Source organism: Balaenoptera acutorostrata, chromosome X (assembly GCF_949987535.1).
Source record: "Balaenoptera acutorostrata chromosome X, mBalAcu1.1, whole genome shotgun sequence".
Taxonomy (NCBI): Eukaryota; Metazoa; Chordata; class Mammalia; order Artiodactyla; family Balaenopteridae; genus Balaenoptera; species Balaenoptera acutorostrata.
The window spans coordinates 40,345,936-40,490,114 of NC_080085.1; the positions used below are offsets into that span (position 1 = coordinate 40,345,936).

Genomic DNA, 144,179 nt, shown 5'->3' on the forward strand with positions numbered 1-144,179 from the left:
TTTTCAGTGACTGACAAGTTGTTAATAGCTAGAGTAGAACAGATTGAATCAGATGAGTTTTTCCTTATCACACCAGAAATTAGAACTGCAATTCAGCAAGGGACTCTACAATCACATAATATCTTTGAGGGCAGAGACATCTCACCCACCTTGCACATAGTTGACAAATAAAAGAAAGTCATGTTTAATTGATATAGCTTATAATTGTTATGGTTGGCTTTAATTGGCTTAACTAATTTAGTTATCTACAGTCACAGAGTAAGATAACAGGGTAAGATATTTTCTGGATAGACAGTAAGCTCTCACAGGGTAGAATTTCAGAGCACTGGCTCTGGAGCCCCATCCTTTGGGTTTGGATTCTGGAACTATCTTCCTTAGCTGTATGGTCATGGCTGAGTTACTTAAGTCCTAAAATATTTCTATTTCAAATAATATTAGGGCCTTTTGAGAGTTCTCTGGTGGTCTAGTGGTTAGGGCTCGGCGCTTTCATTGCCATGGCCTGGGTTCAATCCCTGGTTGGGGAACTGAGATCCTGCAAGCCAAGCATCATGGCCAAAATTTTAAAAAGTAATAAATAAATAAAATTTTAAAAATCAGGGCCTTTATAAATATCTGGATTTACTTCCAATCACCAATTCTATAAAATGTGTTGAGGGCATATTTGATGTTGGGTTGCTGTGAGGGTTGTAACATTGGGCAGTCCCTGGCCTATAAGGAAGAACAAGGCAAGACTTTCATAGCTGTGAAGGTTGTAGACCACACACCCCAGATGTTCTGAGAGTGTGTGGTTATCTCACAACTCTTCATGTGACATTTCAAGGAATCCCTTGTAAGTATCCAGGGTTCAGACATGTGATGCCAGGAAAAAAATACTCCATTTTGAATGAAGACATCAAAGTAAAGAAGCTAGTGTCATACACAGAGAACACAGCATGCATGAAGACAAGCCCTGGAGAACAATGGAAGGAAAGACAGGTGGGAGTCAGATTGTAGACAGTCTGAATGACAGGCTGGAGAAACATTCCTCTGCATGCTTATCCTGGGCACTATTAAATCTGAAAGTGTCTTCTTTCTTCTCTTCTCCCTGCAGTGCAGGGGTAATGTCGGCAGCCCTCTCCTATCCCAGGAAAACCCCATTCCATTTCCCACCCCAGTAGATATCCCTCCATCCATCCACCCATACCCTTCTAGCTTTGGGCAGTGAAGACTTGCCTCCCAGTCCATGGGCCAATGAGGATCAAGCTTGGCACTAGTGGCTGGGATTTGTTTCTGCTACCAGTCTGTCTTCCAGCAGGTCCAGAGGGAACTTATGGGTGTTCATGTCACCCCCAATTGCATCCTCCATCTCCATTCCCAAAGTCAGCAGACTTCCCCTGCCTCCACAATGTAGTTACGTGGCTTACGTGATCTGGCTTCTGCTGGTATGCTTTCTGAGCCTCCGCTGGTACTGGAACCAACTCCAAATCCCACTCACTTGCTCATACTACCAGGACCCTTTCCTCCAAGAACAACATCCAGTCCCTTTATCCCTACCTTCACATCCATTGGATATTTCCATTTCTGAGATCCTGTCACTGGCTGTTCCAGTTATCTATTGCTGCTTAGCAAACTACTCCAAACTTGGTGGCTTAAAACAACAATTTAGTATTATATCTCATACTGGGTCAGGAATCCAAACATGGCACAGAGGAGAAGCCCGTCACAGCTCCACAAAGTCTGGAGCCTCAGCTTGGATGACGGACAGCTGGAGGATGAAATGGCTGGAGGCTGGCTGGGTCTCTGTCTCTGTCTCTGTCTCTCTCTCTCTCTCCTCCCACATGGACTCTCCATGTGGCTAGCTTGAGCTGCCTCACAAAATGGAAAACTCAGGGTAGTCAGATTGCTTAAATGATGGTTCAAGGGCTTCAAGAAGAAAGAAGCAAAACCTGCCCGTCCTCTTAAAGGCTGGGTCTGGAATTGGCAGAGCATCACTTCTGCCATATTCTATTAGTCAAAGCAATCACAGTCCATCCCAGATTCAGCAGAGGGGATATATACCTCACCTCTCAATGAGAGAAGTGGCAAAGAATTTGTGGCCATTTTTAACCCACCACATTGGACTTGATAGGAGGAATCTCCTCAGTAGAAAGTTTCTTATTGCTGTGTGTGCCTCCCTTCACCCTTCCTCTCATGTAGAACAGACCTTCAAATGCCTTTGATATCCAGCCACCTGGATCAGACTTGACTTTGCCATTTCCTCTGTTATGGGTTTAATTGTGTCCCCCCAAAAAGATATGTTGAAGTCCTAACCCCTAGTGCCTCAGAATGTGATCTTATTTGGAAATTAGGTCCTTGCCAGTGTAGTCATATTAAAAAGAAGTCACTAGGTTGAGCCCTAATCCAATATGACCAGTGTCCTTATAAAAAGGGGAAATTTGGACACAGAATTTGGACACGCACAGAAGAAAGACAATGTGAAGAGACACATGGAGAAGACAGCCATTTACGAGCCAAAGAATGCCAGAGATGACCAGAAGCTAGGAGAAAAACCTGGAACAGATTATTTCCTAGAGCCTTCAGAAGGAGCACTGCCCTGCCAATACCTTTACTTTGGACTTCTGAACTCCATAATTTATTGTGAGACGATAAATTTCTGTTATTCTAAGCCACCTAGTTTGTGGTGCTTTCTAATGGCAGCCCCAGAAAATGAATACACCCTCTAACATGAAAACTTCAGACTATAACACTTCTAAGGGTATCTGTATAGTCAAAAGAGTTTCCTTTACAATGGCCAAGCCCATCCCAAGAATCTTCCCCCTACCCCTTCCTGCTGTAGCACCCAACATTCCTTCCAACTGAACCTGGAAGGCATAAAAGAGACATGCAGTACCTTCAGCATTCATTATCCTATTTAGTTCCCACAACTAATCTATAAACCAGTATCTTAATCTGTCAGGCTGTTATAACAAAATACCACTGACTGCGTAGCTTATAAACAACAGAGATTTACTTCTCACAATACTGGAGGCTGGGAAGTCCAAGATCAAGGTGCCAGCATGGTCACATTCCAATGAGAGCTCTCTTCCCAGTTCATAGCTGGCTCCTTTTCGCTGTGTCCTCACATGATGGATCTCTAGGGATCTCTCTGGGGTCTCTTTTATAAGGCACTACTCTCATTCATGGGCTCTACCCTTACAATCTAATCACCTCCCAAATGCCCCACCTCCTAAACCAGGCATTAGGATTTCAACATATGAATTTTGAAGAGACATATTCAGGCCACAGCAGTCAGGTATTAATACTCCCATTTTACAGAAAAGGAAATTGAGCCCCAGTGGTTATGGAACCTATTCAAGATCATGCAGTTATGAGCTGCTAGGAAGATGACATTGGCTTCCATTGTGGAGCTCTCCCTGCCATAGCTTAGCAGCCTCCCTCTGCACCTGGACTCTTTTTAAGTGGGAAGGTATTTTGAGTGTAGAATTTAATATTTATCTTAGTGCATTTCTTTTTCCAAAGGCAGCCCTTTTGTCTAAGCTGTTGTAAACAATCATTCCTTTTGCTGGATCTATTGCCATGAGCCAAACTAAAGGTTTATAATAAAATTAAATGACGATTATTACCTTAAAAGTTATGAGGGCCCATTAAGGACATTTTAAATGTTCCAAGGAAACCAAAGTAAGAAACTCTTAGCAGACATTTCTTGAACAACTACAGGTTAGTAAGTGCTACAGTGGTACAGGGCTGAGTAAGACATGGTGATCACCTGTCTTCAGGTAGTCAAAGAAACTAATAATAAACAGTAAGATATGTAATCCCATATCTCATAAGATATGTGATCTCATTTTTACACAGTGAGGCTAGATGGAAGGTTCACTTGAAATAACAGGTGGCTTCCTAAATTCATCAGCAGTTTTGCTCTGACATAAATACAACCTTCTTATTTCTAAATTGTTTTCATTTCTGGAAGAGAGAGTCTATTTTTCAGGCTTGCCCACAACTCTTTCCTAGGTGCAAAATGTCCATCCTGAATCACTGTTAACTACCCTCTCCTTCAAAGCCTCTGATCACCCTATCTCCTTTGGCAGAGTGTTTTGATGGTTCAATACACATGAATGGGAACAACATTTTAAAGCTCACTCCCAGGTCAACCCTTAGGCATAGAACTTCATCACCATGGTGTGATTTCAGAATCACCAAGAGACATACATCTAACTCCTTAAAAGTGCCATCTTCCATTGATTTTGTTAGAGAACAAAAGTTGAGCTAATGCTTGATTCTTTTGCCTTAAACCAAAATTGCAAGCTTCTGTGTATATGTATGTATGTTTACATATATGTGTGTGTATGTGTGTGAATACACATACATGTCTATATTTCTTAGCTCTATTCTCTGAGCGTACCTAGGAACACTGACACATCAGTAACAATGAATATATCTAGTGCCATATCTTGTTTTCTAAATACTATTCTCTATTAAAAGGAACCAGGGCACCTTAGAGAAATGGATGATTCCAGGGCTGAGGCATAGAAAGCATAAGATGATCCTGAAATATCTTGTTATGTCAGAAAATAAGGAAATGCTCAAAGAATAGTGGGGACCTATCAAAAGGACACAGAACCCAGCTTGGAGGGGCTCTTACTGGTGAAATATTGGATAATTTGAGGTTTAAAATAAATAACAATTCAGCAATGGATTACAGCCCAATGAATGTAATAAAAACCCATGAGTCTATACTGATATAAATAAATGGGGGGAAAGGAAAAGGTTTTCCTTAAAGTAGAATGCCAACTAAGAAATGTAGACGGCATGATGGAGTTAGAAAATCATCAGTAGATGCCAAATCTCATGAGTAGAAGTTGGATGAAGAACATATTGACTTAGTCTCGAAGAATCTCTCCACATACTTATTAATTACCATGGGAAAACTAATAACCTTTCAGTGGAGAAGTCTCGCAGATGCCCCTTTAACAAAGGGATCAAATTTAACATCGCCAATATTGTGACAAACCAATGTTCGGTCCTTCCTGATACAATGCACTGGGGAAGCACAACTTCACTTCTGTGGTGCTCCTATCAGAGGATCTAATCATGAAGAAACACCAGACATTCAAATTGAGGGACATTCACAAAATAACTATTCTGTACTCTGCAAAATTGTTAAGGTCAAAAAAGACAAGGAGGACTTCCCTGGTGGTGCAGTGGTTGAGAATCTGCCTGCCAATGCAGGGGACACGGGTTTGATCCCTGGTCTGGGAAGATCCCACATGCCGCGGAGCAACTAGGCCCGTGAGCCACAAATACTGAGCCTGCGCGACTGGAGCCTGTGCTCCACAACAAGAGAGGCCGCGATAGTGAGAGGCCCACGCACCGCGATGAAGAGTGGCCCCCACTTGCCGCAACTAGAGAAAGCCCTCGCACAGAAACGAAGACCCAACACAGCCATAAATAATTAATAAATAAATAAATAAGGCAAGGAAATGCTCATGGACTGCTCCAGTTTAAGGGAAATTAGGGTTACATGACAACCAAATGCAATGCATGATCCTGAGTCAAATTACGGATTAGCAAAAACAAAACAGCTATAAAGGACATTGGGACAATTGTGAGATTTGAATATGGAGTGTGGATTAGATAATAGCATTGTATCAGTCTTAAATTTCCTGATTTTCATTGCTGTACTATGGTTATGTAAGAGAATGTTTGTGTTCTTAGGAAATGCACACTGAAGTACTTGGTAAAGGGGCTTGATGTCACCAACTTACTCTCAGATGTTTCAGGAAACAAATGAACTACAAATATATACATATATATTTGAAAGAGAGAGAGTGATAAAGCAAACAAGGCAAAATGTAAATAATTGGTGAATCTGAGTAGTGTATGCTATTGCAACTTTTCTGAAAATTTGAAATTATCAAAATAAATATTACAAATAATCATATATAAAAGAAAATCATTATTTTTTTTAAAAAAGGCAAGCTTCTTAGTAAAGATACTATGGTAGTCTTTATTAGTCATATATTCTTTAATGGGGTGAGGTTATTAGTTCCACAGCAACAGATGAAGAGTACTGATGAGCTGAACAGAGGAGAAAAGGCTTGAGGGCACTGGTTGTCTAGGAGAAAGAAGGAAGGCCACAGAGAAAAAATGGAGAGAACACAAATAAGATTCTGGGGGTGGCCAAGCTTTCCTTTGCCATCACTCTGCTATTCCAGTCTTAGTCACTCACCTCCTCCATTCTTGACACCCAAAGCAGATGGCATCTCTCAGAGAAAGAACATGGATCAATTCCATGCATGTTGTTTTGAGATAGATGACTCTTATTCCTGTCCCGTGGTTATGTGTCTTTTTCCCCCCATCCTTCTTGTTGATTCCAATAACTATGCTTGTGTGTAGATATCCTCCTATTTAACCTTGTTAACTACAAGAAGGCAAGGGCATAACTGCTTAAAATATTTACCCTAATAGAGAGTAATAATATAAAGATGGGGCCACTATGAAGTTTTCTATGATCTGGTCATTTTTTAATTATCATTTATTCTACTTTGATTTTGTTAATGTACATAAATATTTCCTGAGCAAGCAGCAGTTTCATATTTGATTATCTTGTCTGAAATGGGGATTACAGTGAGGTAGTCCCAAAGGACTTAGAAATAAAATTGCCTTTTCAAAATCAAATTCTTTCAAAGAGAGAAGAGACCAGACTCAGCCCCAGGATTCTGGAGGTTAATCCCTGGAGTTGGTGTGCTGCAAGCAAGAAATTTCTTGAAAGTTTTATACTTTATAGTAAACATTTATACAAATTTTAAATTTCACTCCACATGCAATCTATGTTTATATTAATACCAGAATGTTTACTTTTGCCTTAAATCTTCAAGTGAAATTGTCCTCCAGGAAGATGGCTGATAATTGTTCTTTGGTTGCTATGAACCTTGGTTTTGTGTGTCTTGGGTTGAGAAAAATTCATGAGTAACAGAGATATTCATAGTCACCTTAAAGAGGGCTTTGAGAATTACAAGAATTATTAACTAGATTGTCTTTATTGACTGAACAATACTAATAGCTTACCCTCATTGAACACTTTCTGTGTGCCAAGCACTCTTTTAAGGGTTTCATTCTTATGAACTCATTTAATCCTCATGACAGTTCTATGTGGTAGGTTCTGTCATTAACCCATTCTATAGATGAGGAAATTGAGGCACAGAAGTTACTACCATAACGGTGGAACTGGGCTACTAGCTCTAGAGCCTGCACTCTTAGTTACAACACCACTGTGCCTCCATTCAATGTCTTGGATCACAGGTGCAGCTTGATGACTGAACCTCATCATTAGAGCTCAGAAAGCTGACTTAAGAGCCCACCAAGAGTGGATCTATCTCTCCAGGGCAACTTCTCATCAACACAGTGTATCCAAAAGGGGGATTTATCAGTGTGCTTTTGGAAATCAGAATCACAGGGATGGAAATTATTAAGCCCCCTGACCAGCATATTTTCTTCCTGTAGGAAGCTCTCCATGTGAGGCCAAAGGAAAATAGAGTAAGTCCCCTACATATGAATGAGTTCCATTCTGAGAACAGGTTTGTAAGTCCAACAAAGTTAGCCTAGGTACCCAACTAACACAATCGGCTATATAGTACTGTACTGTAATAGGTTTATAATACTTTTCACACAAATAATACATAAAAAACAAATGAACAAAAAAAAGAAAACATTTTTAATCTTACAGTACAGCACCTTGAAAAGTACAGTAGTACCAGCTACATCACTGCTGCATTTATGCTTGCTTCTGGGCATCCTGGGTTTGAAATAAAGATACTGTACTACTGGACCCTGTACAGTACTGTACAGTAAAGCACACAAAAACACAACCACTTGTAGAGGATGCACGCACGTGACAATGTACACCAGACGTGAACTAATGTGATTGGACATGCGAATACACATTCGCATCTTTGAAAGTTCACAACTTGAAGGTTTGTGTGTAGGGGACTTACTATACAGACTCCAAACAAAGCGAGTTGATGAGTCCAGGGTTGCATGGTGTTGAACGAAGATTGTCTGATATTCATGCATCCCTCAGACTAAAGAAATCTGCTTCACCAAAGAAATTGCTCAAGTTCCTTCATCAGGTCATCTCTCTTATGGAGAGGGATACTAGAAATGCTGACACAAGTTTTTCCTGAAAAAACCAGGACTGACTTTGAGAACACTACTTGATGCAGTTCACCCAGAGTTGGCATCTACAATGAGTACCTGTGCACATTCATCTACACTCCATCTGCATCTTTGATTATTGCCTTGTACTGAGATGCTAAGTAAAATGCTATAGTATTCAAAATTCAGATGCATTTCAATTTATGAAGACTCCCATTATCCCTGAACAAGTTATGCCTTTTCTTGTCCTCAAGCCCTAGTTTACGTTATTCCTTCTCTCTAGATTGCTATTTCCATCATCTTCTTCTTATCAAAATTCTCTGTATTCTTTTTTTTTGTAATTCAATTAAGTTTAATTAAATTCAATGAATAATATACTTGTAGAGATTAGGAAAATGGAATGCCATATTATTTAAATATATTTAAATCCAAGTAATTTCAAAGGTTCACTGTTTTTGCATGTCCTATTGCTTTTTTTAAATTTTTTTATATTTTTTATTTTTTATTTTTTTTCTAATTTTTTTTAACATCTTTATTGGAGTATAATTGCTTTACAATGGTGTGTTAGTTTCTGCTTTATAACAAAGTGTATCAGTTATACATATACATATGTCCCCATATCTCTTCCCTCTTGCGTCTCCCTCCCTCCCACCCCCCCATCCCACCCCTCTAGGTGGTCACAAAGCACCGAGCTGATCTCCCTGTGCTATGCGGCTGCTTCCCACTAGCTATCTATTTTACGTTTGGTAGTGTATATATGTCCATGTCACTCTCTCACTTTGTCCCAGCTTAACCTTCCCCCTCCCCGTATCCTCAAGTCCATTCTCTAGTAGGTCTGTGTCTTTATTCCCGTATTGCCCCTAGGTTCTTCATGACCATTTTCGTTTTCTTTTTATTAGATTCCATACATACGTGTTAACGTACGATATTTGTTTTTCCCTTTCTGACTTACTTCACTCTGTATGACAGACTCTAGGTCCATCCACCTCACTACAAATAACTCAATTTCGTTTCTTTTTATGGCTGAGTAATATTCCATTGTATATATGTGCCACATCTTCTTTATCCATTCATCTGTTGGTGGACACTTAGGTTGCTTCCATGTCCTGGCTATTGTAAATAGAGCTGCAATGAACATTTTGGTACATGAATCTTTTTGAATTATGGTTTTCTCAGGGTATATGCCCAGTAGTGGGATTGCTGGGTCATATGGTAGTTCTATTTTTAGTATTTTAAAGAACCTCCGTACTGTTCTCCATAGTGGCTGTATCCATTTACATTCCCACCAACAGTGCAAGAGGGTTGCCTTTTCTCCACACCCTCTCCCGCATTTATTGCTTGTAGATTTTTTGACGACGGCCATTCTGACCAGTGTGAGATGATATCTCATTGTAGTTTTGATTTGCATTTCCCTAATGATGTTGAGCATTCTTTCATGTGTTTCTTGGCAATCTGTATATCTTCTTTGGAGAAATGTCTATTTAGGTCTTCTGCCTATTTTTGGATTGGGTTTTTTGTTTTTTTTCGATTTTGAGCTGCATGAGCTGCTTGTAAATTTTGGAGATTAAGCCTTTGTCAGTTGCTTCATTTGCAAATATTTTCTCCCATTCTGAGGGTTGTCTTTTCATCTTGTTTCTGGTTTCCTTTGCTGTGCAAAAGCTTTTAAGTTTCATTAGGTCCCATTTGTTTATTTTTGTTTTTATTTGCATTTCTCCAGGAGCTGGGTCAAAAAGGATCTTGCTGTGATTTATGTCATAGAGTGTTCTGCCTATGTTTTCCTCTAAGAGTTTGATAGTGTCTGGCCTTGCATTTACGTCTTTAAACCATTTTGAGTGTATTTTTGTGTATGGTGATAGGGAGTGTTCTAATTGCATTTTTTACATGTAGCTGTCCAGTTTTCCCAGCACCATTTATTGAAGAGGCTGTGGTTTCTCCACTGTATATTCTTGCCTCCTTTATCAAAGATAAGGTGACCATATGTGTGTGGGTTTATCTCTGGGCTTTCTATCCTGTTCCATGGATCTATATTTCTGTTTTTGTGCCAGTACCATACTGTCTTGATTACTGTAACTTTGTAGTATAGTCTGATGTCAGGGAACCTGATTCCTCTAGCTCCATTTTTCTTTCTCAAGATTGCTTTGGCTGTTCAGGGTCTATTGTGTTTCCATACAAATTGTGACATTTTTTTGTTCTCGTTCTGTGAAAAATGCCAGTGGTAGTTTGATAGGGATTGCACTGAATCTGTAGATTGCTTTGGGTAGTAGAGTCATTTTCACAATGTTGATTCTTCCAATCCAAGAACATGGTATATCTCTCCATCTATTTGTATCATCTTTAATTTCTTTCATCACTGTCTTATAGTTTTCTGCATACAGGTCTTTTATCTCCTTAGGTAGGTTTATTCCGAGATATTTTATTCTTTTTGTTGCAATGGTAAATGGGAGTGTTTTCTTAATTTCACCTTCAGACTTTTTATCATTAGTATATAGGAATGCAAGAGGTTTCTGTGCATTAATTTTGTATCCTGCTACTTTACCAAATTCATTGATTAGCTCTAGTAGTTTTCTGGTAGCATCTTTAGGATTCCCTATGTATATTATCATGTCATCTGCCAACAGTGACAGCTTTACTTCTTCTTTTCCGATTTGGATTCCTTTTATTTCTTTTTCTTCTCTGCTGTGGCTAAAACTTCCAAAACTATGTTGAATAATAGTGGTGAGAGTGGGCAACCTTGTCTTGTTCCTGATCTTAGTGGAAATGGTTTCAGTGTTTCACCATTGAGGACAATGTTGGCTGTGGGTTTGTCACATATGGCCTTTATTATGTTGAGGTAAGTTCCCTCTATGCCTACTTTCTGGGGGGGTTTTATCATAAATGGGTGTTGAATTTTCTCGAAAGCTTTCTCTGCATCTATTGAGATGATCATATGGTTTTTCTCCTTCAATATGTTAATATGGTGTATCACATTGATTGATTTGTGTATATTGAAGAATCCTTGCATTCCTGGGATAAACCCCACTTGATCATGGTGTATGATTCTTTTAATGTGCTGTTGGATTCTGTTTGCTAGTATTTTGTTGAGGATTTTTGCATCTATGTTCATCAGTAATATTGGTCGCTAGTTTTCTTTTTTTGTGACATCTTTGTCTGGTTTTGGTATCAGGGTGATGGTGGCCTCGTAGAATGAGTTTGGGAGTGTTCTCCCTCTGCTATACTTTGGAAGACTTTGAGAAGGACAGCTCTTAGCTCTTCTCCAAATGTTTGATAGAATTCGCCAGTGAAGCCATCTGGTCCTGGGCTTTTGTTTGTTGGAAGATTTTTAATCACAGTTTCAATTTCAGTGCTTGTGATTGGTCTGTTCATATTTTCTATTTCTTCCTGCTTCAGTCTCAGAAGGTTGTGCATTCCTAAGAATTTGGCCATTTCTTCCAGGTAGTCCATTTTATTGGCATATAGCTGCTTGTAGTAATCTCTCCTGATCCTTTGTATTTCTGCTGTGTCAGTTGTTACTTCTCCTCTTTCATTTCTAATTATGTTGATTTGAGTCTTCTCCCTTTTTTTCTTGATGAGTCTGGCTAATGGTTTATCAATTTTTTTTATCTTCTCAAAGAATCTCTCTATTCTTTTATGTTCAGTTCTTAAGTCTCATGCACATGATATCCCACTCCTACCTGCCCCCCCATACACACAGAAGAAAATTATAGTGATTATTTTATTCTGCCTTATACTGTATTTTCTTATTTGTATCCTTATCCCAGTTTTTAACACCATCCCAGGACTCCCAAGCTGGTTTGTCTTGGCCGTGAATGTAGAATCTGTACAGAAACAAATTTATGGTGTATGTTTGACATGATTCAACTCTTGTTATATGATTGTATCATAAACTTACATTTCTGGCCTAGGTCTCAAAAACCAATTGATAACAATAACCAGAATCCAGTACATACTTATTAAGTGCCTACTACTTGGTGGAACGTGGGGCTCTATATTGGAGGGACAGTGTTAATAAGATAGTCAGGTTCCCTGACCTCACGGAACTTATAATCTAGCAGGAAACACACATAAGGAAACAAGCAGTTACACCAACTGAGGGGGTAGCATGTATATTAGAAGAATTCACACTACAGGGTCCTAACCTACTGTATGTTTGTGGAGACGTCGTGAGGAGGATATCCACAGAAAGTAGGTGTTAGATAGGCAAAGAAACCAAGAGAAAGCATTCCAGGGAGAGGGCTCAGCATGTGAGAAAGTGGGGAGGTGCAGTAGGGAATGACACATTGAAGGAGGTGGATGAAGTTGCTTAGGGAAAGAGAGTGAGGAGGCAGCAATGGCTGAAAGATGCAGCTGAGAGATACGCAGAAGTTTACCTTCAGATGATGTGTTTGCAGCCACTTTATAGCATTTGGACTTTGCCCTAAAAGCATGGGTTAGGCATTGATAGTTTGTGTTCTATTTTTAGAAAAATCACTTTGGCGGCCACATGGTGAAGAGCCTGAAGAGGAACAAGGAATAGCAAGGGAGTACGTGTGATCTTGGACAGCATCCATATTCTCTCTGTGTCTCAGTTTCTTCACCTGTGAAATGTGCAAAATAATAGTCTCTACCTCATCGAGCTGTGATGAGGGTTAAGTGAGTTAATATATGTAAAATGTCCTAGGCATTACCTGGCCTCTTATTAAGCATTAGCTATAATTATTAAAGCATTTATTCATGTACCGTCAGAAAAGAACAGGTATATATACATATGAGTGTGGATAATATTTTATGTTGGGTAGTTCAGTTTTTCTTTTATTTGTATTGTTAAAGACTTAGTCATTACCCTTTTACTACAAACCAAGATGATTTTAGGATATGAATCATGTGTTTTAATTTTGCAAGCATACTTTCAACAATATTTCCAAATATTCCACATAGGTTCAACTTCCATGAAAAGTAGAAATGAGGTCAGTGTGAGGGACAATCATTTCAGACTGACAGACTCTTAGTTTCTGTGATGTGTCTGGACTGTGCTAAGCATTGTGGGTATAGCGAGGTGGTAGGGTCTCTCCATTCCTTTGAACATCACAAATTTAGAGCCTATCAGACCAAGAGACTGATCCACTTGTCTTGAACTGGTTGGGCAGCACAGAAAGTCAGATAAACTCCCAGAGCTTCAATGCCACAGAAGCAAATCAGCAGTACCAAAGGGGGTGCTGGGTAGGGCTCAAAAAAGGATACTCATCCCTAGCTAAGAATATGGCAACTAGAACCAAGATTCAACATTTTCTTTCTCAAAGAGGAGAAACAACCTCGAGAGTTTGTTTTGTCTTCACAACTCTCTATATCCAATCCTCTGAAGTCTTGTTCATTTATCATTTAGTTGCAAATATCAAAGACTAAGTTGGGATTCTTTATTCTAACTTTGTCAATAGTTTTCACAGTGCACTAATCTGGAAGAAAGCCTCTGCTTAGCATGAATTGTTTCCGACTTACCCTCTCCACTAACTCCAACATTATCTTCGCCCAAAGACTTCATAAGACAAGGCAGACCTAGGTCTGTAAAAAATATATTTGGTTTCTATAAAATAAGTATTTTCACATGGAACATATCCCTAACAGTTCGCCATTTTGTTTTGTCTACAACAGTAGTTGACTGATTTTTTTAAAAAAACTTTTTATTGTAAAATAAAACATAGATACAAAAAATCTCACCACACAATGGAGTTGTGCCCTTGTAATCATCACCCAGGTCAAGAAAGAAAACTTTGTCAACCATCCTAGAAGCTTCTCAATTCCCTGTTCCAATCCCAACCCCTCCTTCCCCCGAAAATAACCACTATCCTGACTTGCTTTTTTTTATTGTCTTGTCACCCACGGGTGCATTTCTATGTACTTTAGTTTATTCTTTCCCATTAAAAAACTGAAGTCACTTAATTGACAGTTTCCTTCTCCATCTTCTTCATATTATTTATCTGTTGAGGAACTGGGAGAATTTGATCTGTAAAATTTCCCAGTTTGGATTTTTTTGATTGTATGTATAATTGTAGTGCAGTTAAGCATATTCCTCTGACCTCAGTATTCCCTGAAAATTGGCAGCTGGATCCAGAAGCTTGACCAGAATCATGTTCAATCTCTTTGGCAAAACTGTATATATATAGGTGGTGTTCTGTTCTTTCATTGGTAGGGTTACATAATATCTGATGGTCTCTATTTTTACATTATCAACTCTCAATGTTCATATGCCTGGATTCACCAATTCACTGGGAAGCTGTAAAATGGTGATTTTCTAATTCTATTTTTTATTTTTATTAATTAAAATACTTTTATAAAGAGATGTTACCTCTCATTTATAATTGTTACTCAGTGAGAGGGTTCAGGTAGGAAAAGCAGGATAAGTGCTTGGTTGTTTTCCCTTTATTATCCCCCAATGATGACCAATGTGTTTTTTAAAATATTAAGAACTCATGGATTTAAAGATGTTTGATGGATTTCAGTTGCAATTATTATCCTTTGGAAGCTCAAATTGTCTGGTCTTTCGCCAATAGGAGCATCTTCCAAGTTGGCTCCCAAGGCTTTTTTTAATATCTCTGATTTGTTCAACCTGGATTCTCTTTTTCTCTCATGATCCTGGTTTGGGGTTATCTACCAAACTCTTTTATATCTCACATTGGTTTATGTGAAGGTCTTTATTGGTAATTTAAGCACCTTTCTTCTTTTGCTTAAAGCAATGGTTCTCAAAGTATGATGTCCAGACCAGCATCATCAGCATCACCTGGGAACTTGTTATAAATGCAGATTTTCAGATCCCACCCCCAGCTACTGAATCAGATAGATACTCTGGGGGAGAGGCTCAGGAGTATATGTTTTTAAAAATCCCTCCTGGTTATTCTGATGAACCCTAAACTTTGAGAACCATGGCTTAATGAACAAACATTTTAGAGTCCTTGAGTGTATTACTACAGCTCTAGCCATTGCAAAGATCTGTTAATGCTGGAATAAAGATTGGTTTTCCTTCTATATATTTTGTCCAATGCCTGTTGCAGCTGACAATTGCTTTAGGAATGGCATCTCTGGTTCTTTTAATGAGGCCACGGCTTTTGTTTTATTTGACCTGAGGGCTGGGAGACCTGCTCTTTTCTGCTAGGGTGAATATGATAATATCTTACTTTATAGTTTCTAGGAAGAGTCAGTAAGGTTCAATGAGCATTTATTGTGTATATGCTGAGAGCCAGACTTGATGCTAAAAGAAAGGGATTCAACATAGACTAAGACACAGACCCTTCCCTTGATGAATCAGAGGAAATGTGTTTGGGAGCCTAGTATAAGGATGCTCAAGAAAGCAGTGTCACTGTAGCTCAAGATTGCCCTTGGCCTTCCTGGAGTCTCTTGATAGTTCCATATCCATCTTGGCCAAGAGCTCATGCACCCCTGATGCTGTCCTAGCCCAGCCATGAACAGTGAACAACCTTATGACCCAATCTGTAACTTATGAACAGAGAGAAGCAAGACAAAACGTTTAGATCAGATTCTAATGAATGGACCTAAATTCCAGTGAACCCACCTTTCAGCCTGGGGTGGAGGAAAGTGGATCCATCCCTAACATTGGTAGAATTTTGGACAAAAGGATCAATGAGGCCCTAAGACTGTGGCCAGTTTCTCTCTGCTCATATCCAATGCAGTTATGCACTGTGAGGGACCATGCACACAGCTATGTGAACACAAGACATTCCAGATTCCATGTCCTACCTCCACCCATAGCACTATTCTCAGGGGGAAGCACCCCATGGTATATCCACCCTCAGGAAGACAGGCCCAGGGAAGAGGACTACACAGGTTCTGGAAACCAGTTTGGAGTCATCTGGGAAGGGAATCTCAGGGTCCCAGCTACCCAGAGCATGGTCCAGAAGAAGGATCACAGCCTCTGTATGGGCACATCTCCTTGGATTCATGGAATCCTCATCACACAGGGTGAAGCCATGCTAGAGAAAGGCCAAAGCAGGTCCTTCTAAGGAGCAGGGTACAGATTATCTATGTCTAAGGGTGGTGCTGGAGGAAGGTGGTGTAGGTGAAGTGTGACCCTAAGTCCTTGGTTCAATGAGAGAGCTTGCACTCTCAGAGCCTTTTGGGTCAGTTGCTGGTTCTGATCCTGGCCATTTTGCCCAGTAAAGAACATCACTGAAGATATCAGCAAAGACACTAGCTCTGGTTCACAGTTGGATTTCAGAAAAAAAAGAGAGAAGACTCAAATATAAAATAAGAAATGAAAGAGGCAACATTACAACTGATACAGAAATACAAAGAATCATAAAAGACTACTATGAACAATTATATGTCAACTAATTGGATAACCTAGAAGAAATAGATAAATTCCTGGGAACATACAACTTACCAAGACTGAATCATGAAGAAATAAACCAATAACAAATAAGGAGATTGAATCAGTAATCAAAATCCTCCCAACAAAGTAAAGCCCACACGAGATGGCTTTATTCGTGAATTCTACCAAACATTTAAAGAAGAATTAATATGAGTCCTTCTCAAACTCTTCCAAAAAATTGAAGAGGAAGGAACACTCCCAAACTCATTTTACTAGGCCAGCATTACTCTGATATCAAAGCCAGACAAGGACACTACAAGAAAACAACAACAACAACAACTACTACAGGCCAATATCCTTGATGAGTATAGACACAAAAGTACTTAACAAAAATATTACCAAACTGAATTCAACAGTACATTAAAGGGATCACACACTCTGATCAAGTGAAATTTATTCCTGGGATGCAGGGGAAATTCAACACATGAAAATCATTCAATATGATACATAATGTTAAAAGAATAAAGGATAAAAATCATATTATCATCTCAATAGATGCAGAAAAATCATTTGATAAAACTCAACATCATTTCATAATAAAAACTCTCAAAATATTAGGTACAGAAGGAATGATGTACATCAACATAACAAAAGGCATGTATGACAAGCCCACAGTTAACATCATACTCAATGTTGAAAAGCTTCCTCTAAGATCAGGAACAAGACAAGGATGCCCAGTCTTGCCACTGTTATTCAACATAGTATTGGAAGTCCTACCCAGAGTAATTAAGCAAGAAAAAGAAATAAAAGGCATCCAAATCCAAAAGGAAGAAGTAAAATTGTCTCTGCAGATGACATAATCTTATATATAGACAACCCTAAAAACTCAGAAAACTGTTATACCTAATCAACAAATTCAGTGAAGCTGCAGGATACAAAATCAACATAGAGAAATCAGTTCTGCTTCTACACACTAACAATGAACTATCAGAAAGAGAAATTAAGAAAACAATCCCATTTAAAATAGCATAAAAATACCTAAGAATTCATTTAACCAAGGAGGTGAAAAACCTGTACACTGAAAACTACAAGACTCTAATTAAATAAATTGAAGAAAACACAAATAAGTGAACTATATGCCATTTTCAAGGATTGGAAAAATTAATATTGTTAAAATGCCCATACGATCCCAAATCATCTACAGATTCAATGCAATCTCTAGCAAAACTCCAAGGGCATTTTTCACAGAAGTTGAAAGACAATCCTAAAATTTGTATGAAATCAAAAAAAACCTCAACCAGCCACAGCAATCTTGAGAAAGAAGAACAAAGCTGGGGACATCACACTTTCTGAATTCAAACTATATTGCAAAACTACAGTAATCAAAACAATGTGGTACTGGCATAAAACATACACATAGATCAATGGAACACAATAGGGAGCTCAGAAATAAGCCTGCACATATGCAGTCAACTAATTTTTGATAAGGGCACCAAGAACACACAATGGGGAAAGGGTAGTCTCTTCAGTAAATGGTGCTGGGAAAACTGAATAGCCACATGCAAAAGAATAACTCTGGACTCCTATTTTACAGCCCTCGTAAAAATAACTCAAGTGGATTAAATACTTAAATGTAACAGCTGAAACCATAAAATTCCTAGAGAAAACACATTCTGTGTTTTTCCTGCACAGAAAAACAATTAATAGAGTGAAAAGGTAACCTACGTAATGGGAGAAAATATTTGCAAACCATATACCTGATAAGGGGTTGATATCCAAAGTACATAAGGAACTCATACACCTCAATAGAAAAAAAAAAAGAACCTAAATAATGCAATGTTTAAATGAGTAAAGGACCTGAATAGACAGTTTTCCAAAGAAGACTTAACTGTCAACAGGTACATGAACAGGTGCTCAACATCACTAATCATCAGGGAAATGCAAATCAAAACCAAAGTGAAATATCACCTCACACCTGTTAGGATGACTTTTATCAAAAGGACAAGAGATAAGTGATGGCAAAGACGTGGAGAAAAGACCTAGTGTACTGTTGGTAGACACATAAATTGGCACAACCATTACAAAAAACAATATGGAGGTTCCTCAAAATATTAAAAATAGAACTACCATATGATCCATAATCCCACTTCTGGCATATATCTGAAGGAAACAAAATCAGTATCTCAAAGCAATATGTGCACTCCCACATTCATTGTAGCTTTATTCACAATAGCCAAGATATGGAAACATCCTAAGTGTTCATTTATGAATGAATGAATAAAGAAGATTTTACACACACACACACACACACACACACACACACTATTATTCAGCCATGAGAAAGAAGGAAATTCTGCCACATTTGCAACAGCACTGATGAACCTAGAGGACATTATGCTAAGTAAAATAAGCCCAATGGAGATAGAAAAATACTGTATGATCTCATTTATATGTGGAATCTAAAAGTAAAAGTCAAATTTATAGAAGCATAGAGTAGAATTGTGGTTACCAGGGGCTGGGATGTGGAGGAAATCAGGAGATGCTAGGCAAAGAGTACAAGTTTTCAGTTATAAGATGAATCAGTTCAGAGGCCTAATGTATAGCATGATAACCATAGTTAACAATACTGTATTGAATATTTGAAATTTGATAAGAGAGTAGATCTTAAGCATTCTCAAACACACAAAAAATGGTAACTATTATAGGTGATGTGTACGTAAATTAACTTGACTGTGGTAATCATTTCACAATGTATACATATACCAAATCATCACATTGTATTCTTTAAATATGCACAATTTTTTTTGGATTTTGTTTTATGTTATTTTTTTATATAGCAGGTTCTTATTAGTTATTTTATACATATTAGTGTAAATATACACAATTTTATTTCTTAATTATACCTCAATAAAGCTAGGGGAAAAAGAATCATTGTAGTATATGGTAGAAAATACTACAGTAGAGTTATACATATGCTTACTTTCAGGGGTGGAGCATGTAACCCATCCTGGGGGAGAGAAGTTGGCTAGGGCCTATATGCACAAATGTCTCTCTATGCCATGATAAATTTCCAGGCCAGGAACTGATATGTTTCTATGTGAAGTTTTAGAAGTTTTACTATGGAGGACAGGAGAGTTGGATTGCAAAAGGCAAGAGTAGATGATTTCTTGCCTTCCAAAAACATATTTATTGAGCACTTACTACACACCAGACACTTTTTTAGGGACTGAGAATACAACATCAAACCAAACAGACAAAATCTCTGTCCTTATGAAGCTTATATTCTACTGGAGGGAAAAGAGGTAATAGCATGTAACTAGGGGAAGCACAAGGGATTTTTAGGCTGTGGAATTAATCTGTATTGTAGTGGTAGATGTATGATGCTGTGCAATCGTCAAAACTTACAGAAATTAAAAAAAAAACTTACAGAAATTTAAAGCACAAAGAGTGAAACTTAATATACACAAAAATTTTTTAAAAATCAACCAGGAGGTTGGGGGATCCCAGGATAGAATGCACACTATGACCAAAAAAGAAAATCTAACTGTATTATGTAAGACATAACCTCACTGAAGAGACTGAGCAAAAGGTGCTGACCTAAGTAACTTTGACAAATGGTGCTTTCACTATACACACTAAGACTAAAGACAAAAGGGACTGCATAGGAACACTGAATGCTAGTTGTTAAAGTTGTTTCTCATGGTGGTATGGCCTAACAATTCCAACATTGCTGTACATGTATACTGGCATGAACAAATAAATAAATGGATGGTGGGAGCCAGGCTGCTCACCACTGGTGAGGGAACTTACAGATAAGCAAGGAGAGAAGGCTAGAATGATCCATGTGATACTGGATTAGAGTCAAACACATCAGTATAAATTTACATTTAGCTTAACACAGATACAGATGGATTCATACAGAAATAATTATAGATGTGAGCACATACGTGAGTTTCTTAGGTTTGCCCTCTGAGAAGGCCTAGAAGCAAAGACACCCAGCAACAAGCACACCCAAAACCCAGATCTTGTTTTCTAATAACATTCTCTAAGAAAAGGAACTGGGACTTCTTGGAGAAATGCTGATACTAGGGTTGGGGCAGGAAATATACAAGATGAGCCTGGAGCATCTTGTAGCACCAAAAAGTAAGGAAGTGTTCAAATAACAAAATAATGTCAAAGTGACACAGGAGCCACCTGAAATAGTTCCCAATGGCCAAAGCTGAAACAATTTGAGCAACAAATATATAATACAGTATTGGATTATAACACAGAGTATAAAACAAATATCTATGAGTCCATACTGATATAAGTAAATGGTTGAATAATAAATGGAGAAGACGCAAACCTCCTGCACACAAGAACTTCCCAGTAATTTAAGTAGATACTTCCTCATCAAGTAGGTAGAATTTAAGTCCCCACCTTTTTACTGTGGGCTGTGCCTAGTGACTTATTTCCAAAGAGTAGAGTATGTAAAGGGGGGTAAAAGTAACTTTACAGTGGAGAAATCTGATAGACACTGTCTCAGATGATTAAAGTCAACATCAACAGTGATAAATCTAGTTGATAGTATGAACTTTGATATAATGTGATGAGAAGGGCACTTCACCCTATGTCCTTCCTCCCAAAACCCTATAACACCCAATCTAACCATGAGAAAAACACCAGGCAAACCCAAATTGAGGGACATTCTACAAAACATCTGATGGTACTCCTCAAAACTGTCAAGGTCATCAAAAACAAAGAAAGTCTGAGAAACTCTCACAGAGAGTAGAGGAAGCTAAGGATGAATGTCATATGGTATCCTGGATGAGATCCTTGAACAGAAAAGGGACATTAGGGAAAAACTAAGGAAATCTGGATAAAGTATGGCATTTAGCTAATAATATCAATGTGGTCCCTTCATTTTAACAAATGTACCCTAGCAATGTAAGAAGCTAACAACAGGGGAAATTGGGAAAGAGGCATATAGGAACTCTGTGTATTATTTTTGCAAATTTTCTGTAAATCTAAAAGTATTCAAAAATAAAGTATTTATTTACATAAAAATAACCAAATGATTACAGAGGTTTATTATAAGTGCTATGGAAAAAACAAAACAAGGTAAGGGAGATTGGGTGTGGGGGATCTGGGGGCTATTTTACACAGGGTGCTGAGGAAGGCCTTTCTGAAGAGCTGACATTTGAGCAGCAAGCTATGTGGGCATCTGGGGGAAGAGTGTGCCAGGAAGTGGAAACAGTGAGAGCAAAGGATCAAGGTGGAAGCTGTCAGGAAGGAGCCTCCTGAAAATGATTCAGATGCAACAGAAAGAAGGTCTGAACCATGGCAGTGGTGGGAGGGAAGGAGGGAACACGCTTGAGGAATCTTATTTTATGAACCAGGAAGAAGAAAAGAAGAATGGTCTAGAAGGAGAAAGGCCCTCTCACTGTGCACAGTTACCACACTATCATGTGGCAATGCTCAGGGTGCTATGGCTTTACCACTGCTCAGTACTTACTTCATCTGGTCCTCGCTGCAACCCTGGTGTCCTCATTCCCACTTCCAAAAATCAGGACCCTGAAGCCCAGACTGAGAGTTTCCCAGCTCATAGCTTGCAAGGATAAACTGAAAAGTTGAAACTAGGCCTTCTGACCATATATCCCATGATTTTCCATTTTGCTTCTGTCCCAAAGTACTTTCTGTGACAGTACCAAGGCATCTTGAAGGAGGCAAATGTTGTGTGGTCCACTGAATCCTAGGAAGTTTGATGGGGCAAACAGTCACCCCCCCAAAACCCCGGGGACAGGTCCTAGTCAGTTTACACCTGACTCAGAGAAAAACTTTTACAAAGGTCTTATAAGTCCTGATATTAATAACGTCTCTTTACAACCTACATATAGAAGGTCAGGAGGACAGGTTTTCTGCCACTGTCTTTTTTATTTATTTTATTTTATTATTATTTTTCGGAGGCCATGCCATGGGGCATGTGGGATCTTAGTTCCCCAAACAGGGATTGAGCCCGTGCCCCCTGCAATGGAAGTGCGGAGTCCTAACCACTGAACCACTGGGAAAGTCCCCTTTCTGCTAGTATCTTGCCAACCTTTGATATCCCAAACGGATCTTGGGGCCTCATGCCTCATATTGCGTGTGTGTGTATCTCTTAAATTTCTAGATTGCAGAACATATGTTCCTCTTTCTTCTTTTCTCATCTACACACATGTTCTTAGGGTTGCCAAGGGCTGTAACTGTCCCAAGCAAATTTTCCCAGGCCTAACAGCAGCTGGCTCCCCCCAAATGCTTAGCTGAAAGTAAAACCAACCACAGGAAACGATCATGCTAAAGTAACACCCTTCTCGGTTCTCAGGCCTCCAGGAGATAATGGTGGAGTTTGGGAACAGGGCAGAACCCAAAGTTATCTACCTGAATTCACTCCAAATCTATTTAATTATCAGACCATGTTATAATGAATATTATTAGGCTTCTGAATCATCAGGCTCCTGGAACCATAATGTATCAAGATTTTTCTATGCTCTCTGCCTCTAATTGCAAAACATTTCTAACTTATTTTACCCCAAACCTCTTAGTAGTGGCTCCAAACCCATCTAGGGAAGGCATCGCATCCTGCTATCTCTGTACTTCTTCCCCTGCTTGGTTCCACCCCAACTCAGTGCCACCCCTCTCCCGGCCCCAAAAGCAGAATTTCTTCTCATCCCTGAAGCTCACCCATGACCATCTTCTTCTGAATGGTTATATGGAGTGTTCCTTAGCATTCTGGAACCTTTCCGTGTATTGAGCCTTTGCAAAAGAGGACAGAATCTTATAGCATCGAGAAATTTGAGTGTGTGGAAAGATTTTTTTCTCAAGTCCATTTTGGTCTCAAAGAGGAAAAGGATGTTTGTTAAAATGCTTTTCTGTCCATAAGGATTTAATTTTTCTAACAATCTAATTTAACTTGACCCTTCTTCATTTATTAATAGATTTTAGAGCAGCATCCTCCCTCCCTCTTTTACCCACTCTCTTTTATCCTTTCTAAAAGATATATGTTAATTATAATCTTCAGGCTTAGTTGCTCAGAAATGGATTAGGGGACTTCTTCAACTGTTAAATTATTCTCCATTCCTGAAGGGAAATAATTGGAACATCTATGTCTGCAGCCATCTTGGAGAAAGACACGATATTGAAGGTGTTAAATTAAATTACACTGTGGTTCTAAGTTAAACTGTCTGAGAACTGACTTCCTTGACAGCTCTGATTCAGGCCTCCCAAAATGTCGCACACTATGACTCATACTTCCTTCTGGAAATGACAAAACTTCCTCACCACCCTGATCTAAGCTGCCTGCTTTTGGTCCTCCGTGCTCTCAGGAAGGGATTGAGTTGTATGCTACATTTTTTCCATGGTGGGCAAGGAAACCCATCTTTTGTTTTTCCAAAGGGAGAAACACACACACACACACACACACACACACACACACACACACAAAGAATGACACACTGAAAATTCTTAAAATTAATACCAGGCAGAGAATCAATACCATCACCCCCACCCTCCGCACCCCTGGAAAATAAATAAATGATTTAAGAATTGTAAAAACAAGAAGGAGCTGACTTTTTAACCATTTATGTCCCAAAGCCTTTTAAAAAATGTTCCATTTTCTAAGGGAAGAAAGGTATAGTAACTTTGCAAAGCTAATGTTTTTATTATTCAAGGTAGTCTTAAAGAGCTTAGATGTTGTAGGTAGCTAAAATTCAATGCTGAGCAGTGCTCATATATTTCCCAGGGAGACTGCATTCCTTGTATGTTGAGATGTTGCAGGGAAGAGCAAATTTGGGGCACAGAAGAGAGGAGAGGAGAGGGAGGATGAGGAGAGGAAGGGGTACAATTGCCAACAATATTTTGTTCTTCTGAAATCTTCTGAAGTATAAATGTGTGCCCATCTGTGTATTACAATATATAACCCAGCACTCATTAAAAAAATACTGTTTACTAGAGTGAAAAAGCACCTAGAATATTAACTCAGTATAAACATTTGCCATATGGTGAATAAGGATTTATTTTGAGGGTAAGGAATTTGAGATCAGAAGCTTAAACATATTTTTCTATTTTCCAGCTAAATTAAGTTGAAATTTTGATGAATGCTTTATATATATATGTACATATATATAATGTGTATGAAATAAAGAAGCGTATGCATATCTATTTATACAGCCTTACATTTGTTCTCCGAGTTTTCGTACATGATGATTGAGAAGGAGAAAATTGCCTTACATACTTCATCTCTTTCTATCCTTACAAGGCAATGGGTATCAGTCCTGAGTTCTATTCCCAGCTCCACTACTGGGTTATTGTGGGCTAGTAATTTAATTGAAAATAGGTCAGACGACTCCCAGAGACCCTTCCAATTTTGAAATTCTATGGTCCCAAGATTTTAGCCATGGGATTTCTCTTCCTCTTTTCAAAGGAAACACCAAGAGGTATTGCCTCTTCTTGTTGACAGCTCTTGACTGTCACTTGGGGACCCCAATGGTTCTGCCAAATTCCATCTCCTAGTAGATAGGGCTTAGGAACAGGGCACTCACCCACCCCACTCTTTCTTGAGCCCCTCTCCACTGGCAGATCAGCTGGCCTTTGGCCTGATTCTGAGAGGGGTAAGGAGGTCTGCCAGGACATAAGGCGGATTCTTATATCCTTCCTTGATCACTATTGATTTGCATTTCTTTCAAACAATTTTATGAGTAGGTAGGAGCCCCCATTCATGTCACACACATTTAGGAGTGCTTGTTATATGCTTAAATTACTGTGCCACACCCTGGATATGACATAGTTGGGCAAGCCCTTAACTCTCATTAGCCTACAAGCAATTATGCAATTGTGCTTTAGATCAGGGAGGCAAAGGAACCAAAAATAGTGCCCAATCAACTAACAATGGCCTCTGAAGTTTCACCAGTAATGATTCATTCTTTGAGTCTTTTAAGTTCCTTGAACTTTGAGAGTACTTTATTATAATTTTTAAAAATGTACTTGGAATGAGGGAGGAGCCCACTTTATGGCCCTAAAGGAATGAGGTGAAGAGGAGGAAGAGCTGGGGAGGGGTGAAGAAACATCAAAGAGAAACCAGGGTAATTAACAAGGGTGGGGAGAATGGGTCCCAAAAGGTCAATGCTCATAGAAAACAAAAAATTTTAATTAATACATTAAACTAAGATCTGTTCTGATGGTAGTCTATTATCAGTTAGTCAGCCTGCTGGCAAACATTGAACTCCTGTTGTGTTCCAGGCCCTATTCTAGGTGTTGGAGATATATCAATGAACATGATAACACTGCTGAATGAAAGGAGCTTAAAGTCTATAGATAAGGAGAGAGGCAGGAAGGGAAAGAGGGAGGAAGTTAATTTCAAAGCTTAATAATGTCCAACCACTAAAGGGATAAAAGAAAAAGTACAGGGTGTGACTGGGGATGGTGGGAATGGCTACTCTAGTTGGGGTGGTCAGAGGAGAATTTTCTAGGAGGTAATATTTGAGCTAAGGCCTGAATAATGAGATACAGGTAGACGTGTAAATATTTGGGGGAAGAATTCCAAGTTAAAAGAACAGCAAATACAAAGACTCTCCACAACCTGCTTGAGGGTCAGAAAGAAGGCTGGGCTGGTGTGACTGGAGTACAATGGAGAAGGGGAGAGAATTGTAGGAGATGACGCTGGGAGTTGGGCAGGGACCAGCTCATGAAGGGCAAGCTGATGTCCTAATAATAATAACAATAATAATAGCAGCAGCTGGCATTTATTGCATCCTTGCACCATGCCAAACACTTTCTGTGGATTAGCTTCTTTATTTGTCACATCTAGTCCATGAGGTGGGTGCTATTTCCACTGTTCACATGGCCAATGGTACATGCTAGAGCTGGGGTGTGGAGCCCCCCAGGGTCTGACCCCAAGACTGGTTCTTTTTTTTTTTAATTTTTTATTGGAGTATAGTTGTTTTACAGTGTTGTGTTAGTTTCAGGTGTACAGCAAAGTGAATCAGTTATACATATACATATATCCACTCTTTTTTAGATTCTTTTCCCATATAGGCCATTACAGAGTATTGGGTAGAGTTCCCTGTGCTATACAGTAGTTCCTTATTAGTTATCTGTTTTATATATAGTAGTGTGTATATGTCAATACCAGTCTCCCAATTGATCCCCAAAACTGGTTCTAGTTGTTAAATATTTTACTCTATTGATATACCAAAGAAATCGGTGGACTCAAATACCTCATTGTGTACATATAAGATGAAGCATGCCCACTATCATCATCCAACTTAAAGTCTAGAAGGTACTACAGAAGGGACCTTCTTTAAAAGTCTGTGCAAGAGTGGAGAGCAGTGCCTGAGAGTACAACCTGTGTGTGGTTGCTTTGTCTACTTCTTAGACAAATGTTGTAGAATGTTGGGTAGAATGTTGTTTCCCTTCCTTTATCTACCCTCAATGCCCACCCTGCCCAAGGCTACTCAATATGGTGCCAAATTCACTCCAACATCTCTTTAGGACACACGTCCCAGAGAAGAGGCACTGGAGAAAGGTGAGGAACATGCTGGCAGAGCATTGAGAGCTCAATGTTCCAGACTTACTCCTGCCTTGATCACACTGGAGGGTTGTTAGAGATAACCATTTTGCTCTTTGGGCTTCTGTTTTCTCATCTGTAAAATGAGATTGGCCCTAGCTGGGAAAGATAATAGGCAAAGGTAAATAGGAGCCCCCAGGGGGGTGCCCTAAACTTGATACTTTAAAAGAAATCATAATGTTTACTTGCTGAACTGCCACCCCTAGAGCCCATTGAAATTTGCAGTATGGTTAGTGTAATAGGCAGAATAATGGCCCCCAAAGATGTTCACATCCCAATCCCAGGAACCAATGAATATGTTACCTTACATGGCAAAAGGGGCTTTAAAGGTAGATGTAATTAAATTAAAGATTTTGAGACGGGGAGATTATCTTGCATTATCCAGGTGGGTCCAATGTAATCACAAGCTTCCTTATAAGAGGGAGGCAGGAGAGTTAGTGTCAGTGATTTGATGCAAGGAGGACTCAACCCACCATTTCTGGCTTTGAAGATGGAGGAAGGGGCCATGAGCCAAGGAATTCAGGCTGCCTCTAGAATCGCTGGAAAAAGCAAGGGAGTTGATTCTGCCCTCAGAGACTCCAAAAGGAGTCACCCTGCTGATACCTTGACTTTAGTCTAGTTAGACTGATTCTGGACATCTGACCTCCAGAACCATAAGATAATAAATTAGTATTGTTTTGAGACACTAAATTTGTGGTAATTTCTCTCTTTTTGACAACTGTGTAGCTTTATTCATTAGGGTCTTAGTATAAAATTACAAAAGTATAGAATTAATCTCTCAAGATCAATGTAGTTAGGCATTTTAGCAGGGAGCGTTGCAGATGGAGATTCTGTCAATAGGAACCCCATAGGAAACAAATCCAGGCCGAACAAATCATGACCTAATACTGTTTCTCAGAGATTCTTCCTGATTCTGTCCAAAGACTTTTCCTAAGGTTCCTCTAGGCCAAACTGGACATGGTACCTTTATCCTGGTCTGTTACATAGAACTGCTAAAAGTCATGTGATCTGCCATATCTTAATTGGTCATTTCTTATGGCAGCAATAGGAAACTAATACAGTTGGCCTAACCTTTGGCAATGCATGCTAGTGTTAATTCTCCATCATAAAGTCTCATAATAAAAACTCTAAAGAGAATTTCCAGTTTGTGCCTCATGACCTGGTTTCTTAAATTTGTGAGCAGTGTTCTGCATTGATTCATTCAGACATTGGAGAGAATCTTTCTCCCCCACACACCCCTCTTATCTTGATTTCTTCTGCAACATCAGGTTGGTATTTGTCACTTCTTATCTCATAGGACACTCTTCTACAATGGAAAAAAATAACAAAATAAAAAATCAAATCCACCTATATGCAAAAGTATTTGAGTTCTGTTTTAGAGAAATGTGCTGTATACGAGCACCATATTTGTTCTGTGAGGCGCGTGGCACAAAATGACCACTTTTTCTTTACTCCATGAATAGCATTTTCTGAAAGTACAAAATATTCTTTGGATTCAGAGCCATGTGCCATATACACTGACAGATCTCACAACCCTCTTTCATTGACTAAATATAATAAATACAATGGGAGCTGTAAGAACTTTAAAGGTGGAGTCGTAGGCTCCTAGGTATGGTAGGGATCTTAAAGATCACTTAACTCCCCCTGTGAAAGCAAACGTCTCAGAAATGGGATATGGTGGGGATCAGTCCTTTGCTAAATTAAATTGGATCCTCGCTGGATCCTTGTAAGTTCTCACATGTCCCTAAAATTAACATAGAAATTGTGTCCTTCCCTGGTGTTACTCTGGAGCAGTGAGAAATAGTCCTCTTGGTCTATCCTTGTAAAAGGAGCTGGGATGCCCAACTTCTGAGGCTGGGCATGTGTTCCATTTCCCGTTAGCTTGAGCTAAGCCAAAATTTTTTGAAGCTCTGAAGCTATTGTTGCTACAGAAGCCAACAAATCAGATGAGATATTGATATTCTTAGAGGAGATGATTAAATAATTTGAGAGTAATTATCTACATCGAATGAAGAGTCTAGGAGAACTACACACTGCAGATTTCTTTCTACACTAACACTGAGTAACAGACACTGTGGTTTAAGGTACCATAAAAAAGTTCTTCTTCAGCTTTTTTTGAGTTTAGAAGGGTAACAATAACGGGGATTTTTTTTAAAGATACGAAATTTTTTGTTCTCAAGTTAAATAATTGACTAAATTGCCTTCAGAAGTAAAAAAATCTTTAAAAAGTCTGGCCCTGAAAGACTGATATAATTTCCCTTCTCTCATAATATAACCTCAGATTACAAAATCCCATTTAAACTTCTCTTTTCTTTGAAACAAATGAGAAGCAGGAAAGTGAAAGTAAAACACCAGTATAAATATGGAGCTTTTCTAGGAGGGAAAAAAAATATGCATGTATACAATTTCTCAGTAGTACAAATATTTCGATTGATTTTTTTGGAAAGTTCAACACAAAGAAAATCCACTTAACCCTTAATCAAAATGCTCTCTGTATTTGCTTTACTCTTCTTGGCTCTCTACAATTAGAATGTAGCAAGCATACGTTTTTTTTAGTGAATTCCTGCCTTGTAAATCAATGACACTGGTGATGTTTCTTACTTTTTGTATCAAGTTGCTTAATTAAGGTATCATACCTTTTAAGGGTTTGTAGTGTTTTAAGAAAACAATGGATACTTAGATGCTAAATAAAAATGTCTGCCCAATTCAGAGTTTTTTTGCCAAATCCAGGATCCTTTTATAAAAGGCCTTTTCAGTGGTCAAGGCACATTAAACTTGGAATTGAAAGGTCACTAAAAGACACTGAGATTTTCAATTAAGTGTAATTCCCTTCTGGAGAAAGGTAACACTTCTGATTTCTGCATGAATATTCTTAGGGAATGATGGAGAGGTATATGAGGGGCAAGGTCCTTTAAGATCAGAAATAAGAACACCAGGGTCATAGGTACATTTATATATAGCCTGCATGTTGTGTTAGATGTTTTAAATTACTTGCCACTACTCAAAACCCAGGATTTTAATCTGTATTTCCTGCTTCTCTTGAAGATTTGGTCCCCTGGGGCCATATTTCCTCATGATGGTAGCTAGTAGGAGCTGCCAATGGCTACCCCCTTTAGGCAAGGCACAAACTTGCCATCTCACCAGCCTCCCTGGGCCAGCTTTACCAATTTGTACTTCCTGCCTGACTCATGGGCTTGTGGGTTTGTGAACCTGGCTTGGTGTGTAAAGAAATCTGGCTGCTGCTTCTCTGGAAATTCGGGAGCACTCATGTCCTCTGATAGCTCTATTGACTAGGAACCCTCTGTCTTCCACGTCTTGGGTGAGAAGTGTCTTGTCCTGAAAGCCTCCTGGAAAAATTCTAGGAGGCTCTTAGTGAGACTGAAGGAGTTGAGAAGCCTCCTTGGTACATACAGGATGCTTAATAAAACTATGAGTAGGTCTTAGTCTCCTCTTAGTCTTTTATCGTCTCTTCATTTTCAAGCCAAAATTGGCCATTAGACAAATTATGAAGTAGGTGAAGTTAACTTTTGTATCCTCATTCTGTCCTTTTCTCTTCTGAGAGGAACTCAGCCCTAATCAATCAGATGTTCTATGGACTAACATAACATCACTCTCAGACCTCCAATGGCTTCCCATCACTTTAGAATAAAATCCAAAGTACATACCATGGCCAACAAGGCCCTACATGATCTGGTCCCTGTCTACCTTTCCATCTTTATCTGCTACCACTCTCCCCCTCCCTCACTGTGCTCTAGCCACAGTGAGATTTTTACTATTTCCCAAAGAGGCCAAGCAGGATTCCATCTAAGGGCCTTTCCACTAGCTATTCCCTAAGCCTGGAAAGTGCTTCCCATAGGCAGGGATATGGCTAGCTTCCTCACTGCGTTTAGGCCTCTACTCAAATTTCACTTTCCCAGAGTTGGCATTGCCTAACAACTGACATATAGCCAATTCTCTTTTTGTTTTGGTTTTTTGTTTTGTTTTCTTTGTTTCTTGTTTTGTTTTGGTTTTGTTTATTTGTTTGTTTGTTTTGGTTGCACAGCTTGCAGGATCCTAGTTCCCTGACCCCAGCGGTCCAGTTGTTAGGACTCCGGGCTTTCACTGCCAAGAACCTGGGTTCAATCCCTGGTCGGGAAACTAAGATCCCACAAACTGCATGGCACAGCCAAAATAAAATAAAATAAAGCTAATATTTAAAAAAATAATAAAACAAAATAAGTAGCCCATTCTCCCATCACAGTCCATCATTCCCTATCCCTTCATCCTGCTTTATTTTCATATCCCTAATCACTAATCTAACACTCTAGAGGAAATCCTCACTTTGCATGGTAGTGGGGGGACCATAAAAATGGTCGTACACTTCTGCAAAGCATTCTTAATAATAAATGGGGAAAATTATGATTGCTCCATGAATGACCATTAAAATTTTTGGTCAAAACATTAAAAACACTCTTATCATTGGTTATAAACATATAGAAATGTGAAAAACTTGTAAAATAAAGATTTATTTACTACACCATAATTTAAAACATTGTGAATATTGAGAATTTAAATGTTTTATTTCTTTATAGAAAATGTATCAATTGGATGGACATTTCTCAAAAGAAGATATACAGAAGGCCAAAAGGTACGTGAAAAGATGTTCAACGTCACTAATCATTACCAAAATCCAAATCAAAACACAATGAGATACTGCTGCAAATCCATTAAGATGGCTATTATTTTACAAAAACATGGAAAATAACAAGTGTTGTTGAGGTTGGGGAGAAATTGGAACCCTTGTGGATTGCTGCAGAGATGTAAAATGGTGCAGCCACTATGGGAGATAGTACAGCAGTTCCTCAAAAAATTAAACATAGAATTATCCTGTGATTTAACAATCCCAGTTTCACATCTAGATATATACATGAAAGAATTAAAAACCAAGGACTTGAATAGATATTTGCACACCAATATTCATAGCAGCATTATTCATAATAGCCCAAAGGTAGAAAAAAGCTAAATTGGATAAACAAAATGTGGTACATACATACAATGGAATATTTTTCAGCCTTAAAAAGATCTTTAAAAAAAGAAAGTAAATTCTGACACATGCTACAGTATGGATGAACCTTGACGACATTATGCTAAGTGAAATAGGCCAGTCACAAAAAGACAAATACTATATGACTCCACTTATATGAGGTATCCAGGGTAGTGAAATTCATTGACACAAAAGGTAGAATAGAGGCTACCAGGGGCTGGGGGAAGAAGGGAATGGGGAGAGACCTTCAAGATGGTGGAGGAGTAAGATGTGGAGATCACCATCCTCCCCACAAATACATCAAAAATACATCTACACGTGGAACAGCTCTTACAGAACACATGCTGAACACTGGCAGAAGACCTCAGACTCCCCCAAAGGCAAGAAACTCCCCACGTACCTGGGTAGGGCAAAAGAAAAAAGAAAAAACAGAGACAAAAGAATGGGGACAGGACCTGCACCTCTGGGAGGGAGCTGTGAAGGAGGAAAAGATTCCACACACTAGGAAGCCCCTTCAGTGGCGGAGATGGGGGCTGGCGGGGGGGAAGCTTCGTAGCCATGGAGGAGAGCACAGCAACAGGGGTGTGGAGGGCAAAGTGGAGAGATTCCTGCATAGAGGATCGGTGCTGTCCAGCACTCACCAGCCTGAGAGGCTTGTCTGCTCACCTGCCGGGACGGGTGGGGGCTGGGAGATGAGGCTCTGGCTTTGGAGGTTGGATCCCAGGGAGAGAACTGGGGTTGCCTGCGTGAACACAGCCTGAAGGGTGCTAGTGCACCACAGGTAGCTGGGAGGGAGTCCAGGAAAAAGTCTGGACCTGCTGAAGAGGCAAGAGACAATTGTTTCAGGCTGCACGAGGAGAGGGGATTCAGAGCACTGCCTAAGCGAGCTCCAGGGATGGGCATGAGCCGCGGCTATCAGCACAGACCCCAGAGATGGCCATGAAACACTAAGGCTGCTGCTTGCATACACCAAGAAGCCTGTGTGTAAGCACAGGTCACTATCCACACCTCCCCTCCCAGGAGCCTGTGCAGCCTGCCACTGCCAGGGTCCTGGGATCCAGGGACAACTTCCCCAGGAGAACACACGGCGCACCTCAGGCTGGTGCAACATCATGCCGGCCTCTGCTGCTGCAGGCTCGACCCGCATCCATACCCCTCCCTCCCCCCGGCCTGAGTGAACCAGAGCCCCCTAATCAGCCGCTCCTTTAACCCGGTCCTGTCTGGACGGGAGCAGACGCCCTCAGGCGACCTACATGCAGAGGCGGGGCCAAACCCAAAGCTGAACCCCAGGAGCTCTGCAAACAAAGAATACAAAGGGAAATCTCTCCCGGCAGCCTCAGGAGCAGCAGATTAAATCTCCACAATCAACTTGATGTACCCTGCATCTCTGGAATACCTGAATAGACAACGAATCATCCCAAAATTGAGGAAGTGGACTTTCGGAGAAACGGTAGACTTGGGGTTTGCTTTCTGCATCTAATTTGTTTCGGTTTTATGTTTATCTTAGTTTAGTATTTGGAGTTTATTATCATTGGTAGATTTGTTTATTGATTTTGTTGCTCTCTTCTTTTTTTTAATATACATAATTATATTTTTTTTCCTTTTTCTCTTTTTGTGAGAGTGTATGTGTATGTTTCTTTGTGTGATTTTTGTCTGTATACCTTTGCATTTACCATTTGTCCTAGGGTTCTGTCTGTCCGTCTTTTTTTTTTTTGGTTCTTTTTATGTTGTTGTTATTGGGTTTTTTTAGCATAGTTTTTAGCACTTGTTATCATTGGTGGATAACAAGTAATAGATATTTGCACACCAATATTCAATTTTGGTTTGGTTGCTCTCTTCTTTCTGTCTTTCTTTTTTTTATTACTTTTAAATTTTTTAATTTTAATAATTATTTTTTATTTTAATAACTTATTTTCTTTTCTTTCTTTCTTTCTTTCTTTCTTTCTTGCTCTCTCTCTCTTTCTTTCTTTCTTTCTTTTTTTCTCCCTTTTCTTCTGAGCTGTGTGGCTGACAGTGTCTTGGTGCTCCGTCAGGTGTCAGGCTTGTGCTGCTGAGGTGGGAGAGCTGAGTTCTGGACATTGGTGCACCAGAGACCTCCCGGCTTCATGTAATATCAAACGGCGAAAGCTCTCCCAGATATCTCCATCTCAACGCTAAGACCCAGCTCCACTCAACAGCCAGCAAGCTACAGTGCTGGACACCCTATGCCAAACAAGTAGCAAGACAGGAACACAACCCCACCCATTAGCAGAGAGGCTGCCTAAAATCATAATAAGGTCAGAGACACCCCAAAACACACCACCAGAAGTGGACCTGCCCACCAGAAAGACAAGATCCAGCATCATCCGCCAGAACACAGGCACTAGTCCCCTCCACCAGGAAACCTACACAACCCACTGAACCAAACTTACCCACTGGGGGCAGACACCAAAAACAATGGGAACTACAAACTGGCAGCCTGTGAAAAGCAGACCCCAAACACAGTAAGTTAAGCAAAATGAGAAGACAGAGAAACACAGCAGATGAAGGAGCAAGGTAAAAACCCACCAGACCAAAAAAAATGAAGAGGAAGGAGGCAGTCTACCTGAAAAAGAATTCAGAGCACTGTTACTAAAGATGATCCAAAATCTTGGAAATACAATGGAAAAAATACAAGAAAGGTTTAAAAAGGACCTAGAAGGACTAAAAAGCAAACAAACAATGATGAACAACACAATAACTCAAATTTAAAATACTCTAAAAGGAATCAATAGCAGAATAACTGAGGCAGAAGAATGGATAAGTGACCTGGAAGGTAAAATAGTGGAAATAACTACTGCAGAGCAGAAAAAAGAAAAAAGAATGAAAAGAATTGAGGACAGTCTGAGAGACCCCTGGGAAAACATTAAATGCACCAAAATTCGAATTATAGGGGTCCCAGAAGAAGAAGAGAAAAAGAAAGGAAATGAGAAAATATTTCAAGAGATTATAGTTGAAAACTTCGCTAACATGGGAAAGGAAATAATTAATCAAGTCCAGGAAGTGCAGAGAGTCCCATACAGGATAAATCCAAGGAGAAACACACCAAGACACATATTAATCAAACTATCAAAAATTAAATACAAAGAAAAAATATTAAAAGCAGCAAGGGAAAAACAACAAATAACATACAAGGAAATCTCCATAAGGTTAACAGCTGATCTTTCAGCAGAAACTCTGCAAGCCAGAAGGGAGTGGCAGGACATATTTAAAATGCAGAAAGGGAAAAACCAAAACCAAGATTACTCTACCCAGCAAGGATCTCATTCAGATTTGACAGAGAAATTAAAACCTTTACAGACAAGCAAAAGCTAAGAGAATTCAGCACCACCAAATCAGTTTACAACAAATGGTAAAGGAACTTCTCTAGTCAGGAAACACAAGAGAAGGAAAAGACCTACAATAACAAACCCAAAACAATTAAGAAAATGGTAATACGAACATACATATCGATAATTACCTTAAATGTAAATGGATTAAATGCTCCAAACAAAAGACTTAGACTGCCTGAATGGACACAAAAACAAGACCCATATATATGTCATCTACAAGAGACCCACTTCAGACCTAGGGACACATACAGACTAAAAGTGAGGGGATGGAAAAAGTTATTCCATGCAAATGGAAATTTAAAAAAAGCTGGAGTAGCAATTCTCATATCAGACAAAATAGACTTTAAAATAAAGACTATTACAAGAGACAAAGAAGGACACTACATAATGATCAAGGGATCAATCCAAGAAGAAGATATAACAATTGTAAATATTTATGCACCCAACATAGGAGCACCACAATACTTAAGGCAAATGCTAACAGCCATAAAAGGGGAAATCAACAGTAACACAATCATAGTAGGGGACTTTAACACCCCACTTTCACCAATGGACACATCATCCAAAATGAAAATAAATAAGGAAACACAAGCTTTGAATGATACATTAAACAAGATGGACTTAATTGATATTTATAGGACATTCCATCCAAAAACAACAGAATACACTTTATTCTCAAGTGCTCATGGAACATTCTCCAGGATAGATCATATCTTGGGTCACAAATCAAGCCTTGGTAAATTTAAGAAAACTGAAATCGTTTCAAGTATCTTTTCCGACCACAACGCTATGAGACTAGATATCAATTACAGGAAAAATTCTGTAAAAAATACAAACACATGGAGGCTATACAATACACTACTTAATAAACAACAGATCACTGAAGAAATCAAAGAGGAAATCAAAAAATACCTAGACACAAATGACAATGAAAACACAACCACCCAAAACCTATGGGTTGCAGCAAAAGCAGTTTTAAGAGGGAAGTTTATAGCAATACAATCCTCCCTCAAGAAATAAGAAATATCTCAAATAAACAACCTAAGCTTACACCTACAGCAATTAGAGAAATAACAAAAAAACCCCAAAGTTAGCAGAAGGAAAGAAATCATAAAGATCAGATCAGAAATAAATGAAAAAGATATGAAGGAAACGATAGCAAACATCACTAAAACTAAAAGCTGGTTCTTTGAGAAGATAAACAAAACTGCTAAACCATTAGCCAGACTCATCAAGAAAAGAGGGAGAAGACTCAAATCAATAGAATTAGAAATGAAAAAAGAGAAGTAACAACTAACACTGCAAAAATACAAAGGATCATGAGAGATTACTACAAGCAACTATATGCCAATAAAATGGACAACCTGGAAGAAATGGACAAATTCTCAGAAAAGTACAACCTTCCGAGACTGAACCAAGAAGAAATAGAAAATATAAACAGCCCAATCACAAGCACTGAAATTAAGACTGTGATTTAAAATCTTCCAACAAACAAAATCCCAGGGCCAGATGGCTTCACAGGCGAATTCTATCAAACATTTAGAGAAGAGCTAACACCTATCCTTCTCAAACTCTTCCAAAATATAGCAGAGGGAGGAACACTCCCCAACTCATTCTACAAGGCCACCATCACCCTGATACCAAAAACAGACAAAGATGTCACAAAGAAAGAAAACTACAGGCCAATATCACTGATGAACATAGATGCAAAAATCCTCAACAAAATACTAGCAAACAGAGTCCAACAGCACATTAAAAGGATTATACACCATGATCAAGTGGGATTTATCCCAGGAATGCAAGGATTCTTCAATATACGCAAATAATCCATGTGATACACCATATTAACAAATTGAAGGAGAAAAACCACATGATCATCTCAATAGATGCAGAAAAGGCTTTTGACAAAATTCAACACCCATTTATGATAAAAACCCTCCAGAAAGTAGGCATAGAGGGAACTTACCTCAACATAATAAAGGCCATATATGACAAACCCACAGCCAACATCGTCCTCAATGGTGATAAATGAAACCATTTCCACTAAGATCAGGAACAAGACAAGGTTGTCCATTCTCACCACTATTATTCAACATAGTTTTGGAAGTTTTAGCCACACTAATCAGGGAAGAAAAAGAAATAAAAGGAATCCAAATCAGAAAAGAAGTAAACCTGTCACAGTTTGCAGATGACATGATACTATACATAGAGAATCCTAGAGACAAAAGATCTGTATGCAGAAAACTATAAGACATTGATGAAAGAAATTAAAGATGATACAAACAGATGGAGAGATATATCATGTTCTTGGATTGGAAGAATCAATATTGTGAAAATGACTATAGTATCCAAAGTAATCTACAGATTCAATGCAATCCCTATCAAGTCACCAATGGCATTTTTCACAGAACTAGAACAAAAAATTTCACAATTTGTATGGAAACACAAAAGACCCCGAATAGCCAAAGTAATCTTGAGAACAAAAAATGGAGCTGAAGGAATCAGGCTCCCAGTCTTCAGACTATACTACAAAGCTACAGTGATCAAGAGAGTATGGTATTGGCACAAAAACAGAAATATAGATCAATGGAACAGGATAGAAAGCCCAGAGATAAACCCACACACATATGGTCACCTTATTTTAGATAAAGCAGGCAAGAATATACAATGGAGAGCAGAGAGCCTATTCAATAAGCAGTGCAGACGTAGAGAATGGACTTGAGGACATGGGGAGGGGGAAGGGTAAGCTGGGACAAAGTGTGAGTGTGGCATGGACTTATATATATTACCAAATGTAAAATTGATAGCTAGTGGAAAGCAGCCACATAGCACCGGGAGATCAGCTCAGTGCTTTGTGACCACCTAGAGGGGTGGGATAAGGAGGGTGGGAGGGAGATGCAAGAGGGAGGAAATATGGGGATATATGTATATGTATAGCTGATTCACTTTGTTATGAAGCAGAGACTAGCACACTATTGTAAAGCAATTATACTCCAATAAAGATGTTTAAAAAAAAAAAAAGGTGAACAGAGAGTTAGTGTTTAATGGGTACAGATTTTCAGTATGGGATGATGAAAAAGTTCTGGACGTGGATAGTGGTGATGGTTGTACAACAATGTGAATATATTTAATGACACAACTGTACATTTAAAAGTGGTTAAAATGGCAAATTTTATGTTGTGTATATTTTGCCAATTAAAAAAACTTATGAAGAGTAATTTGAGCAGTGCTTGCCTCTTTCTTCTCATTGTAAAACTCATGACATGGAGAGAACATTATTTTTATTCCTTGCTGAACAGCTATATTCCTTTCTAAGTTTGGACCAGCTTCCAACATTTTGTCCTTTGTGTTCTCAATGTCACGAAAAATCTCTAAGAGTTCCTTTAATGTTAACTTTTTTTGCTGGTGTGCCTTCCTCTGGGACTTCTTCCTCCTTTTCATCATGAGTCATGCTCACTTTTTTCATTTAAGCCCATAAAGTTGCCTTTCTAAGGTCCTCTGGCTGCAAAGCTAGAGCCTCTCAAACAGCAGCACTGTGTCCACAATCCCAGAGTCAGCTATTTATTCTATAACTTTGTTTACTTTCTATTACAAACCTGTAAAGTTACTTACACAGTGCAGTAAAATTTCCTGACCTGCTGTGTGCATACTACTTGCTATATGCTTGAATATTTTCAATTGCATGACATATTTTTTTCAAAACTTAGCTAAAGAAATTGCATGAAATTGTATCCCTCTCTCTCTCTCCAGTTGTGTCATCAATAACCTGTTATAAAGTCCATCTACTAGGCTTTAAATGTTGAAATAACTCCATGGTCCATTGGACGAAGTTGTGTTTGGTGGTAAAAAGCAAATTTTCACATTTCCACTCAAGAGAATCAGGGTGACCTAGAGCATTATACAACAGTAGTAGTGGTTTTCTTTTGTTATCACATAAACTTTTTTTTATTCAAATGTGTATATATATATTTTACATATACATGTATCTATAAAAGTTAAATTATTTTCCCTGCAACGTCTCTCTGTCACTGGAAGACAAGGAGGCAATACAACTGCATGCTTTGCTATCCTTGTGTGAACTGAGCAACAGATGAGCAGTGACTAGTCACTGATTCACTTTGTAAAGGGATGTGAATGGTCACTGATCATACCATAGCATGCACCTCTCATTTACATAGTGATTTGTGGACTGGAGAGCTAGCGGTGAAATTTGTATTCTATGCAATTACTCATAATTAATATATGGTGATGACTGAAATTTGAACTGTGTTATTGGGTGACTACTGTTAACTAAATCATGGCGTTTGAAATTCATGTAAATCGGAACAATACAAAGTGAGGGCTATCTGTATTATACATCTACTATTTGCTTGTTACGTTTCCCCCACCAGAATGTAAGTTAAGTGGGATGGAGACTTAGCCTATTTTATTTACAGTTATATTACCAGTGCCATAGAACAAAGCCAGAGTAGGGGCTCAAAAAATACTTGTAGAAAAGAAGGGAAGGAAAGACAGAGAATGGAAGAAAGGGAGGAAGGAAGGGGAGAGAGTGGTAAGATCATCAAGTTAGATCAACTGTCAAGATCCTCAGAGAAGCAAAAGAACTTTCTCAAAGGCACCCAGCTCTCCAAGGTTCTGCCTTGGGGCCTGACATGTACCCCCTAACCTGCGTTGTTCTTCTTGCTCTCTCTCTCTCCTTCTCTTCAAACTTTATTTCAAGTTATGCATTCACATGAAGATGTGACTAACAACACTTTGGGGCCTTAATCAGTTGACCTTTGAGGAGGGATTAGAACCTTACCTCAGAAGGCCACAATCCTGTGGGGGGAGGTGATATTAGGGTCTTCCCAGACTCCCTAGTATCAGACCACAGAACCTACTAATTCTTAGTCTATGTCAAACTATTTGCATTTTCTTTCCTAATGTCCTTGTGTGGTGCTACAATCAGAGACCACAGGATGCTGGGGTTTTCCTCTGAGTATCTCACTCCCCTGAGGTTAGGTTTCTAATCTACTCATGGCACTCCCTTGTCCCAGAGCAGATGGGGCAGCCTGGCCAACTCAGAGGGGGAAAACACTGACTTCAGATGAAAAACTTCTGTTTCTGTGACTAAGGACTTAGTCAGCTACCTGGTTTAGGACGTACTATTTGTCAGAAAGTAGATCTGGAGGAAATATCACTCATTCTAACTAGAGTAATCGTTTTCAGTGCATTTTTTACTCATGAAATTTGAAAAGAATGGGGTGCCAGTTTAACCTTGTGGTTGAGGTTATGAATGAGAACGGAAGTTTAAATTACCCAGGGAGGCCGTCCCCTTAGTCAGAGTTTCAGAGCATTCCAGACTCTTGTGTCAATTAAAGTACATTGAACTTCAATAGAATAACAAAAAGGCAAGCAGTGGTCTGTTTGGAGATTCCACCTCTTCCCCTACTGTTCTGCTCACTTGCGCTCTCTCTCCCCCTCCCTCCTTCCTTCACTCTCTCTTTCCCTCTTTTTCTTCCTTTCTTTGTTTCTCTCTCTCTCTTTCTTTCCTTCCTTCTTTCCTTGAAAAAAGCAATTGTTCTTTATAAGAATAAAATTACTTAAGTAATTAAATGGAAATGACCTTAGCTGATATCTTCTAAGTTTCTAAATCCAAGCTCTATATCAACAATTATACGTTTTCTTTAATTTTCAGATCTTTTGCTTTTTCCCTTTCCTTTTCCATCTTCCTCCTGTACCCTCAGATCACCATACTTTGGACCTCCCACTAACGGTTTGAACCCGGGAAAGAAAGAGGTTGACTCCCTCAAGGGAGAGTTGCAAGGGGTCAATGATGCCTGCCCCTCTTCTTGTTAGATGTTCTTGCAGAAAGTTTGGTGAAAAGAATTAGTTGGCTAGAATTAGCCTTCAGTTTGGTAAATTTCCAACATCTGTGCTTTTCCTGGTTGTCATTAGCATAAATATTTTCCCCCATATTAGCATAAATATTTGAGAGTCAACAACTGAAAGAATTTGAAAAACTTACTGACTGAAGATTTTTGTCACAGACACTCCATTTCAACTGGCATCTTTCACTCTTTGAAAGGTCTCTCATCTTAAACAGTACTTTCTTCTTTTGTTCTATTGAATTTCAATTATGTGCAAGCCCTGTAGGGAGATACAAAGATGGATAGGACACAGTTCCTACCCTTACAGCTGAAAACCATGCAAGAAGATAAGATTCAGGCTGGCCAAAAGCTGAATAAGAGCACCGGGCTAAAATAATAGTAAAAGAAAACATTGAACAAGAGATGGTACATGCAGGCTTTGTTTAATTTTCAGGTTACCATTATAGACAGAATATACCAAAGAAGGTCTGAGGAAAATGGAACACCTTGGGGTTTGTGGGCAGGAGGGGATTGTGAGGATAGAGAAAGGAGTTCAGATCAGAGATGCATCTGGAAGGAGTTGGAAGGCAGAGTTGCAGGGGAAGGTTTTTTAGGTGGAGAATATGTGGGCAAACAGGGCTACCAAGTGAGGTTGTTCAATCTGTTAACACAAGGGGTTGCCATTCACATCATACTCTCTGAGAAGAATACAACCTGTGTGGCCACTGGTAGCAATCTTGGGGCAAGAGTCTAAGACATTTCCAGGACAAAATCTCTTGCGGAGATAAGGAGTAGACTTGCTATCGTGATGTAAATCCTCAGAGGGCAAGGACTGGGTCTTATTTGTCTTTGGATCCTCAGAGCTTTGCACAGGGTCTGGCACATCTTAGGTATTTAATACATGTCTCCCAGATGAATGAACTATAGAACTCAATCTTATCCAAGCCCCACCAGTTGGTTGGTCCAAATGAGGGTGAGGTCACCGAATGGGGATAACTCATATTTCTTTGATATCTCTGGATAATGTTGGGCTTCAGGCCCAGAACTATCTCTCTCCCAAGTCATTTCAGTTACTCCCAGGACCTTAAGGGGTGTTTTGCATGTGCTCATGCACTGTCTTCTCTTATTCTTCCAGTCTGGTCTTTATCTGATGTTTTGAAAGGGGCAATACCCCAGCCATGCCCACTCTGCAGAGCCACCACCCCTTCTGTGAGTATGGTATACCTCCCAGGGATTTATCTCCTGTGCACCCAAAGCTGCTATAGTGGAAGCCATGATGGCATCATGGTCCCTTTGACTCCTGGGACTGAAGCCTTACTAATTCTATGGAGAAATGGAGAGAATGGTCTTTTGATTTCCAGGGCCAACTACATAGACACGAAGATATGTTGAATGTCTCATATCTGACACAGCCCTCCTTAAAACAATGTCTTCAGCTTCTGCCTGTCCCAACAATGAGCAGAAGATGGACACCATGCAGTTCTTTCTACACACTGTCCCCATTTTTCTGCTCTTGAAAAAGAATATACATTGGAAAATATTGGGGGTATGTGAGAACATGAAGTATTTTAGTTTGGCTGCAGCAAAGTTTGTTCAGGCAAATGGGACACAAGTTGGCCCTGAGGGACACTGAATTAAATAGTGAGAATGAATGAGTATAAACCCTAAACACTATTTAGTGGAAAACCATTTAAAAGTTATTTGAAGAGAAGCCATAGTTTTCTGATTAAGTATGGAGAAAAATATCATTATGACTCGTTAGAGATATAACAGAAGTCTAGGCAGAATAGGACAGTGCAGTTACACAGACCCAGGTTTGAGTCTCAGTGACATTGGTTAAGTCACTTAACCTCAGGGACTCCTAGTTTCCTCATCTATAAAATAGATATACTACCCACATCTCAGGATCTTTTGTAAGAATCATATTCATAAAATGCTTAGCACAAAACCTGGAACATAGAATACCTAATAAAATGACCAGAAAAAGTAGCATATTATAAGGTATTCTCACTTCTGGGGTAATCAGGAATCCCCCAAGACAGCGATATAATAAGTAAGCAAAACTGCAAAGGAGACGGAGTTTTATTTGGGGCTCCTTACCTTCTCCTTTACCAACCAATGACCCAGATAATAACCAGGGAACCAGTTTGGTTAATTAATTCACATCCTGGTGGTAGCACCTGTTTTTCTTCCATAAATTCCAAGAAGAGGGTGGCTAGGGAGTGAGTGGTGGTAGAAGTTCAGAGATCAGTAGCAGTTTGGAACAAGGGTGGTGGCCTTTTGAGTGTGAACTCCTTGCCCCTAACCTTTTGCACCACATCCTTAAGATGACTCATCATTACCTAGAGCTTATTTTGGATACAAATGGCTCATGGCTTTTACTCCATTTGAGCATTCTGTGCACTTCCTTCAAAGTTCATTGTGGATGGCCCTGGAAAACAAAAGACCAGTTTCTCCATTTCTCGCACTGGACATCTATAGGTGTGGCCTATAGCTGCCCATTCACCATCGTTTTTAAGCACTCTCTTCCCAGCAGACAGAAAGCCCTGGATTCCAGAAACAGGCTCCACTTACCAAAAATTTCTAAGCTCTCTGAAGATCAACTTCTACCTTCTCAAGGACCTTCCAATTATTCTGGAATAAGTGACAACACTATCTCCTCTCAGGATTATGTTTGCAGGTCTAGAGGTTCCTGAAGAGAGTTTATGATTGCATTTCTTTATTTCCGCTGACACAACTTCCAATAACATGAAGGAGAAAACTTTTAAACGGTGTGATTGCAAATCCTAGCTATTTTGTAATCTCTGGTGTATTTGAGAATTACTCATACTAGATGGCACTTGAGGAGCAAGAAGTTTCTTGATGTTGTCTACTTCCCTGAAAGACACAAAAAACAACAAATCTTGTCTCGGTCTGAAAACTGAGTGATCATGCCATGGGATGTCTGATTTTGGAATAGAGGAATAGGACCATGCCATGTTTGGGGGACTGGATTAGGATCCAGGAAACCTGGGTTCTTCATTCTCTCTGCCCATATCTTGTAGCCTTGGAGAAGAAGTTTCCAGGAGCCTCCTTATGATTTGTGACACTGCTTACCCTGGACCAGGAGAGTTAAGGAAGGAAAGAATTTGGTAAGAGCTTTGGACTAACTGGCACTAACAAAGTTGTCCACCAATAATGCTCAAACAAGTAGTCCTCATGAATACAAATGTAGTAGCCAATATTTCTGACATTTCAAGAGCTTGAGAAATGCCAGTGATTCCTACTGTCTGAGGAGAGCCTCCTCTGAGGAAGCCCTCCTGAAGTGGCAAGTGTTTTCTTTTCCACTGCTTGAAGGTCAAACCAAATCACTTCTTCCTCAAGTAGGTCTCACTTTCATAGGCTCATAAAATGGCCAAGTTAGAATGTGTCTTGGTTGATGAAGTCATTTGAGGGTGTGAGGCTGACTCAGGCTGACCCAAGTTCCTCTGTTTATTCAGTACCAGGAATATTTAAATCAGAACTGACCTTAAAATAGCAACTCTTTGAAAAAGGGCTCAGCACTGACTCCTAAGAATCTCTTATAGCTACCCCTCTTACTTTTCTCTTCCAATGGTCACTGCTTAGAAAGTCTATGACAATATATGCCTCGTGTCTGATACTTTCATTTTCACTAAAGAACATTATTACACCACATAAAATTCTAGAATTCATGAGGGACGATTAGAATACCTTAAATCCCTTTGCTCACTGAGAGGATATTGTGGCAGAATTTTATCTCTTACACTGGGATACTAAGAAATTGGCCTGCATGAATATCTTTGTTTGATAGAAATTTGAAGTACAATATTCTTCATTAAGGTTTTTGAGAAAGCAAGAGTAACATATTAATTTCCTTCTCATTTTATATACTATGACAAAACCAATTTTGATCATTCTAACCACAACTATTGACTCTCAAGCATCTCTCTTGGGATCTAATTGGCTGCTATAATTCTCCACCTGAATGGCTCATAAAAACTCCAAACTCAGTGAGACTAAAAGATAATTTAAGCTTATTCTGCCTTCTGTCTCCATCTTAGTTAATGACATGACATTTGCCAATTCTTTCCAATTGGAAAACCTAGAGGCATTTATCCTCAAGTCTCCCTCTCATTCATTCTTGGTGTGCAACTCGTCACTGTACACTGTAGGTTCTCTTGCAGAAACGTCTCTCAGATTAGTCCACATATCCTTTCTTGGATGGCTTCAGCAGCCTCCTGAAGAACCTTCTTGCTTCTTTCCTCTCCTAGAGAGTCCAGGACCCACATGTGATCATGCCACTCCTTGCTCCAAAATTTCAGGTTGCTGGAAGATTAAAATCCAGATTCCTTGACTTGGCACTCACAGTTCTCCTTAGCCTGGCCCCAACCACTTCTGCAGCCTAATTCCCTGCCAAGTCACACCTCCATCCACTAGACTCCAGCCATAGTCAGTTTTTCACCACTCTACAAAGAGGACTGATCTTTTTGCCACACTTACCTTGGCTCATTTCCTCTCTCTCAAATGCCTCCTCCATCCCATCTCCACCTAGCTAAATGCTACTTATTCTTCAATACCCATTTCAAATGTATCCTTCCAGGAGAGGCCTTCCTTGATCTGTTCCTCAACCCCACCCCAAGTTAATGACTCCACCCTCCACATTGCCTCAGCATTTTATTCACACCTATATGACAAGAGAACTCTCATCCATCATATATGAGCACCTTGCAAGAGGTTCCCTGTCTTATAATTCATTTTATCCCTGGCACTCAGTAGCATTTGATAAGTGGATTAATGGATACATGGATGGGTTGGGTGGTAAAGTTTAAATTGAGGATAGTGGGTAGACATTGGAGAGAAGGCAGTGTAAGAAAATGGAGAAAAGGGAAAAGAAATTGGAAATCATGTCTCCTTATTTACTCACTTCTAAATTTTATTCATTTCACCCATTTTCCTTCAAATGCAGTTATAATGAATATTTACCTTCCTAATAGTCCCATGCCCTTGTATTTAAGGAGTTGGGAAATTAAATTTACCTTCCAAATCTGCTTACTGAGTTCATGAAAAACATTTTCCTACAGTTTATTAGCAGAAATTTTATTGCCCTTTAAATATTTTACAGCAAACAAAAGTACTATGAGGAACTTCCTCTTGTAGCCAAGATGGAGAACAGGGAGAAAATTTATCCTCCCATCTTAAACAACTAAGAAATTGGACAAAATATATGAAACAATGGTTTTTAAGACATTGGACAGCAGGCAAATAAGGACAGTGATCCCTGAGAGGAAACAAAGGAAGTAAGCTCCATAATCACTCCTACTTACTACCTGGAGAAGGTATCCAGGTCACAGTACAGGGAGGAGGAACTTGGAGGCGCAGCAGAAGAACCCTTGAGTTGAAGATATGGAGCTGAGAGTCCAGGGATATCAAGGCAACTGGAGTTCACAGTGTAGAGATAAGAGAAGTACATAGAGAAAAAACTCAGAAGAGCTGCAGAGGGCCCCCCTTAAGTATTCAGCAGAGTACTGATCAGTATGTGTGTGAGGAAACTACACAAGGCTGGGGAGAGAACCACCCCAAAGATTTAGAAGGAAGAGTGTCCAGTTGTCACACAGAGCCAGGAATAGTGAATAGTGCCTGTTCCTACCAGTCTGGAGATGAGTGTGGGGATGGGCAGGGCTATAAGGAGTGGGAAGGAGAGATTACAAAAGGTCATGAGGAAAGTTTCGGAGGTGATGGATATGTTCATTATCTTGATTGTGAAGATGGTTTCATAGCTATACACATATGTAAAAATTTATCAAATTGTATACCTTAAATATGTGTAGCATATTTTATGTGAATTATACCTCAATGAAGCTATTAAAAATACAGCAATTATATGGTAGAAGTATGGAGTTTCTATAGATAATTGTTTTGCTTTGAATCAATGATTTATGATAAACAGTTCACATGGATGGCCATTCATTCGTTGATTTTAAAGTTTTTAATTCAAATGCAAATAACCCACTACATTTAAAAAATTAAACATCCAACTGCTAACAACAAAGAAAAACCAAAAAAATTACATAGCAAAGTAAAATATCAGCAGTGAGACAAGAATAAGCTAGAAGGAAAATGAAAGGTGGGCTGTTTCTGTCCCAGAGAGAACCTTAGGGTGGAAGAAGCTACCCATCTCTCAGCTTCTGGGAATGGGTGAGGTATAAAAATCTGACTCAAGCTGGGTCATCTCTGAAAAAAAAAAATCTCAATGTTTTTCACAGATATTCTCTTTTGTGTGAATGGATAGCTCAGTTTTATAGACAAGCAGATTGAGAAGCCTGGCTAATTCCCCAAATCACAAGTAGGGATGGAAAAAGGGAGAAATTAAAATTGCATCAATATCCAATTTAATTTGGTGGGCAAAGTATTTGAACTCATCTGAAACTGCCTCATCTTGGAATGAGCAGGGGTCACCAGAGTGGAGGGGGGTCTACAAACACATCTAAAGGACAAAGACTGCCTCAGAATTAGCGGTGAATATATTGACACACTTTTTTGGTGAGGGCAGATGGAGTATGAGGCAGCAGTGGAATCAAGTAGAATATAATTGGAATTACAGCAATTTTCCTAATGGCTTCACTGTAATCTATAGTCACTTCAGGCTGGGGTAGGGGGACAGAGGTATGTATGTGGTTTGGCAATGTTATGCTAGCTATTTTTTCTTCCATTGTTTTTGTATGGTGTTTTCCCACACAGGGCTCATAGCCCTTTACAATATTGAGACTCCATTCCTTTGTGTTTTTTGAAAAGCCAGTTGTGGAAAGTTTTGATTTTGAGTCTTCCAGTGGCTCTATCCAGTACCCACTAAGTATTTGGCCTTCCTTGGGCTGCTCCTAGAAGCCTGACCACAGGCATAGATACCAGATGAAGGATGGTATTTGCCTATGAGAAACAGTGTGGCTAGAAACAAAGGATAGTTTTCAGGAATTCTCTAAGAGATCTCAGTATTTTTTTATTTGCTTTCTTTTCTTGAATGATAATCAGAACAAAAATCAGACTGATTATCAGAAATAATTTTATATTGGGGCAGATCAAGAAGAAAAGGTTGATCAAAATTGGGATGGTCAATTTGAATCAACATTTATTGAAGTCTGATATGTGCAAAGTTGTGTTTGGCATTATTGAAGATATACGGGTGGGAAAGACCCAGGCCTTGCTTTCAAGAAGTCAGTAGCCTAACATACAGTAAAGGTAGGAAATCATCCACACACACAGCTAATAGGAAGGTTAAAAGACAAAAGTAGTAAAAGCATCTACATCCACAATATGCAATTAAGGGATACACGCAAAAATAATTAGATGTAAAATATGATATCAAAAAGAGTAAATATAAGGGAAGAGAATGTGAATTCAGGGTTGTTAAAATGCATTTGAAATTAAGAGATCAGCAACTTAAAATAATCACATATATAGAGAGATTGCTATATAAAAACTTCATGGTAGCCACAAACCAAAAACCTATAGTAGATGCACACACAAAAACGAAAAGGAATCCAAACAGAACACTAAAGACAGTCATCAAATCACAAGAGAATAGAACAAAAGAAGAAGAAAGAAGCAAAAAACCCTACAAAACCACCCTCAAACAATTAACAGGATGGCAATAAGAACATACATACCAACAATTACCTTAAATGTAAATGGACTAAATGCTCCAATCAAAAGACACAGAGCGGCTGAAGGATATAAAAACAAGACTTGTATGTATGCTGCTTACAAGATACTTATTTCAGATCTAAAGACACACACAGACTTTAAGTGAGGGGATGGAAACAGGCATTCCATGCAAATGGAAATCAAAAGAAAGCCTGGGTAGCAATACATATATCAGACAAAAAAGACTTTAAAATAAAGACTGTTATAAGAGATGAGGAAGGGCATTACATAATGATCAAGGGATCAATCCAAGAAAATATATAACAAGTGTAAATATCTATGCACCCAACATAGGAGCACCTAAATACATAAAGCAAATATTAATGGATGTAAAAGGAAAAATTGACAATAACACAATAATAATAGGGGACTTTAACACCCCCCACTTACATCAATGGACAGATCCTCCATACAAAATATCAGTAAGGAAACACTGGTCTTAAATGACACATTAGATCAGATAGACTTAATAGATATATATACAGAACATTCCATCTGAAAGCAGCACAATACACCTTCTTTTCAAGTGCACATGGAACATCTTCCAGGATAGATCACATGCTAGGCCACAAAACAAGTCTCAGTAAACTTAAGAAGACTGAAATAACACCAAGCATCCTTTTCAACTACAATGTTATGAGATTAGAAATCAACTACAAGAAAAAAAGTGCAAAAAACACAAACATGTAGAGTCTAAACAATATGCTACTAAACAAGCAATGGATCACTGAAGAAATCAAAGGGGAAATTAAAAAACACCTGGAGAAAAATGAAGATAAATACACAGCGATCCAAAATCTATGGGACGCAGAAAAAGCAGTCCTAAGAGGGAAGTTTACCTCAGGAAACAAGAAAAATCTCAGATAAACAAACTAACCTAACACATAAAGGAAATAGAAAAAGAAGAACAAACAAAACCCAGAGTTAGTAGAAGGAAAGAAATAGTAAATATCAGAGTAGAAGTAAATAAAATAGAGACTAAAAAACAGCAGAAAAAAATCAATGAAATTAAGAGATGGTTCTTTGAAAAGACAAACAAAATTGATAAACCTTTAGCAAGATGCATCAGGAAAAAAAAGAAAGTGGGCCCAAATCAATAAAATCAGAAATGAAAAGGGAGAAGTTACAACCAATACAACAGAAATACAAAGGATCATAAGACACTACTATGAACAGCTATATGCCAATAAAATGAATGACCTAGAAGAAATGAACAAATTCCTAGAAATGTACAATCTCCCAAGATTGAACCAGGAAGAAATAGAAAATATGAACGAGGGGAGCTTCAAGATGGCAGAAGAGTAAGACATGGAGATCACCTTCCTCCCCACAAATACATCAGAAATACATCTACATGTGGAACAACTCCTACAGAACACCTACTGAATGCTGGCAGAAGACCTCAGACCTCCCAAAAGGCAAGAAACTCCCCACGTACCTGGGTAGGGCAAAAGAAAAAGGAAACAACAGAGTCAAAAGAATAAGGACAGGACCTGCATGCGTGGGAGGGAGCTGTGAAGGAGGAAAGGTTTCCACACACTAGGAAGGCCCTTCGCAGGCGGACACTGTGGGTGGCGGGGGTATGCTTCGGAGCCATGGAGGAGAGCACAGGAACAGGGGTACTGAGGGCAAAGTGGAGAGACTCCCACACAGAGGATAGGTGCCGACCAACACTCACCAGCCCAAGAGGCTTGTCTGCTCACCTGCCGGGACAGGTGGGGGCTGGGAGCTGAGGCTCGGATTTCGGAGGTCAGATCCGAGGGAGAGGACTGAGGTTGGCTGCATGAACACAGCCTGAAGGGGGCTAGTGCGCCACAGCTAGCCGGGAGGGAGTCCGGGAAAAAGCCTGGAGCTGCCGAAGAGGCAAGAGACATTTTCTCGCCTCTTTGATTCCCGGTGTGTGAGGAGAGGGGATTAAGAGTGCTGCCTAAATGAGCTCCAGAGAAGGGCACGAGCCGTGGTTATCAACGCAGACCCTAGAGACGGGCATGAGATGCTAAGTCTGCTGCTGCAGCCACAAAGAAGCCTGTGTGCAAGCACAGGTCACTATCCACACCTCCCCTCCCACGAGCCTGTGCAGCCCGCCACTGCCGGGGTCCCGTGATCCAGGGACAACATCCCCGGGAGAACACATGGCACACCTCAGGCTGGTGCAATGTCATACTGGCCTCTGCTGTCACAGGCTCGCCCCGCATTCACATCCCTCAATCCCCCTGCCTGAGTGAGCCAGGGCCCCCGAATCAGCTGCTCCTTTAACCCCGTCCTGTCTGAGCGAAGAACAGACACCATCAGGTGACCTACAGGCAGAGGTGGGGTCAAATCCATAGCTGAACCCCGGGAGCTGTGCGAACAAAGAAGAGAAAGGTAAATCTCTCCCAGCAGCCTGAGGAGCAGCTGATTAAATATGCACAGTCAATATGATGTACCCTGCATATGTGGAATACCTGAATAGACAACGAGTCACCCCAAATTGAGGAGGTGGACTTTGGGAGCAATGATATATATATATTTTTTCCCTTCTTTTCTTTGTGTGAGTGGGTATGTGTATGCTTCTGTGTGTGATTTTGTCTGTATAGCTTTGCTTTTAGCATTTGTCCTAGGGTTCTGTCTTTCCGTTTTTTCTTTTCTTTCCCTTTTTTTAAGTACAAGTTTTAACAATTGTTATCATTGGTGGATTTGTTTTTTTGGTTTGGATGCTCTCTTCTTTCTTTCTTTTAATTACTTTTTAATTATTTTAATAATTATGTTTTATTTTTTATTTTAATAACTTTATTTTATTTCATTTTATATTATTTTACCTTTTTCTTTCTTTCCTTCTTTTTTTCTCCCTTTTATTCTAAGCTGTGTGGATGACCGGCTCTTGGTGCTCCAGCCAGGCATCAGGGCTGTGCCTCTGAGGTAGGAGAGCCAAGTTCAGGACGCGGTCCAACAGAGACCTCCCAGCTCCATGTAATATCAAAAGGTGAAAATCTCCCAGAGATCTCCATCTCAAAACCAAGACCCAGCTCCACTCAACGACCAGCAAGCTACAGTGCTGGACACTCTATGCCAAATAACTCGCAAGACAGGAACACCACCCCACCCATTAGCAGAGAGGCTGCCTAAAATCATAATAAGGTCACAGACACCCCAGAACACACCACCAGACATGGACCTGCCCACCAGAAAGACAAGATCCAGCCTCATCCACCAGAACACAGGCACTAGTCCTCTCCACCAGGAAGCCTACACAAACCACTAAACCAACTTCAGCCACTGGGGGCAGACACCAAAAACAATGGGAACTATGAACCTGCAGCCTGTGAAAAGGAGACCCCAAACACAGTAACTTAACGAAAATGAGAACACAGAGAAACACACAGCAGATGAAGGAGCAAGTTAAAAACCCACCAGACCTAACAAATGAAGAGGATATAGGCAGTCTACCTGAAAAAGAATTCAGAATAATGATAGTAAAGGTGATCCAAAATTTTTGAAATAGAATGGAGAAAATATAAGAAACTTTTAACAAGGACCTAGAAGAACTAAGGAGCAACCAAACAAAGATGAACAACATGATAAATGAAATTAAAAATTCTCTAGAAGGGATAAATAGCAGAATAACTGAGGCAGAAGAACGGAGAAGTAACCTGGAAGATAAAATAGTGGAAATAACTCCTGCAGCGCAGAATAAAGAAAAAAGAATGAAAAGAATTGAGGACAGTCTCAGAAACCTCTGGGACAACATTAAACGCACCAACATTCGAATTATAGGCGTCCCAGAAGAAGAAGAGAAAATGAAAGGGACTGAGAAAATATTTGAAGAGATTATAGTTGAAAACTTCCCTAATATGGGAAAGGAAGTAGTCAATCAAGTCCAGGAAGCACAGAGAGTCACATACAGGATAAATCCAAGGAGAAACACACCAAGGCACATATTAATCAAACTATCAAAAATTAAATACAAAGAAAAAATATTAAAAGCAGCAAGGGAAAAATAACATAAAAGGGAATCCCCATAAGGTTAACAGCTGATCTTTCAGCAGAAATTCTGCAAGCCAGAAGAGAGTGGCAGGACATATTTAAAGTGATGAAGGAGGAAAACCTACAACCAAGATTACTCTACCCAACAAGGATCTCATTCAGATTCGACAGAGAAATTAAAACCTTTACAGACAAGCAAAAGCTAAGAGAAGTCAGCACCACCAAACCAGCTTTACAACAAATGCTAAAGGAACTTCTCTAGTCAGGAAACACAAGAGAAGGAAAAGACCTACAATAACAAACCCAAAATAATTAAGAAAATGGTAATAGGAACATACATATCGATAATTACCTTAAATGTAAATGGATTAAATGCTCCAACCAAAAGACATAGACTGGCTGAATGAATACAAAAACAAGACTTATATATATATGCTGTGTACAAGAGACTCACTTCAGACCTAGGGACACATACAGACTAAAAGTGAGGGGATGGAAAAAGATATTCCATGCAATTGGAAATCAAAAGAAAGCTGGAGTAGCAATTCTCATATCAGACAAAATAGACTTTAAAACAAAGAACTATTACAAGAGACAAAGAACGACACTGCATAATGATCAAAGGATCAATCCAAGAAGATATAAGGATTGTAAATACTTATGCACCAACATAGGAGCACCTCAATACATAAGGCAAACACTAACAGCCATAAAAGGGGAAATCGACAGTAACACAATCATAGTAGGGGACTTTAACACCCCACTTTCACCAATGGACAGATCATCCAAAATGAAAATAAATAAGGAAACACAAGCTTTAAATGTTACATTAAACAAGATAGACTTAATTGATATTTATAGGACATTCCATCCAAAAACAACAGAATACATTTTCTTCTCTAGTGCTCATGGAACATTCTTCAGGATAGATCATGTCTTGGGTCACAAATCAAGCCTTGGTAAATTTAAGAAAATTGAAATTGTATCAAGTATCTTTTCTGACCATAACGCTATGAGACTAGATATCAATTACAGGAAAAAATGTGTAAAAAATACAAACACATGGAGGCTAAACATTACACTACTTAATAACCAAGAGATCACTGAAGAAATCAAAGAGGAAATCAGATAATACCTAGAAACAAATGACAATGAAAACACGATGACCCAAAACCTACGGGATTCAGCAAAAGCAGTTCTAAGAGGGAAGTTTATATCAATACAATCCTACCATAAGAAACAAGAAACATCTCAAAAAAACAACCTAACCTTACACCTAAAGCAATTAGAGAAAGAAGAACAAAAGAACCCCAAAGTTAGCAGAAGGAAAGAAATCATAAAGATCAGATCACAAATAACTGAAAAAGAAATGAAGGAAATGATAGCAAAGATCAGTAAAACTAAAAGCTGGTTCTTTGAGAAGATTAACAAAATTGATAAACCATTAGCCAGACTCATCAAGAAAAAAAGGGAGAAGACTCAAATCAATAGAATTAGAAATGAAAAAGAAGTAACAACTGACACTGCAGAAATACAAAGGATCAGGAGAGATTACTACAAGCAACTATATGCCGATAAAATGGACAACCTGGAAGAAATGGACAAATTCTTAAAAATGCACAACCCTCTGAGACTGAACTAGCAAGAAACAGAAAATATGAACAGACCAATCACAAGAACTGAAATTGAGACTGTGATTAAAAATCTTCCAACAAACAAAACCCAGGACCAGATGGTTTCACAGGCGAATTCTATCAAACATTTAGAGAAGAGCTAACACCTATCTTTCTCAAACTCTTCCAAAATATAGCAGAGGGAGGAACACTCGCAAACTCATTCTATGGGGCCACCATCACCCTGATACCAAAACCAGACATAGATGTCACAAGGAAATAAAACTACAGGCCAATATCACTGATGAACATAGATGCAAAAATCCTCAACAAAATACTAGCAAACACAGTCCAACAGCACATTAAAAGGATTATAAACCATGATCAAGTGGGGTTTATCCCAGGAATGCAAGGATTCTTCAGTATACGAAAATCAATCAGTGTGATCCACCATATAAACAAATTGAAGGACAAAAACCCTATGATCATCTCAATCAATGCAGAGAAAGCTTTCGACAAAATTCAACACGCATTTATGATAAAAACCCTCCAGAAAGTAGGCATAGAGGTAACTTACCCAAACATAATAATGGCCATATATGACAAACCCACAGCCAACATTGGCCTCAGTGTTGAAAAACTGAAACCATTTCCACTAAGATCAGGAAAAAGACAAGTTTGTCCACTCTCACCACTATTATTCAACATAGTTTTGGAAGTTTTAGCCACAGCAGTCAGAGAAGAAAGAGAAATAAAAGGAATCCAAATTGGAAAAGAAGAAGTAAAGCTGTCATTGTTTGCAGATGACATGATACTATACAGAGAGAACCCTAAAGATGCTACAAGAAAACTACTAGAGCTAATCAATGAATTTGGTAAAGGAGCAGGATACAAAATTAATGCACAGAAATCTCTTGCATTCCTATACACTAATGATGAAAAATCTGAAAGTGAAATTAAGAAAACACTCCCATTTACCATTGCAACAAAAAGAATAAAATACCTAGGAATAGCCCTACCTAAGGAGACAAAAGACCTGTATGCAGAAAATTATAAGACACTTATGAAAGAAATTAAAGATGATACAAATTGATGAAGAGATATAACATGTTCTTGGATTGGAAGAATCAACATTTTGAAAATGACTCTACTACCCAAAGCAATCTACAGATTCAATGCAATCCCTATTAAACTACCAAAGGCATTTTTCACAGAACTAGAACAAAGAATTTCACAATTTGTATGGAAACACAAAAGACCCCGAATAGCCAAAGCAATCTTGAGAAAGAAAAACGGAGCTGGAGGAATCAGGCTCCCTGAATTCAGACTATGCTACAAAGCTACAGTAATCAAGACAGTATGGTACTGGCACAAAAACAGAAATATAGATCAATGGAACAGGATAGAAAGCCCAGAGATAAACTCACGCACATATGGTTACCTTATCTTTGATAAAGGATGCAAGAATATACAATGGAGAAAAGACAGACTCTTCAATAAGTGGTGCTGGGAAAACTGGACAGCTACATGTAAAAGAATGAAATTAAAACACTCCCTAACACCCTACACAAAAATAAACTCAAAATGGATTAAAGACCTAAATGTAAGGCCAGACACCATCAAACTCTTACAGAAAAACATAGGCAGAACACTCTATGATATAAATCACAGCAAGATCCTTTTTGACCCACCTCCTAGAGAAATGGAAATAAAAACAAAAATAAACAAATGGGACCTAATGAAACTTAAAAGCTTTTGCACAGCAAAGGAAACCATAAACAAGATGAAATGACAACCCTCAGAATGGGAGAAAATATTTGCAAATGAAGCAACTGACAAAGGATTAATCTCCAAAATTTACAAGCAGCTCATGCAGCTCAATAACAAAAAAACAAACAACCCAATCCAAAAATGGGCAGAAGACCTAAATAGACATTTCTCCAAAGAAGATATACAGGTTGCCAACAGACACATGAAAGAATGCTCAACATCATTAATCATTAGAGAAATGCAAATCAAAACTACAATGAGGTATCATCTCACACCGGTCAGAATGGCCATCATCAAAAAATCTACAAACAATAAATGCTGGAGAGGGTGTGGAGAAAAGGGAACACTCTTGCACTGTTGGTGGGAATGTAAATTGATACAGCCACTATGGAGAACAGTATGGAGGTTCCTTAAAAAACTAAAAATAGAACTACCATCAGACCCAGCAATCCCACTACTGGGCATATACTCTGAGAAAACCATAATTCAAAAAGAGTCATGTATCACAATGTTTATTTCAGCTGTATTTGCAATAGCCAGGACATGGTAGCAACCTAAGTGTCCATCGACAGATGAATGGATAAAGAAGATGTGACACATATATACAATGGAATATTACTCAGCCATAAAAAGAAACGAAATTGTGTTATTTGTAGTGAGGTGGATGGAGCTAGAGTCTGTCCTACAGAGTGAAGTAAGTCAGAAAGAGAAAAACAAATACCATATGCTAACACATATATATGGAATGTAAAAAAAAAAAAAAAAAGGGTTCTGAAGTACCTAGGGGCAAGATGGGAGTAAAGACACAGACCTACTAGAGAATCGATTTGAGGACATGGGGAAGCGGAAGGGTAAGCTGGGACAAAGAGAGAGCGGCATGGACATATATACACTACCAAATGTAAAATAGATAGCTAGTAGGAAGCAGCCACATACCACAGGGAGATCAGCTCGGTGTTTTGTGACCACCTAGAGGGGTGGGATAGGGACGGTGGGAGGGAGGGAGACGCAAGAGGGAAGAGATATGGGGATATATTTATATGTTTCACCGATTCACTTTGTTATAAAGCAGAAACAAACACACCCTTGTAAAGCAATTATACTCCAATAAAGATGTTAAAAAGAAAAAATAAAAATAAAAAATGAACAGAACGATTACCAGTAATGAATTTGAATCATTAATAATTTTTTTAAAACTCTCAACAAACAAAAGTCCAGGGCCAGATGGCTTCACAGGTGAATTTTACCAAACATTTATAGAAGAGTTAATACCTATCCTTCTCAACCTATTCCAAAAAATTGCAGAGGAAGGAATGTTTCTGAACTCATTCTACAAGGCCAGAATCACCTTGATACCAAAATCAGATGGAGATATTACAAAAAAAGAAAATTACAGGCCAATATCATTGATGAACATAGATACAAAAATCCTCAACATAATATTATCAAACTGAATCCAACAATATATGAAAAGAATCATACACCATGATCAAGTAAGATTTACGCCAGGGATGCAAGGATTTTTCAATATCCACAAAGCAGAAAAAGGTTTGACAAAATTCAACATCCATTCGTGATAAAAACTCTCCAGAAAGTGGGCATAGAGGGAACCTACCTCAACATAATAAAGGCCATATATGACAAACCCACAGTTAACATCATGCTCAATGGTCAAAAGCTGACAGCATTTCCTCTAAGATCAGGAACAAGATGAGAATGCCCACTCTCTCCACTTTTATTCCACATAGTACTGGACGTCCTAGCCTCAGAAATCAGTCAATTAAAGGAAATAAAAAGAATCCAAATTGGTAAGGAAGGAGTAAATCTGTTACTGTTTGCAGATAACGATACTATATGTAGAAAATGCTAAAGACACTACCAGAATACTACTAGAGCTCATCAATAGATTTGGTAAAGTTTCAGGATACAAAATTAATACACAGGAATCCGTTGCATTTCTATATACCAACAATAAACTATCAGAAAGAAAATAAGAAAACAATCACATCAAAAAGAATAAAATACTTAGGGATAAACCTACCTAAGTAGGTAAAAGACCTGTACTAGGAAAACTATTAGACACTGATGAAAGAAATTGAAGACAACACAAACTGATGGAAATATACATCATTTTCATGGTTGGAAGAATTAATATTGTGAAAATGACCATACTACCCAAGGCAATCTAAAATTCAGTGTAATCACTTTCAAAATACTGAGGGCATTTTTCACAGAAATAGAACAAATAATTTAAAAATTTGTATGGAAACACAAAAGACCCCGGATAGCCAAAACAATCTTGAGAAAGAACAGAGCTGGAAGTATCACACTCCCTGATTTCAGACTATACTACAAAGCTACAGTAATCAAAACAGTATAATACCTGCACAAAAACAGACATATAGATCAATGGAATAGAATAGAGAGCCCAGAAATAAACCCACGCTCTTAAGTCAATTAAACTACAACAAAAGAGGCAAGAATATACAATGGAGAAAAGACAGTCTCTTCAATAAGTGGTGCTGGGAAAACTGAACAGCTACATGTAAAAGAATGAAATTAGAACATTCTCTAATGCTATATACAAAAATAAACTCAAAGTGGCTTAAAGAACTAAAGGTAAGACCAGAAACCATAAAATTCCTAGAAGAAAACATAGGCAGAACACTCTTTGACATAAATTGTAGCAATATTTTTTTGGATCTATCCCCTAAAGCAAAGGAAATAAAAGCAAAAATAAACAAACGGGACCTAATTAATCTAGAAAGCTTTTGCACAGCAAAGGAAACCATCCACAAAATGAAAAAACAACTTACTGAATGGGAGAAAATATTTGCAAATGATATGACCAATAAGGGGTTAATATCTAAAATATATACGCAGCTCATACAACTCAACATCAAAAAAACAAACAACCTGATTAAAAAATGGGGCAGAAAACCTGAATAGCCATTTTTCCAAAGAAGACATACAGATGGCTAATAGGAACATGAAAAAAATACTCAGCATCGTTAATTATCAGAAAAATGCAAGTTAAAACAACAATGAGATATCACCTCACAACTGTTAGAATAGCTATCATCAAAAGGAACACAAATAACAAATGTTGGCGAGGATGTGGAGAAAAGGGAACCCTAGTACAGTGTTCGTGGGAATGTAAATTGGTGCAGCAACTGTGGAAAACAGTATGGAGTTTTCTCAAAAAACTAAAAATAGAACTACCATATGATCCAGCAATTCCACTCCTGGGTATATATCTAAAGAAAACAAAAACACTAATTCGAAAAGATTCATGCACCCCAATGTCCAAAGCAGTACTATTTACAATTGCCAAGGCATGGAAGCAACCCAAGTGTCCATCAGCAGATTAATGGTTAGAGAAGATGTGGTATACACACACACACACACACACACAAACACACACGCACACACACACACATATATATATATATACACATATACAGTGGAATACTACTCAGCCATAAAAAAGGAATAAAATGTTGCCATTTGCTACAACATGGATAGACTTGGAGGTTATTATGCTAAGTGAAATAAGTCAGACAGACAAAGACAAATACTGTATGATATCACTTATATGTGGAATCTAAAAAGTAAAACAAACTAGTGAATATAACAAAAAAGAAAAACAGACTCACAGATATAAAGAACAAACTAATGGTTACCCATGGGGAGAGGGAAGGGGGGAAGGGCAAGATAGGGGTAAGGGGTTAAGAGGTACAAACTACTATGTATAAAATAAAAAAGCTGCAAGGATACAACACAGGGGATATAGCCAATAGTTTATAATAACTATAAATGGAGTATAACTTTTAAAATTTTTGAATCACTATGTTGTACACCTGAAAAATAATATTGTACATCACCTATACCTCAATTTTAAAAAGTCAGAAGCCTGGTAAAGAGGAAATGATCAGTAGAAAAATGGCTGGAACAGAAAACGCTGTAAAAGTTGAGACCTAAGACTGGGCTGGCAGATTTAAGCTGGGGAAGAATTTGGGGTTCTCCCCATGTCTTGCAAGCACCAGGCAAATTAAATTGATCTCTAGGGCTGGCATCACAGACAGCCAAAGTCACAAAATGGCTTTCAAGAACAGAGGGCAAGCTGGGTTGCTTGAATCCTGCTGGAACTATGTTGTGGTAGATTATTAAAAATCACACCTTCTTATGTCCATGCTCCTTTGCAATGTAACTTTGCTGTTTTTCCCATCAAGAGGTGACATTTTTTTCCCTTCCTCTTGTGACTTGTTTTGATCAATAGAATGGTCAAATTTACATCACATGAGTGGGGCTTATTCAATGTAATAAGTACTTCTTAAATCCAGGTCTTCCTGAATCCAGAAAAAAAAAACCCACATTTGTTTAGCCCTTCAATATCTTTAAGGTGTTACTTCCTCTGCTATCCTCCACTGCCAAGCATATGCTGTCTCTGTTGCTTCTATGTGGGGCCTTGTGATTAGTTCTCATAGCTGGAAGTGCATGGAAGTAAAGGGTCACTTTTGGGTTGAGGCATTAAAAATTAAGAGGTGTTGGGCCTTCTCTGTGTTCTTTCCACCTAGCCTCTGTCTGTAAGCAGACGTCGCAGGGTAACGGTGAAGCCATGTGAAGATAGTTGGGCCCCCCAATGAAAGAAGTTGTATCTCTGGTTTTTGCCTGGAGTGGAGTCCCCTGTCAGCTGGTATTTTATGGTGATGTGAGCAAGAAATAAAAATGTATTGCGTCAATTCACTGAGATACTGGGATTGTTTGTAAAAGCAGCTTATATAACCAGTTGTGTGCTGGTAAATGTTTAGCAACTGGATCTCTAAATGAAACAAAATAAAACAAAACAAAAAAAAACATTGATTTGTAGAGTTTGCTATGGTATAAATTTTCATGGTGTAAATACTCCCACCATGGCCAATTTCAAGCTACCAAAGTGATGTCACTGAACACAGAGCTGGGAAAGGATGCTAACCATTGGCTCTTGTGAGCCTGTATGAACTAACTCCAGCACACCACTGTGTGTAACTTACCCTGACTAATTTACTCTGCCATCTCCGACTCAGGCTGGATTTGGTGAGAATCCAGCCAGTCTCGTCACATGGAGCTACAGACTGGATAACGCTTGGAGCATCCCACCATCCTGCCAACACTTGCTGACTACATGGGCCTGTGACTTAAGTGTTTAGTTACTGAGATTTGAGGATTGTTTGTTAAAGGAAATTCAATACCTCCTTAGCATCTGGCACAGTGCCTTGCACATGGCAGGCATCAATAAATGTCTACTGAATCAAATTCTCAAAGCTACGGCTTTACAAAATTTGTGTAGCGTTCAAGCCTCATATCCATTTTTTTGGTATTATTCTTAAGAATGCAGACTAGGAATGTTCAGAGTCCAAATAGTCCAATTAGCCCATATATATATATATATTATATCAGATATAACTATATATAGTATATAGCTGATATATATACTAGAAATATATATATGAGATATAACTATATATAGTTGTTATATAATATATTATATATAATATATATTATAATAATTATATATAGTTATATATAATTTTATTTTCTTCACATTATGTGCTAGCATGTTCAAAATTAGAGATATATAGCTATATCATTTTGATACACTCATGCTTATGATTACTACTCTTTAAAGTTATTTTGACAATAGCAGATACATATCTTGGCTTACCAGCTGGATCTCAGTACTCTTATCTGTAAAATGAGGGCAACGGTCTCTATCTGTGAGCTGCTGGCACCCCTGGAGCTTGAAAAGGTAGTATTTTTTAAAAAGGAACTTATATAATATGCTCTAAAGTTAATTTTCTAATTTTTTAGTTTCTCCCAGCTACGAGGTTGTTTTGAAAATGGGACCTTAAAATAAACAGAGAAACCAACAAAACTGGTTCCTTGTAACATTGGAAAGTAGCCCAAAGACTTTAAACATATCTTAAGCATGCATAATGCAGAACAGAGGGCAAGTTGATTGTCAAATTCCTGTAGAGGGATTTTTTTTTAAGCTATAACTCTTCCAGCAAATGGCATTAGTATTTGGATTTTAAAACACTCCATATATGCCCCTTCATTCAAGTGTTTTTCTTAATGTGATGTACAACTTTAGAAATGCATACTATCAACTTAGTTATGTATGTTACAGGTTAAAAATTTTCTTCAGTTCTATGTTTGGTCTTGGGACTGATTAAAATGTGAATACTAATGAACCATGGGCTGTATGTAGATTCAGTCATTGAAAGGGGATAAAAGAACATTTCTACAAGAGATCAAACATAAGCTCAAATGGTAACTTTGACCAGAGGCCATGTAAGCCACATAACAAACATCCAAAAAAAAAAAAAACCCCTCTTACATTCCAAAGCAGCAGAAAATGTAGTTTGTACAGTTTGTTCAAAAATGTCAACTTGAAATTTGAGTCTGTGTTGTCTTTTAAAAGTCTGAAAAAAATGAATTTGAGGGTATTTTCTTACATTTCTGATCCAGAGTCCTAAAACATATAATACTAGTTAGTAAGGAAAGAATTATATTAACTTAATAACAGCCATCCTGTAGGAAAGAACAAAATGGGAATGAACTTTGCTTACTCCTTAATATGAGGGCTCAGACTTAGACCAAACTCCTTGCAACTGAGCTGAGTTCAAATGAGAAAAATCTATTTTGCCAAAAGGACTAAATACCTCAAGAACTCGTAAAACTGCTGATTATTTAACTTTGACCCAACTGCCAAACATGCAGGACATTTAAACTTGCTAAAAGCATTTTCAGGGTAAGGAGTAAAATTTGGGGCATCTGAGCTAAGCCTTCCTTGGCTTATGGGTGAAAATCCTCTTTGGTGGCTGCTATCATAATGGCTACAGCTCACCAAGGTCTGCTGGGGTAAAAATTTCTGGGTTTATTATCTCTGTACCCAAGAAGTCTTTGTTTAAACAGCAATTTGGAGTGGCAACTAAAAAGAATGGAGAATATTCAGCTTACTCCTTTTGGTCATGTATTATATTCTTTTATGAATGAAAATGAATTATTTAGCTATTTATACCTTGGTGACACACTATCACTCTGTTTCCAATTATTGGCCTTTTGAACTCACTTATGTTTGCCATTTAGAGGCTAAAAAAGTGTTCTCTGCCAATAGACTTGCACCAAGCACTATGGCCCTTGTAGCATCTACCACAAAGCTGCATGAAGGTCTTGAGCACCTTATTTTACCTAGAACAGTCTTTGAAGCTTCTATAACTAAACCAATCCACACTAAACAGAGTCCTACTGTGCTCCATTACAAAGAAACAAAACGTATTACTGGGAGAAAGGCCATATGCAAAGTGAGAGGGCAAACTCTTTAAAATTGCAAGTTTCTGTATCATTTATGTAGATCAGTAATTGCTTAGAACTAAAAAGGTATGATGTCAACGATAATATTACTGGTTGCAAGAGTAATAAATGGCTTTTATTAAAAAAAAGACTCATTTGGACATCAACATTACTCTATCTCATAAACACTAAAGTCAAACATTTGGGAGGTTGTTTTAAAATTTAATGCTAGATGATCTTTTGACCAAACATAGGATCAGAGTCACTCCAGCAAAAGGAGTATTCTATTGAAGGCTGTGGACAGACTGTAGGGAAACAGTCTTTCCAGGACACTGGGAAGATGGATACAGAGAATGTCCAGGGACACCTTCACACTCACTCTGTATATTCCTTTAAATGAGTGTGGTGTCTTGCTGATGCTGAGTTTCCTCAAGAATCTCTTGCCCATCTACCCTCCAGCTTGCCTCTAATATTCTAGGGTATCTCTAAATATTTCTGTCTAAGGGCATACATTTGTGTAAATTCTTCTTCAATGGTACTGTGGTGTAGTTTTTTTAAAATGAGTTTCCCAGGTCAAAAAAGAAAACAAACAAAACACCTCAACTTTGCATGGTCAGTGTCACCTGCAGCTTCCAAGGGATGCTGGGGCGGAGCTGGAAGGATAGCTTCACAAGATATGCTGAACCTGCCTTTGTTCTGTTTGGCCAACTTGCTTCCAAGATGATTCTATGTTCTTCCCTAAATAAACAAGGAGTTTAACCTAATCATATTCTCTGTGTGTGTGTGTGCGCGCACACCCATGCACACTCAAACACATATGGTTTCTTCCAACAGTTGCACTGAAATCTGCAACTGTCATTCAGAACCTTATGTATGTATCATGAATGAGATCTAACATTTGAACATATGGCTAGATTGAGGAGATAAAGGGATGATGGGAGCAATGGGAGGAAATAAATGTATCAGAAAAGCACAAGAATATTATATTGAATTCAAGTTAAAAGGAGGGCACTGCTTTGGATAATAATGACCAACTGAACACATACATTATTACAACTGCCATAGAACCATGAGAACAAAGAGAAGAGAGAGAAGACAACAGCAGTAAAATGAAGGAAGGTGGATGACAGATGGATAAATGGTAACTGACTTAAGAGGCTCAATTCAGCTGAATTCTAAGCCAGCAGTGGGAAAGCCAAGAAACGACCCATTTTGCACTTCAGAATTTCCTAAGAGCTCAGGGATTGGTGGCATATGTAGAAATGGCAGCTAAGGTAAGGCTAAGAAAAGGAGGTTTCATTGAAAATCTGTGTAAGAAGTTAGATCCCAAAGTGTCCCTCCACTCCAAACAGCCAAGACAGATCTTACCTCATCCTAGCAAAAGACTGAAGTTTTGTGGATGAGAAGGACAGCAAGTTTCTGGACTAGGGGACACCAAGTACAGCAGATGGAAGAGATACTATAATGAACATAAGGAGAATAAAGGAAATTTTACACACTAAATGTTGATGCCAGCCTTCTTTTCCCAATCAGATTCCCAAATACTGGAAAGAGGTGATAGGGTCCTCTCTTGGGAATCTGACCAGTTCAAGGGGGAAAATATATTATCACTGGGGATTTCCTAATGAAATAGATCAGGCAGATCATCCTATAGTGCTTCCCACAGTTGAAAAATCTACTCATGTAAGCAAAGCTTTATAATGTGTTCAAAGAGTCAAGGGTCAGCAGATATGAGAAATATGAAACAAAGTAGACAAAATAACCAAACAGAAAAAAGCAGGAAACAAACTTAGCAGAGAGAAGAAAACTTTTTTTTTAAAAAAGATTATTTATAGTCTCAGAGAGGTAAGATATTATATCCACAAAACAAGAACAAGACGGTATGAGAAAAGAACATTCAGAATACACAAAGAGTTGAAGAGCTATTGGAAATAAAATTAAAATTCAGTAAAATATTAGGAAGATAAAGTTGAGAAAATCTCTCAGAAAATAGAGCAAAATATATGTGATTAAAAATAAGAGAAAAAAAGATAAGGACCAATTCAGAAGATCTAAATTTGAATAAGCTGAGTTAGTTTTGTAGAAGGAAACTGAGGTAACTTAAATCATTTGCTGAGGTATTCTAATGAGTTCTTAAGTTTCAAAAATTGTTCCTTTTAAAAAGTTTTACTTGTTTTTCTTATTTATAGCTCAGTTTTGTAAAAGTTGCCGGGGAATGTACATAGTTTAAGAGACAAATAGTTCTATAAGGCTTATAAAGAAGAGTAAGAGCTGTCTCTCTTTTGCATTCCTATCTTCCACAAACACAGGGCAAAGAAAAACAGATGAGAAGACATCATCAACAAAATAATTCCAGAACATTTCTCAAAATTGAAAGACTTGAATTTCCAGTTTAAAAGAGCTCATCACAACAGAGAAAAATAGATCCACATCAAGGCAGAGTTTTAATCACTTGAGACAAAGACAACATCTCTCCAGAGAGAAAGAGAAGGAAAAAAACGTTCTTTCATATAAAGGATCATGAATCATTATGGCATTTTATTTTTCCACAGCAACGCTGGAAGCTAGAAAACAATGGAACAATGCCATCAAAACTTGAAGGAAAAAATAATTTCCCAACTAGAATTCTACATTCAGTGAAACTAGGAGTTAAGTATGAGGACAAAGTAAAACACCTATAGTCTCAAAAATTTTATCTCCCATGCCCTCTTTCTTGGGAAACTACTGGAGGATGTGCTCACCAAAAAGGACAATAAAATACAAAGAGGAAGATACAAGAAAAAGCAATCAGAGAACCAAGTCAAGAAGAAGGCAAAAAAGCACACCTAAGATGGTGGTGAAGGGAGATTCTAGGATGACAGTATTCAGCAAGCCTAGGGAGCAAGCTGTCCATATTTAAGCAGATCTTGGGAGAGATTTCTCTGAAAAAACAATAAACTGAGAGAATATCTAATGTATTCAAGCTTATTGAGAGGAAGGATAGAGAAGAGTCTGGGGATGAAGTACTTGTAGATACCCATAAAACTAAACAAACAAAAGAGACAAGAAAATTATTCATTCCAGGGAAAACAAAAAGTTACACAGTAAGGAAAAAGTAGTCATCGTATACTTCATGGCTTGGCTGTGACTAGCTTTTATTACAAAGTCATAATAATTAAACACTGAATATTGTTCCAGTTGAGATTTCTATATGGCTACATTGGGAGAAGAGGTCATGGAAAGTGTACTTGTGTGAGATGGTGAGAGGGCAACTTTTAGCACTGACAAATCAAGAAATAGCAGTGTAAGGATTTTATTTAGAAATATAGAGGTAAATACCAAAAAGAAAAAAGAGGGCTTCCCTGGTGGCGCAGTGGTTGAGAATCTGCCTGCCAATGCAGGGGACACGGGTTCGAGCCCTGGTCTGGGAGGATCCCACATGCCGCGGAGCGGCTGGGCCCGTGAGCCACAATTACTGAGCCTGCGCGCCTGGAGCCTGTGCTCCGCAACAAGAGAGGCCGCGATAATGAGAGGCCCGCGCACCGCGATGAAGAGTGGCCCCCACTTGCCGCAACTAGAGAAAGCCCTCGCACAGAAACGAAGACTCAACACAGCCATAAATAAATAAATAAATAAATAAAAGAACGTGAATTTCTTTAAAAAAAAAAAAAGAGAAGGAAAGCAGTTGAATGTGGTTGTCTCTGGGGAGTGGGAAATGTTGGGGGAGGGGAGAGTGGAAGGGGAGAGACCAGGGACCTTCTCCGTAAGTCTTATAGACCTATTTGCCTCTTAAACTTTGTATATTCCCCCACAACTTTTAGAAAATTAGACTATAAATAAGAAAAAAACAACTAAAACTTTAAGAAAAGGAACGATTTGTAAAACAATTCATAAGAATACCCCAGCAAATGATTTAAGATACTTCAATTTCCTTCCACAGAATTAACACAGGTTATTGATTTGTATGTGTCCAAATGAGGTGACAAAAATGCCACAGTTTAAGAAGAGTATATGGGAATTGCAGTACCCTAGAATAAATAAAACAAGATTATGGTTTTTTGTTATTTGTCTACTAGATCAACTTTCTAAATGAGAGGTTAATTTAAGATTAATAAGACCCAATGGAAATAAACTATTAAAAACTACCTATCTTTGGGCTTCCCTGGTGGTGCAGCAGTTGAGAATCCGCCTGCCAGTGCAGGGGACACGGGTTCGAGCCCTGGTCTGGGAAGATCCCACATGCCGCGGAGTAACTGGGCCCGTGAGCCACAACGACTGAGCCTGCGCGTCTGGAGCCTGTGCTCCGCAACAAGAGAGGCCGCGATAGTGAGAGGCCCGTGCACCATGATGAAGAGTGGCCCCCGCTCGCCACAACTAGAGAAAGCCCTCGCACAGAAACGAAGACCCAACACAGCCAAAAATAAATTAATTAATTAAAAAAAAAAAAACTACCTATCTTTAATTTCAAATTTTGTGTGAGGTTAAAAAAAATGAAATACAGTAAACTGGCTTTCTAGAATACAAAATATGAAAAAATAACTATGAAAAAAACTGTTTCTCTCAGCAAATGACAACAAGCTAATTTCAAGCAGAGAAGAGATTATTAAAACATTGAATCTAATCCTTGTAGAACACTATACAATTAAGGTTAAGGATCATATACATTACTAAGGAATTTCATAATCCTTATGTCTTCTAAATTAAAAATGGAAATAATTTAAATTTAGTGATAAATACATTTTGCTAAATTTTCATTACTTCAAAAATCCATATCCCATGTGGAGTGAATATACTATTCAATTAGCCAAAATAACCCTTTCCTAAACATCGTGGATTAATTACAATTTACAGCCTCTGTTAACAGATTATGGTTATCAATTAATAACCTCGTTCTAACAGCACATTCCTACTAACTTGGCAATAACTAGTCACAAACACAATGAATTATTTCAAGAGTTAAGCATATTTTATGTAAGATCTCTAATTCCAGTTACTATATATGTTCTGGGTTACCTAAGTACATTTGCATTAAAATCTGAAATTATTTGTAAACTATTATTTACCAGATTTGCTTGTGGAAGGCAAGGAAGCTAAATGCCATCAAGTAAAACAGAAGATTCACAGGAGCCAAAAATATACTGCATCTGCCATAAAGTTTTGTGTCCTTGCTAGCTAATTCAATTTCAATTTCTACAATTTGTGTATAACAAAGAGTTTGTGTGTCCTTGGGAATGTTTTGGAAGACAGAATCAAACAAATTTAAATTAAGATTGTCATCTTCACACGTGGAGCTTCGATAAAACTGTGTCCTTGGCCTTTAAAACTCCTACCAAAAGAGCTAATGTTTTCATTATCTAGAACACCCTTATTAGAGGAGGGAAAAAAAGAGGCAGAGTTCTGAAATAGAAAAACTTACAGCAATAGAGTACAATTTAAATCTAGATGTCCAAGAATTTTTTTTTTAAAAAAGGAAATTTCAATAGTACAGTCAGTTCATCAACCAACACTTTTTGAGTTATTCAGAGAGTGTCTACCACATTACCATGTGCTTGAGTATAGAATCAAAGACAAAGCCATAGTTCATGTATATCAAAATAAGTTCAGCCTCACTAATAACCAAATAAATCCAAATTAAACCAAGATACCAATTCTACCTGTCAAATTGGTAAAGATGTAAAAAGCGATATTATCGCGATAACGTAGCAAGGAAATTGGAACCTATGGGCTTGTAAGACTGTCCCAGAGAGCAATTTGTATTAAAAGATCAGAAATATTTATATCCTTTGAACTCAGTCATACTTCTAAGACTCTTTCAAAAAAGCAAGGTAAACAAATCATTTTTATGTATGTCTCTTTGTATAATTTATAGTACTAAAAATTATTATGTAATGTCTAATAATCAATTGGTTAAGTAAATTATAGGGTAACCATATTACATAGCCAAAAATCATGTTTTAGAAGAATACTGAATGTTATGGGGAAAGGTTTTTTTTTTTTTAAATTGGGGTATAGTTGTTTTACAATGTTGTGTTTGGGGAAAGGTTTGTGATGGATTGTAAGCAAATCCAGACACAAACCGGTATGTAAAATATGAAAATATATATTCATGGCCAAAGAGAGTGGGAAGATATGCACCAAACTATACTTAGAGTTTGGATTTTTATTTTGTTTTTTCTGCCTCTCCTACATTGAGTGTTACTACTTTTATAACCAGGGAGAAAAAAAAGGTTGCTTTTACTGGAATTATGATCTGCTAAATTTTTAATGTATTTCAATGAAACCAAATTTAAACTAAATGAAAATAGCCTTACAAAATAAATGCCAAGCAAGGGGTAATGAAGTATTTGCATGCACTGTCCTGTTTATGTAAATGTGATAAGTAATCCATCAGGCGCTTTCAAATCAAATCCATCAAATCCATCAGGCGCTTTCAAATCAGAATTTCTTTATAGAGGTGATGGGTCTAAACAAACCAGCCGTCTACCGCCGACCAGCACCCGAACTGCCACGGAGAGGGTGCTCGGTGTCAGAGCTGCAATTTGCAACCCTGGGATATAGGTATTGTCCTTGTGGGATTCTGACTGAATTTTAATGGACCTTGACCTTATCATGGATTTCATCCATGTAAAGCTGCCCTAATAAATGCAGCCTTCAACTCTGGATGCTTTCTCTAATGTAGCATCATTACTCCCTTTCTTAGCATAAAAAAAGAACTCTCAAATATTAGGAGGGTAATAAGTTGATATATCTGAGATACACATATAAAAGGCATTTGTAAATTATATCTGGGGAGTTTATTTTTCATTTGATTTATATAAATGCAATAAACCACAGGATTAAAAAAATTCAAATATGACAGGAGGGTATAATCTGAAAAGGAAGTCATCTTCCTCCCTCCTCAACCCACTTCCCAGAAATAACCACTTTAACATTTTCTTGAGTATGCTTTCAGAAAATTTTCATGCACACATACAAATAGTGAATGAGATCATATTATACACATAACCCTACACCATGCTTTTCTCACTTAGTAATACATCTTTGGTGCTTTCTCACATTAGTGTGTTTAGATTGATCTATCTCATTATTTTGAACAGCTGCATGGATGTATTATTATTCACTTAAGGAATCCCACTTAGTAACTTTAAATATGCACATTGAAACAGTAGTTCAACACTGGACCCTTAAACTGAAACCTCGTGAAGTAAGTCAAAGGAATAGGGAATTAGCTAGGTTATGAGATTACCTCAGTAGGAGGTCAATCTGTTCCCATGGCTGATGAGAAATCAGATATTTTGTGGAATCTCAAGGAGCTCAGAAGTCACTTTTTCCTATTTTCTTCACTCAGGTTCTTGGATTTTTAAATATTACGTAAGCTTCATATTGAAGTATAATATACATACAAGAAAAATCTAGGCCCCTTCCACTTTTGAATATAGATGCAAAATTCCTAAAGACAATACTGGTTAAATTAATTTAAAAAGAAACAACAGCAGCAACAACAACAACAAAAACAGATCATCTTTACACCAGGAATTAAGGGATGATTTACAACAAACTAAAGGAAAGAAATCATATATTATCTCAGTTGATGTAGAAAAATAATTTGATTTATTTCAACATTTATTTATGATTTAAAAAAACTAGCAATTTAGGAATAGAAGTGACTTTTCGTACTTCATAAAATTTACCACCAACATTATATTTATTATAGAAAATTTAAATGCATTCCTCTTAAGATCTGGAATAAGACAAAGATGCACACTAAAACTGCCACTAATTAATATGGTGCTGGAAATGCTAACCAGAGGCATAGGAAAAGAAAAAGAGATAAGAGGTTAAGTGTTAGAAGGAAATATATGAAACTATTATTACTTTCACATAAGTTCGTCTCCCTAGAAAAGCCAACAGAATATAAACTATTAAATCTAATAAGTTGAGCAAAGTTGCCAGATACGAGAACAACCTACAAAAGTCAATGTGTTCTCTACATCAGAAACACCACTGATAAAATAAAACATAATTTATCTAGTAATTATTTTATCTAAGAATATATGACTTCGGAGAAAACAAAAATTTTACTGATGATTATAGTATATGTGCTGCCGAAGCGAGCACTTTACTGATGATTATAAAAGATGATCTGCATAAAAGGGAGAAATTTCATTTTCTTTGATGTGAAGACAATATTATAATGATCTCAATTCAATCTAAATTGATTTATAAATTCAATACAATTCCAATCAAAATCCAAGGTGGAATTTTTTTTTTAGAAATGCAGTATATTTACTCTAACATCTATACAGAAAACAGAGGTCATAAGAAGATAAGCAAACCTCAAAAAAGAAAAATTTAGGGATACACCCTACTCAATAGTAAGATCTTAACATCTACATGATCTGCAGCAATGTCCCCTTTCATTTTTCATATAATTTGTGGCTTCTCTTTTTGGCTTGATCAATCTAGCTGGAGATTTTTCAATTTTATTGGTCTTTTCAAAAGCCAGGTTTTGGCTTAATTGATTGTTTCTATTGTTTGTCCATTTTCTTTCTTTCTTTCTTTCTTTTTAGATTTATTTATTATTTATTTATTTTTGGCTGCGTCAGGTCTTAGTTGTGGCATGTGGGATCTTCGTTGAGGTGTGTGGGATCTTTTGTTGTGGAGCACGGGCTTCTCTCTAGTTGTAGCGTGCGGGTTTTCTCTTCTCTAGTTGTGGTTTTCTCTTCTCTAGTTGTAGCGTGCGGGTTTTTCTCTTCTCTAGGGCCCCAGGGCGCCTGGGCTCTGTAGTTGTGATGCACAGGTTCCAGAGCACGTGGGCCCTGTAGTTTGTGGCATGCAGACTCCCTAGGTGAGGCACGCAAGCTCAGTAGTTGTGGCACATGGGCTTAGTTGTCCCGCGGCATGTGGGATCTTAGTTACCTGACCAGGGATCAAACCTGCATCCCCTGCATTGGAAGGTAGATTGTTTACCACTGGACCACCAGGGGAGTCCCTGTCCATTTTCTTATTGCATTGCCTTCTGCTCTTTTTTTCATTGTTATCCTTCTACTTACTATGGGTTTACTTTGCTCTTCTTTTTCTAGCTTCTTAGGTAGAATTTTATATAATTGATGTTGGACCATCATCTTTTCTAATATAAATATTTAAAGCTATACATTTCCATCTAAGCATTGTTTTTAGCTGTATCTCACAAACTTTGATATGCTATATTTTCATTTTCATTCAGTTCAAAATATTTTCTAATTTTCTTTTTCTCCCTGGATTACTTAGATGAGTGCTAATTTCCAAATACTTGGCGTTTTCCCAAGTATCTGTTGTTTATTTCCAATTTAATTTTGTTATACCAGAAAACATACCCTATATGCTTTCAGTCCTTTGAAATATATGGAAACATGTTTTATGGTCCAGAATATGGTCTATCTTGGTGCATGTTCCATGTGTATTTGGAAAGAATGTGTATTATGTTGATGTTGAGTGGAATATTCTATAAATGTCAATTAGGTTAAGTTGGTTGATAGTGTTATCCAAGTTTTCTATATCCTCATTGATTTTCTGTATTCTTGTTCTATCAATTGCTGAAAGAAAAGTGTTGAAACCAAATCAAGAAAAAAAGTGAGAAGACACAAATTCCTTGGAATATACAAATATGAAAACTGACTCAAGAAGAAACAGAAAATCTCAAGAATGGTATCTATTAAAGAAATTAAATTCTTAATTTAAAATCATCCCATAAAGAAAACTCCAGGCTCAGATTACTTCAGTAGTGAATTTTATCAAATATTTTAAAAAAGAAATACTACCAATCTTATACAAATTCTTTAAGAAATTAAAGGAGGAAGGAATACTTCCCAACTCATTTTATGAGGTCAGCATAACCCTGATATATCAGAAAAAAATATTATAAGAGAAGAAAACTATAGATTAATATCCCTCATGAACATATCTGCAGACATTTTCAACAAAATACTAGCAAGGATTATGCATCTTGACCAAGTAGAGTATATACCAGGAATGTAAAGTTGGTTTAACATTTGAAAAATCATTCAATGCAATTTACCTTATAGACTAAAAAAGATATGCCATAAGATCATCTTAATACATGAGGGCTTCCCTGGTGGCGCAGTGGTTGAGAATCTGCCTGCCAATGCAGGGGACACAGGTTCGAGCCCTGGTCTGGGACGATCCCACATACTGCGGAGCAATTAGGCCCGTGAGCCACAATTACTGAGCCTGCGTGTCTGGAGCCTGTGCTCCACAACAAGAGAGGCCGCGATAGTGAGAGGCCCGCGCACTGCGATGAAGAGTGGCCCCCGCTTGCCACAACTAGAGAAAGCCCTCGCACGGAAACAAAGACCCAACACAGCCATAAATAAATAAATAAATAAATTAATTAATTAATTAAAAAAATACATGGAAAAAAAAAAAGAGAAAAAGAAAGTATGCTTGTTCTCACAACATCTATTCAACATTGTACTTGAAGTCTTACCCAGGGTAACAGGGCAAGAAATAAAGACATATATATTGAAAAGTAAAACTATCTTCATGCACTGATAACATGACCATGTTTGTTTAAAAAAAATCCTGAGATATCTACAAAAAGCTACAAGAATACTGCAATGGACTGAATATTTGTGCCCCCCCTCCAAATTCATATTGAAATCTTAACCCCCAATGTGATAGTTTTAGAAGGTAGGACCTCTGGGAGGTGATTAGGTCATGTGGGTGGAGCCTTTGTGAAGGAGATTAGTGCCCTTATAAATGAGACCTTAGAGAGCTCTTATCTCCTTCCACCATGTGAGGATACAGCAAACAAGAAAGCAGACCCTCACCAGACACCAAATCTGCCAGTGCCTTGATCTTGGATTTCTCAGCTCTAGAGCTGTAAGAAATAAATTTCTTATATATGTATAACTGAGTCACTTTGCTGTGCAGCAGAAATTAACACAATATTGTAAATCAACTATACTTCAATAACATTTAAATATATATATATAAAATAAATAAATTTCTTTTGTTTATAAACCAACAGTCTATGGTATTCTGTTATAGCAGCCCAGACAGACTAGGACAAATATGTAAGTTTAGCAATGTCACAGAAAACACAATCAACATATAAAAATCAACTGTATTTCTATATATGTAGAATGTAGAATTGGAAACTGATATTAAAAAGACCAGTTGCAGTAGCATTGAAAAAACATAAAATACTTGGAATAAATTTAACAAAATATGGACAAGACCACTACTCTTGCAAAATGTAAATCATTGCTGAGAAAAATTTTAAAGCCCTAAATAAAAGGAAATATCCATCCCATGTTCATGGATCAAAAGACTCAACATTGTTAGGATAAAAATTCTCTCCAAATATATTTACAGGTTTTATGTAATCTCAATCTAAATCCCACTAGGTTGTTTTGTAAAAAATAAAAGATGATTCTAAAATTTGTATGGAAATGCAAAGGATCTAAAATAACCAAATAAGATTTGAAAAAGAAGAATAAAGTTAATGGACATACACTACTGGCTTCAAGTCTTACAGTAAAGCTTCAGTTATCAAGACACTGTGGAATTGACATGAAGATAGATATACCTATGAACAGAACAGAATAGAAAGCATAGAAATAGACCCACATATATATGGTTAATTGATTTTAAAAAATGAGGACAAGATAATTAACTAGGGATAATTATCTTTTCAGCAAATGGTGCTCAGAAAAATTGGAAATCTACAAGGAAAAAAAATTTTTACCTTTACTACAAACCATACATAAAAATTAACTAGAAATGGATCATAAACCTAAATACAAAAGCTAAAATTATGAATATTCCGTAAGGAAATGCAACAAACATTTTTTTCCCTGACTGTGTGGTAGTCAAAGATTTCTTCAATAAGCCATTAAAAGCATGACAATCTTAAAAGGAAAATGCATAAATTAAATGTCAAAATTAAAAACTTTTGTTCTTTAAACAATACTCTTAAGAAAATGAAAAGGCATGCAACAGACTCAGGTTGGGATAAAATATTAGCAAAGCAGGTATCTAATAAAAGATCTATACCCAGACTATATAAAGAACTCTTAAAACCCAATAATGAGAAGAGAAACAATCCAATTAAAAATGAGCAAAAGATAAAGAAATATTTAACCAAAGAAGATATATGAATGGCAGATAAACACATGAAAAGAAAGTCAACATATTTAGTCATTAGAAAAGTGCAATTTAAAACCATAATGAAATACTACCATAAGTGTAACCATAATGAAATGAAACCGTAAGTGTAGCTAAAATTAAAAAGGACTGCCAATACCAAGGGTTAGCAAGGATGTAAAGCTAATGGAACTCTCATAAATTGTAGGTGACAAGATAAATGATAAAATCACTTTGGAAAACAGTTTAGCAGTTTCTTATAAAACTATAAAATTAAAAATACAACTACCCATGACTCGTAGGTATTTTCCCAAGAGAAAAGAAAATATATGTCCATACAAAGACTGAATATTCATTGAATATTCATAAAGCTTTATTTATAACAGTAAAAAACTGACAAGAATCCAAATGTCCATCCACAGGTAAATGGATAAACAAATGTGTGATATTCATACAATAGAATACTACTCAGCAATAAGAAGGAACAAACTACCAATACATGCAACAGGATGAATCTCAAAAACATTATGCCCAGTGAAAGAAGCTTAACTCAAAAGGCTGCGTATTGTATAATTCCATTTACATAAATCTCTAGAAAAGGAAACACAATCTACAGGGATAGAAAGCTGATCAGTGTGTGCCTTGTGTGTGTGGCAGTGATGGGAATTATTTAAGAGAAGTACAAGGGAGATTTTGGGGGTAATAGAATGCTTTATATCTTGATTGTAATGGTTGTTAATGGGTATACACATTTATCAAAATGCTTCAAACTATACACTTAAGATGGTTGCATTTTAACATATGTAAATTATACCTCATTAAAGGTGATTTTTTAAAAAAATCAGTGTAATTCACCACATTAACTAAACAAAAAAGACAAAAATTAGATGACCATCTCAATAAATCTAGAAAAAGCATTTGATAAAATTCACTATCTACTCATGATAAAAACTCTTAACCACCTTGGAAGAGAGGTAAACTGTCTTAAAAGATGTCTACTCTACAAAGAAACTATAGTAAACATCACACTTGCTGGTGAAATGTTGAAAGCTTTCCCTTTGATACCAAGACAAGGATGCCCTCTATCTACCCTTCTATTTGACACTGTACTACATGTCCTAGCCAGTACAATTAGTAAATAAAAATAAATAAGAAGTAAAAAGATTAGAAAGAAAGAAAACTTATTCACAGATATATTTATATACATAGAAAACTTCAAAAGAATCTATAGTTAATCTTGGAATTATCAAGTAAGTTTAGCAAAGTTGCTGGATAAAAAGTAAAAACAAAACAAAAAACACATGTTTATATACCAGCAACAATCCATTACAAAGTAAAATTTTAAGAAGATACCACTTATAATAGCATCATAAAAGATCAGTTACCTCTGAATCTAGCATATGATATGCAAGAGCTCTACATGGAAAACTATGAAACATTGTAAGAAAATAAAGAAGACCTAAACCAATGGAGAGATCCCAATATTCATGTATCAGAAGACTCAGTAAAGTATAAATGTCAATTCTCCCAAAATTTACTAACTATAATTCCCATTAAAATCCTAAACTGTTTGTCAAAATTGACAATGGATTCTGAAATTTTATAACACAAATGCGAAATGCCTAAAATAAATATCCCAAGCAATATCAAAGAACAACAACTCTAGTGGATATCAAGAGGGAGGGGATATGGGGATATATGTATACGTATAGCTGATTCACCTTGTTATACAGCAGAAACTAACACACCATTGTAAAGCAATTATACTCCAATAAAGATGTTTTAAAAAAATTTATATGGCTTAGTAATAAAGACAATGTGGTATTGGCACAAGAATACTCAAATAAGCCAATAAAATAGAATAGATATCTAGACACCTACATATATGGGCATTTGACTTACAACAAAAGTGGCACTGCAGAGCATTGGGGAAAGTCTTTTCAACAAACAACGTTGGGTAAATTGTATAGCCCTACATTAAAAAGTGAAATTTGATGTCTAACACACCCAATTTACAAAATTCAATTCCAGGAGAACTGTAGATTTAAATGTGAAAGGCAAAATAACAAAAATTTTGGAATAGGGAAAGATTTTAAGCGGGTACAAAAAACCCAGCACTTACTCTGAAAGAAAAGATTGATAGATTGAAATACATTAAGAATTCTTGATCACTGAAACCACTGAGAAAATAAAAGGGAAATCAGAGTAAAATATATTTGTAATAAAATAACAAACAGCTCACATCCAGGATATATGAAGAATTCCTACAAGTCAACGAGTAACCCAACCCAACATAAAAATGAGCAGGATATTTGAACAGGTACCTCACCAAAGTGGATATCTAAATGGCCAAAAAACATATAAAAAGGTGCTCAATCTCATTAATCATCATATTAAATGCACCATAAATATCATTAAATACCTAGCAGAGCGGTTAAAATTAAGAAGACGTACAATACTGTGTTGGTAAGGATGTGGAGCAATAGTAATTCCCATACCTGGTTGGTGGAAGCGTGAAGTCTAACAATCACCACGTAGCACTGGCATTATCTATTAAAGCTGACTTATCCAAATTCCATGACCTAACACTTCTACTCCTAGGTATTCTCCAACAGAATGAGTGTACATGTCCCATCAGGTTGTAAGTAAAAGAACATTCATAGCAAGGTTACTGGATGCACAACTGGAAATATCCAAATGTTTACTAACATGGATTAAAATGCAGCAATGAAAATGAACAAACTACACCTACATAAAGCATGGATAAATCTCACATTTTTTGAGAAAAATAAGTCAAACACAAAAGATTATGTGCCATATAGCTCCATTTATAGAAACTTCATTAACAAACAAAACTAAGCTATAATTTTAGATTTTAGGAAAGGAGTTTCCTTTGGGGAGGGGGAGGGATAGTGACTGGGATGGACTAATCAGAATAGTGTTTCTGAAGCACTGGCAATATTCCATTTCTTGACCTGGGTGATGGTTACACAAATCTGTTCAGTGAGTTGTTCACTTATTTTATGTGCATTTTCCCATATGTGTGCTATACTTCAGAATTTAAAAAATTTAAAAATGGTAAAAGATATGAACAGGAAACTTACAGAAAACTCCCAAAGCTCAAATGCATATGAAAAGATGTTCATAATCATTAGTAACTAGAGAAATGCAAATTAAAACAATAATATATCACTTTACACCTTTCACACTGGTAAAAACATCTCCAGTGAATCAATTACTGGCAGCGATATGCATAGGACATCTCATTCACTGATGTTGGGAGCAGAGACTGATAAGGCCATTCGGAGGGGTATGTTGTGTGTGCATGTGTGTGTGTGTATGTGTATCTATTATGATCCAACAACTCCACTCATTATATATTCCAAATAATTTCCTACACAGATCCAGAAGGAAACATGTATTAGGATGTTTATTATGATGTAATTTGTGGTGGCAAGAAATTGGTTCCCATTTGGGGTCCATTACTAGAAATGGTATAGATGAAATGTGTTAGTTGCAACTCCATGGAGTACTATGCAGAATTAGAAGCAACAAATTAGACAGCAATGTGGACTGACCTTAAAAACATAGTGCTTAATTTAAAAAAAGAAACAGAATGAGCTATAACATAGTACCACTCATGTAAATTAAAAATACCTGGGACTTCCCTGGTGATGCAGTGGTTAAGAATCTGCCTGCCAATGCAGGGGACAAGGGCTCGATCCCTGGTCCGGGAAGATCCCACATGCCACAGAGCAACTAAGCCTGTGCACCACAACTACTGAGCCTGTGCTCTAGAGCCCGTGTGCCACAACTACTGAAGCCCACGCGCCCTAGAGCCCGTGCACCGCAACTACTGAACCCGCGTGTTGCAACTGCTGAAGCCCGCATGCCTAGAGCCCATGCTCCACAACAAGAGAAACCACCACGATGAGAAGCCCATGCACCACAACGAAGAGTAGTCTCCGCTTGCCGCAACTAGAGAAAGCCCACATGCAGCAATGAAGACCCAATGTAGCCAAAAGTAAAAAATAAAATTAAAAAAAAATACCTGAATGCCAAAAACAAGATATATTTTCAAGAATGTATACAAATTAAATGATGTATATTAAACATAGTTAACTTTGGGTGGGGAGTGAAGGAAAATGGGAGTACAGGATGGTGATAAAGGAAATTTTTTTAAAGCAAGAAAGAAAAATGTAAATAGCCTGGATCAGACACCAACTTAACCAAATGATCAAAGTTAACATTACCAGTAATGGAACAAACCAACATAAAGTGCCTTCTGATATGATGCACCAAGGACACAATGTCACTTGTGTGGTATTCTTGCCAAACACATGTAACCTGAATTTAAGCAGAAGGAACCATCAGGGAAATCCAAATTGAGGGACAGTCTACAAAATAACTGACTTGTACTCTTCAAAAGTGGCAAAGTCATGAAAGACAAAGGGAGGCTGAGGAACCGTTCTGGGTTAAAGGAAACTAGAGATAGGACAACTATATGTGGCATCTTAGATTGGATCTTGAATGAGAAATAGGACAACAGTGAGACAAGTGACGAAAGCTGCATAAGGTGTCTAGATTATATTATCATATCGATGTTAATTTACTGATTTTTATAACTAGTTACATGAGATATTAACAGCTGGGAAATTGGCAAGGAGTATGTGAGCACTCTATTTTTGATATAATTCACATACAATAAAATTCATCCTTTCAAAGTGTACAATTCAGTAGTCTTTAATATATTCACAAAGTTGTGCAACCATTACTTGGACATTAATTCCAGAACATTTTCATCACTCCAAAGAGAAACCCTCTACCCATTAGGAGTCACTCCCCTCTCCCTTCTCCCCCTAGCCCTTGGCAACCATTCCTCTACTGTCTGTCTCTCTAAACTTGCCTATTCTAGAAATTTCATGCAAATGGAATCATACAATATTTGGCCTGTTTTGTCTGGCTTCTTCCACTTAGTGTAACGTTTTCAAGTTTCATTCAATGTTGTAGCACCTATCAGTACTTCATTTCTTTTTATGGCTGAATAATATTCCATTGTATGTATAGAGCGTCTTTTGTTTATCCACTCATCAGTTGACGGGAATTTGGGTTATTCCCAACTTTTGGCTATTATGAATATGAACATGTGTGCACATGTATTTGTTTAAGTATCTTCAGTTCTTTTACGTACGTACCTAGGAGTGGAAGTGCTTGGTCATATACATGGTAACTCTGTTTTAACTTTCTGAGGAACTGCCAAACTTTTCCAAAACAGCTGCACCATTTTAAACTCCTACCAGCACTGTCTTTATATTATTTTGGTTAACTGTTTTAAGGTCTGAATTGTTTCAAAATGGAAAGTTAAAAAAGTGACCATATAGCCAGGGTGCTGTGCCTTTTCTAGGAAAAGCCAACATACCAACGTCCATCCTTTCCTGGGTCCCATAGAGTGAGAGAAAAAGTGAGAAAACAAGCTCCTAGTCATTTGTACCTTTATTCTTGCTTTGGGGATCAGTTTCAGTACTGGTCCATCAGACTTGAGAGGGAAATGAAAACCTGACCATGTAACTAGGGGGTTCTTCTTCACACCAGCCTCCAGTGTCAACACTGTCTTGTTTAATGACAGCCAAAGGGACTCAGAACATCACAAGTACAGGAGTGGAGATGGGAGAAAGAAAACTGTCCCTTTGATAATTATAATTTATTAAACATAACCATGCTTCCCAGAGACTCTTCTCACTCTTCAAAAGCTGTCAAATAGCTCGAGTAGAATGACTTTCTCTTAACAGGGCACAAACGCCAGTGACTTGGGTACAGAATAGACAATGAAACTGATTGGTGGATAGAAAGCCAAAAGACACACATACACACACAAAAAAAGCACAATCTTTTAAAAGCTCCAAGTCATTGGCTTTATTTTTACTAAATTCAGCATGGGGTGACAAAAATACATTATATCACTAAAATCGACTATTACATGCAGACATTTATCCTTTCATTCCGTATATTCATTTTCTACTTTAAATCTGTTAAGTCATATTCATTTAAAATACATGTTTGCTAACTAAATATCTCCAGTTCATATAACCAAGGGTTTATAACATCTCCTTTAAAAGTTATGTTCCTTTATTATTGAGAATTTAATGGTTTAGATTGGTCTATTTTTTTTAACGCTTAGAGATTTAAATTTATTTACCAGGAACAGAAAAACAAAACATAATATAAAAAATAGTTTTCCAGAAGCTATTTCCATCATTCTTTTCTTCCTTTTCTCCTGCAAACTGGTGGTTTATCTTTACAAATTCTTGGTCATTCCATAAGAAAGCTGCTCTTCTTCCGGTTTCATAAGAGATGGTGGACAGTGGTAAAAAAAATCCAGTTTACTTAAATTCTAGAGTTCACTTCAGGGAGCAAGCAATAGGGTGGGATATTGGGACAGAGTGAGAGATATGGATTCTGGTGAGACTGAGAGTCATTCACAAAAATTACAGGGCTGTGGTAAAAGGAGAACAAAAAGAAACCGGGTTCCTGCTGGTGGGCAGGAAGCCAAAATGAGTAGGAATGGTGAGGTAGCAGGGCAGTGTGATGAGGCCCATAGGTGCTATGACTTCTGATAGTAAATATGAATAGAAACCAAATAATAATTACTAATAACATGTAGGTGACCAATCCTTGAGAGTTGAGGCAGAGAGAAGGAAGGATGGCATTACACCTGGTCTCTGGTTCATTGAGTTTCCCGGGCTGGTGTGTGACCATCTTGGTGAAATCATAACAAAATCATGTTTTGCTAAGGTGATCAGCTTTCACGGGGTCCTTTCTCTGCACTCTGTCCAATGATAAAGCCCACTGGCTTATGCCACCTGGAAAAGTTATTCCAAAACAGTATAGGTGAAGCATTGATGAAAATAGCCATGAAGAACGTGTTTCCAGGTAGCCTGAAACCCAGCAGACAATGTAGCTGTTGCCCAACAAACACAGAAATCTACATTGTATGCCAGGTTCATGCCCCAGACCTGGATGTTGTGCCTGCAAGCCTTCCCACATATGATTTCAACATAAATGCCCCCTGCATTCAAGATTTCTGGCATTTATCTTCTCTAACACAGGGAAAAGACAACCACAAATCACAAGTGCACTGCTGGGATGTATTTACTACAAATGAAATTTCCTTAAATTACCACATTATTCTGAGAATGCCATTTAAAAGTCAAGAGATGAAAAAGATGGATGGATGGATAAGATAGATAGATAGGTAGGTAGGTAGGTAGGTAGGTAGGTAGATAGATAGATAGATAGATAGATAGATAGACAGACAGACAGACAGATAGTTTTGTGACCAAATGATACCTTCCACAGGGGAGGGAGAGAGAGAAAAAACAGATAAACAATCCACAGATAAAATATCCAGATTCCTCCCCTTTGTGGTGCTGAAATCAAATGCACCTCATTACTCATAAAACCCTGATGGTTCCCACACTCCAGCTAATAATGGAAGACTTACCACCCACCCAAGAACTTAATCCTGTGTGTATATGTGTGTGTAAATCAAGGTAAAGCCTTATTATTGAGTACTTCCCAATAACCTCACTCAGGACACTGTAACAGAAGGTAGAAGATGCCATCAGAGACCCAGTAGCCAGATGTAGCTACTGATTACAAAAGACAGGATCTACACTGGCTACTGAGCCATTGAGGGTACCTACACATTCCAGCAGCTAGATGATCCGCAGCCTTCTAGGGAGGGGCTCTGTGGAAGGAAAGAGAAGACATCAATCCTGGAAACTTATGTGGGAATGGTATTAGGAGGTTTCAATTGCATATTTTCTTTATTGACAGTCTGACACTAACCCCATGTCTGCAGTTTAAAACAACCTCTAGATTTATTTACTTACTCAACATATGTTGATTGAGTGATATTGAGGAAAGTACCAGATGCTCTCTCAGGTGCTAGAGAGCCAGCAGCAAACAAAAAAGATGAAATTCCCTGCCCTTCTAGAGCATGCATGATTGTCTGTGAGAAAATCTACAGTTGATTATTTGGCATGTTTTTGCAGTAAAATGTAAAAAAAATATATATATATACATATATATATATATAATGTATATATTTAATGTAAAAAATAATGTGTGTATGTGTGTATATATATGTGTGTGTGTATATATGTATGTATATATATGTATATATATGAAAAACAAACAAACAAGCAAACAAAAAACCCAATCCACCATTTCACTGTGGTCTTGGAGCATTTTTGTCTGCCTTACTACACTTTAACTTGGGTAATCCAGCAATGATGCACATATGTACAATAAAGAATACTGTATATTGCAGTATATTGTTTCCTCTATAAACTGAGGATGATGCAGTTATTTCTACCAAGTTTCTAAAACACCTAGGAAAACTGCAAAAAAGATACATGACAAAGTATCCAAAGCAGCATCTCACCGGTATGTCAGTTCCAAGCTTTCCTCCCATAATACCATGTAGGTATAAAAAAAGTTAGAGGATAGGTGTCTTCCTCATTGATTCATTCATTCACCCCAGAAATGCCTGCTGAGAGCCTTCTCCTTATTTTCTGCCAGGCACTGGGGATGTGACACTGAAACAAGACCCAGCACTCATGGAACTGAAAGGTGAAGATTTAAGGTGCGGGTAGGGAAAGACAAAAAGCAACTCAACAGGTACTGATGGTTATTTCCATTCCTTTTCCACAGTGAAAAGGAATGCTATTTTTCACAAGGCTTTTCATGAAAAGCCTCATTGCGGGTGTGACATTTGAGCAGATTCTTTGAAGGAGGAAGAGGAGAACTGTTCACACACCTGTGGTGAGAGAACATGGCAGAGAGAGGCGAGATTCAGAACAAAGGCCCCGCCCGAAGTGGGAAGAAGCCTGGTGTCTTGGAGAAGGCGTTCTTATATTAGCACATGACTGCTGTAGCCAATTATTGTTTTCCACTTTTAGGATTTTTTTTTAGAATGTAAATGACTATGCAAGTTTGCGCCAAGTACACACATTTTAGAATCTGACCTTCTTATGAATTTAAAATGCTTTGGCTATCACTTAGAAAAGATTTAGGAAAGTTATCGTCAATTGGAAGGAAGTCTATACTTAGAACTTTACATTAATTAGTACAATTGGACTGAACATGAAGCTGGATGGGAATATTTATTGCCCAAAAGGTAGCTTTTAAAAAGATGTGTTAGGCAACATTGTAAATCAACTGTACTCCAATTTAAAATTTTAAAAAAATAAATAAATAGTTTAAAAATGTGTTAAGTGTAAGAAGAGACAACCAGCTTTCTGAGAGCTCTAAATATATAAATTTCAAGGGAATGATTTAACTATTTAATCACAGGTGTCTAATTTTAAGAGGGAACCCACTTGCCAAATTATAATAATAGTGTTTCACCAGGTGGTTAGCTCTTAGGAAAGGAGAAGGATGGAATTTATAAAGTGAAGTAGGTTTTTGTTTGATTGCTTGGGGTTTTTTTTTCTTTTTAAATAAATTAAAAACAACTCAGTCTATGAAGTATATTTTGGCATTACCTAAAAAGCCAGGACGTACATACCAAAGTAGGAAAAAAGACCGCTTAGACAGGTTTGGCTGAATCTTACCCTCAATATAAAATAAAGCATTTACAGAACATACAAACTTACATTTCATAAACCACTGAAACTAAGTGTTCGTAACTATTCTTATGAATAATAAGACTAACAATTAAAGTGAGGCAAGGGTTTAGCTTGGTTAGTCTTAACACCAAAATCCAAAGGATCATCTTTTATAAATTTTGGTCTATATTTAGAAGAATGGCATTTTTAATTCTCAAAGCTCACCCTATCTATCCTCTAAATCTTCCTAAGTCAAAATAACTATAAAGTTAAGATAGTTTTCTCCCCTTATGTTTAAATTTACCTAGGTAATACAAAAAGGAAAAACTGTAAATAAAATTTTATTAAAGGTTACTCTATAGATTAGTGTCAACCACTAACCAATAATACACATTTTAAAGTTTATTAAAATATAGAGAATATATAAGAAATATACTATAGCATAGACTATTAACCAATAATACATTTTAGAAGTTTATAAATAAGTCAAACTAAAAATGGCAAATTACATAATTCTATTATCTAACAAGAAGACAATTAAACCCCAGGGACGGGTGAAAGAATTATAACCAAGGTACTCAATGCTCAAGTCCTATTCACAGTACAAACAAACAAAACAAAGACAATCATAATAAAAAAAAAACCCGTCCATGCTGGCTAAAGACCATTTATTTGAGGTACACATAATGGGAAAGAGAGTTAAAAGGGAGGAAAAGACCGATTAAAAGTTAAGCCTGCTACCTGCTGTTGGAAAGCCTGCTTGGAACTGGGATAAGGACCATTTCTTGAAACGTTAACCTAGAATTTGAAGAGCTTACCCTCTGGAATGAGAACAGGGGCAACCCATAAATCCAACCAAGAAGTAAAGAAACCCACTGATGTTTAAAGCCAAGCTGACATTCTCATCTAAGTTTCACTAGAAATTAATGAAATGCTGCTTCGTGGGTCATTCAACGAAAGGAAGAGTAGACTTCCCTGTCTTTTTAAGGGATTATCTGGATGATTCTATATTGCCTCCCCAAAGCATCCCTAACTTTAGAAATTGTAGTTTTTGGAAAGAAATTTTGACCCCAAGCACTGTACGTGGCAGTAAATGAAGAGGGATGAACAATTTCATAGCACTGCCAGAATGTTAACTTTACCAAGTCAAAATTGTAAAGTTTGGCTCTAGACGTCCCCTTCCAATCCCCATCCATGATTTTTCACATATTTTAGCACATGTACTAGCAGCCTTCTGGAACTAAATAGGAATATACGACAGCATATTTATGGATTTGACAGAACACACGCCAGTACATTACTCGAACAAAGATTTTACTTCTAACAAAAATTGCCTCCCATGGAGTAGATCTCATGTTAAGTGTTCTGACCACACATGCATTAAAATAGACAAACGGAAGCATGTTAGCTGTTGGATATGTCTATTACCTGGATTGTGGTGATGATAATGGGTGTTTGCACACGTAAACTCATCAAATTGTACACATTAAATATGTGCAGTTCTTTGTATATCAATGATACCTCAATGAAATTGTGTACAAAAAACAAACAAACAAACTGCCTTCCACGTGGTTAAGAACAAAAAGTCTAACTCTAACTGTAGCCCAGGAAAGAAATGCACACATATATGTCTACACAGTGTGCCGCGGGGTGAAATTATGCCCGAGGAAAAACCAACCTTTTAAATACAGGTGTCTAATTAAAGTACGTTCTTATGAACTTGGATTCCCTTTGTGTTACGTTAGAGCATTTGAGCCAGGGTCTCACCATAACCAGCACGTGGCTGCAGCCCGTCCAAGTCTTGCATACCTGAGATCCTGTGACTACACTGACCAAAAACATTTACACCAGCTGATGGTCACTTGATTCTCATATCACTTATTTAGTAAATTGCTTGGCAAGTCAACTTGAAGATTGAGGTGAACGTTTTCTGAGATGTTGCTGCTCAAGACATTAAAAAAAAAAATTCCCTGCCAGATAACTCTAGTCTGAACAGGCCTGGGAAGGGATGGGGTTGGCACGAGATCCTAAAACAAGCTTCTAAAGGTGAAACCACTCACAGCCCATAAAGATACACTCAGACCAGTTTTTAAAAAATAATATTTAGCAATTAGGCACATGCCTTTAATCCTTCTCAATGCAAACCAATTTTTTTTAAACAACCATTGGATGAAAACATGAATCATTTTACTCGCTAAAAGCACTCAGAGAAAAAGGATAGTTTTCACCTAAGTAACTGCCTTTTTAAGGACAAGTTCCAGAAATTAATTGCACTAAATCCACGTGCAAATATCTCTCTCTCTCTGTCACTCTCCCCCTCTCTCAAAGAAACTCCTAAATTCTCTTCATACAATGTTGGCAGTGTGCAATAGTGGTGAGGAATTCATCATTGGAAAAACAACGAAATAAAATAATCTGCATTCTTCTACCAATGATAAGTAAAAAAAAAAAAAAAAAGGGTATCAAAGTAAGGTGACTATTTTCTGAACCTGTAAATAATAGAAAAAACAGTTCTCCCAAGAATCCCCGATACAGACTTTTAATAACAATTAACCCATTACTATTCTATACTATTACTGGGGCCTTTCTAAATTTGGTCTCATTTCTAAGCCTTGTGCTATTTTCTAAAGGCGTTGACATCACATACGCCTAACAGTGCAGGTTTCATATATAATCAAATCTCTACCAAGCCTCCGCTTTCACTACTATACAGAACTCCTTTTGTCACCAAATGTTCTCATGGTACAAAATTCTTCGTTTGGTCTTCCTTGACTCTTCCCATCAAGTTTCACTCAGCTCAGATGCACTAAGGAGGAGCAAATCCTTGGCCTCCACATACTGCTTGCTCAGCCCCCCTCTTCGCCCTCTGCTGGCCCTGGCTCAAAGAGATTCTAGAAGAGTCTGGAAGGATTCTAAGGGGCCTTCCCGGAGTCCTCCGAAAAGTTAGCTGCATGCTACTCAGGGCCAGCTCCCTGATCACTCAGTCTGTATCTCAGGCAGAAACACAAGCCAAATTGTTCTTTAATTATTTGTTTAGAAATACATCTCCCTATAAGAATATGAGCTCTGTGAGGGTAAGGATTGAGCCCCGTTCTTTTGAGACTCCCCAGGTACTAGCAGGTACACTGGATCATAGTCATCTTTTAATAAATATTTGTCAAATAAAGAAATCTGAGTGACGTGCCTGGCACCTGTACTGATATTCTTCAAAAAACAAAATAACCTAAAACAACAGAAGACTATCTCCATTTCAGGAAAATTCTTACATTTCTTTATCCTTTAAACATTACTCACTTCCCATCTTAGTTTTATGGTACTTTTCTATAATATCTGTGGGTGCTTATAGGATCAAGCTATTTGTAAAAGAGGATATTTTCCTAACAGAAGTGCAGACTAGTGAAAGCACTCTCTCAAGGTGAACATTTCTATACAGTCCCTTGTAGCACAAGGAGAATAGCCTTGTAGCACAGAAGATGGGGCTCAGGAAGGCTATCCTAACTGCCTTCATTCCACAGGACAAGTAAACTCTGATGAAATGAAAGAATTGAGACAATTGAACAGGTAATGGCGGGGGATGGGAGAAGAGGATAGAAGGAAGAACAAAGGGAACATCCATGGGTTACAATTTCCTTTGCTTGTGATGGCTATGAAATGAAGTATGTTGTGAGCAAATGAAGCCTCTTCCAAAAATCATACATGTCTACCAGCAGCTAACATTGGGCTTCAATTATTATGAGGTCTATGGTAGCGTGTTGATTTTTTTTAAACATCTTTATTGGAGTATAATTGCTTTACAATGGCATGTTAGTTTCTGCTGTGTAACAAAGTGAATCAGCTATACATACATACATCCCCATATCTCCTCCCTCTTGCGTCTCCCTCCCACCCTCCCTATCCCACCCCTCTAGGTGGACACAAAGCAGCGAGCTGATCTCCCTGTGCTAGTTAGCATGTTGATTTTTAAAATTATGTGGTTTGTGTAAATGGCTCATACCACAAAGGAAGAGAAGGGGAGACAGCTAACAGACAAGTGTGAAGATTTGGAGGGGCTAATAAAAATGATTAGAAAATGGTGGAGTGCAACTAGAGATTATCATATTAAGTGAAGTGAGTCAGAAAGAGAAAGACAAATACCATATGATATTACTTATTTGTGGAATCTAAAATATGACACAAATGAACCTATCTATGAAACAGACTCACACACATAGAGAACAGACTTGTGGTTGCCCGGGGGGCTGGGGGAGGGATGGATTGGGAGTTTGGGGTTAGCAGATGCAAACTATTATATGCAGGATGGATAAACAACGAGGTCCTACTGTATAGCACAGGGAACTATATACAATATCCTGGGATAAACCATAATGGAAAACAATATTAAAAAGAATGTATGTATGTGTATAACTGAGTGACTTTGCTGTACAGCAGAAATTAACACAGCATTGTAAATCAACTATACTTCAATTTAAAAAAATTTTTTTTAATTGAATGTGTTGACCAAAAAAAAAAAAAAATGGTGGAGGGCTAAATGTAGCATATATCATACTTACTGATACTATCTGATGACCTAGTAGCTACAGCACCCACAAGACGTTTAGCAGGGAGGAATAAGATGAAAACTTGAATGGTACTTGTGTAACAAAGAGAAAATGGGAACGTTAATTGAGATTTATAGAGAAAGACTGTTCTGATATGTGTTAAATAAAGGAAAAGGGGGTAATTGACTACTTTGAAACTTCTAGAGAATGCATCAAATATTCGCTCCCAGAGTGGGCGCCACCCAGTGGATGTGTGACCAGTTCGCCAACTGGTCGTAAGGAAACAAAAAGAGTTTCAGCGGTAATAACTCAGTACAAACCAAGGGCCATGAAAAGTCTTGCCAACAGCATTTTTCTCCACCTTCTTCTCACCTTATTAGTTGATGATCCCAGTGAAGGGTTTTTGACAAGGGATGGACAGTTCTGTAGAACAAATGGAAGTGTTCAGGGAAACACTATCCATCTAATTAAAAGTCAGATTCAAAAAAATAATGCAGGAAAATATCAAAAGATTAAGCTCTTGGCTCACAGTTGGAGATGGACTTTTGAGATGGTCACAGAAGTAGTCTGGAATGGAAAAAGGAAAAGGGATACCAAAGAAGGAGGGCCATTGAAGAGAGCAAAGAGGAGAGACGTCAGTCAATACAGCCAAAAGGGAGTAGAAGAGAAGCCCAACACTCATTTACAACACTGAGGCACTCATCAATGGGGCAACAGCTTCATGGCCATCCTCTGTGAACTAGCTAGAAAAGGAAGTTTACCAGATGGAGAAAACCAGAAGGATACAGGAGGAGTGACTCTCGGGAGTTTTAAAAAAAAAGTTAGAAAAGGTGAGCATCCGGAGTCCAAGAGAAAGGGAAGATTATTCATAGGCCTGGGCAAAGTCAAGAGATGAAGGAAGGAAGTCTTTCTTCCTGTGCGGGGTCGGGGGAGCAGCAGTGGCAACCTTTATCTCTAGGTTGAAAGGGGAATTAACAGAAACAAAACTACGGTTTATAGTGATGGTAAGTAACACTGGGGAAATCTGGTTCCTCTTTCTGTGAGTGGAGAAAGAGGTCAGGAGAGGTACTTGGCACTGAAGGATAGTATAACCTTGAAAGGACTGGCTCAAAGAGGACAAGAGAATGTGTGTGTGTGTTGGGGGGGCTACAGAAGTCATTTTTAGTCAAAAAGGAATAGCAAAAGCCTCTCATTTAGAGAAAAGGGGGGCTATAAGGAGCTCAGAAATGAAGGCGAACCCTCGACGTCTAATGAGAACACACTAGATGTAACATGGCAATTCTAGAAGAGCAGTCAACCTCAAGAGCCCCATGAGCAATCCAAACCACAAGACCAAGCTTTCCTGGGGTATCCTGCCTGCGGCTATACATCCCATGTAGATGTCACAAGCCAGGAATGATCCCAATTTACTAAGTCCAGAATTGCCTGCTTCCCTTCCTGACCCCATGTTCGTCCTCCTGCCTCCCATTTCTCGCTGGGAGGCAATGGCATCAAACCTGTTGAAATTTCTCACGGACAATTACTATTCATTCTGACACTCTCTTTTAAGTCCTAGCCTGCTTATTGAACTTTCTATAGTCTGGGGAACAAACTGTAAAAAAAAAAAAAAAAAAAAAAAAGCCATCCATACGATGATAATTCTTTTCATGCTGAGAGTCAAACTCATCTTACTACTGGAAACACTAAAAGTTAATGCAAACCCTATGCTGACACAAGAGAGCTGTTATGTACATCACCACTTTTCTTTCATCTCTGCCCCTATGGAGGCCAGGACGGGCCACAGAATCAGGGATGGAATAAATGGAGGTACTTAAAAGGGCAGAATCTAGAGGATTTGGTAGAAAAAATAAAACCAAAATAAAACAAATAGGTATTCCCTAGATTGAGTTTCATCCTCAGACAAAACCTTACAATCTTTGTACGCTCTTATTATTATATCTCCTGATTTTCTAAGGTTAAATGAACCTCAATAAGTTTTAAAATCATGAATAAAAAGTTGAGAAACTAGAATTCTCGAGACTCGGTCAAGAAAACACGTCATGTTTTGTTTTAGATGTGCCAGTAGGGACAGACAGAAAACGCTTAAGAAAATTGTCATTTTACCAATATATGAAATAACAGGTTACAAAACAGCATTACCCAAAGTGTGTTCTTTGGAGTATTAAACCAAGAGATGACTCAAAAAAAAAAACCCTACAGTTCTTGGAATCTATTAAATTTAGGAAATGTTGTAGACGTACCATATGCCCCTCTTGAAGTTTCGATACAAACATGAAAGGTTCTGAAAAGTCCTGCAGGAGAGGAACTTATTTAATGTTGTTCAACCCAGCTTTTCCTGAACTTACTGGACCACAGAATTTTCTCCCTGTCTCCTGAAAATGTGTTTTGTACTAGACAGTACTAAAGCCTACACTGGTCCCCGCACAGTTTATCACATACACTAGGGAGAAGTTTGGGTGGCCACAGACCTGTCAAGAATTCTGCTGAGGAAGCTGCCCCCAAACCAGGAATGTGAAAAGGAAGAGGGATACTGAAGACAGAGGGCCACTGAAAGCGACAGAGGGCAAGGACACATGTCAGTCAACACAACCAAAGGGAAAGGGGGTGCCGGGCATGGGCCAACCTTCTTGGCTAAGTAAACTCTAATGGCACCTGCGTCTTCAGCTCTATGCTGTTTCCTTTCAAAGCCACCAGTTTCCGTGGCTGGGACAAAACGAATGACTGTTGAGATCTTTTAAAGAAGAATTTAAAATAATACAGTGCACCAGATTTCATTTATAATGAAACACGGCAATCTTGATGGAAGCCACGGTGCGAATAATGGAATTAAGCTCTCATGTTTCCTTGTTGGTTTTACAAAGCCACCCGCTCCGTACTGTGTCATCCGTAATCAGGCCGGATGAAGGCAATCACGTAGTAAATGTCAACACCCGCTGTGTATACAGTACTGCCCAACTATCACAGTTCTTTCACATCCAAGTCTTTGACCCTTACAACAACCTTGTGAAGCCTGTGGTTGTGTTATTATCTATTTACAGATGGCGAAACAGGATTAGAGGGGATCATTGCCATGAACACCTCATATACAAATAGAAGGGACTCTAGTAACTGCTTGACAAATTGATGAGCAAAAAGTCCAGGCCAAATACTCAATGACATGAGTTTGGGGAAGCAGCAAGGTGCCATGGGGAGAATGGTGACCTCTGCCTAAGAAGATGGGGGCTCTGTGATCCAGGCAAACAGCTTGGCTTCACTGGGTCTCAGTTTGCTCCCCAAGCAAATGAGGATAATACTTACCCTACCTATAATGGGATCATTGAGATGACCCCACAAAATGAGGTTTATTAAAGTACTTTACCAATTTTCATGCATTCTGCAAATAGAAGAGATTTTATTTCTCTCACAGTGGTAGAATACGATGGTAGTATTTTCATGTCTTTGCAATCTGAACCCTGCTTCAGATGCTTTAGCCCCCATCATACAGTGAGTGCTACAGTAGTTGTGTTTAAGTGCAAATGCTAATAAACCAGGGCTGGACCAGATACTTTCTGAGCCACTTGCTTCAACACCTTGTAAACAGGAGGAACTAAAGCGATGGCAATTATTACAGTTTAACTTTGGTTTCTCATCTGTACTAAAAGGTTACATTTCTATCCCCAAACCATTAAAACTTCATCAGTTTTTTTCTCCTAAGAGATGCTAAGTTTTTATTTTGCCAAATAAGGGCATTTTTAAACCCCTCCATCTATAAAAATGATTTCTCATTTTTTTAGGTTTTTTTTTAAATTAAGAACTAACACAGTAAACTGCACATATTTAAAGTGTACAATTTGATAAATTTTGGCATACATATGCACCAATGAAACCATCACCACCATCAAGATAATGAAATTATCCACCAGCTCCAAAGTTTCCTCATACCCTTTTGTAATCACTCCCACCTGCCCCCTCACAGCTCCCCCACTCCAAGCAACCACTGATTTGCTCTCTGTCACTATAGATTGCTTAGCATTTTCTAGAATTTTATATAAATGGAATCATACAGTATGTACTTTTTTGGGGGGGTCTGGCTTTTTTCACTTAGTGTAGGGTCATCTGTGTTGTTCACTATATCAATAATTCACTCCTTTTCACTACTGAGTACAACCCATCATATGGATACACCACAATTGATTGATCCATTTACCTGCTGGTGGACATTAGGGTTATTTCCAGTTTTTAGCAATTACTTACAAAACTGCTGTAAACATTCATGTACAAGTCTTCATAGGGACACATGCTTTCTTTTCCCTAGAGTGGAATATCTGGATCAAATGGTAGGTGTATGTTTAACATTTTAAGAAACTGCCAAACTGTCTTCCAAGATGTTTGTATCATTTTACACTTTGACCTACATGTATTATGAGAGTTCTAGATCCTCCAAAAACTTGCCAACACTTGGTATAGTCAGCCTTTTTAACTGCAGCCATTCAAATAGGTGTGTAGTGGTATCTCATTGTCTTTTTCATTTGCATTTTCCTAACGACTAACGATGCTGAACATCTCTTAATGTGCATATTTGTCATTTGTATATCTTCTTTAGTGAAGTGTTTGTTCAAACCATTTGCCCACTTTTTCCATGTTGTTTGTTTTCTAATTATTAAAAACCCCAGTTTTTTTAACAAATGGTACAAGACTGGTAACTAAGAACTCAATCAAAATTTTACATAATTCATGGGTACCCAAGAGGATAAAAACTTCACAATGATTATTTCCTAAAACCTATGCTGAACTAAAATATTCTCTAAATGTTATGACAAACTTGAAATTCTTCTAAAGCTTGAAAAGAACTTTATTTTTTATCAGTATTGCTGCTAAGTCTACACAAGTTCAGAACTTAATAAAAAAGTAATTATATTTCCACGTATTCTACTAGTACCTAAACCATCTTAGTTCCTCCTCAGTGCATTAGCTGAAAATCACCAAAGTTTCTGTCTCTAAACCACATTTCACACTTTGTACTAATTATATTCTAATCCCATAAGATCCCATTTTCCAAAAATAATTTTTTTATGTCAGACGTGTGCCTACATTCAAAAAGTGACAAAGGCCAAAACCTCTGTCACGTTGTTTGTGCAAACAGTCACAGCTAAAATGTGATTTGCAAGCATGAAGAAGAATTCTCCTTTAAGATCTATAGAGCAGGCTGGATTTGGGGGCTGCTACGGGCTTTCCTTTGAGGAAAAGCAGGCCCAGTTCTGCTGTGCAGGGCCATCGGTTCGCAGCTCAATTGTTACAGTTGATGTGGGTTTCCTTTTAGATGCCTGGAAAATGACTCTGCTGACCACATCCACATTCTGAAATACTTTTTGAGAACTTGTAACCAAACTGCAGGAACTGACTCATTTTGCAGTGCCCAGCTACCACACAATCGTACCAGAATAGACTCCAGTCAAAAGCAGAAATAGCAAGGTCTTAGAACACAGGCAACAAATTGCCTATTTATATGGGGGAAGAAAGGGGGAAATCCCAGGGTGCATGGGGCAAAACGGCTCAAGCCCCGAGAGACCATGAGACGTGACCAGCCTGAGAGGAAGGACCGAACAGAACACATGACTTCATGGGCAATATATGTGCTTCCCTCAAAGCTAGAAGTCATAGGCTGATAGAAAAGGAACCTTAATGTCTAGCTCTCCATAGTCCACCTAGAAAGTAGATTCAGTTGAGAGAGATGTATGCAGGAGGATTTGCGGGGGGAGATGGTGTCTTGAATGCCCATTCCTGAATTCCTTGCTCAGGAAGTCAGCAGCATGCCCCTCATCTCCCAGGAGATGAGCAAAAATGGACATCCTATCAGGGATGCCAGAAAGAAGTCAGGCCAGGGCCCGGGGACACCAGGGCTTAGGACCAGAGAGATTTGCCAGCACCCTGAGGCTCCCCTACATCCTTCGTTATCCGTTTCTACATCTTTCTCAGCTCCCAACGCGGTTCATCCAAGTGGGTCAGCTTCCTCATGATGTGCGAACTCTCACTCCCTCTCTCAGTGCAGAGTTCCTACCTTAGGTGGAAGATGGAAAGGAGTAAACTAGGCCCTCCTCCACGAAACACTCTATGTTCCCAAGGTACTGATTTCTCCTCCCCACAAGTGAAACTGTCATTCTCTCAGTCAGTTTCAGCCAGAGGAGGGAAGGAAATCCGGTCCAGTTGAACTAAACTATAAATGACAAAAGCAATAACTCTTTTCTGCAGGTGGCTCCCTGGCTAAAAGAATATGAATGTTAACCCAAATGCATAACTAACTAGTCAGGCTAGGTCAGGCTAGGTGATAAAAGTTAGATGGGAAGTCTCAGGTGATGTAAAGTAAGATAAACCTGGACCATACCTCCAAAGAGCTACCAAGTCCCTGCTAAGCCCTGGTTGTTATCAGGCCTGGTGACATGGTCCAAGGTTGATAAAATGACTTATATATACATTTTATGTCTCACCTCACTGAGGCCATGTCTCTTAACATGTAAGCTCCAAGATAACAGAAATTATACCTACACCTTATACAAAAGGTAGGACTTTTAATATCAGATTATGAGAGTAAGAGAATGACAAGGGGCTGCAATTCATTTACACCAATCAACTCTATCTTTAAGAAACTGCAAAAGTGTTTTCTTCCCAACTGGTCAACTGCTTTTATTTTCCCATGATCCCCTTCTGCCTCCAATTGTGAAAATGAACACTGTGTGACACGACTTTTTATCCCATATCAAACAATAAATTTTCATACAGAATTCTAAGAGGGAACCTATCAATTGATTGAACAGAAAACTAGGCGCTACAAAAACCATTTTGAACACAGAATTACTTAAAAACCACGCAGTTCAAAAGTCTAAACTATTTCTCACCGAGTGTAAAATCAGCAAAACACACCCCATCAAAAGTGCGTTTGGAGCAAGTATAAACAGAATCGAAGCATCCCACTGCTAGAAAACTGAGTAACCTCACGCCTCTGAGGAATAGATACGACAGGAAAAAATTACCCACGTTTGGATCTTTAGCTGATAAGGAGTTGATAGCTCAACTTTATCTTTCTTTACCAAGGTTTTCATATCATAATTTAAATGAAAAATTAGCATTTTCCCAAAAGAGTGCCCTGCACAACTTGTACACACTCTGGTCATGAGGCACAATGGGCTGGACTCCCCAGGTTCCCTGCAGAAATCACCTGTCCCTTCGGAACACCATCCTCCTTCTCTTCTGTTATCGTCTCCCACCTTCTAGCAGCTTCTTACTATGGCCAACAGGGCCCTACGCAATCTGCAATTCACTACACCTCCAGACCTCATCGACTACTTTCCCACGGGTAAACCTCTGCACAAATATCACAACATCAGAGAGGACTTTCCTGTCAGCCCTAGATAAAGCAGCTCTTTCCCGGACCCCTGGGTACAACCTCTCTGTTGGACCAGGTTTTATTTTTTCTCTCTAGCACCTTCTAACGCCTGGCATCTACTTATTGGTTCAATCACTGTCAGCCTGCCCCCTCCATGAAATCAGGGACCTTGCGCACTGCTGTATTCCCAGACTAGGAACACCATCTGGCATGCAGTAGGTATGCAATACATTTTTGTAAAGTGAACATCTCCCACCTGACAGCTTGGCCAATTGTTCTGCTACAAGCTTACGAGGTCTGGTTGGCACCTGGGACACTTTTTGTTAACATCTTATCAAATACCCCATACTTCAAGGGCCAGGTGGACAGTGTGAAGAGAAATTAGGCAGGGGTTGGGGAAGAAAGAACAGTTTCTTTATACTCTCCCTGCTCCCCAAGGGTAGAAGATACAGGAGAATCTTTCAGAAAGGTAGAAATTTACTATCTTTATCGACCTAACTTGTCACAAACAGTCCTTACTTGATCTAGCTCAGAGAGAAAGAGCCCTGAGATCGGGAGCCATCCTTTTAGAGGTTGAATGATTTTGTTTTTAAATTTACATTCACATTTCCTTCCATTGGGCCGTATTTACCTACTGTGGATGTAGACTTCGCATTTCATGCTAAAAGATATAAAGCATTTTCATCGCCTTTGTTGCTGTGGCCAAACCTGTATCAGAAAACACACAGACAAAGTTTGTGCCATTACAAAGAGTTGGAATGGTTAGTTATGTGTTTTCCAAAAACTATGCAAAATAACACCCAAGTTTAAATCACTGCTAAATCACACGTAAAGATGATGACCCAGTCTGCCTTGAGGAATAGTATTCCTAACTGCAGCATGGTACCAAGTAACACTTCTTGAAGAGTTACTAGTATAAACCCTCCTCCCTATCCTCATCTCCCCCAAAGAGAGGGTATTCCTCATTTTTCCCGCCTTTACTTGGAGATATTTTCAAAAACTCATAATAAATTTAATCGAGGGCAGAACAGGACTTTTTACCTCCACATTGGCTTAAATTCTATTTAAAAATGATTTTCCAAGACATCGTTGTGGAGGCCTTTGTTGTCTCTTAATCTTCTTCAGAGAAATGAGTCAAAAGCTTGGGGGAATTCTTAGACCGGATTTACTGACAGATTCCCTACTATGAGCCCTTCTTCCACCACCATTAAAAGAAGAAAGAAAAAACGTTTCTCTGCATTATTTTCCTGTCATGAGCCCTTTTTTCCCCCTTACTTTAAAAAGAAGTCCGGCTGCCAAAGGAAGATGCTTAAAGTCTTTAATGAATGTCAGTCTGTGAAATGTGCCTTGCCTCCAAGATGGCAAAGGATCAAATAAAAGATGTAGTCACTAAGGTGAAAGGAACAAAGAGTGAGTTGGTAGTTACTCCTCCTTCCTTCCCCTAATGGACCCTCCACCCCGTCCTTTCTTTCATGTGTCTGCAGGTAGGCGCTGAATGAGTTACACGAGAATACGGATAAATGAATGAATGAATGAAAAAATGAACGAATGAAGACAGATATGCTTAATATATCCTCCCATGGGCAGGCTCAGTCCAAGGCCAAGAGAATTTTTAAAGAGATTTCTAAGCACTCAGAACCCACGGGCTACGGTGACCTGCCCTTGCCTTCTAAACCAAATTCTTAACCTATATTTGAAAGAGGAGGAAATTCTCAAGGTGAAACCCCTTTCCCATATTCTGAAAATTAACTCCTCATCCAAACAAAGGGCTTTATGCACATAGATGGCTTCTTATAATTCTTTACTTACAAATTCTGCCCCTCTAGATTACACCCAGAATGAGATGGAGATAAAGGAGAAAATATTAGTAATCACAGATTCTTACTCATCTTATTTTCTATGGATGAATGCTATACCGATAGAAGAATCTCCAGAAAGGCTGATGAAAGTGCATCCTTAGGACCCGAAACACATACTTCTCCCTTCCACCCTCATTTTCAAGTGAAAACATTAGAGAAAAAAATAGGGGAAGTTACATGAGTAAATGTGTTAGTGCATGAGATCAACTGAAAACAAGGAATTCCCCTCTTGGACTTCAGTGGCCTAATTAAAACTCATAAAACACAAATGACTAAAACTGTTCCCAGAGATCTGTGTAATAAGAAGCAGAAAAAGTCAATTTTGTATTTCAATATTGAGAGGGCCAGGCCTGGAAGATGTGACACTTCGCAGAATAGAGATGAGAAGACCATTTCTGAGACTTTCAAGTTCAATCAACTTTTATTCTGCTTTTCTGCCAGAAGTACTTACCATCTGTACTGGTGACATCTTATTTGGATGTAGATTCTGGTCCCACAGCTTATCAGCTGAGTGGCCCTAAGCACATTCCTTTACCTCTCTGTGCCTTAGTGTCCTCATCTATGAAATGGGCATAATAATTGCACCAATGGGTTGTCAAGAGGATTAAACAGGTCAATGTGGGTAGAGTACTCACAACTGTGCCTACCCAGAACGTGGGAAGCGTGCCAGAAATGGCAGCCACCATTATCATCACTGTTTTGCTTAATCTGGTGTGAAGAAAAACATATAGCTTAGAATGGATCCACAGGCTTTGAGACTAAACTGAAGTCTGTTCCCGAAAGGATCTGGGAAGGAACTCAAGCGTGTTAAGTACCATTATTCCAGGGACCACAGTATGTGCTTTACATGTGTTATCTCATGCCACAGCCCTGGAAGCTAAATACTGATGTTCCATTCTCTGGGGCTTACGGACATAAATGGGATAACTTACTCAGCTAGCAAGGGGCCAAGTGAGCTTAAAGCACAAGTCTACTTATTTCCAAAGCCTGGGCCTCTTAGGGGGCAAACACATCAATGGATGCTGTGAATAGGTACCGTCTTGGGGTCATATGAACCACTGTCACATACTTGATACTCACTGGAAAATGTCTGGATGTCTGGAGGTTTTTTTCAGGTAATCAGAACTTTGAAAGCACCTTGTAACGTTTTGCTGGGCCTGTACAAAGTCACTCAGTTTCTCTCATTGTTAAGAACTCTAGTCTCACTTTATATATATCACACAACTAATTGAGAGAAATCAATGGGTTTTCATTTGAAAAGTCTTTATCCATCTGCTTTAAGAAAGGTGAGAAAACTAAGCTTTCTTCTAATACCACCACCAGCCATGGGCTTTCAGTAAAACAGGTGCTTAAGGAGAATTAAACTCTTCCAAGGCAGAAAGGGAAGATCATTTAAAATAAAACCTTAGATTGCCTTTCATAATCAATGACTCCATCTTCTACCTTAAAGTAACCAGTTACACTTCGTTTTTAAGCAAGTTATTACTTTGTTAGATTGACCATTTAAAAGAAAGCAACTAGAAACTATTTTGCTATTAAAATATAGCTAAGAAAAACAAAAAGTCTCAATTATATTGACTTAACAAAAGTATTTTATATTCAACTTTTATATGCATCTAATCTGTTTTAAGAATTTAAAGAGGGCTTCCCTGGTGGCGCAGTGGTTGAGAATCTGCCTGCTAATGCAGGGGACACGGGTTCGAGCCCTGGTCTGGGAAGATCCCACATGCCACGGAGTGGCTGGGCCCGTGAGCCACAATTGCTGAGCCTGCGCGTCTGGAGCCTGTGCCCCGCAACGGGAGGGGCCGCGATGGAGAAAGGCCCGCGCACCGCGATGAAGAGCGGTCCCCGCACCGCGATGAAGAGTGGCCCCCGCTTGCCGCAACTGGAGAAAGCCCTCGCACGAACCGAAGACCCAATACAGACAAAAATAAATAAATTAATTAATTTAAAAAAAAAAAAAAAAAAAAAAAAAAGAATTTAAAGAAAATCAACTCTATGAGCATTCTAATGATGTATATACATGACCACATTATTTATAGTTAATAATATCTATGTATTTTTCAACTTTAGATTTTAGATTAACCTAAATACTTTGGAATGTATAAACTAGAATAAATATAGGGTAGAAAGACAATAGGTTACACAGTTGAGAATTTAAGAACTTGAGCCAGGAAATGTCCAAGATTAAATCATTTACATTCTTTAATATGTAGAATGATTGTTTTATATTAATTTTTTTTTAATTTTTCAAAGGAAAAGAATAGCAAGTAGGCGAGTTTAAGATGTTTTCACTGGAATAAATGTTATGTATTGTTCTCCAGTTCCTTATCTAAATTGAAGGTAATTCATAAGATACAAAAGTATTTTACTTCGCATGTTTCCCTTAGTAATTTAAAATTGTCTTGATTTTAAAAATACTCAATGATTATATTCAAATTTGGCTAAGTTTCCTCTCCTGAATGAAGACATGGGTTCTCCAAATTCTGATTGCACAATCGAAAACAGTTTGTTTAAGAAAAAGAAATTCTCGTGGTTGTGAATATAAAAATAACTAACAGTAAGAAAACTCCAATGGGCAGAAAAAATCTCATTATTTATGATAGTCTGAGATTGATAGGAGGGAATGAGTTTGAATAAGGAGATCAAAGAGAAATAAATCTAGGACCCTTACATTTGTTCAAAGATAACATTACTGCTAGTATTTGACTGAAACGCCAAACAAATAAATAAGTAAAACATATAGTATGTCAGACAGAGATAAGTGCTAAGAAGAAAAATTAAGCAAGATAGTGGGATAGGGAAGTTGGGAAGTAGAATGGGGAGGTTGCTATCAGCTTGGAATGAATTTTTATCCTTAGAAATATAGAGGTACTGGAGAGACATCTTATACACTTCTTTGAGAAGTATTGTTAAAAGTATCCTTTTGTGGATTCAGGGTCATGCAGCACAAGGTCCACAGGGACCCTTGCTGTGTCCAGTGTGGCTCCCACGCCAAGGAGTTCACTCCCTCTGCAGTGACCCGTGTCCTTCTCAGAGCCCAGACCTCCTCCTGGGTTAAGGGCCCAGGAAATGTCTCCAGAAAGAGACTCTTCCCACTATTCCAGATCATTTCCTTGGGGCGGAGGAAAGAGTTATTTTGTGCATCTTCATTTTTCAAGATAAAGAAGTCAGGCTGACTGCTGATGGAGATCCTGTTGGGAAGCCTATAAAGAGATAAAGAGCCTCTCAGAGCCCTGGGACACCCACCCTCCCACCGAGGAAAACCTGTTCTAAGCATTCTTCGGCAGGCCCCTGGTAATGACCATGGTGGTGATGTCTGATGACACCAGGAGCGGGGTGAGTAGGAATAAACAGCTGAAACGCCCCTGTGACTCAGTCAAGAGTTCCAGTGCCACATGTTCAGGCCTCCCTCATACCTGAAGCAGACTCATTAAGAGCAAACCTCAGCCAGACTGCTTGCTTCCCAATCTTGGCTCTATCGCTTCCTGGCTGGGACACTTTGGGTAAGTTGCTTCACCTCGTTTCTCCATGTAAAATGGGGATTAAAAACCATATTGGCCCTCTTCGGTTTTTGTGAAGATTAAGTAAGTTAATATATGTAAAGCATTTTATACCAAAACACATCTACTGAGCATCTGCCATGTGCCAGACACTGTTCTAGATGCCAATGATTCGTTTAGAGCAGTGCCTGGCATATAACGTGAGCTCAACGTATACCAGTAATGAGAGGTCTACAAATCCTTATCTCACTCTCAGATTGATTATTATGATGCTGATTTTATAAAGATAATAGGGTAACTATTCTATCTATATAAAACTCCAGCAGTCCCTGATCAAACACATTAATAATTTCTACAGTAAAACATAAAAACATCCTACTAATTGGGATAAATAAAGACTATAAACACTGGCTTCATGTCAGTTTAGGTCAGGATTTGCTACCAAATTTTTTACATTAAAATCTTTTGGTTTTCAGACCTTTCTGGATTTCAGAAGCGAGCGATGGTGGACCTATATAGTAAATAAGGGGCAAAACCCACTGAAGTCTTTGGACCTATATCGTAACTAAGGGGCAAAACCCACTGAAGTCTTCTTTTCCTTTCTAACTTCTGGACATGCTGATGACCAAATAAACAGTCAAAACCATTTAGGAGTAGGAAATAGGAAGCCTTTCAGGGATGGGAAATCCACAACTGCATAATTAATCTATGCCAAATATAATCTAAACAATTCCTCCTCCCCTCCAAATAGAGTGTGCCATAAGCTTCTCAGTCAACCAATTCATTTCCACAAACAACAGGTCTCAGTCTTTAAGGGTTTTTCAAAGTAACTTTTGAATATAGGATAATATACTTAAGTTTTACCACTATTTGAATAGTACAACCCTATCTCTCCTATGGAAAAAAGACAAGCTATTAAATGATTTTAAAAACTGACTTAAAAACATAGACCTTCAAAGAATACAGGATGCCCTGTAGTCCATCTAGGGGAGATGAATAAACGTTATGCCAAAGTGGTAAACTATCCTGCTACCGAAGGAATTTTCTCCACATTGCATTTAAGGAAATATTTGCAGCTCTTGAAGAGCTATACAATAACTAGTTCAAGATGTTTGCACTGCTGGTCAGCACTGGATAAAGGATTTGCACAAACGCATGGAAACCGACTTCTCTTGCCTCTTCATTACCCCCATATGTTGTTATTTATCTTCCCCAGCTTCTCTGACCCCTTTCCACTTATTTTATACTCAAGTAGTGCTTTGTTCATGACCTATGTTTACCACTCCCATGGCGATCGGTACACAAAGGCAAGTCAGGAAGACATGGAACGAACGGAGATACTTATATTGCTTCATGGTTTTTTTCCCCTTCTCATTATCCTCCTACTCAGTGAGACTGTAGTGGGAGGTCTGAATGACATTTGCAAACCGAGAACTTAAAGCTACATTTCAACACCCAGCCCCTCAGTTGTTATAGGAACAACACTATGAGGCTTATCTAGGTTCTGACAAACAGCCACTTGTTCCGCTAGTGATTAAAGTTCCCGCTTCCAATCAAATATATACACATATACATATCCATACCTCGAAACATTTAGTTGGGCAGAACTGTATACCACACCAAAAATGTAAATACAAGCCCAAAGGGAAAGTGTTTATATTCCCAGATTTGCAAATATCAATAGTACTTAAGAGAAGTTATTCTGAGGTCTGTCCCTTGACCTGAGTTCCTTCCGTTTGTAGCTTTACGTACCCACCAAGACAAAGACATGTGCATACCATTAATGTCTTTTAACAAAGTATACAAAACTTTTAAGACTCTCCATAACCCCAGAGAATTCAGGGCAATGCTCTGTTATTTATTTTACATGTATTTTTTAAAATTAATAAATTGTAACAGAGAGGAGCACAAAGAATTGAAAACATGAAGACCTAAAGAAATGCTTTTGGAATATACTTTTGAGCATTTACTGTTTCAACCTGCTTCTGTCATATTTTTGTCATTCAAAACAATGGCTTCTAAATGGATGAGTAAAACCTAAAAATTACATAGAGGCTTTTTTCCATTAAGCATGGCAGTGTTTAGACAGATTATTAAATCACCATGTTTCTCCCAAGTATTTCCATGAAATACAGAGCTGAAAACAATCGTGAATCACTGAACACAAACTAGCAATCAGATATAAATTACCTGTAAATATCTTAATGGTTTGTCACCACTTTTCTGTCTTCAAGACTTTGAAACCTATAAATCCATGTACTTCAAGAAAAAGAGTAGCATTTTTCCATATCCTTAGCCACACTTTAATTAAGTCAAATAACTTGTAATATTAACAAGTTTGGATCACCAGTCTGATTTACTGGAGGACCTGCCCTTAACGGCCATGCTTACCTTGCTTTTTATCTATTTCTTTGAAAATAAATACTTCTACAGAAGTCTTGAGAGCTATTAGTCTGAGAAAAATGCTCTCAAAAATTCTCAAAGTATATAAGCAGGAAAAAAAGACCAATTAACAGATCCCACTAGATTCATCTTCCTCCCCTCCACCCTCATCTCACTCTAGTGCCAACAAGAGAAACTGTAGAACTGCTATCCTGTTTTTTATTATACATTTTCCCCTTTCGAGTTAAGGATTTCAAGATTTTGAAAGAAACAGAATGAAAACCCAAAGTCAGAAATGCAGATTCAACTCTCAATTTGAAATAATGTACTTTAAAAAGTAAATAAACAATATTGTATCCTCTATAACCCTAAACTTACAATTCTGTCACTAATAGTTTTAACTATATATATTCATATTCATAAAGGGAGATCACCAAAATTACCTACATGTTTGCTAGCAGTTAAAGGACAAAATATCTTTCCATCTGATTCTATAAGTGGACATCACATGATTACTTCTATTGACCAATAAGAAACTGATAAAATCAGGTAGCCACCCTCCATTCTAGTTTTATTTTCTTATTTTATTCAACTTTTCCACCACAATCATTCTTAAGAAGCCAAATCAAGAAATCAGACACTCATGCCTAATATAACATTGTGTTTCCTTACAGTTCGTGAACAAGAACCTATTTTTTATATATATATATATATATATATATATATATATATATATATATATATATATAACACAATTACTCAAAGCATTATTGTATTTTTCTGGAAATTTAAACATAGGGGCAGCTCAGATTTAAGATTAGAAAACTGAATTTAAGGTTCCGGAGAAAGAGAGACACAGGCACACCAGTAAGAACTGCTAATCATGATATCTCGAAACATCTCTCAAAAATGAACCATGTAGAAATAAACCACCCTTCTACTGTACTAATGTAATCAAAGAGAACAGTCTTAAAATTCATGACACAAGTGTAAAAAAAAAATCTGTTACCATCTTGATCTGCCTTTCACAATCAGTAGGAAATTTTTCCAATGCATTTCTTAAACTATCATTTTGTAGAGCTCTAACTAAATTCTTGACATCCTAGTGTAGAAGGACGGAAAGGAGGGCAAGTTGACTAATTCTGAAAACATCCCTTTAAATATCTATCACACATACTGTTCAGACTAAATGGAAATCTATATCCATGGAATGTTAATGCCACAACTCTACCAGAGAACCCATTTTTATTTTCTTCCCCCTCATAGAAAGAAAAAGGTGGCGGGGGGTCAGGGAGCCAAGCTAGCTGTATTACATATATTTGGCTAACTGGTAACGCTCAGCTCATCTTTGTTAATTACCTGGCTTCTTCTCAGCCCTTATGCTGTATTCTTGGGCTGCTCCTTTTTTAGAATTCCTCACTCTGTTTATGTGTTCTTTGGTTCAACACAGTTGTTAGGGGTCTGTGAACAATTTTACAATTCCCACACACACCATATGATATCTATTAGGGAGCAATGCCACTTTTCACTTACCAATTCTGGATAAAGCAGTATTTCCTGGTGACAGAATGCTGCTGCTTCCGTTCGCTAAAACTCCCTCTTCACAGCTTGATAAATCTGATTAGAAAATGTCTTTGTTCCAGATCACACGAGGCGCTTTGCTTTTTTCCTACGAAAGTTTTCTAAAGAGTTATCTGCATTTCATTCCTGTGACAAAACGAATAAGAACAAGGGGGGGTAGGGAGGGAACAGGGAGTAAGTCCACACAAGTTCCTGGCAAAGATTTTTAGCTGCATTTTTCTGAGTTTAATCAGTAAGCTACATTAAAGTGACAGTTACCAGTTCAGGGGGCCAGAGTTTGATCAAGGCAGCCAAAACCAGTTTGGGTATCTTCCACTGATGTGCAGACCCCAAGGAAGTAGTCCCTTGGTCATCTATCACACGTGGCTGAATCACTGGACACCCGTCGCCCCCCCTCCCCCGCCCCTGTTGAACAGCAGCCCAGGCAGGAGAGTGGCTGGTCGCCCGAAGCGGGACCTCTTATAGGGACCCGCCAATTAGCTGTTGACCAATCGCAGGCAGCACCTAGTACCTAAGTCACATGACAGGGCAGTCCCTATGACTGCAGGATTTCTGAATTACTGGGGTTACACAAAGGACACTCATTCAGGAAAAGAAAAAAAAAAAAAAAAAAGCCATAAGCCGAAACAGAAAACGCCCAGGCTGTGACAACTCCGGCTTTAAAACAGGGAACACCCTAGCCTCACACAGACAGACAAAAAGCCACAACCAAGCCAGGATGGAAATCAGCGGAATGCCTGGCACATATTAAAAAATAATCGCAAAGCAGAGGCTGAGCTTACAAACCCGCTTCAGCTATAAATCTACTCCTCCTTCCCCTTCCTCTTCAGTCTCCCCAGCAATTTCACATTCTCAACTTCTTTATTCTAAAAAGCTCCGTTGAGCCTCTGCAAAGCCGCTGGAGGAAAAATGGGTGAGACACACGAGCCCCTGCTCTTCTCAGCCCCTCAAAATACCCCTGAAGGAGATTCAAAGTCTGCTGTGAAAAAGTTCCTTAAACGAAATACACGTCTCGCAAAAAGGTTGCATAAATCAGGCAAAATTAAACATGGTCAGGACAAATTTGCACGGTAACGACCAAATCATCTGTCTCTCCCCCTTTCTTTCTCATGTAATCATTTTGGACTGTTCACATCAAGAACATTCTTGTTAAGTAAATGAGCCCCCCGCTTAGCGAACTAGCTACCAATTTACTTATTTTAACACCCCCAATGTATTTCTCAAATTTTTTTGTATCTTAGGAAAAATTCAACTGTGAACACCCCTACCATTTCTTTGCCCCCCACCCAGAATGGTACTTACATTTTTCCTTTGTTTGGGTCTGTCAGTTTCTCCCCCTCCCCCGACATCTGAAGCCAAAATATGGGCTCAGCTTCAACCTTCAAACCTAAAAGGCCCTATTTTGATCGTGCAAGGCTGCAACAGCTCGTCCTCTGAGGCAAGCCTGGAACATTGTGCTGCTTGCCATTCCCAATTTATGGAAGGAAGCGTATGTCAAACAAACCAGGTGATGACTCAGACTGCCTCCCCCAGCCACGTTTTCCCTAGAATGGGAGGGTAGCGTAAGTGCAGCCCATTTGGATGTGACTCAGTTTTATTAGACTGGTGATTGTAGTTAATCTGACAAGCTCACATTTTTCTTTTATAACTTGTACATTTCAGGATCACAATGCACGTTCTAAATGGTTTCAAAGAATTGGATCATGTAAAAGAGAAAGTTGCAAGATTGTTTTGAAGGTATGGCAAGGCTCTGGTTCTATTCCCAAATATTTAAAACTTCCTAATTATTTGTTGAAAGTTTTACAACTGAGGCAACCGAACGTTTGAGTTCATGTGAACAGCAGTAAACAGGTTTTATAATTTTAGGTCTACTGGAGGCTTTTACCATGGGGACTTGGATGCTTTCCGTCCTGAGGACCCAAGTTTAACTCTCTAAGTCTGCAGCCCACGTGGCAGGTTCTTTAGGAAGTGGTCAGGGGCATGAGAGCCATGTTGCAGCTTTCACTTTTGCATTTACTGCAATTCACATTATAACTTGAGCCACTCACACACAAGCACACATGCAATACAATCACATTCTCTCTCTCTGTCTCTCTCTCTCTCTCTCTCTCTCTCACACACACACACACACAATCTGTACTGTCCTTTAATCCCAACTGGCCTACAAGCTGCAAAATAAAAACTTGAAAATCTTCAAATGTCATCTGAGAAAATTCCGATAAATGAATTGGCATGCCTAAAAGTCTTCCTCTTCAGTAAAACAAAGTTTACTACCAAGATGGGGGTGGCATTACATGGAATAAATTGTTCCCAGGTATTACGCAGACAGGAAGAATGCAGTAATAAGAAGTGCAAGTCCCCACACAAAAAATCTGGAAGGCTCGGTCTGAGCAGTTTAACTACAGTTATCTCCTTTCAGCATACTTCCTTTAACCCTGACAAAGTCAGCAACTGCTTGTACCAAGGCTTGACATTTATTGTCGATTATGCCTTGACAGAGAACTAATTTTGTTATAATATAAAAAATACAGTCTATTTCTATAATATATCAAAATGTTCAAATATCTAATTTTCACATTGGTAGAGGAGGGCAGAAAAAAAGTATACACCCTGAAACAATGAAATCCAGTTAATTCAGGAGCTGACTATTCACATCACAAAAAGATTCCCTTTAGGGTTTTACTGGAAGAAACCCCACACTAAATTTACATATAGACCTGACTTTCAGAAGTTAAATCCACACAGAACAATTTAGAAGTGCATTTCCGAATTACACTTTTGAAACCTTTCTATGTTAACTATGTACACATATTTCTCATTCAGATCTTAAAACTTATTCATACTTCCACAGGGATGTATTAATTTAGCCACTGACTTTTTTTGAGAAAATTTTATTGGCTTAAAGAAAGTTACCTTCCTACAATATATAAAGACCTTAAAATCGATAATTATATGGCTTTCAATGGAAATAAACACAGACTATGAAAACAGCATATTAATAAAATCAAACACCTAAAACTTTGGCATCTAAAAGAATCTATAATGTATTTTTAAAGCCTGGGGCCAGACTTGTTTGGGGTTTGAAGCCTGGCTCTGCCAAAACTAGCTGTGGCACCTGGGTTAAAAATATATGTACGTGCTGAGGACACTGCCCGACGGACAGTATGTACTATGTAAGGATTGGCTGTTCTGTTACCATTATCATCCAGTCTCTACCCTTTAACTGCCCTTTGTACCATCATCTTAGAGTAATACGTACCTTACTTAGTCAGTTCCTAAATAACATTTCTACGTGAGAAAAATACAATTCCATAACTTTTCTTAAAGAATCACTTTTTAACAATTTCACTAACGATGACAAACACCTAGCCAATCCATATTTTCCTTCCCAAAGTTTCAGTGGTTTAAATACTTGTCTGGTTTTACATTTGACATCTGTTGGGGCCTTTCTGTCCAAACTTCTTGGAGTTTCCGAAAGCCAGTGCAGAATCGGGCTGGGGCCAGCTGGGGAGGACATTCAAGAAGAATTTCCATTACAGTCAGCCCAGATGGGTCAAGACATGGAAACTCATCGGCCAGGAAAGAAGGCAAAGAAGGTTTGGTCAAAGACTGGGGGAAATACTACAGCCCTGTTGGAGTGTAGCACCACCCTTGACATCAACAAGGGGCCCCCAAACAGAGGCGTAAGGAAGTGGTTTCAGATCCAGAAAAAAGTACCCGAGATCCACTGTTTATTCTCTCCACAGGGTCATGACATAAAACTTCACCATAGTTACCCTAAGGGAAAACCAAGGAGTGAGGGTGTGTGTGTGGGGGGGGGGATTCGAAAAGAAACCTCAGCAAGCATTCTCTCCCATGTTGTCTTTCATTAAGCAATCTCATTTCTTAAAGGAGAAAACTACATGGATCTCCATCTGAAAACTATATGAAGAAATTCAAGCATCCCACAAACCCTCCAGTAACAAAAGCTAATCATTTCCAGCCAGCATAGAACATATTTGAAGAATGATAAAAAGGACAGCAACTAGACATCGCCGAGGTGCAGGCAAGCTTTATAAATATGGAACTCCTCAAATATGGTGCTCGGCACTGCTCTGGGGGAAAAGAGAAATAATTCTATGTTTTGTTGGAGGGCGAGCAACTGCTCCAACTTGTCTTTATCCAGGCAATGTTTCTGAGACAGATGGTAACAGAATGGGGGGAAAGCCAGCAAAACGGAGAGAAGGTGATTAGGATTACAAATGAGTGTTTGGGGGAAGGCTTGATTCCGTTCCCCTCCATGCGGGAAGTCAGTTCGAAGACGCACAGAGACCCGTTTCAGTTAAAGGCAGGTTTGGAGCTCGGGCATAGAGCTTGCTCTCGGCCAACGCTCCTGTCTCCAGGCAATCTCTAAAATACCAAATGATCCAACTGTGTGGGATTCTCACAGACCAGAGCTACAGGTCAGGATGCAGACAGACAGCCTGGGTTCCGATACTGGCTCTGGGACTATTATCTGTGGGGACTTGGGAAAGTGACTTCACTCCCCCAAGGCCTTGGTTTCACCTGGAGAATGCGAATAACTGAGAAAATATGAGGAAGGAACAGAAATCACTGCGTCCATAATGTTTGCCACCACCATCAGCTACTAAGAGGGAGCTGCCACCCCCAGTACCAGTCTCGCGACTCATCGGGGGTAAGAAGACAACAATCTTAGGCTTCTAAGTCACACTGTTCATTTGAAGGTTGACAAAATGACTTTCTCACCTATGTTTTACAATGATCAAAAATCTTTGGCATAAACAAGGTCCTACTGTAGACCACAGGGAACTACATTCAATAGCCTGTGATAAACCGTAATGGAAAAGAATATGAAAGAGAATGTGTATATGTGTATAACTGAGTCACTTTACTGTACAGCAGAAATGAACACAACATTGTAAATCAACTACGATAAAAGAAAATCTTTGGATAACTACTAGATTCACTTTTTGATTATACCAAAGTAATATACTTTGAGATCAGAAGATTAGTTTCATATGCAGTGTATGTAAGATTCCCAATATTAGAAAATGTTCATAGAAACCTGCCTATGTGGCTATGTGTTTGCTTCTACCGACATGCATACAAGCTATGTCTAGACTTATATAAGACACTCAACGTTTCTTTATGAGAGTTTGCCTCTGTTCCATGCTTTTCCTATTATATAAGTAGCCACTCTGCCCGTCTTTCTGCAATGATTTCAGATCTAAGCAGTACACTTCGCTCAGAAAAGTTTTTATTAGTTGTCTTCTTTCCCCACCCATTTTAAAGAACGAACTGACTCAGTTTTTTGATGGCAACGCCACTGGGTGGGAGTGAATATGGGAGTGGGCAGGGTGGGAGAAAGGGAGGAGGAGGTGAGAGCCAAAAGCTGAATCACAGCCATGTGAGTAATCTTAGGCTTTTTTTTTTTCTTCCTAAGGGTATGAATCAAATTAAGCTTGTTTTGCTGTGGGTGAAGGAAGAGGAATATAATAGTGTGAATCAGAGCAATTATCAAATATGCGGCACTCACTAAAAATTAATTACAATCACTGCCTTCTCTCACATGTCTGCCAGAAGATGCCGGAGAGCTTTTGTTAATCAATATAATCCTTTACAAAAATTCTTAAGAGTTTGAACTTGATTCTCACCCTCTTCCCTTGAAAAATTTCCTTTTACACATGCATTGCAGACACGGGAATTATTTCGGAGCTTCTGTGAGATAATCTTTGGCCCTTAGAGATAAGTGTGAAAACAACGTGGCTAATACGGGGTAGAGACCAGGTTACATACTATCGAGCCATGAGTACTGGAAGCAAAATTCTGAGTTTAGGAAAACAATCACTCAGACGTGAGTTTAACCTCTTAAGAGCATGCTGATGGGAATGCAGCAAGCCACAACAAACCCGTGGGGGAAAAGTGGGCATGCCTTTTACAATAGTCTTTGGTGAGAATAAAGTTGTCACACAAAATTTTTGAACTGCCTCATGCTGAAATAAGTGGATCCTCATTCGTGTAAGAATTTATTAGGAGTGATATTGAGAAGAGGATGGATCAAAACATATGAAATCAGGTTTTTTTATGTTTTTGGAATTTACATAGAGAATAAGAACATAGCTCAGTTATTTATAGTCAGGATACATATCTAACCAGACTTACAGAAAGGCACTTCCTTTTCTGCCATATTTTTTAACCCAATCTATTTAGTAATTTGTAGAATATAAATATTACCATGGGGAAAAATTTGCCTATCTAAAGAGAAAGGCTCCAATGACCAAATATCTTCTACTCCCAGGCAAGCCTATGCATTAGGAAGCCAAGAGGGCATTATTTTGAACTTTATTGACACATTTACATTTTTTACTACACCAACAGCTACAATGCATTGTTCTTTGGGTTATCTACCCATGGTGGTTCTTTTTCTTTTAAACATAGGTATGGATATTCTGTAGATAGGCAAACTCTCCCTATGGATTTAGGACCCTTACAGAATATTCTACACACAGGAGCTCAAGGAGAACAGTATCTTTATCACACTGTCAGGTTTTCCAAAGTTCATTTCTATTTATGGAACAGTGTTTTTTGTCCTAGCACAACCTTTCATAAGGTTGCCAAATAAATTCTTTCAGGACCACTCTGAATAGGCAAATCTTTTAACTTTTCCATGTCTATGTGTTTCTCAATTTGGAAATTTTCATCTGTAATAATGAGCTCTTTAGAGATGACAATTGGTATGCCCAGTTTTACATATCTCCAAATCTGCCTATATAAAGGAACATTTTGGAGATTTTAGTCAAGAAATATTTATATCATCTACAAAAATATATCAACATTGGGTCCATATAAAGTGAGCTAGATCTGTTTTCAGACTAGACGAGCTGGTTGTCTACCCCCCAGCCCTCAAGTTCCCTGCCACCTGACTCCCTATCTCAGTATTTGACTTTCAAGTCAGTACTCTCCCTACTTAAAATCTCTAGTTTCTTATGTAGTAGAAATAATATTCCAAAATCTAATTTTGTCACACCCTGACTCGTGTCTGTTGCAAGGGGAGAAGTGTCCAGAAATTGTCAATAAATATTTTAGTTCTTTCTCTTTCTTTAAATGTTCTAAGTAGTAATTGCAGGAGAAGACCCTGAAAAATAGGGTCTTATCACTTCTCAGAGTTTGAGTCCTCTGAAAAGAAGAGTCCTTGGGGTACTCTGCATGGGCTTTTTCTGCTTCCCAATATACCAAATGTTTGGGGTAGGGCTAGGGGTGGGGTGGTTACCATTCTGATATTTTCCATGGAGAGAACCAGAATTTTCAAAAGCATAATTGATGCTAAGTGTAAGTGAATTTAAGACTTGGTAAATCAGTCACTAACTATGCTGAGGTGACCTGGTTCTCATCTAGCAATAGGAGAGAAAAACCAAAAACAGCACCAAAGTAAACTTGGAAGCCAGGCGTCCAGGAAAGGCCAGTGATGGAGGTGAAAGTGCTGGTGGTGGTCTTGGCTGGGACGTGATGAGGTAAGGGAGCCACTGAGGCAGAAAACAGAAAGTGAGTAGGAGGCTCGGGCTGGGGAGAAGGGGGTGTAGGGACCCCTCACAATGCAGACCACCCCCTAGAAGTCTGGCTTGTGAAAGGGAACAAGTAATAGAAATGGGAAAGAGAAACAAGGAAAGGAGGGCACCGTTTCATTTGAAAAGTATGATTTTAATAGTGAGCTTTTGTTTCCAATCTGGTACTAAATCCTCTTTGTCATTATTTTTCCAAAAATGTATCTCTCAGCTCCCGCTCTAATTTATCTGATCCATCATTATCCTCTCTCCAGGATGTGGCCAAGCTCTCAAAAAACTGCAGCCTGTGGAGAAGCAGTAAGCAGGGTAGTGAGGGAAATTGCTGAAACTACTACAGGATTAAAGGATAGAGACTGATTTAAGCAGAAGGAAGGAGAGAAAGCACCGAGGTAACTGTCTGTTGTCTGAGGTGTGGGTAAGAAAAGTCCTATCGTGTGGAAACTGGACGGAGGCCCTAAGCAGAGAAAGGCCTTAAGAAGAGCTGGAATAGGAACCTGGCAGGGATGGTAAAGGGGAAGTCACCCTATCCGATGGGTGGGTGACCTTAAGTCTCTTCTGACTCTGTGATTCTAGAACTCCAAGTTGCTCTATTTCAAGAGTTTTGTAGAACACTTTAAATCGCTTTAAAACAACTTCTTTAAAAGAAACTTTGTGCTGAAACAAAAATAAATCGATGACGACTTCCTCTGTTGGAGAGTTTTAGGTCACAAATTAGTTTAACCTGATTACTTCCTCTATGAGGTGACAATCAATGTATGACGCCCTCTAGAACATCTCTGCCTCCGGTCTCACTTCCGGTGACCAGAAACCCTCCTAAAGTGAGGTGGCTGGTTGTACAGTATGACAAAGCTACTTTTCCTCTCTATTCCTGCCCCAACAGGTCATTGGAAAAGTACAAGATGATCCATTAAAAACTCTAGCCGTGCAGTTTTTAAAAAGAATGAAAATATGCCGTTTGCAGCAACATGGATAGACCTGGAGATTATCATACTAAGTGAAGTTAGACAGAGAAAGACAAATATCGTATGATAATCACTTGTATGGGGAATCTTAAAAAAAGGATACAAATGAACTTATTTACAAAACAGAAACATACAGACTTAGAGAACGAACTTATGGTTACGGGGGAGGACGGGGGGAAGGTTTGGGGGATGGGATAGATTGGGAATTTGGGATTGACATGTACACACTGCTATATTTAAAATAGATAACCAACAAGGACCTACTGTATAGCACAGGGAACGCTACTCAGTATTCTGTAATAACCTAAATGGGAAAAGCATTTGAAAAAGAATAGACACGTATAACTGAATCACTTTGTTGTACACCTGAAACTAACACAACATTGTTAATCAACTATATTCCAATATAACATAAAAACTTTTTAAAAACTGTAGCTATGCTATAGTTATGATAACTGAGATGTCACCATGGGGGAAAGCTGGGTGATGGATACTCAGAGCCTTCTCCATATTATTTTTCTAACTTCTTGGGAGCCTGTAATTATTTCAAATGAAAAAGTCAAAAAACAGAAACCTTCAGCTGTCAAAAAAATTTATCTTCAAACTAATCATAACAAACCAAAGTCAAAACTCATTTCTAGATAATTATTCCCAATGATGCTAGCTCTCTACTTAATGCTGGAGAAAAACATTCAGTGGGAAAACCAAGAAACCATAACACAAGTACCTGGCCAAGCTTCTCCCTCTTTGTTTAATGCATATGGAAGAGTAAATTTGGTATCATAAAATCTAAAATGTAAACTAATAACTATAGATGACAAAATAAAGATTTATACATTGGTTTTATAATTTTAAGATCTAGAAAAGAGACCCAGTCTATTTCATCCAACCTGAAATGTCGTTGATTATAAGACACTCCATTCTTTTATGCACCATTAGGAAAGAAACAAACTTTGCCAATTAACTATGACACAATCCCTTAAACACAGTCCTGAGTGACAGTCAAACTAGCTTTTCATTGCTTTGTTCTGTGAGATTTGGCGATTTCTCCTGCCTTCAGTTACACTGCTTGGCGTGTGACTGGCAGTCCTCCTGCATGTATCTCAGCAACAAATAACACAGCTTCAACCACTTGTATTTTCCTAGTTGTTGCTTTGAAAGAAAATGTGGGATTTCAGTAATTTCTCCAACAATGAACATTTGCTTCACTAATATCAAATTTAGCCCATGCTGTTCTCATGCCTTTCTTTCTGGGTACACAGTAACATTTTGTTTCAGTGCCAATAAAATTTTATTTCAATAAGTGTAACATCTTTTTTGAGGTATAGTTGATGTATAATATTATATAAGTTTCAGGTGTACAGCATAGTGATTCACAATTTTTAAAGGTTATACTCCATTTATAGTTATTTTCAAATACTGGCCATATTCCCTGTGCTGCACAATGTATCCTTATAGCTTATTTATTTTATACAAAGTAGTTTGTATCTCTTAATCCCTTACCCCATCTTGCCCCTCCCCCCTGCCTTCTTCCCATTGGTAACCACTAGTTTGTTCTCTGTATCTGTGAGTCTGTTTCTTTTTTGTTATAATCACTAGTTTGTTGTACTTTTTAGATTCCACATATATCACTGTAGTGATATCATATGGTATTTGTCTTTCTCTTCCTGACTTTCTTCACTTAGTATGATAATCTCTAGGTCCACCCATGTTGCTACAAATGGCATTATTTCATTCATTTTATGGCTGAGTAATATTCCACTGTGTGTGTGTGTGTGTGTGTGTGTAACACAACTTCTTTATCCATTCATCTGCTGAAGGACAATAAGTGTAATCTTATTGAAAGCATATCAAATGGTAGGTACCCTCAGCCATATATAGAACCAACAATACAACTCAACTAAATTGTTGGCCATGTAAACAGCTATGGCCAACTTTGTAAATGCGTGGGCAACAGCAACTGCATCATGACCACCGCCTGGCAGATGTCACCTGAGAGAGGCTGTCCATTCTAATATGCATCCCAATTTTAGAAATGGTTAAATATGGGGGATGGGTAGAGGGGATCTCTTCGAACACCTGAAATACTGTAGCTGCTGTAGGTCCCCTTCCAGCCTGAGAAAATCCTTATTTCCCATAGCCTGTTTCTGAGCACCTTGTTTGGGTGATTAATTCACTCATTCATTAAAAAAAATTTTATTGAGTACTATTAACTTCCAGGTACTGGGCTAGGTTCAAGGGATACAGCAATTAACAAAAGAGACAAAGTCCCTGAACTCATGGAGTTTCCAGTCCAGAGAAGAAGGACAGACAATCAAATAAATGCAAAATATGCTAGCTGGTGATGAGATCTCTGGAGGGATAGAGAAGGCAAACAATCCTGGAGTGCAGGCGGGGGTAGGAGTCTGGGGGTGGCTGTTATTTTGTTTAGAGTGATCAGTGAATAAAGGCCTCTCAGATCAAGTAGGCATTTGAACAAAGTTCTGAAGAAAGAGAGGAACTGGGTTCCAAGGAGATCTAGGCAACAAATGAGGGGGTAAGGCAGAGGAGAGATCTTGTGCAGGGGCGCTGAGGTAGGATTATACCTGGTCAGTTACAGAGACAGCAAAGAGGCCAGTGTCACTACAGCAGAATGGGCAAGGGAGAAAGAAGGAGATGACACAGATTCAGTTGGGTAGGGATGGGGGGAGCAGATCACATAGAGCTTTCAAGGCCATTATCTTTCAAGGACCATGGTCTTTACTCTGAGAAAAATAAAAACCATGTGAGGCTTTTGATCAGGAGAGTGGAATAATCTAAAAGGGCACCCCCTGGGGCATGAGTGGAACAGAGCGCTTAGTTGATTAATTCAGATGAGATGTCAGTGGCCTGGCCTGGGTGATTATCAGTGGAGATAATGATGATTGGTCAGATTCTGGATATATTTTAAAGGAAGAGCAGATAGGATTTGCTGATGGGGGATATAAGCTAGAGAGAGGTGTCAATGGCTACTCCAGGGTTTCTGGTCTGGGCAATTGAAAGAATGAAACTGCCATTTCCCAAAAAGGGGCAAGCTGGGTATGGCAGGGGTAGGGAGGTATGCAGAGGGGGATGAAGAGTTGGATTTTAGACACGCTAGGTTTGGGGTGCCAATTAGACATCTAAGCAGAGAAAAAGTTGAAACTGAGCAGAGAGTTCCAAGATGAAATCATCAGCGTTTAAGTGGTATTTAAAAGCCAAGAGATTAATTTGACTTTGTGAGAGAGGACAGACACAGAAGTGGTAGGAGGACTGAGGCCCTTGAATAAGAAGAGGTTGGGGTGATGCCAGGAGGAATCAGCAAAGACTGGCAAGGAGCACCCTCTGGGAAGGCAGAATATCAAGTGTGGCACCAAGGAAGCCAAGGGAAGGAAATGATTTCAAGGAAGATGGCAGGAGCAGCTGGGTCAAACCCTGCTGGCAGGCTGAATAAGATAAGGACTGGGGACTCAACAATGAATTTGAAATGTGAAGGTCCTGGGCGCTCTTGATGGGAACCATTTGGGGTGGTAGTGGGTGGGGACACAAAGCTTAACTGGAGTGAAGACAATGGAGCATGGGAGGAGAAGTGTTCGCAGCAGTAAATAGAGACAACACTTTCAAAGAGAAATGGCGGGAGGGAGGGAGACACAAGAGGGAAGAGATATAGGGATATATGTATATGTATACCTGATTCACTTTGTTGTAAAGCAGAAACTAACACACCACTGTAAAGCAATTATACTCCAATAAAAATGTTAAAAAAAAAAAAAGAGAAATGGCACAGTAGCTGGAAGGGGGTGGGGGTGGGAGAAATGGATGATGCTGGGGGAACACACGATGATTGCAGGAGCCTCAATTAGGAGACAGATGATGGGACCCAGTGTCATGGAGAGGTTAGCCTTTGGTGAGGCAGTACAGGAAAACAACCCCATGAGCAGCCATGGAGGTATGCCAATAGGTCCAGAGGCAGGAATGTGTGTAAGGTCTAATTTCTAGTGTCGTACGTCTAAGAACTTCTCTTTAGACATGGATTAGTTTGTTCTCCTTTGGGACTTTTTGTTGTTGCTGTTGCCATACTGGATCTAGTAAGCCCATAGCCCCAATCCAAATTTTTTTAAAAAGTAACTAAAGAAACAGAAGTTTTAGGAAGGAAACAGAGACTTTGTTGTTGTCGATGTCACCCAGAGTGATCTGTGGCTATACATTGGAATACCTGGCAAACGTTAAACCACAAACATTAAATAGAACTGTGAATGATAAATGGCGTTTGCTTTTTGTTTACACAGCTAAGAAACACAATGAACTCGAAACAAAGTACATCAGTACCAAATAATAATGCAAAGCCACTACAGCAACTATAATATCAGTATCTTTTGTATCTGAGTCACACTGTTTGAAAACACCCAACTACATGGTTTATACAGATCCATCACCTGGAATCATGAGACAAACTTCAGATGGAGTGTCTCTCTAGCAGAGACACTGATCACCCAATCAGAGGCACTCCCTGTGTAGCATCTCTCAGAAGCTGACAAGTTGGTAGTCAGCAGGTAGAGTCTATCTGTGGCCACAGAACTGAAGCTGACCAAGTTCTTGGTAACGGAAGACATCAAGCCCAACCATTGAGCTTCTTGAGCTCTAGACAAATTAGTTATCTGTAAATGACATTAAAGTTTATTGCAAAAAAGCTGTGCGTCAGATAGTGGCTGTGAAAAGCAGCACCAAAATTCCATTATCAATGACCCAAAAAAATTCAATTGGTCTACCTGAGTCAACTAACTCTAGAGGCAGACAGCAGAGTGAGGTTAAGAGCACAGACTGGGGAGCCAAACTGCCCGGGGCCAAGTCCAGGCTCCACCATTTACAAACTGTGTAACTTTGGGCAACTAATTGAACATCTTTATGTCTGTTTTCTTGTCTGTAAAATGAAGGGAACCAATAGTACCTACTTCATAGGGTTACTGGGAGGGTAGAGTGAATTGCTCTATGCAATAATTATTATAAAGTCATAATCTCCATCTTGGAATTTAAAACTGACCACAAAAAAAATTAGATTGAATTAGCATGAGGACCCTCTTGGGAATCTGCAAAACCAGGGACATCAACTGTACTCCAAAATTTGAGGACGATAAATAATGTACTCGGCAAAAATAATTTTTAAATTGTTTTAATGTGAAAACATAGACCTCTAGTGAAGATTAAAATACAATCTTCACATTTTAGGATAAGGAAGAGACTTAATAAATTCTATGTCTGCTCGCCTCAGGGCCTTTCATCCTCGCACACTCTGAGTTTAGTATTCTCTTCTGAAACTTAAGGGGAACACTGGCATAAAACCTCGTCTGAGTCACAGGGGAGAGCTACAGCCTATGGGGGGATCGTGCTGTGAGGGCTCCACCATATTTAATCCCTAACATTAGATAAAACAGACCTAGAAAAGTTCAGTGACTGCTAAAGATTAAATAAATAGCAAGTGGTGAGGTTAGCAAATCAGGGCTCCCAACTGCCAGTTCAGTCATCCTTCCACCTTGCCCTGGGATGTAGGATCTCCCCTAAAGGGTACTTATTTGCCCAGTGACTGATGCCATGTTGTAAATAAGTGTTTTCTGTGGGAGAGTCTGGGAATCCCCCCGGGGTATTTCTGAGAGGACTGTGGTCTCCACCCTGAACGCTGTCAAAGCGCCCATCCCTCCCTACCTCCCCCACGTCAGGTGGCTTGAGGCTCCCGGGTCTGTTCCAGCCAGGCCTGTCACCACCTGTCCCTTACCTTTAGCCTGAGACTTAAAGAGACAGAACCCAATGGATGAGGGAAATAAAAAGAGGATGGTATACACAGATTCCATTTTCAAAACTACATACATTTTAAGAGGAGCAAAGGAATGTGTGTGCCCTCAGAAGGAGAGGGATGTCAGGGTATTAAAATTTAAATTTGGACCATCTATAAACTCTGTGCTCTGACAATATGTAAATGAAATATTGATTTGCTTGTGCAACAAATATTTATTTTTGACTATGTGCAGTCCCAAGCTGGGCTCTGGGACTGTAGAACCGTATAGGACAGAGATCCTGTCCTCCAGAATTCAAGATGCAATTGTAGAGACCAGGTACGCAGGTTAGGAAAGATAATGAATACTATGAAGTAACAGGTAGCCTCTAAATGAATGAAAAAGACAATACCTTAAGCTTTGGAATGCTTTCTTCAAAGGAAATTCACAAGAAAGCTCAATATGTAAAACAGATCAAAGCAAGTGATCTGGCAGAAGCTAGGAAAGCCCCTGTAGGCAGCTCTGTTCCCTGATGCCCGCCCTCAACCTTGAACCCTGCCGGTGCCCAGCCTTCAGAGCCCTAGAGAAGGTGAGGCAGGGTATGCTTTCAAAGGTGAGCAGCACCAATGAGCAGGTAGGAAAGGGCTAACTAGGTAGGAAGAATTGCAAAGACATGGGTGTGGAGGCAGAAACAGTGCCACAAGTGTATTTAGGGAAGAAAAAAAGAACACAGGGCTTCCCTGGTGGCGCAGTGGTTGAGAATCTGCCTGCCAATGCAGGGGACACGGGTTCGAGCCCTGGTCTGGGAGGATCCCACATGCCGCGGAGCGGCTGGGCCCGTGAGCCACAATTACTGAGCCTGCGCGCCTGGAGCCTGTGCTCCGCAACAAGAGAGGCCGCGATAATGAGAGGCCCGCGCACCGCGATGAAGAGTGGCCCCCACTTGCCGCAACTAGAGAAAGTCCTTGCACAGAAACGAAGACCCAACACAGCCATAAATAAATAAATAAATAAATAAATAAATAAATAAACCCAAAAGTTGAAAAAAAAAAAAAAAAAGAACACAACTGTCAGGAATGGAGGCTTCGTGGATTAGAGGGTTAGAAAAAGCTGGCGCCATGATTTCCCCTTTCTGACTTAAATTCGAATCCTGAAGAGCGCTCAGCAGCCATGCAGCTAGTAAGCTGTGCAGCGGTGGCTTGGGCAAGGATGGATGAAGGGCATAACTCAAGAGCCTCACCCAAATGGCAGGGAGAGCCACACTTCCCATCCCAACCAAGAAGCCGGGCTTCTTGTCCCGGCTCTCACCCAAGCCTCCCCATCCCACAGCATGATCCCTGTGAAAAGGAGGGACATGACTACAGGGGATCCCAACCAAGATGCCCCCTGGGGGTAAAGTATCAAAAACAAGTGAGAGGCGGAGGCCACAGCAGGTGGTAGAACATGTGCCTCTGCTTACCACGGCAGGCATTTCCCCCCCACCCCCCAACTTCCTTGACTTTTACCATGTGGGGATATAGGTCCAGGGGGCCAAATCTCCCCGTTTTTCAAGAGAAATAAACATTGCAGCATTTATAACACTGTGTGTGCCAAAGAGGTAGGTACACTGTGTGTACCCACAGGCCATGGTGCATTCTTACGTTAGAAGAGGAGTCTGAATCTGTCTTGCCTACTGCAGTGGCCACAGCATCTTGCCCAGATGTGTTCATGTACACGTGTTCAATACATATCTGCTGAGTACACAAGAACCAAATAGTAGATTAGGCAGCAAATTGTAACCCAACTTCTTTTGTCTCTCCTCCATTAGAGAAACACCTCAGCTTAGGGGAAGTACATGGGGTAGCAGGTTCTAAGTAAAGGGAAATCTACGGAAAAATTATTCACAAGTCACTATTAACAGTGCCAGCGTGACTGGATTTGCCCTCTACACCTCAATTCTTCAAGCTCTTTTGTTGTGCTGTTATGATTACCTCAATTTCAACCTAATTCTTTCCTTCCTCTTTTCCCTTCTCTCCCTCTTCCAAAATTTCACTCGGGGTTTTACGAAGAATAAAAATAAAAATCACTATGTAAATGGGGAGTGTATGTGCAGTTCCATTTGAGGGTGGCAGGTGGCGCTACATCTATTTCCAGCCTCAGAAGAGAGCTAAGACCTGGGCTCCGAGTCTCCGCTCTTCAGAGCCCTGGTCCTTGCCAGAGAACTAGAAGGGATGTGTGTGTACTCATGGGGTTGCTAGGAACATCTTTGGAGCTCTTTTTTTTTTAATAATTTATTCATTTATTTATTGGCTGTGTTTGGTCTTCCTTGCTGCGTGCGGGCTTTCTCTAGTTGCAGCGAGTGGGGGCTACTCTTCGTTGTGGTGCGTGGGCTTCTCATTGCGGTGGCTTCTCTTGTTGCAGAGCACGGACTCTAGGCGTGCAGGTTTCAGTACTTGCGGCACGCGGGCTCAGTAGTTGTGGCTCACGGGCTCTAGAGCGCAGGCTCAGTAGTTGTGGCGCATGGGCTTAGTTGCTCCGCGCATGTGGGATCTTCCCGGACCAGGGCTTGAACCCGTGTCCCCTGCATCGGCAGGGGGGCTCTTAACTACTGCGCCACCAGGGAAGCCCCTGAGGCTCTTATATTGAAATTTATTTCCGGTGTTTTTGAGATATTCCAAGTCTCTGCCCTCAGTAGCTCTCATTGGGACTTTACAGAAAGTCAAGTGTAAGACTTGAGGACCAGTGAGTTCCAAGACAGACAGTAAAAGTTCTACCTAGGGTGTATCCTGTACATCAGAATAAAACAGCTCTTGCCAGGTAATAAAGAGATGGCTCCAGAAACCCAACCACTGAAGTGAGGCACTTAATCAGAACTTCAGGACAAAGACCAAAGTGTTCCAGAAATTCACAGCTCCTAGAAGTGCTGAGACAGAAGAAATTCTTGATCATCTTGCTGAGAGCATGCAAGACTCTGGGGATGGCATCATAATCAGCATATGAACATAAACCATTGTTCAGGGCAATGGAAGGTTTGGACCAATTTATTGATGAAAGGGGGGGGGGGAATGGAGCTGAAGAGGATGAGTGGAGGACAGGCTTCATTGGAAAAGCCCCTTTACTGGACAGTTTATAAGAGCCAGGTCAGGACTCACTCATCACAGCTAAGGAATTTCTATCTGCACCCCTCCTCAAACACTCATCTACTGCCTTCATCTTCCACTGACCCCACACAGCTCCTGAGCTGATCCCATACCACATGTGCCTGCCTTTGAACTTGGCCTCTGGGTATATTCAGCTCTTCCCCCGGACCTTTTAAGAGCACCAATGGTAGTCCTGGAACAAGATTTAGTGTCATCTATTTCTGCTGCCTCTTTTAAAAATATTTTTGTTGTGGAAACTCTTAAAAGCATCTCCAAAAGTAGAGAGAATAGTATAATGACTCCTACATGTCTTTAATTGTCTGCAAAGGTTATTTTTGCCAAGCTTGTTTCATCTATCCCCGTCCACCACTGTTTTTTCTCCCTCATTTTAAAAGTTAATAAAATTGATGTTAAAGAGTAAGTGCCTCACTCAGAGCTGCCTTGTTAAAAGCAGATATACGATTATAACTTGGCCAAATTTTTTTTTTTAATTGTAAAAGTTTCTTTTGAAAGATTAAAACTAAGGGAAGGGACTTCCCTGGTGGCACAGTGGTTAAGAATCCACCTGCAAGTGCAGGGGACACAGGTTCGAGCCCTGGTCGGGGAAGATCCCACAGGCCATGGAGCAACTAAGCCTGTGTGCCACAACTACTGAGCCCAAGTGCCACAACTACTGAAGCCCACGTGCCTAGAGCCTGTGCTCTGCAACAAGAGAAGCCACCCAATGAGAAGCCCGGGAATCGCAACAAAGAGTAGCCCCCGCTTGCCACAACTAGAGAAAAGCCCGTGCGCAGCAACAAAGACCCAGGGCAGCCAAAAATTAAAAAAAAAATTAATTAATTTTAAAAAAATTAAAATAAAAAAAACTAAAGGAAGACAAAATATAAAAGATGGACCCTCCCTGAGTGAAAGTCACATACCACCCTTTTCAGTAGACTCTCTGACCTCAGGAAGTTAAAAAGATCAGCTGGAAAATAGATAAGCAATACAATATGTAAATCTTTTCAGGCCAAGAGATGTATTTTTAAAATATGACTTTAAATGGTTAGGTTGTTTTGTATTTTCCTGTGGAGTTTAAATTATTAGCAGACAAAAGGTTAACGTTCAGGGAACCACAACAACAAAAATCTGTATGTCTACCGTTTGACATTTTTTAAAAAGGTAATATGGGGGAAAATCTTTATTTTTTAAATTGAAATTCCATGTCTATAATTGAGAAGATAGCTCCATTTGTGTGTTATTTATACCCATATACAGCTCTCTTTTTTTGGTAGAGATGGTGGTGGCATCTTTGTAAAATATAATTTTAAGAGGGCAGAGATCATTTCCTTTTCAGGTAACTAAAGCACACTTCCTAATTAAAACTGAGAAGCAGAACATCTTGTCTTCTCCTAGGACTATGAGAAAATGTTTTATTTTATAAAATCAGCAGCCTAGATTGCCGTGTCTGCTGTTCCTTCCATCTGCCCTTTCAGTTCTAAGCTAAATCCCATCCCTTCTCTCTCTCTCTTTCTCTCTCTGTCTCTCTCTCTCAACTACATCCCCAGTGCCTAAAGAACTCACATTTGCTAGGCACTCAAAATATTTCGGATATGAACCACTGTTGGTTTATTTTACAAACCTTACCTTTCTCAGCTTTCCAGCTCTCTTGTCCCAGCTCTATTCCATTTTTTCATCGATTTCAGTGTTTTGACATTTAAAACAGTGGTAAGTACTCCAAGATGTCTAAGAATGACTTCTCGCGCCAGATACTGTGGGTATGTTACCTTTTACAAATCTATGGCCACTTGGAACGCTGAAAAAGGGAACCTGTTTGGATGGCAGGTGGGAGCACAGGACTTCTGAATTGCTGAAGCCTTGAAACTCAATCTCTGAGTCTCCAGGTACAAGCGAAACATTTAAAAATAGAACTTAAGTGTTTTATTAACAAGAACCACATATTACTGCCGGTTGATGCTAACAAAGCCGTATCGTTACAGTGCATTATATTTTGACTTGGCGACCCTACTATTTTTGACGCTTAGTAACAATCTGAACAATGCCGATACAATGTAGCACTCCACAGTACACCCGCGGTGGATGATGGTATCTGAAGCTCAGGGGCAATGTAACAGCAGCCTCCAAATACCCTGGACAAAAGAACACTTCATGCAGAATGGCTGCCAGCTGATTATTACCTCCATGATGGAGAGATCAAGTGCAAGTGGAAGAAGCCAAAATTATGCTACGAGAAATTCAGAATGGAGAAAAAGAAGTGTATCCTGAAAGTGAAAACCTAAAAAATAATGGACCCCAGGTAGATAAACAACAAGGACCTACTGTACAGCACAGGGAGCTATACTCAATATTTGGTAATAACCTATTTGGGAAAAGAATGTGAAAAAAATATATGTAATATATATATTATATATATATGAAACTGAATCACTTTGCTGTACACCTGAAACTAACACAACATTGTAAGTCAACTACACTTCAATACAAAAATAAATTAATAAATAAATAATGGCTCCAGACGTCACATGTAAATCCTTTTCGTTAGTAAGCTATAGTTTCCACTCCTTGAGATGTCTAGAAATAATATTTAGAGTTAACTCTTTGCTAAGGTGGGTGAATCAGGCTAACATTTGTTCCACACATCTCAGTGAGGCAGGGAGAACACTGGGTTTAATTTCTTTTCTATGTTCATTTTAAGTTATGTTGCTCAACACCAGCACTGTTGACATTTGGGGCCAGACCATTCATCGTTGTTGACGGTGGGGGGGGCGGGGGGCCTGTCCTGTGCATTGTAGGATGTTTAGCAACATCCCTGGTGTCAACCCACTGGAGGCCAATAGCATCTCCACTCCCCAGCTGGAACAACGAAAAAAAATCACTCCAGACATTGCCAAATGTCCCTAAGGTGCAAAGTTATTCTCAGTTGAGAACCACTGTTTTAAGTCCCCAAACACACCCATCTGTTTAGTCTCTCCTCCTTCTTAGCACCCCCTATCCAACAAAGGCCAAACTTACCAACCTATGCATTGATGTTCTTTCAAAACTATAAATTTACCTCAATGAATAGTTGTGAAAATTAAAGGAAACCATAAGGAGAATGGATGGCCTGCTTTCAGGAGGGCACACAACTGGCGCTCAAAAGAAAATGTTAGTTCCCACTATCCCTTTCTGTTAAAAAATTTGTAGCTTCTAAAGCAGACACCTGTCCCTTTCAAAGGCAAGCGCACATATCTTGAATATGGCATTACATTCAAAATAACATAACTCAAGATTATGATTTCTTCTATCTTTTCTCTCTGTAGGAGGAACGCAAGTCTTAATTTTTAGGAAGAACACCGGAACTAAGTAAATACTTAGCACTTTAAAGGAAATGCGTTTTACACTTCAATGAATTCTTGCCAGGAGGCATGGTCTTAAAAACCCAGTATCTTCACCATGATACCTAACAATAACAGCCCAAGGTACTTCCAGCCTCCCACCCAAGTTTCTATGGTGATACTTGAATTCAAAGGGTTTGAGTTCAAACTACCCGTATTCTGAAGAAAACCCCTTGCCTCATTCCTCAAAGCAGTTTTAAATAATTTGTTGGGGGAGGGGAAAGATTCATACTTTATACTTTTTAATACAAATTTTTTTCCTAAATTAAGACATTAATTTTCAGGTGAGACCTCCACAAATCCTAATGGGCTAAGGATAAGAATTCTAGACCAATTTTCTAAGACCCATTTTCTTTTTGACAATCAGGAAATACTAGACATTGTTCGACTAGAGGCCGAGTTTAAGCTTGCCACGTAGCTGAAAAATCATCAGCAAAATGATTAATCACAGCTGAAACCTGACATATACTCTCCCATGTTCCTTAGGTACAATACATTCCAGCGATTAAAAATACATTCCATTTCCTCTAAGTGCACATTCAATCTGTCAAACTGGATGACAACGCCATCAAGCTGCTGAAATTCTGAAACCCAACCTGCTAAACATCCTGAATAGACCTTTTCCAAAGAAAAGTTACGAGAAATGTATGTATCCTTTTCAGATGTGAAAACGTCTTAAAATTACATAAGAAGGATTTCAAAATAAGCCCCTAATAAACTGTTTAACATGAAGAGCATTTCGAATTTCCAGCTACTTATAATTTCCGTATTCATTGTCAATGGTACTCAAATAAAAGTTTTCCTTGTGCTCCTAAGAATGCTGAAGGGTTTCAGATCCCTCTAGCAGACATAGGCATAAATCCTTGCAAACCGTGGGTTGTATCTTTAAAAGGTGTCAAAGGAAAAGCAGATGAAATGCTGTAATCTCCACCCACCGTCACTTAAGACATAGCAACCCACGCGCTCCACACGCCCAGCCAGCATCCTGCATCCACCCTTTCTTTCAAGCCCACTGCATTAGACCATGGAAACTCAGGATGTGTGGCCACAGCGGCCCCTGCTCTGGCTCCAGCTGGCCCACCACGTGGCGTGGCCGTGACCTTAGTCACACTTCCCCCTAACATCCTGTGAGTGGGCTCAAGCTGGAGCCAGACCTTCCCACCGCGCTGCCAGCCCTGCTCCTGGAAATGACAAACCCCCACTGCCTAAAACATTCCATTCTCCCCTAACACCAACAGAGCTTCCTGCTCCCTACCCCTCCTGAACAACAGGTCTTTGAATATCATTCACCACCTTGGTAATACCTTTAACCATTTAGCTATCGAGGGAGGTATTTACAACTTCACTTCCAATTTTCATAGACGCTTGTTCTCAGATTTTTAACTCAACTATTTTAACTATTAGCACAATAATCACTTCTCCAGGAATTATTAGCCCAGTTAACACTCAGAATCTAAAACAGGGCACTGAAAAATCTGCACGACAAACCTCTCCTCATTCAAGAAGTATTTCATTTACTAGGGAGGGTGCTTGCTGGATTCAGATGTACAGAAGCACTATCTTCCTGGTCTTTTTCTAGTGGGACTAAAAGGATTTCAGAAAGCTCTGACTTGTATGTATAACTCTCGTGTTTGAAAAAGAACTTTCATTGTAATAAATAGGTCAATGAGAAAAAACACTCCCCCATTTAATTTTAGTTGTAGAGTCGAGAAGGAAGCAAGTTTTGTTTCATCAGATGATGGAAATAATGCTACTGATTGGCAGTATTAATCCCACCTTCCTCCTAAAATGAGCATCTGGGTCCTAAAGATGGTTCTTCAAGCAAAGATGTAAAGGTGGTTTTTCAAGCAAAGAGTAACACTAAGGAGACAGTTCGTGTACCCATTGTTTAGATTCATACTATTCTACATACTCAAAAACAGACATAGAGCTTCCAGGTCTGCATAAGATAGAGTGAGCACACTCTATCCTGTCTTTCCCAGTGAACACAAACTATAAAACCTGGAAAGACAGCCTGGAGCATCTCTTTGAGGACTGAAAAGTAAATAGTAGCAGGCAGATTAGGAACGACCAGAACTCAAAATACCAGCAAACTGCCCGTGAGTTTACCATGACTTTTTCCTCCAGTATGCCCCAAGCCTGAACTCAACACATTGCCAGCAGGCATTGGGCACTGCCAGAGAGAGAGCCAGGAGATGCCCTGTAGCTCTGGCCCAGGGAGCAGGAAAGAAAACTCCTGATACTCAGAGAGCGGGGGCCTCCTCTCCGTTCTCTCAAGCCACAGCCCCCAAGTGGCAAGAGCAGCCTGCAGCAACAGGAGCCTGCAGGACCAGAACTCTGGAGGGGGAGAACGTCCCTCTGGGTTCAGCAGAGCTATGGTTCCAAGAGGATGGAGCCAAACCCCACGATTTTTTTTCTCTGTTTTTCTCTACTGCTTGGCACTGGGGACGTGGGCACGGTTGTGGAAGTACGCGGCAGAGCAGAATAATGAAATCCCAAGCTTTCTGGCTAAATGACCAAAAAAACAGAAGCCTGGTGGAATTGGAAAGTATCGGAAAACAACAGGTCCTACTGTATAGCACAGGGAACTATATTCAATATCCTGTGATCAACCATAATGGAAAAAAGTATGAAAAAGAATGTATATATATAACTGAATCACTTTGCTGTACAGCAGAAATTAACACAACATTGTAAATCAACTATACTTGAATCAAATAAATTGTTTTAAAAAGTATTGGAAAGATCACTGAGAGGGAGGAGCTCGGGAAAAGACCCCACAAATTACTTCTGAACTCTCAGACTCACCTGCAAGCTTTACATGCATGGATCTCATTCTAAAGAGCCTAATGAAGACTTTGAGAACTGAATTGCCTAAGTCCCAGATGGGTCACTGGGGCGCATACATATCAGACACATCCAAGTAGCACTGCCAAGGCTTGGAAAATTGAACTGACATTGGGACCACACCTCACAGAAGGTGGGTTAGAACCTAACTAAGTCAGCTGTCTGCTAAAACAAAAATAGCAACGTTCTTCATGGGCTTTCAACAAGATGCAGAGTTTCATAACATAATATTCAAAATGTGCTGGATAAAATCCAAAATTACTCAGCATGGGAAAAGACTATCAACAGTTGCCAATGTCGAGATGACAGAGATGTTTGAACTATCTGACAAAGACTTTAAAGCAGCTATGACAAAAGTGCTCCAGCAACCAATCGTGCAATCTTGAAACCTACAGAGGAATACAAAGTCCGAGCAAAGACAGAAAATGTATAAAGGAGAACTGTTGGAAATTTTAGAACGGAAAAATATAATAACTGAAATAAAAACTCACTGGATGGGCTCAATGCAGCATGGAGATAAGTCAGTGAACTTAAAGATGAAACCATAGAAATTAGCCAATCTGAACAACAAAGAGAAACCAAGAGAAAACAAACAAAAACAAAGAGAAAAAAAGATTTAAAAACAAAACCACAGCACCCCAGGGATTTGGGGGACAAGAACAGAAGGTCTTCCATTTGTGTCATGGGAGTCCCAGAAAGAGGAGAAAGAATGTAGTGCAGGAAGAAAATCTAACAATATAATAGCTGAAAACTTCCTAAATTTCAAGAGACATAAATCTATACATTCAAAAAGCTACCCTTTAGGAATGAAGGTGAAATACAGATATCTTCAGCTGAAGGAAAACTAAGAACATTCATTGGCGGCTGACTTCCTCTAAGATAACAGCTAAAGAAAGCTCAAAGGGAAATGATACCACAAGGAGCATGAGGGGTGAAGAAAGAGCAAGCGAAATGCTAGATATATGGGTAAATATAAAACACTACACTTCTCCTCTTGAGGTCTTTGTTGAAAGCAAAAATTATAACATTGCCTATGGGGTTTTCAAAGTATGCCAATGTAACAGATCAGATGAAAGTAACAAAAGAAGGGAGGATAAAGGGACCTATATGGTGGTAAGATTTCTACAGTCCTCTTAAAGTGGTAAACTGTTGATTCTAAATTGACAGTGAAGTATATACATCTCAATTCCTAGAGCAGGGACTAAAAAATGATACAAAAAGATACACAAAAGATAAAGTAAAATAAAACACTAAGAAACATCCAAGTAACTCAAAAGAAGGCAGAATACAGAAAGCAGACACCTGAAAATAGAGGGAACAAACAGAAAACAATAATGAAATGATAGGCATAAATCCAACATCAATAACTATGTTAAACTCAAACGGGCTAAACATATGAATGAAAAGACAAAGACTACGAGAATGAATAAACAATATGAACCATATGCTAACAAAAACATCACTTGAAATATAATACTATCGGGTAGATAGGTTAAAAGTGAAAGGATAGAAAGAGGTATACCATGAAAACACTTCAAAAGGAAGCTGAAGTGGCTTTATACAGACAAAACAGACTTCAAAACAAAGAAAACTGCCAGGGACAAAGAAGGACACTACATAAAAGGGTCAATTTGCCAAGAAGACGTGACAATTCCAAATGCCAAATGCATTTGTACCTAACCACAGACCTTCAAAATACATGAAGCCAAAACTGACAGAACTCAAAGGAGAAACAGGTAAACCTAAAGTTATCGTCAGAAGCTTCAACACTCCTCTCTCAGTAATACGTGGAAATGGTAGACGGAAAATACCACCAACCAACTGAATCTCATATTTGTAAGACATTCTAACCAACAAAAGCAGAATACACATTCTTTTAAAGCACACGTAAAACATTCATGAGGATAGACCATACCCTGAGGTATAAAACTTTAACAAATTTCAAAGAATTGAAATAATGCAAAATGTGTCTTCTGATCGTAATGAAATTAAACTAGAAATCAACAGCAAAGAGAGAAGATAAAAATTTCCAAACACTTGGAAATTATACGACACATTGTACTTCTAAATAATGTATGGGTCAAAGGGGAAAGTCTCAAGCGAAAAAAATTGTTGAATTGAACAAAATGAAAATACAACATATCAAAATGTGTGTGATACAGCTAATATGGTGCTTATAAGGAAATTTATAACAAATATTTATATTAGAAAAAAGAGAGAGGTCTCTAATCAACAATCTAAGCGTCTACATGCAGAAACTAGAAAATGAAGAGCAAAATATACCCAAAGCAAGGAAGGAAATAACAAAGATAAGAGCTGAAATAAATGAAATTGAAAGCAAAAAAAGAAAGAAAGAAAGAAAAGAGAATAAAGAAAATCAATGTAAACAAACACGGGTTATTTGAAAATATCAATACAATTGTTAAGCCTGTAGCAAGACTGACAAAGGAAAAAAAAAGGAGAGAAAAAACACAACTTACTAATATCAGGAGTGAAAGAGGGAACATAACTTACAGTTCCCACTGACATTAAAAGGATAGTAAGGGAATATTATGAACAACTCTATGCATATAAATTTGATAATTAATATTGCTAATATTTTTTATGATTTTTAAAATCTACGTTCTTGAGGTATATTGGTCTGTGGTTTTGTCTTTGTCGTTTTTTTTTCTTACCATCTTTGGCATCAGAGTGATGCTGGCCTTATAAAATAAACTGGGAACTTTTCCCTCTCCTGAAAGATATTGTCTAAAATTGGTGTTATGTTTTCCTCAAATGTTTGTTAGAATTTACCAGCAGAACCACCTGGGTCTGGAGATTTCTTATTCAGAAGATTTTTAACTATGAATTCAGTTTTATTAATGATTATAGAACTACTCAGGTTATTGATTTCATCTCAGATGAGTTTTGGTAGGTTGTAGTTTTCTTGAGAATCGCTGTAAGTTCTTGTTGAATTCTCAAGTTTGATTCCCCTTGGATTAGAGAAGAGACCATTTGATCCAGGATTTTCCAGATTGTCACAGAGAGGTTTCCAATCTTCTTGGCAGTAAATCAGATAGTGGTAGGGGGAGGGGGAAGGGGGAGTTTACAGGGGGATCAGAGGAGAGTGTTGATAGGGTAAATTTCAGGCTCCTAGCTTCTGAGACTGACGTGTCACACACCTCTGTAGTTACTACAGTCATCTGAATCCCTATTACCTGGCCAGGGCGGAGGATTTGAAATGTTACAGTGTCTCCACCGCCCCTCTCCCACCAGAGCAACTGCCCTCTGAACCACCTCCTGGGATTCCTCCATCTTACTGGCAGCAAATACATACCCAGGCACAGGTTAAGGGCTGACATGGCTTCTGCCCACACATAACCAGCAGTCTTTTTAATTCATTTATTATTTTGAAGAGAATTGAGCTGCTATAGAAAAAGTGTGGAAAACACTGCCCCCAGATGTCCCAAAGGAGGTGACTCGGGTTCTGGCCTGGGCTCCTGGGGAAGACCTTGGGCCAGCCCTTCCCAGCCCAAGGCAGGGCACTTCAATGGAGTCATCCTGCGTTTGGAAACAAAGTCGTGGCACCCAACTGACTGGCTGCAATTCTTCCTCCATTTAGTCAGACTCACAAACTGAGACTCATAAAGCTGAAAGCAACCTCATGAATCCCCCTGTCTATGACCTTATTTCACAGATGAGGAGACTGTGGTCCAGTTATGGGTAGTAGCTGGCCCAAGGTCGCCTACCTTATTGAGGCAAAAATGGGACTGGAGCCCACATTCCAAGGTCCCAGCACAGTGTTCTTTACCCTACATGTAAAAACAAGTTTTGACTGGACAGCTACTATATATATATGAGGCAGTGTGACAACAGTTCCTGTCATCATGGAATTGAACTTCAGTGGGGAATATAGACATTCAACAATTGCACACATAAGTAAAATGGAAATGCGTATTAAACCACTAAGGGGCAATGCAAGGAGTGTAAATATCAATATATTGCCTTGAGACTTCCCTGGTGGTCCAGTGGCTAAGACTCCGTGCTCCCAATGCAGGGGGCCCGGGTTCAACCCCTGGTCAGGGAACTAGATCCCACATGCCACAACTAAGAGTTCACATGCCACGACTAAAGATCCCACATGCCGCAACGCAGATCCCACGTGCTACAACTAAGACCCAACGCAACCAAATAAATAAATAAATATTTTTCAAAAAAAATATATTGCCTTAAAATTTTTTCCCAAAATACAACCCACCACCACCATCAGCACCACAGTCATAGTGATTCCAGTGGAGAAGTTTCACCTTGGAAAATTGGGGAATGATCATATGTGATCTTTCAGTGATGAAGTGAAATTGCATGTTGTTTAAGTCTGCCACCCAGAGGGTGCTTTTGTCCCCCATCTGAAGCACAATCTTAGACAGGTAAATGGAGAAGAATGTCACATTTAGTATACTAAGGAGCTAGACAAAAAGACGGACGTTGAAAGGAATAATGATTCTAGCCACGAGTCCTTTCTTGGACCAGGATGAAAGAGCCACTGTAAGGTGACTCAAGCCAAGCATCATGACCCAGATGCTGCTGGTGAGGTAGCACCGCAGCCACGAAGGCCCTGAAGCAGGCTCCAATCACCAGCATGACACACTCCAGAGAGCGAGAGCCCTCTGCTGAGTAAACTGGATAGTTCTGCAAGCAGAGAATGAATGAATGTAGGAATCTGTTTCAACAGCTTGCTAGTGAAGAAAGAGCATGATGAAACACGCACAGATAAAGCTTCTAGCTTTATCTCAGAGTCTGATCAATGTTAACATTTTAAATGGGAAACTTCTATGAAAGTTTGACAAGTTACTCTTTTGGGAGATGTTTCCCCCACAACTTGCGCTCTCATGATGGGAGCATTTAAAGGGTCTCTGATTTTCCCCTCTACTTTCAAGGGATAAACAAAATCGTGGAATCTGAGACTTGAGGTGACAGTGGCCATCACTGAAGCTTTGCACATAGTAAGTTACCACATGAGAGAGTTGAATAAAACAGACTCAAGTCTGTAGCCCATGAACTGAGAATTCTATTGTATCAGGAGGTCAGGCTCTTTTAACCATAATGATAATGACTGAAATAGGTATGCAATTCTACATGAAATATAGAGCCTTCTGGAAGAAAAAACAAGGTCAAGTCACCTACGAGGTGGCCGAGAAAACTACTAAAAGAGATGTTTCCAGAGCCTTCTAAACTACATTGTGAAGTGAGGTAAATGGAACACATAGTTTCGGACAGAAAAGCAGGAATAACTGTCAGAGACCGTCACCAGAATGGATAGGATTCAGGCCACAGTTGTACCAAACAGATGTCTGACCACCCACCTGGGCTCTCTGCTCATCATTTCAAAACTCTATAAAGGTGCTTATTTTGGTTAAAGGTATAGAATTTAAGATTTTTTTAAAATGTCTAATGTACTCAGCTTAAAATTCAGATTCATACCTGCCAACTGTGCTTGGGCACAAATAATTAATCATCATCACAATAAGCTGTAAAAGTGTAAAGCGGCAACTAACACAAAGGCTTAATGGAATCTCCCTCCTTGAAAGTTAATAGAATGGTTTAGTTCACATTTCCCTCAGACCGTCAGGAGCTGGCGAAGTAACCTCAGAAGTACCCTGTTAGTTCAGTAATTCTGTGAGTCAATGGAAAAAGGACAACAAGTGATCTTGGGCTCTGTGTCTCAATGCCTTGATAGAAGAAAGGACAAGATGAAATATGCACAAAACTTCTAATTTTATCTCAGGACTTGACAAAAATAACACTTATTTTTATACATGTTCACTGCTGTATCCAGAGCACCTAGTACAGAGTCTGGCATATAGTGGGACCACAAAAAGTGTTTTTTGGAATAAATAGACAATCTCGTTCTTAGACAAAAATTCTGCCAAACTACAAATATATGCCCTGAAAAGCCACTATTTTGTTATTCACAGTGATATACAAGGAAGGGAAGAAAGAAATAGCAAACCGAACATCCATTTTGTTATTTTTTTCTTGGTATGGTTTGGTGAAATCAGACAAGTGAAGATAATGCATACCTTTTATTGTTTACTAGGTATGTGATTTGGGGCAAATGATTTGAATGCCTCTCTTAAGTATGTATGGCCTCATATCTAAAATAAGGCCAATAATCTCTTCCTCACAGTGTCACAGTAAAGATTAAATGTATACTATTTCAGAGCCTGGCACACAACAGCGGTTCTAACAAATGAAGACCCATGAGACAGTATGAGAAAGCCTCTCATGTTCTTTGACCTCAAACACAGAGCCCAAGTAGAGGTGTGTATCATCCATGTCACTTTCTGAGTTTCTTCCCAAAGAAACGAGTCCATCACTCATTACAGCAAGAATTCTCTACCCTGACTGCAGAGCGGAACCCCAGGGAAGCTTTCCCATCAGGTGACCTGCTTGCTTTAACTCATCAGTAGTGGATGAGAGGACAGAGCTGCCTGGTGGGGTCCTCTACCTGGCCCTGAACCCCCAGGCCCTGTGCCCTCAAGGAGGGAGCCTAGGTACCTGGGAACAGAGGGGTCCCAGAAAGGATGCCATCAGTAGACAGGGAGCATGATGGTCGAGAGGAAGGAGACAGGCAGGCACAGCCTAGGGAGCACCAGGGAAGGATGGCTGGCCCCAATTAGGAGCATACGACCTCTTCCTCAGAGAAGCAACCTTCATTTCACCAGTAAGTGAAAGGACGTTTCAAAATAACTTCTACAAGCTGTGATTTGACAGAAATTTCGAGTGAATGTATACCTAAGCTTTCCAAAAAACAGCTCTGAAATTGGCTGGTTAATTTGGCCTAAACCGTAACACATGGATTGATCTAAATGCTGCTGAAAGCTTCCATTTTAAAAGCAACATATGTATTTTTGCAATACAGGTTTAACATTTTTTAAAAAAATTCATTAAGTGATGTAATCGGAAGGTCAATACTCACCAAGCTGAGCAAAAGTATTTCTCTTCAAGAGGGCGCCAATCAAGCAGAAGCCGTTCCCATCTTTACCTCCTAGATAAGCCATATGCTATTTTAGTTCTTTATATAACTTCAAGGATGTTGCAACCTTTTGGCACTCAGTTTCTCCATCTGTTTAAAAAAAAAAAGCAGGGAGGGATGGCTCTAGCTAACTCTAAAACACTATGCTTCTCTTCTGAAAACAGCAATTATTGGTACTTCCCTCTAGGCTGGGAATTTTATTACCAAATATGCTTATCTTTTAAGATGTGGTTCCAGAAGAGGGACCAGAGTTTAAAAAATAACACGATGAGTTAACACAGGCTTAAAGGAAACCTTTCTAGACACCTTGTTCATCCTAAAACAGGACAGACCACATCATCTCCTTTTTCTTTTAATCAAGTTTCCATAACCCCATCTCCCAGATGCGAGAAACCTCTCTCATATTAGCTAAGGCCTGTCTTAAGATAGAATAAATCTACTTACAGGCTGGGAACTCTCTTGCTAAGTATGTGGTTGTTATAATCACAAAAGATGAGCACAGTATTGAGTCAATAGCTTACTGGGGACCCAGTGCCGCCTACTAATCTCAACACCCTTGCTTAGCCCATAGCTAGAAGTGCAAGATGCTAACCAAAAAAAAAAAAAAAAAAATCCAAGGCTTAAACGAGTGCTCTCATTTAGTATTGACGATGGAAGAATCACATCTATGATTGTGATACATACAAATTATAATCAAGTTAACATACCAGCAAAGGCCTCATTTTGTAACATTCTCGATAATAGAGGACAAGTCATAAAAACAAAGTATAGCCAAGAACAGTCTGTTTTAAAAAGCATGGGATATTTAGAGTACATGAAGAAAAATGGATTTTTCATAAGTTCCAAAGCAGAGAAAACCTTCGTATTCATTAAACACTGCACAAAATCTTTCATAGGTCTTAAATTTGATAATACTGCATGCTCTAAGAACCCAATGTAGCTACAGAATATTCAACATTTGTCAAGCACTGAGAACTGTACAGACTGCAAAAGCAGAGAGTCCTCAATCACAGAACATAAGGATTCAAAAGCACATAACAATGACCAAGCTAGGGAACAGTTTAACCGTTTCATTCATTACAAAGGCCCTGTTCTATAACCACTTGAAGTGTTTTTGGTTTGTAATCATACAAGTCCATTTCTTAAAAGTGGAGAACTATTATTGTAGCCAAAGGTCAACAAGCACCTGTGTTCAGAGTCCGCAAACGAAAATCCGTTAGGAAGAAGTACATTCATACTAATGTAGTGTCTGCAAAGTGAAACTTCAACTCTCGATTATTTCTAAGGGGAACATGAAGCCCTCTTTTCTCACTCCAACTCGTTTCTTTGGACATTAACACCATGCACAAAATGTCTAACTTCTACCATTTTGAAAGGGTTCTCCTAAAAAGCACAAAGAAATTTTTAATTACAAAAGAATTAAAGAAGAAGAACCAATAAGATTTTTTCCACTTACTATAAGAAATATATAAAGGAAGACAAAATGTTATTAAAAATGCTTGATAATAAACTCACGTTGTCAAAATAAAATGTGGAGGTTCATGAAAAATAATCACAACCTTGCTAAATATTAACAAAAATTACCTCTTAATGTAGAAATTATTTAAGGGTCCAGTCTCGAATGAACATAAAGAAATAAAATTTTCTAGACGTAGATAGCTGAACAGGTAAATTCTTTATTTCTCTCATATTTTTCAGAGTATGTTCACATAGCTCTTAAGTTTAATTCACAAGACATAATATGATCTAGTCCATTGTATAAATGGATTCATTTGGAAAGCCTCTGTTTGTTCATAGGCGGGAAACATGCTCGCTTCCTGTGTTCCAGGAGACCATACTTAATATAATTAGTAGTTTTTCTAAGATTTACTTTGCATGCTTCTCATGTGATTAAGACACTGGCAGGGCTAGCCCCCATGTGGGGTAGCAACTGAGCAGGGGCAAAATGCTCACTTGCTAGAATGTTCACAAGCCTATACTGGTAAGTCCTTGGCTTTCAGTGTTTATGACCCTGAGGCTTTGGTTAGGTTTCAAGTATTTTACCAGAAAGGAATAATATAGCTAACAGCCACAAAAATATTAATAATTATGACATGCTAATTTATTTCTATCAGCAAAGAAGACACCAGGTGAGAGGAATTTTTTTAACATCTTTATTGGAGTATAATTGCTTTACAATGGTGTGTTAGTTTCTGCTTTATAACAAAGTGAATCAGCTATACATATACATATATCCCCATATCTCCTCCCACCCTCCCTATCCCACCCCTCTACATGGTCACAAAGCACCGAGCTGATCTCCCTGTGCTATGCAGCTGCTTCCCACTAGCTATCTATTTTACGTTTGGTAGTGTATATATGTCCATGCCACTCTCTCACTTCGTCCCAGCTTACCCTTCCCCCTCCCCGTGTCCTCAAGTCCATTCTCTATGTCTGCGTCTTTATTCCTGTCCTGCCCCTAGGTTCTTCAGAACCATTTTTTTCCCCTTTTTTAGATTCCATATATATGTGTTAGTATACGGTATTTGTTTTTCTCTTTCTGACTTACTTCACTCTGTATGACAGACTCTAGGTCCATCCACCTCACTACAAATAACTCAATTTCATTTCTTTTTATGGCTGAGTAATATTCCATTGTATATATGTGCCACATCTTCTTTATCCATTCATCTGTCGATGGACATGGACACTTAGGTTGCTTCCATGTCCTGGCTATTGTAAATAGAGCTGCAATGAACATTGTGGTACATGACTCTTTTGGAATTATGGTTTTCTCAGGGTATATGCCCAGTAGTGGGATTGTTGGGTCATACGGTAGTTCTATTTTTAGTTTTTTAAGGAACCTCCATACTGTTCTCCATAGTGGCTGTATCCATTTAAATTCCCACCAAAAGTGCAAAAGGGTTCCCTTTTCTCCACACCCTCTCCAGCATTTACTGTTTGTAGATTTTTTTGATGATGGCCATTCTGACTGGTGTGAGGTGATACCTCATTGTAGTTTTGATTTGCATTTCTCTAATGATTAATGATGTTGAGCATCCTTTCATGTGTTTATTGGCAATCTGTATATCTTCTTTGGAGAAATGTCTATTTAGGTCTTCTGGCCATTTTTGGATTGGGTTGTTTGTTTTTTGATATTGAGCTGCATGACCTGCTTGTAAATTTTGGAGACTAATCCTTTGCCAGTTGCTCCATTTGCAAATACTTTCTCCCATTCTGAGGGTTGTCTTTTCGTCTTGTTTATGGCTTCCTTTGCTGTGCAAAAGTTCTTAAGTTTCATTAGGTCCCATTTGTTTATTTTTGTTTTTATTTCCATTTCTCTAGGAGCTGGGTCAAAAAGGATCTTGCTGTGATTTATGTCATAGAGTGTTCTGCCTATGTTTTTCTCTAAAAGTTTGATGGTGTCTGGCCTTACATTTAGGTCTTTAATCCATTTTGAGTTTATTTTTGTGTATGGTGTTAGGGAGCGTTCTAATTTCATTCTTTTACATGTAGCTGTCCAGTTTTCCCAGCACCACTTATTGAAGAGGCTGTCTTTTCTCCATTGTATATGCTTGCCTCCTTTATCAAAAATAAGGTGACCATATGTGTGTGGGTTTATCTCTGGGCTTTCTGTCCTGTTCCATTGATCCATATTTCTGTTTTTGTGCCAGTACCATACTGTCTTTATTACTGTAGCTTTGTAGTATAGTCTGAAGTCAGGGAGCCTGATTCCTCCAGCTCCGTTTTTCTTTCTCAAGATTGCTTAGGCTGTTCGGGGTCTTTTGTGTTTCCATACAAATTGTGAAATTTTTTGTTCTAGTTCTGTGACAAATGCCAGTGGTAGTTTGATAGGGATTGCATTGAATCTGTAGATTGCTTTGGGTAGTAGAGTCATTTTCACAATGTTGATTCTTCCAATCCAAGAACATGGCATACCTCTCCATCTGTTTGTATCATCTTTAATTTCCTTCATCAGTGTCTTATAGTTTTCTGCATATAGGTCTTTGGTCTCCCTAGGTAGGTTTATTCCTAGGTATTTTATTCTTTTTGTTGCAGTGGTAAATGGGAGTGTTTCCTTAATTTCTCTTTCAGATTTTTCATCATTAGTGTATAGGAATGCAAGAGATTTCTGTGCATTAATTTTGTATCCTGCTACTTTACCAAATTCATTGATTAGCTCTAGTAGTTTTCTGGTAGCATCTTTAGGATTCTCTATGTATAGTATCATGTCATCTGCAAACTGTGACAGCTTTACTTCTTCTTTTCCGATTTGGATTTCTTTTATTTCTTTTTCTTCTCTGATGGCTGTGGCTAAAACTTTGAAAACTATGTTGAATAATAGTGGTGAGAGTGGACAACCTTGTCTTGTTCCTGATCTTAGAGGAAATGGTTTCAGTGTTTCACCATTGAGAACGATGTTGGTTGTGGGTTTGTCATATATGGCCTTTATTATGTTGAGGTAAGTTCCCTCTATGCCTACTTTCTGGAGGGTTTTTATCATAAATGGGTGTTGAATTTTGTCAAAAGCTTTTTCTGCATCTACTGAGATGATCATATGGTTTTTCTCCTTTAATTTATTAATATGGTTTATCACATTGATTGATTTGCGAGAAGAAATTTAAACGGACTCTCCTCCCCCTCTGCCCTTCCCCAGTGGCCCAGCTGGGTTGCCTGGGGTCTAGGAAGTGAAAGGCGAAAAAGACAGAGGGTTCCTAATAGTTGAGAAACCTGAAAGACTGATTTATCTACTTCCCTAGGTTGCCTTAAAGGCCAGCAACTCTGATTTGCGTTTGTTTTAACCCTCAGATAACTTTATTAAAGTACACAGGTAAAGACAGAAATTAAGATGTACAAAGAAAAAAAATGTAGAAGGCCCAGTTACACAATTCATGGAAAAGCAACACATTTGCATCTCTCAGTCAAGAGACGCATTATGGGAAAGCAGACATTCTGGCTTCCCAAAGCCCCACAGCCTCTGCAGCTTGGCTACTTTAGGGGTGGACCACTTCTCAAAAGACCTTTCGGCATCTTAGAACCATAGCACATCCCTCCTTCCCTCACGACCACATCAACCCAATGATGAATTTTCCAAGTAAGGTGATTCTGTTGGCCGAAGGAGGCCCTGGCCACATCATTTCTCTTTGTTTGGAAGGCAGTTTCGTTTCATGTAGCATCACCAAATTGGGAGTTGATTTGGGAAAGGTGAATGTGAAATAGCAGTAAAGGAAAATGTTATAGCCTCTATGGAAATTCCAGGCCTTTCTGCTGCTTTCAGGTCCACCACAGCTCACGTCAGTCATTATATTCAAGGGGATGCTCACACAGTGCAAAAGGCAATATTCTGGGTAATGAAGCCATAAACCAGTAAAATGAGCCTCAGACTGTGTCTCCTCAATTTGTTATTCTCATCTTTCATATACAGCATCTTCTAAATTTAATCATGATTCTTCAAACCATTATATTACTTTGGGGCATAAAAAACCCTGATGTTGTTTTAGGATCAAAAATCACTTGTATTTTTAAAAATAACTTGTAATAGAATATTTGTTTCAATATACAAAGCAGCAAAAAGTTAGTTTAGAACTCTTGAAATAGATAGCTCAAACTACTACTTAAAAAAAGAAAGATAAATATATATGATGTCCAAATGTGACAAATATTTTGAGAGCATCTGAAAGTATTTAAGATATCAACGTTTAAAGAATAAAACACGATTTATTAGACAGTGTAATTTCAGAAGATTTGTCTTTCATTTTAAAATTTCAGTTAGTGTCATAATAAAATTGTTGGGAAACTGAGATTTACTTTTCAATTGCTGCGTAATTTGTCGTCCTTTTTTCTACCTGCCAGTGTGCATGAGACTGCTGTTCCAATCAAGGCAAAATATGGAACTCCCCTATGGCTCAATTTCCTTTTAAATAAAATGAGAAAATTGTAAAAGATTAGTTCCTGCCTCTCGCTACTTTTCAGAACAAGTAAAACTTATAAAGCACTTTGAAAATACAAAAAAAAAAAAAAGCTATTTTAAAAGATTCTGGGGAGGAACTCTGCTCAATATTCTGTAACAACCTAATTGGGAAAAGAATTTGAAAAAGAACAGATGCATGCAGATGTACAACTGAATCACTTTGTTGTACACCTGAAACTAACACAACATTGTTAATCAACTATACTCCAATATAAACCAAAAAGTTAAAAAAAAAAGATTCTGGGGAGTAATGAAATGTATAAGCAGTATAAATATTTCTAGATGAAAATTCTTATTTTATAACTACCTTTTAATTGTTTATCTCCAACATAATCAAATGCATTTTACAACAGCCACAATCCCTAGAGAAATATTTTTCATAAATCCTCTTTGAACTGAGGAACCATCTCACATTAGAGACTGACTATAAAGGAGACATGATGACTAAAAGCACTGTGGGATCCTGGATGGGATCCTGGAACAGAAGAAGGACATAAATGGAAAAAATTGGTGAAATGTGAAGAAAAGCCTGGAGTTTAGTTTAGAAGTTTTGTACCAATGTTCATTTCCCAGTCTTTTTTTAATAATTAAAAAAAAATTTTTTTTTTATTTTTGGCTGCATTGGGTCTTCATTGCTGCGCGCGGGCTTTCTCTAGTTGCAGTGAGCGGGGGCTACTCTTTGTTGGGGTGCACAGGCTTCTCACTGTGGTGGCTTCTCTTGTTGCGGAGCATGGGCTCTAGGCAAGCGGGCTTCAGTAGTTGTGGCGCACGGGCTTAGTTACTCCGCGGCATGTGGGATCTTCCCGGACCAGGGCTCGAACCCGTGTCCCCTGCATTGGCAGGTGGATTCTTAACCACTGTGCCACCAGAGAAGCCCTCATTTCCCAGTCTTGATAACTGTTCATGGAAGATTGAGTGATGGGTGATGGGGATATGGGACCTCTCTGTACTGTTTTTGCCACTCTTCTGCAAATGTAAAATTAGTTCAAAAGAAAAAGTTTAAAAAACACTTCTTT

At 38.7% G+C, this 144,179-nt stretch overlaps 1 long non-coding RNA gene across 2 annotated transcripts; it reads right to left on the reverse strand.

Annotated features, from left to right (window-relative positions):
* Nucleotides 1-37,367: 37,367 nt before the first annotated feature.
* On the reverse strand, nucleotides 37,368-108,000 carry LOC130706208 (uncharacterized). Of its 2 annotated transcripts, none has more exons than XR_009006587.1 (5): nucleotides 107,872-108,000; nucleotides 106,522-106,695; nucleotides 43,805-44,107; nucleotides 41,389-41,510; nucleotides 37,368-37,499 (listed from the first exon to the last, which is right to left on the reverse strand). It is a non-coding gene; the product is annotated as an uncharacterized LOC130706208 (long non-coding RNA). The 2 variants fall into 2 exon arrangements; XR_009006588.1 differs by lacking the exon at nucleotides 107,872-108,000 and adding an exon at nucleotides 106,828-106,961.
* Nucleotides 108,001-144,179: the final 36,179 nt, after the last annotated feature.